This window comes from Sorex fumeus, unplaced genomic scaffold, assembly GCF_029834395.1.
Source record: "Sorex fumeus unplaced genomic scaffold, SorFum_2.1 ptg000020l, whole genome shotgun sequence".
Lineage (NCBI taxonomy): Eukaryota > Metazoa > Chordata > Mammalia > Eulipotyphla > Soricidae > Sorex > Sorex fumeus.
The window spans coordinates 12,799,973-12,925,277 of NW_026606077.1; the positions used below are offsets into that span (position 1 = coordinate 12,799,973).

The window sequence follows — 125,305 nt, forward strand, 5'->3', positions numbered from 1 at the left end:
ATGGGCAGCCTCTCCTTCCTGTGCCAAACTGCTTTGCTCAGCTGCAAAGCCTGGGCTCAGCCGAGTGAGAACAGCCCGGCTTCTGCCGGGGACCCTTGGGTTTCTGCTCCTGCACATTCAGTGCCGGGGTCTCTTCTATCCTCATCAAATTCCCATGGAGGCTCAGGCTCCTAGAGCTCGGGGCCCGTCTGTGAGGCCAGGAGGGAAGAATCTCGTTTTCCCAGCAGCATCACAGAACCAGGGAGATGAGGCCATAGGAAGGGCGGGAGGAAACAGGCAAATCTGCACTCCCTGGGCTGGGCAAGGCTGAAGGGCAGAGCTGGAGGCCAAACCTGTCTGTCTCCCATGATCCTGCAGAAAGAGCCGCTCATCTGGCTACAGCAGCCTCCGCTGCAGCCCGGTTCGCCAGGACAATCCCCTCTCAGCTGCCCTGCCCTGCATCCAGATAATCGGTTTGTGATGTGGCTACAAAGTGAGGGAGCTCCTGGCTGGCCGAAGATGTCAGCTTTGAGTCCTCCCTTGAAGTCCCCCAACAAATTGTTTCAATCCAGAGAAAAGGAAGCTTGTGATCTTGGAGACAAAGATGTCCCTCCATTTAGCAAAGGCGGCATGGAAGTTTCCTTGGAATTATAAACGGAAAACGCAGTGTTCCTGCAGGAAATCTGGAAAAATCAGAAACTATATAAAGAAGGAAACAGAAGGACCCCTGATGCCACTCTCAGGCACGGCTAAGGGCCGACTGCAGAGCGAGCTCTTGCATAGAAGCCATCGGTGTCACACACAGCCACAGCCCCTGACCATGGAGAACATGCAGCCACGGTGCCCATCTGCTGTACAACACGCAACCACACGGCCCCCATCGCTGTGCAATGTGCAGCCACAGCCAACCGCTGTTGAACACGCAGCCACGGCCACCACCCGCTATGTCACGTGCATCCACGGCCCCTGTTCGCTGTATAATGCAGCCACAGCCCCACCTGCCAGGCAGCAGTCAGAGCCCGCTCTGAGGTCAGTGATGGGCCTGAGCAATGGAGGGAGGGGCACTGGGTGGGCCTCAGTTAGCTACACTGCGCCCCCCACCCCCACCCCTGTGAGGCTGTGAGCCCTGCTGCCACAGGAGAGGCTCGCTGTCCATCAGAAGGACATTAACATCCACCCTGGGGTGCCGGGCCACAGTCCCAGCAGGAGGCTTTTCCAGAAACTGGCCCTCCATCTACACCAGCTTCCCCTTCGGCCCATGGGGCAGAGGACGACGCTCTTTCCCAGGGTTCCCCCACTCCGCAGGCTATCCCCCACCATGCAGAGTGTGGGGTCACCAGCCCCCATGCAGACAGGCCTTCCGAGAACCAGGAGGGGCATGGGTGTGCCTCTGCTTTTCACTCACTGCCCAAACCTGCCGGCCTGAGACGTGAAGCCGAGGACAGGAAGAGGAGAAGCTCTCTGCCGGCCGTGCAGCCCCACTGCCACGGCTGGACAGGCAGCTGGGAGGGACAGAGGAGTCAGGGGAAGGGGCTCCTGGCACCACCTCAGCAGCCCCCTCCAGGAGGAAGGCAGCCTGAGATGCAGGACTAAGGAGAGTGAAGGCAGGGAGCCGGCCCAGGGAAGCCCAGGCATCTTGAGCACAGGTTATAGAAATTGACCTTTATTGTACTAAAGTCTGTTTAACGTCGGATACAAAGCGATGTTTTAGTACAGAGGCCCCCCAGTTGGTGGGAACAGTACCTGCACGCTGTCCCACCCTGCCCAGCTGTGTGTCCGGCTCAGACTGCCCTGGGGACTGCACACAGGAGCTCCAGCAGCCCCCGTGAGTGTCTGAGCTGGGGAACTGTGTACCTGTAAAACAAAGGGCTACACTGGGCCTGAACTGGCGCTCTCTTTTTGAACTGTGCAAGAAAATATATTCCTTAAAAAAAAAAAGTCAGTATGGCTAAACTACCCTCTAGTGTCTAGAATTATAAAGAATAAAATGAAATCAATGATTTCTCGCTAATAAAATGAAATGTTAGGAAGAGTATTAAAATTGAGGTCCTACCCCAGAGGTGCTCCCAGGGAGCCCGGTACAGTACCTGTTACTAACAGAACGCACAGTTTGAAGGCGACCACATCAAATCTTCAGCTGGACACAGCGAGCTGTCAGAAGTGCAAAAAAAAAAAAAAAAATCACCCCAGAAAGCTCTAACGCCAAAGGCCACAGCCAAGACCACGACAGCCTGATTCTTTAGCTCTTTCCAATGGCGTCAGCACTGAGCTCTGTAATTCCCCTAAGAGTATGAAAGGTGAATGCTTTCACATACTAAAAAACGTGGCTGTGCCCGCCCCACTCCAGGGAGCTTCAGAATTCATTACCCTGCAAAAATTGCACCAGTCAAGGTGGCCATAATGGCCAGAACCTCAAGAGGACCCAATGCATGCACCCCCACCCCCCACCGAGCTTAAGCCCTGCCCACACCTAGCTGTGTACTCGTCTGCCCAAGCTCTGATGGATCAGACAGAGGCTGACACCAAACATGGAGGAGAAAACAAGAGGACGCAGGGGAGGAGGAAGAGGAGAGGATGAAGGAACACACCGTTCGGGCTGGTCCAAGCCACCTGCGGTGGTGCAGGAGGGAAGAAGTAGCCGTGGTAGGCAGGGTCGACCCTCACCCCCAGCCCCAGGGGTGTTCCCACAGGACTGGAGCCATGGAGGAGCCAAACCCATCTTGGTCCCACCAACAAGAGCCTCCCACACACGGCAAAGCAGCCTCCCATGAGGTTCCAAGGTCGTTGCGCTGAAAACAGGAACAAAACCAACATAAAAGCAACACAGGGAGTGGACGGAGGAACGGGGCCGGGCACCGACAATATGGCGCCGTTCAAGTAAACATAAACCACCAAATACTTAGAAAAGGCTTGTAAACTTGTGATCTGAAAGGTTCTCTCTGCAGCATCTCCGGGGAGCTGGCGAGGGAAGGCTGGTGCCGCCGCCCTGTCAGAAGCCTTCTGTGTCTGTCTTGGCTGGGTTTTGTCTTAAAGCACACGTGTGAGAAGAGACATCTGATGGCGCCGGGCTGCTGGCATCTGTGTCTGTCCACACAGGCAGTGCCGCTGTAGTCTGTGCCACAGGGCTGTCCCCTGCATGTCCAGATGCCAACGCTGACACGGCTCCAGCCCCCACACACCCAGACGCTGGCGTGGAAGTGAGCTGCTAGCAGTGGACGGAGCTGCCTGGCTGCTCCCCGCGGGCTCCCTAGAGCGGGCAGGCAGGGATCCACAGGACTTTGTTTTGCTCTTGAGTGACCATTGCCAAGATCTGAGCGCACATGCTGGGCAGGGCACCTCCCTGGACGACCCCTGCAAAAGAGCAGCCCAACAAGCCACTGAGCGGGGCAAGTTTGGGTGCGAACAGCTTCACCAGCCCCCTCTCCTTAAATGCTCTGTGGCCCTCTGGCCCACTTTCATTAACAGGGATAGAGGGAAGAAAAAGGAAAGGGAAGCTTGTGGGACTAATCCTTCCAGTTCCTGATCTGTTCCTTTAAGTCAAAGGCCCAGCAGAAGCTAAACATAATGGGCTCCAAGGAAGGTTCTATCCAATTCTGTTGGGCTTCTCACCCCAGCCACTAGCAGCCACCCAAGTTTGACCACGCCAGCAGGGACCCCCGGGACGGGTAACCGGGTGGTCTCAATAAGTCACAAAGCAGTTTAGAGTTTGTTGTGATGGACTGATTGGCAGCAGGATTCTATAGGACACCAAGCAAGGTTCCACAGCACGGTCTGGCAGTCCCAACCCCAGGAGATAGACACAGGGTCCCACACTGGCCTGACCCAGCTCTGCGAGCACTTGGGAGATGAGCCAAACCTCACTGCCTGCCACAAAGTAAGGACATAAATGGACAGTGAGCAGAGGGTGCCGATTATAGACAGGGCTAGCCTGCAAGCTCTGGCTTGGTCTACTGCACTCTCTGGTCATTGTTCACATATTAAAATCTCTGCATGTGACAAACTAAAGATTTTCTCTCTATATAAAGATTCTCTCTCTCCTTCTCTCTCTCTCTCCCTCTCCCTCCCTCCCTCTCCCTTTCTCTCTCTCTCTCTCTCTCTCTCTCTCTCTCTCTCTCTCTCTCTCTCTCTCATCCTCTCTAGATCTCAAATGTCTCCCTGTCCCTAGATCTCAGTGGCCCCTTTGCTACTTCCCTGCAAGAGGTGGACCCCTGGGCCTGAGGGCTGCACTGTTTGCCTGAGGGGGGCCTGAGCGGGCACCCGCAAACAAGCATGTCTGCATGGCAGCAGCAGACAAGGCCTGACTGTGCAGGATTTACCTCCCACCCTGTCAAAGGGCTGCAGCACTGTGCCCAGCCCACGCCACGTACCTGTGAAATACCTGCTGTACTCCTGCTCAATCTTCTGAGCCGTCTCAAATTGCTCTTTGGAATGCCTCTGAGTTACCTTGTCCTTCAGGTAGACGGGGTCTCTCTGCTCCCTGTGGGGATGTTCGGGGAAGCAGGTGAGCATGCGTGCCTCCCTGGTGGCCCCACTTCCCACTGTCCAGAGTGTCAGGGCGCCATGGGGTGGGGCACGCAGGGCAGCAGACACGGGCACACAGGGAGGTAGAGGGAGAGGGGCGTAAGTACGCGGGACGCCCAACAGCACAGCCTTGGCTGCTCGTGGGCTCCCGGTGCCACGCCCTCCCATGACTGGACAAGACCTAACCTGGGTCACCAGCTGCTGAGTTGCCCTGAGCACCCAGTCGGGGAGAGGCAGGAAGAAGAAAGAACCAGCCTTGGAGCAGTGGGAACACCAGCCACTGGGGCAGAAAGGCTAGACGGAGGATGGACAGATGGACGAACAGACAGGCAGACAGAGGGGCCATGCCTGACACTCAGAGCTGCCTCCCTTGGGGCAAGGTGGGCCTGCTGTGAAAAGGCCGTTCCAATATATGCTGAATATTCCCAGGACAACTTGTTCTACCGCCAGCAAGGGCATGCACACAAACACACCAACTGTTCCTTACAGTTACACACACCCACACCCACACCCACACACACACACACACACACACACACACCGACTGTTCCTTATAGTCACACACCCCGACTGTTCCTTACAGTTACACACACACACACACACACACACACACTGACTGTTCCTCACAGTTATACACGTACATACCCCTGGCCTATTTCCTGACATGAACACACACCAAACACACAGACCCTGTCTGTCTGTCAAACACACACACCACCTGTCCGTCACACATGAACACGGCCACAGGCACAGACCCCCGCCCCCACCTACTTGATGTGCTTGGCGCTCCTGTAGTGGATGAAGATGACGATGGGGTAGATGTGCATGTGGTGCAGTCGCTCGATGGCGTGGGGGGCGATGTCCAGGAGGCAGTGCCGGTTCTGAGGGGGCAAGAAGGCAGGGGGCCCTGCAGCTGTCTCCTGCCACCACTGGGCTCCCACAGTGCCACAGCCAGGAAGGTCTGTCTCTGCCAGCTGCCGGCACTGATGGTGGCATCAGAGCCAGGCCCGTCCACGTGGGGACAGAGCAACTGCCCCTGCTGTGCCCACTCAGGAGCTCCCGTGAGCTTGCCCCTGCTCGGGACCCTGTTCTGCGCCAGGGCAGGTAAATGCAGGCTCCAACTCATGTGGAGCCAGGCAGGGGCCCGAGGCCACAGTGAGCTGGAGGGGCAGCCCTGGGCGCAATGTCTACAGCCGGCTGCACCCCAAGCACAGGGCACGGGGTGCTGACAGGTTCCAGCTTCCTGGGGCTCCTGACAGCAGCTTGCCCGAGCCCTGACTTCAGAAGAGGGAACCAAAGCCCAAGGGCACTGGCCAGTGGAAGGGCAGTGGCGAGGAAGGTGGCCCTGGCCTCTGCCTTCCTCTTCCCCCTGACCCGCACACACATCACTCACAAATTTCCCAAATTCTCCTCTCATGCCCCAGGCCCAGGGACACTGGTATGTTCCAAAGTTGACAGACGCAGCCACAGTTCTAGGGAAGACCCCAAAACACAGCACAGCTGCTTCTGCAAGTGCATCCTGGACCCCCATGAATGGCCTTTCCTGGGCCCTGTGGCTCCTGAGACCCCCTCAGGGGTGGGGTAGCGGGGCTGTGGACTAGCACCGAGCAGAGCTGCAGGCTGAATGCACTGATCCACACTAACAGCTAGGGTGAGATGTTCAGGACAGAGGGTGAAAGGCCAAAGATTTGGGCTAGGTCACCCGAAGGAACAGCTACCTTCTCTGTGACCTCCTTGATGGACGTCACTGTGGTCACGTCGAAGTGGCCGCTCCGCCGTTTGTAGTCAACAAAGAGACAGTCCCTGACGCCCCGCTCAATGGCCTGCTGGGAGGCCTTCATCACCTCTGCAAGCACAGACCCAGCATGTGGGGGGACCACGCCAAAAGCCAGGCGCCTCAGCCCCATGCCCCCCGCTGCCAGAAGGACCCACGGTCACCACCCAGATGAAAGCGGGGGCCAGCCCAAGAGGTACAGCATGCAGGCGCGACAGGAGATGACCCACGGGCCTGGAAAACCCTTACCAAGGGGGCATCTGCAGAACTTGCCAGGTGCCTCGTTCACCAGCATTTCCTTCACCACGTCCAGTAACGGTCCCAGGATGAGGACGGGTCTCAGGGAGGTGCAGTCCACCTTCTGGACGCGCTGGTAGGCCAGACTCACTGTATCTGGGGGCAGGAGGAGGGTCATAGTGGGAACTCTTCCCCCAGACAAGCTCACCCTATTTTACAGGGGCCCTGCCCAGTCTCAGCACTGAGTCCCCGCTGCTGAGCACCCCAGGGCCCGTCGTGCTGGGGCTTAGCCCAGCATTTTCCCCTGTGAGCATCCAGATCCTCCTCAAGGGTCACCTCCATGTCCCTAACCCCACTCTATCTGTCTCTCCCATATATATATATATACATATATATTTTATTTTTCGGCATTTGGGCCACACCGGAAGTGCTCAGGGCTTAATCCTGGTTCTGCACTCAGAGATGACTCCTGGAGGTACTCAAGGGACCAATAAGGGATGACGGGGATCAAACCCAGGATGGCCCTGTGCAAAGAAAATGTCCCATCACTCCGATCCCCTCCCTTTTTTAAAAAACTATGAAAGATTAATATATACTTGTTCACCAAAATATTGACAGTGAGAATAAAGAGTGTGTGTGCATACTCCAGGACCTATATCCCTATGAATAAGACAGTTACTAATGTAATTAAACCCCACCAGCTTTGTCATATCCTGCTGATTGCAAATAAGACACAGTTCTCTCCAACATTAAGGCCAGGAAGACAAAGGTGGGTGCAGACTGTTGGTGGTGGCTGGGTAAATTGGGGAGCAAAGGAAGGAGCCTCGAGAAAGCAGTGTGCCCCCCCTCCCTGCTGGGTGCACCTTGGCCACTGGGGAATGTCTGGAGTGGGTGAGGGCTGGGAAAGTCAGCTCCAAGCCTCCACATGACACAGATGCTCCTGGCCTGCCAGCCCCACGAGGCAGCCGTTGAGCTGTGTCTGAATCCCCCAGTTCTGCACAGTATAGCAATGGGTCCCACCCAGAGGTAGAGGGCACAGCCTGCCCTGCAAGAAACAGGGTCCCAAGATCAGCCTGCCCTGGGGGCTGGGCAGGGGCGAGATGAGAAAAAGCAGGTGGCTGGGGGAAGCCCAGCTCATGGGGCTTCGTGAGTGTCTCCCAGTCTGGGGGCCAGCCAGCTGTTGTCAATGCCTGGACACTTCAGAATACAGGCACTGAGGCAGCCCACGGCAATGGACTTCCTCGAAGGAGAGAGGAACAGGTCCCCTTACGTGACACCAGAGACAAGCCAACATCCTCAGTGCGGCTGTTATCCCAGTGTTTGAACTCCACTGGCTTCCCAGGAGACCATTAGGGGCTGACACAGATCCTCAAATCTTCCAGGCATGCTGGCTGCATGTGTTAATATTTATATGCTCATAAGGATGAGAGCACGCGTGTGTATGTGTGAGTGTGTGTGTGTGTGTGTGTGTGTGTGCGTGTGCGTGCGCGCGTGTGTGTGTGCGCGCATGCGTGCGCATCACAGAAATGGCGTGCTGGTGCTCAGCATCCTGCACTCGGTGTTGCTCTGGGCCACCCAGGCTCACCCATTCCGCTCTGCACTCCTCACGGGCTGAACCTATTCAGCCAGTTCACCATGGACCAACACAGACTCATTTTCCCTTCAATCATATTCTGGGGGGTAGAGAGATACAGCACCAAGTAAGGCACTTACCCTGCATGAAGCCCATCTGGATTTGACATCCAGCACCCACCCTGTATAGTCCCCTAGCCCTACCATGAGTGATCCCTAAGCACAGAGCCAGAGGTAACCCCTGAGCCTATTTTGGGGGGTGATAAAATATGCCCCCCCCCCCGAAGAATCATTTTCTGCTTAACAGTTATCAACATCTCAAACAAGGCAAGTCAAACCTCAAGCGGACAAATGCCGTATGCTTCCAGACATAGGAAGTGTGGAAAGTGTCCAAGATCACAGACACAAATTTTCAAAAAGGTGGTCTGTGAGGGTCAGGAGGACCTTTGGGGGTGAAGAAGGGGGAGAATATCAGTGGGCAGAGACCTTCATTTCTGCAAGACAGAAAGTTCTAGAGATCTGCTTGCAACAATGAAGACATTCTTGCCACTGAGGCCTGTATTAAAAAGGGCTACAGTGGTCAGGTTTTTTTTGTTTTATACCTCCCCCCCCCACACACACACACCTCCTCCAAGCCCCCACAGAATCAAATGGAGACTCTAGACCAAAACATTTTGCTTCTGAAAATGAGTATAAAGAACCCAAAAAGAGTGGAAAAAGGTCAGTTGGAAATATGCACACAAGCAGAACTGAGCTTACCGAGGGGCGAGGGGTGTTAGGAGGGTACGTGAGACAATGGTGGAGGGGCTGAGGGAGCGGGACACTGCATACAGGGTTCATGAAACCCTGTCAGCTGCACTGCAAATCACTAGGCTTCTTAAAATATATGTAGACCAGAGACTGCAGATGGCAGAGGTGTCCAGGTGCTGACCCAGCATGCAGCTGACCCTGTCTGATCCCTGAGAGCACACAGGGTCCCGTGAGCCCTGCCAGGAGTGCTCCCTGATCACAGAGCTGGGGGCCTCTGCTGGACCTCCACGCTGGGCGCCAAGTATGCCCCAACCCCCATGAGTATTATATAATAAATATATCAATATATTTATATACAAATTAATTTCTATTCATTCCTCTCTATATAAGTCAATTGTCATATGAAATATGTAGAAACAGGGAGGAAAACAGAAATAAATAGGAAGATATAAATAAGAAGGAAGATGTGTTAATACATTAGGAACCACCTTTTATTAAGAACTATGAAGCTGTGAAAACCCACACTATACTTTCCTGCTAATGTGCGTGTACCCTCTGGACACACATAACTGCCTGGTAAGATGAAAGAACGTCAATTCACCTTAAATAAAGTGAGTTAAAGACACTCATGTGCTGCTTGGAAGTCACTGAGATCTAAAGTTACACAGAAGTTTGAAAATGTAAAAACGATGAAGCAAGTCAACCAGCCCAGAAGGAAGCGGATGTGGAGAGAACTCTGCAGACCAGGCAAGGCCCATCCTGAGGAAGGACTACTACTAGAGGAATAGGACAGACAGAATGGCCAAAGGGCCAGTGACCCAGAACATGGAACGAGCGACTCCCCAGGCTCCAGGGTCTCCCCATCTTCCAAAGGAACCTGCTACTCTGGCGCACGGTGACTCGTTTCTCAGGGTTCCCAGAACCATGTGGCCATGTGGCCTCACACCTCACTCAGACCTCCCGCAGTGAGCCCCTTGGCCAGTTACTCCAGGCTGACACAGAAACTCATTCCTAGTCCTGTCCACCTACCCCACAGAAAAGCCCTTTGCCAGACTGTGGTGGAAGTTAAGGCATCATGGAACCTGAATTCTAGCCTGAACACAGGAAGTTAGCCAAGAATCCACACCCAAATGCAAAACAACAGACCAGAAACAGCAAAAACGGGACTGACGTGACAGAGCAGTAGGGAGGGCGCTTGCCTTACATATGGCCAACGGGGATTCAATCTCCACTATCCCATACATATGGTCCTTCAAGCCCCATCAGGAGTGATTCCTGAGTACAGAGCCAGGAATAACCCCTGAACATTACTGGGTGTGGCCCAGAACCAGAACAAGAAAAGAAAAAAACAGCAAAAGTTCCCTGGGGTGGGTGCCCCAACAAGGAAGAGAGTGACAGTCATTGGAATCTCTCAGCGAGCTCTCGCAAAGATGCACCAGTTCTGGAACGTCTGAGAGCAAGGGTGATAAAACTACAATCGGAAGCAGAGGGAGCTAGGGCCGGGGCGGCAATACAGCAGGGAGGGTGCTGGCCTTGCATACCAGCAACTCAGGTTCAGTCCCTGGCACCCCCTATGGCCCCTGAATCCTGGACACTGAGCTAGAAGTCCTAGAGCGCCACTGGGTGAGGTCCCCAAAATGAACAAAGCCAGGCGAGGCTCCATGCATTTGCCACGCCATAGGGAGGTAGGTTCTTTGGGCCAGAGCACATGGCGTCCTGAGTACCGCGTGGGGATGCGAGCGCCACCACTTGCCTTCAAAGAGTGGAATGGAGTCGCTGGAAAAGGTGTCCAGGGCCAGGAGGTCCTTCCCATCCTTGGACCCGCTGCGCTTGTGCTTGTGCTTCCGGCGGAAGAAGGACCTGCGGGCGGCCGCAGACAGTGTCTTCGCGGCATTGCTGTCGTCTCTGACCTCGGACATGCTGAGCCTCCTGGAGAATTCTTGGTCCATCCTGAGTCAGGGAACGACAGAGCTGGGAGCGCTGCGGGGACCCGCTCCTGCCTCTTCCTCACCTTGGTGTCCAAGGCTACGCCCCCAGCACTGAGGACCCTGGGACAACCCCTCACAGCATGCCGTGCTCCAGAGCGAGTTGAGTGATGGAAACAAGAGCTGAGGGGGCCTCCCCTTGGACTCAGGGCAGGCGGGAACCCTGGGGTGGGACAGGGAAGAAGACCCTGTGGAGATCCCCCCACAGTACTGAGGGGCCTGGAGGTCATCAACTAAGAAAAAGAAGCCAGTGAGGAAAAGTCACATCCAGCACAACCCCAAACACGTGCAAAGAGGGAAATCCGCAGATGCAGCGAGTAGGACTTCTGTGGCCTAGGACGGTGGGAAATAGATATGGGGGGCGAGCGGGCATGGCTAAAGGGCAGAGGTGCTCCTGATGGGCTGAACACCTCAAAAAAAAATGCTGGTGGCCAACACACCAGCCAATATACACGGACAACGACTCCGCACACTGGGCCCAACTGCCTGGGGGAGAGCTTGAGCCCAAGACATCCCCCCTGAGGTCTGCCCTCTGCATGGGGCACGCGTGTAGGAACAAGCTGGCTGAGACACGCTGGCAGAAATGAAGCAGAGCACCCCCTCGCAGCAAACCCCCCCTCCCCCCCACCCAGCAGGAGCACGTACACGTATTTGCTGGGGATCTGGCCACGCTGCATCTTCTGGGCGTTCTCATCCAGCTGCCAGGCCGTCCAGGAGCCGAAGGTACCCTGTGGCAGCGTGTCCTCCACGTACAGGATGTCATCCTTCTTGAAGCTCAGCTCGTGCTCCACGTCCGTCAGCCGGTCGTACAGGGCCCTGGGCCAGGGATGGGGCATGGGCCAGGTCGGGAGGCTGCCAGGGCCGCATCCCGCTCCATGCCAGGTAGTCTCAAAGGAGGGGCTTCCCAGACAAGGCCAGAGCCACCACCCTCCCTCCTCACACAGGGTGAAAGGCACAGCCCGGCCCTGGCCTCCCCCAACCCACACACACACACACACACACACACGTGAAAGGCCACAGCCCAACCCTGAGCCTCTTTGGCCTCCTTTTCTGAGCCAAGGCCAAGGGTACCTATGGACTGGAAATGCTGAGAGAAGGAGTACTCCCACCCAATAAGGAGGCTCCCTAGAGACCGGACCCCACGGTGTGCAGTTGATCAATGCCTTTATTTCCCTCTGGGGGCCTCGGATCTTAGGGGCTGTGGAGACAACTACACAGCCTTCCCACAAGTCCTTCCAAGGTCCTCCTGACCCCTGTTTCCAGCAAGGCCTGAAGGCACAAACTCGCTGCTAGGTCTGAGAACCTGGGGAGGTCGCAGGGGACCAGGACAGGGGCATGACCCAGAGACATGGGTTTTTGTCACCTTAAATGCTCAACTAAGGATGAATGGACCAAGTAGTTATGGTGTATGATGGAACACTGCTCAGCTATGAGAAAAGACAGAGTCAGACCAATCTGCTGCTATGTGGATGGACCGCAAGTCTTGGCTGAGTGAGGTGAAAGAGGTGGACACAGAATGAGCTCGCGTGTGGGGTCAGGGAGTGACAAACACCCCACGCAATGGAGACTGAGAGCTGGCCTCCAGCAGGGAGCTTGCCACAGTGGGACAGTGCTGAAGGGGAGTGGACACTGGGAGACGGGGAATATTTCATGCACAAACCCAACCATTAGTATTGTAAACCACAGTGAGCAAGAAGTCTATCTACCCATGGGCTCCCGTGGGCTGCAGGAAAGGACTGAGGCCTGAGCTCTGCCGTGACGTGGGGGGGATTGGAGGGCACGGGCGGAATGAAGCCACAGAATGGTCTCCTTTCCACGGGCCAAGACACAGTTACAGGAGGAGCTCAGGACACAGAAACAGAACTAGAGAGCTGGTCCCCAGAATTCTGGGGGACGAGGGGGACGGAGGGGGACAGAGTGGGTCTCTGGGACCTGATGAAGAGAAGGGGCTCCTCTGAAGGTGGGAGGGCACCGGGGTGACATGCAGGAAACCAACATTAGCACCACCGTAGACCACAGCATGCCATAAATCAAAAGCACATAAACCTAAAAATGTTACAGGGCTACAGACGAATCCCCTCCTGGGGCCCCAATCCCAATGAGGAAGCATGACTGCCCGCAGGCCCTCGGGGTTTCTCTACATCACGAGCCTGCAGTTTGGGGGTGCAGGATGGTGCCCCACTCCCACTGCACAGGCAGGCAGGATGTGCAGGAGGGGCAGCTCCCACGATACCTGACGTAGAAGCCGTCTCCAGGCAGCCCCTTGGCCTTGGCGAAGTCCTCGGGCCGATGCTGCACCTTCAGGCGCACCCCGTCCCTGGGCTTCAGCATCTCCACATAGACGTCCTCCACCGTCTTTCTGCGCACGTCCAGGCCTCCGTACTGTCCGGGGGCAGGGGGTAGGGTCTGAAGGGCGGGAGCTGGGGGCACTTGGGCAGCCAGAGGGATGGCGGGGGAGGGGTGTGGTCCTCAGCCCCTTAAGGAGAGGCTCCTGCAGCCCGGGAAAGACCACCTGGGGCCCACAGGCTCTCTTCCCTTTCCTCTCCTCTCCTCTCCTCTCTTCTTCCTCCCCCCCATCCCCCGTCTCTCTCTTTCTCTCTCTCTCTCTCTCTCTCTCTCTCTCTCTCTCTCTCTCTCTCTCTCTCTCATTCCCATCACCAGACACCTGCCCTCCAGCCAACCAGGGCTTAGCCGCTTCCTCTTGGCAGCATCCAGACCCAGCAGGCCAGAGGGGCGGTGCCCAGCTCACCTCCAGAATGAGGTCCCCCGGTATGAGGCCATCGGGGCCACTAGCAGGGCTGTCATCCTCCACGTCGGCCACAAACACGCCACTCAGGTTGCCCCCGCACAGACGCACACCGAGCTCCTGCTGTGCCTTCTTGATGAACACGACCCGGGGCTCGGCAGGCTTCTTGGTGGCATCTCCCAGCGTCCTTTCAGGAGGAAAGAAAGGCCTTGAGTGAGCAGTGGGAGATGAGCAAGAAAACAAGAGGACGGTGGTGGAGGCCACTGCAGCCCACTAGCTGCCCGGGCCAACATGAAGTCGGTGCCCAGAGAGCCCAGGGGAGGCCCCAGATCTGGTCCTGTGAACCCAGCACACAAAGGATGCTGCCAGGCTGGCCCACCCAGGCCCACGAGAGGGCAAAACCAGTACCACTGGCCAGCCAACGTCCACCGAGCAGCTCTAAATCCCAGGGGGCACTAGACACTGACGAGGGGCCCCTCCAGCTCACTCAGCCGTGGAGCCCCATCAGAGCTGGGGGAGCAGGGCAAAGCCAAGGTGCAGGCTGGGGGTGCCTGTTGCTCAAATTGGGGTGACCATGTAGGGGAGGGGAGGCCAGCATGGCCTGGGCCGTCCCCTGCAGTGCTCGGGGCACTGCCGCTCGCTCCTAACAGTGGCCCCCACTGGCAGGCCCCCACTGGCCCCCACTGAGCCAGCACAGCTGGGAAGCAGCACTCAGGAATGGCATCTCGCTGGCTATGTCTGCCCTGTGCTGTCCTCCACGCCGCTCCACCCCCTCCGAAGCCCAGGCTGCTTATCTGAGGCTGCTTGGTTGTGGGTTTGTGCGGGGAAGGGGGGTGAAGGGGAGGGGGGCTGGTAATTCCTGGATGGGAGCTGGGGGTACTCTCCATGGTGCTGAGCAGACTGTGCAGTGCTGAGGGTCAGGCCGGGGGCCCCCTGTGCAGCCTATGCTTGGTGCTGGCCTCCATTCCCAGGAGCTGGCAGTGCCCGTAGCCGGCCCCAGGCCCCACACCCATCTCGTGGGTGACATCCACTGCCCAGCAGGGCAGATGAAGCACGAGCCAACGAGAGAGAGAGAGAGAGAGAGAGAGAGAGAGAGAGAGAGAGAGAGAGAGAGAGAGAAGTGGGGAGGGGAAAGACAAGGGGCTATGTCCAGATCCCCAGAGCAACCCCATCCAGGCAGAAGGACACAGAGCTCTCTCTCGGCCAGCCTAAACATGCACTGACCTGGCGCTGGGTGTGCTCTGCTTGGCTGGGGGGGTGCCCGGGCCCTCATCTTGCTCCATCAGGGGGTCGATGAGGGACGGATGGTCTGGGATGGTGGCACCGCTGCCCTGGAGACTGGTGTGGGTGCCAGCAGGGTCCAGGTGGGAGCTGAGGACAGACAGACACAGCCTCAGCCCTCCAGCATCACCCCAGCCTGGGCTGGGCAAAGGGACCCGGGCTCAAAGTTCCGCCCCGGGCAGGACCAGGGGGGGTGGGTGCCGTCTAGCCTGCAAGATGATCCCCAGGGTGGGAAGGACACCACATGATCCCCTGTCCCTTCCTGCCTGCCCCCCTCCCTCCCATGCCATCCCCATGGCCAAGCACAGCTCACCCCGCCCCAACCAGTGGCCACAGACTGGCCTTCCCGGCGGGAGCTGGACAGTGGCATGGAGCCGGTTGGTGCATGTCACTGAGGATGAACAGGGACGCAGTCATCCAGCCACCCCCCTCATCAGGAGGAGACCCCTGCCCTTCCCCCCACCCTGGGCTTGTCCAGCAGGCACCTGGAGCGGGAGTGGCCGGCGCCGCCCAGCTGGTGCATGTGCGGGTTGTACTGGGCCAGGATGGTGACGGTGTCACACTGCTGCCCGATGATGAGCCGTGCCTGCTGCTCCGTGGCACTCCGCAAGTTGATGCCATTGAACTGGGGGCACACGCAGCCAGGATTCAGGGATCCTGCAGGCGCCAGGCTTTGTGGGGGCGGGGGGGGGGCGGCGCTGGGTCATGGGGGACGGGGAGGCAAGTTCTGGGCTGTTGGGGGCACTGGGGCATGGAGGGCACTGGCAGGGAAGCCAAGTCACAGCAGGTTCCGGGCCACAGGGGGATGCTGTGGGGAGGGAGGCAATGGGGCGCTTGGGAGGCCAGGCGTGGGGGCTCGCGCACAGGCTGGGAAGGGGCACTGGAGGAGAACGGAGGAGCCGGGGGAGGGGCGCCCCCTTACCTCCAGCAGTTGGTCCCCGTACTCCAGGCCGGCCTGGTGGGCGATGCTGCCCCCTGTCACTTTGGACACATAGACGCCACCCTTCTCCCCACTCACGATGGAGATACCCAGAGGCTCTGCGCCCTTCTGCAGCTTGACGTGGCGAGGCTCCTCCATGTAGGGCCTGGAAAGGAAGTTCGAGGTTGAGGGTCCCACAAAGGCCACGGGCAATGCCTCGGACCCAACACGTCACCAGCCAAACAGGGGTGGAGAGGGTATCAACCCTGTCACTCCTCACACACCCTGTCCTCTACACACACACACACACACACACACACACACACACACACACACACACTCTCCTCACTCCTCACGCACACCGTCCTGCACCTCACATGTTAGACATTAACCCCAAGTGTTTTAGGCTACATCAGTGAATTGCCCTTTTCCTCCTCCCAAAGAAACTTACAATGCTCTTGTGAGCATCCCTAATCTCCTGAGTTTATCTTGAACCTTTCCTTTATGTTTTATACCTCATTGTCACAGTTACCCAAGTCAACCTTGGTTACTTATAAGCCAAAACATTTTGGTAATTCAGGATTTTATATTTGTAGTGAATATGAATTACTTGCTTTCTATTTCCCCAAAGGCCTTTTCATATTTTACTATAGAGCAATGTGTTCATTGTTTAAATACAGAAAGACAGTTAAGGCTGTGCTCCGAATATGTGGGAGTTGATTTACTCTGAAATATATCTACTTCTGAGAATCAATCATAATTACTTGACTCAGGCTTCAGTTGCTGTAGTTCCTAACACCCAAAAAGGGAGGTCCCACCATGGGACTGGGATGGACCCAGGGCGAGTGGCAAAGCTACCCTGGCATCGAAATGGGATAGTCTAGAAAGCATAAATGCATGGTCTTGGTGTTAGCTGTTATGACTTAAGAGACAGGACCCCCATGGGGAAGTACAAGCTGAACTGGCCTGAGGACTTAGTCTGGGATTTATGGCAAACGCCTTACTTGCTCTTGGAGAACTAATAGCCCAGAGAACGAAGTTTGGGATCTCTACCTCTAACTGAGTTTATCCAAACAACTGCAAGTATTGGTAAGAAGTTGACTTAATTGTTTGACTGACTGTTTGACTAATTGTTCGACTTGTTATATACATATATATATGTATGTGTGTGTGTGTGTGTATATATATATATATATATACATATATATATATATGAAAGAAAGAAGCAGTATAGATGTCCCTGGGAGACAGAGCATCTCCTTGAGTTAATCTCCCCCAGAGAATTGCCTCTACCAGAATGTTTTCCCTCTGTAAATGATCAGTCACACGGATATGCAGTCCTATGCCTCTGACCCCCTCAGATATCCTATAAGTATGTTAGCAGTTCTGCATTAAATGGGTCATTTTCACCATCAGGTTATGGTCCCCGTCTCTGTCTCTCTGCTGGGAAGGGCAGAAGGTGGCTCTCGGCCACTGAACGTGTGCATCACACAACACCCACACACTTTGTCAACTCACACCCACACACCCTGTCCTCTCCCCTTATATACCGTTCTCACTCCTCACACACCCTGTCCTCGCTCCTCACACACAGCCTATCCTTCTCCTAGCCACACACCTGCCCTCCCTTCCATCTTCCAAATCTGCTCTTGCCAATCACAGAGCAGGGAACAGCAACTACAGCAGCCACTGGACGGACAGAGTAAAGCAACCAAGAATGGCACCATCAGGACACAGGCAGAGAGAGACACAGTAGGCCCTAAGGCTGCCAGGGGGCCACCCTCCCACTGCAGGGACTGTGATCCCTGCTGTGTGGCCCTCCTCTCCAGGGACCCCCAGATGCCACGTGCACCTGTGCCCAACAAGTCTCTACAAGGTTGTTGCCAAAACATGGACCAGCAGTGCCCCAAGGACAGTGGATCTGAGATGATTCTGACATTTTTTTCTCTCAAATGATCTTATCTTTCAATGATATGCACAAATACTTTCTCGGTGCAATATGGTTGCTTTGTAAAAAGTGCTTAAAGTACACTTCACACTAACAGAAACAGAAGAATGCCGGGAAAGCACTGTGTCTATTGAAATCTAGGCATTGGGCTGGAGAGATGTTTGTCTTGCAGGCCACCGGCATCGCACAAGGTCCCCTGACCCTTGCCAGGAATGATCCCTGAGCACAGAGCCAGGAGTTTAATCCTAAACACTGCCGATGTGAAACATTCAGATTCTGATGGGATTCTCCTGAGTACAGCCTCCCCATAGGGGCCTTCCCGGCTGGAGGCTACCATGGTGCTCTGCGTTCACTCAGTGGATAGCAATAGGTGAGCTGCTTACAAACAAACAAAACACTGTCCTCCGGTTGTTCTTAGATTTGCTTGAGCGGGCTCAGTAACGTCTCCATTTTGAGATTTGTCTCCACTTTGAGACTTGTTGCTACTGTGTTTGGCATATTGAATATACTCTCGGTAGCTTGCTGGGCTCTCCGAAAGGGATGGAGGAATCGAACCCAGCTCGGCCGGGGTTGGCTGCACACAAGGCAAATGCCCTATCACTGTGCTATCGCTCCAGCCCTTACAAGTGCTTACAAGTGCCACAAAGAAAGGCAAGAAGGAGCGAGAGGGACAGCAGGGAGAAGAAGTGGGTGGTCGGTAGAGGACATGGCACAGAGTATGTAGGTGTGAAACCCGATCATGAACAGAATTATAAATCATGGCACCTGAAATGACACGCTATGCAGAGACAAGGTCAAGTCTTAATTCAGTCTCCCGCAGAGCTCTGAGCTGGAAGTCTGATCTAGACCCTTGGAAGAGCAAAGGGTGCAGATGAGGTGAGCACAGAGCAGGTGGTGGGGACCCCCTTTGGCCTGAAAACCCAAAACGTCCCCAGAGACAGGTCACATGGAGCGGGCGTGCAGGAAAGCCACAGAGCCACAGCTTGTCTATGTACACTTCCTTTCACGAGAAAACATCACCCAGGGAGCGGACAGGACAGGGCAAGGGCTGGAGAGACAACAGTGGGGTTAGGGTGCTGCTGTGCACGCGGCTGACCAAGTTTGATCCCCAACACCCCGTAGGGTTCCCAGGGCCCCTTCAGGAATGATCCCTGAGCGCAGAGCAAGGAGTCAGCCCTGAGCACCGCTGGGCAACTCAGGGCTGAAAGCGAAGGTAAGAGTCTAACTGTGGGGGTGAGTCACTGGACACATGACCACAGCTCCAACTCTGGCCTCACTCATGCACCTGTACAAAGAAGACAACAGTGTCCCTGCAGGAGCTCCTGGTCCCCACCATGGCCATGCTTTGTGGAGACCTGGAAGCAGCACCGGGGCCCCTCCATCCCCCTAGGGCACTGCTGTCCCCTGACGGGCCCACCTACCTCCCACTTTGCCATTTAAGCACCACGTGCCCACAGGAGCCTCGAGTGGTTGTGTGGGGTGGGGATGCAGGGGGACACTGGCCAGTACTCGGTGACCCCATGAGAGCCTCCTGGGACGACCCTCAACAGCTCTGGCCGCCACCACCATGCTCACCTGTCCTTCCTCCGATCCCCAAGGTTGACAGCGACCCTGGGCATTGTGGAGGCTGACGGCTGGGCGCAGGAGGACAAGGTGTCCACGCTCATGGGTGACTGCGGCGGGGTGCTGCACTCGGAGTGTGACAGGGAGCCTGTGGGAGAGGCAGGATGACAGGCCCGGCCCCCACATCAGCAGGCCCGCCATGGCACCTGGGACAGGGGGCGAGTCACAGCCACCCAAGGGAGGAGGCAGCAGAAGTGCCTAACCTCGGTCAGAGCCCACAACAGAGCGTGGATACCGGGGCGTGGATGGGATCTTGATGCGCTCCGTCTTGAACTGCAGGTTGCAGGAAGACCCTGTAGTGCCCAAAGGGACAAGCTGAGGCCGCAGCACACCCCTCAGCCCTCCGCCCAACCCATCCACCACTGCCTCAGAGCCGTGATGAAACAAAACAGGGACCCGCCACTTCTCCCGGAGCCTCAGCAAGAGAAGCAGCCCCAGTCTCCTGGCACTCAGACGCGGGACATGGGCCAGGGCAGGGGGCACGGCTCCCCTACATCCCCAGAAATGCCCCCCACCCCATCCCCAGTAAATCAGAGCAGCACAAACCCTGAGATGAGCAACCAGCTCAGGGACCGGAAGCCCCCAGGGAACACTGAGAGGAGACGGCCACAGAAGCCAAAGGCACGACTGACAGCACAGGAAGGCTGGGAGGCCCATGGCGGGGTGCGGGGAGCAGAGGGAAAGCTGAGGGGTCAGGCCGCGTTACCCAGGCGGGCGCTGGAGGGCAGCGAGTTGGACCCATGGGAGGTTCTCATCTCTGAGCAGTCGCCACAGGCTCTGCGGCTCAAGTCCAGGCTCAGCCGTCCCTGGTGCTGGACACTGCAAGGAGCAGAGCGGAGTGAGCTAGGGGCTGTCCAGGGCAGGAGGTAGGCGGCCTTGACTGCAGGCATCACTGACCAGGGCAGGGACACTCACAGTTGGCCAAGGACAGTGGACAGTCCACGGCACAGAGATGGCGTCCACTGAGTTGCATGCCCAGGGAAGGACTGAGCAACTGCCCCACCCCTACCTGGCTCAATGAGAGGAAGGACACATCACAGGGAGGAGGGGAGGACTCTCACTGGGAGGACTCTGCAGGAAGGAGGGGGAGATGCTCACCAGGAGGGGGAGAACTATCACCAGGAGAACTCTGCAGGGAGGAGGGGAGGACTCTCACTGGGAGGGGGAGGACTCTCACCAGAGAACTCTGCAGGGAGGAGGAGGAGGGGAGACTCTCACCGGGACGGGGAGGACTATCGCCAGGAGGAGAGGAATCACAGGGAGGGGGGCACTCACAGGGAGGAGCAGACTCCTCCAACACCTCAGCAGCCCCAGGGCGAGCCCTCGCCCACTCCCATGGCAAGAAGAGGCTGGGGCAGCCTGAGGAGCCTGGGTGGGACATTTCCTCCCGGGGCAGCAGACCAAGATCCCCAAGGCAGGCCAGCCACTGGCCCAGACATGACCTCTGCAGTGGGGGAATGAGACCAAGTTTCTCCCTCTCACACAGGCTGAGTCCCCTGGCCTGCGCCCCTCTGTCGCACCGAGCCCTGCCCAGCTGACCCTCTATCCCTGGGGCCAGTGCACTGTGTCCAGATGCCACAGCACCGTCCACTTGCCCTCCGGAGGCCGTGCCCAGGACTGGCAGCTAGCTTGGTTTCAGCTTCTGTCCCCCCGCCCCCATCGCAGCTTGTCTGCTGCCCTGTGCCACAGTCCTTGACTGTGTCCCTTCATGCCCCAGAGGCAAGGGTGGGCCTCACACATACCTGGACTGCAAACCTGGGGGCCCAACCTCCCTGGGCACGGGCGGAGAACTGCAGGGGCCTGCCCGGTGGCTGCGTGCAGTGGAGATGGGGTTCCTCAGGATGGAGCTCATGGTGGCACTGGGGGCCAGACTCCGAGGGATGGTGCCTGGAAACAGGCAAGGTGAAGACCGTCCCCCAGACACCCCTGGACCTGGGCCAGCCCCTCCCGCAGGCATCAATCGGAGGGGTGACGCCAGGGATGGTACCCACGGACCCCAGCCTGGAAGAACATGCTGGGTCAGTGGGTTCTATCCCTGGCCTGCTCTGGAAGGTCCAGGAGAGTGCAGGCAGGGCCGCGGCGGCACCTGGGGGCCTCTGGGCCCACAACAGGCGGCTGCTCCCTGGACTCATCCTCCCGCCCTCCCAGTCCCGCACACTCACCCATGGACGGCCTGTGCGGGTAGAGGGGTGTGTTGCCGTGGCGCCCGGAGTGTCCGGGTGAGTAGGGCGGCCAGTCCTGGGGTTCTGGGGAGCACTCCCCACAGGCAGGGCTGTGCTTCTGCTCCTGTACGACCGAAGCAAGAGGCAGGGGCTGCAAATGGGGACCCACGGCCCTTGCCCTCCAGGGCCCCTGGGGCAGGTCTGCTCACGCACAGCCGTCCCGCACGGCTAGGGAAGTCCCAAGGCCTTATAGACGAGTTTGGAGGAAACCACAGAGCCAAAACAGACTCAAGCTCTCTGAGATGCTGAGCACCTGGCCCTGACGGGCATCCTAAAAGCTGCCTCACTCTCTGGAAAGGACCAACGAGCCCCTGGTCATGCCCTCCCCAGAGCCACATGTGCTCCCCCACCTTCCCTGCCACCTCAGGGGGCTCTGCAGACGCTGGGGTCTGCCGTGCAAAGCCTTCCCTACAAGAAGCACAGCAAGGGACCAGAGAGACAGAAGAGCAGGGCAGACCTTTGTCTAGCACGAAGCCGACCCGGATTTGATCCCCAGCATCCACATAAGGTCCCCCCTGCCCTGCCAGTAGTGATCCCTGAGCACAGAGCCAGGAATAAGCTCTGAGCACTGTCAGTCTGCTAAAAGGTGCTGGAGAGACAGCACAGCGGGTAGATGCTTTGCATGTGATCGACCCAGGTTCAATCCCCAGTATCCCATTTGGCCCACTGAGCCCTGAGCACAGAGCACAGAGCACAGAGCCAGGAGTGAGCCCTGAGTACCTCTAGGTGTGGCCCCAAATAAAGAAAGAACAGCAGGTGGGCATCCCTTGGAACCCACACGCCCCACTATGCTCCTCCCTCCTCAGTAGGGGCTATTCTGCCTGCAGTTAGTGGCCGAGTGCAAAGGTAAGACAGGAGGCAGTCAGCGTGGGGCCACCTGCAGGTACATGGCCCCAGCCGGACCCTACCTCCAGGAACTGGGCAGGGATCACCACCGGCGCCAGCTTGGGCCGGAAACTGGGCGCAGACTTTGGGCGGCGGCGCTTCTGGCCCAGCTCGTCCCCCTTCTGGGAGGTGAGGTCCTCGTCGCATGACTTCTTGGCCGGCAGGTAGGCGGCATCACCGTCGCCCTCTGGGTAGTAGCTGGAGGCAATGTGGACCCTGGCCTTGCGATGGGGGGAGGCGTGCATGGGCTCTCCAGGGTCTGTGTCAGGGGGCAGTGCGCCGGGCGGGCTGGTGGACGGAGAGCTGCCCACCAGCGTGGCCTCCGACTCCGAGCTGGTCTCCAGTCGCTGCTGGAACTTCATGGAGTCGCTCCTCCGGGGGGGCTTGGGGGGCGTCGGGGGCCCCGACCTCCGTGTGGGCTGGGGGGAACGGGCAGGTCCGGGTGCGGGGAGCAGGTACTCAATCCGGGATGGGGTCTGGGGACGCTGGAAAGTGTTGGGGTCGAAGATGGACTTCCTCTGCTTTGGCTTCTTGTATACAGACAGTTTCTCGGGCCGCGCCGCTGAGCTGAGCACGGCCTTGGGCCAGGTCCCGCCTGTGCTGGCGCTCTCGGGCTCTATCTTGTCCAGGGGGGCCTCTGCTGCCCCGTCTGCCTCGAAGGGCAGCAGTGGTCGGCGGCTCCGCGCATCCGCCAGCCCGTAGCCACGGTCCCCCGAGTTGTCAGAGGGGAAGGAGGTGAGGCTGTGCTCAGAGGCGCTGGGGCAGGCCTGTGGGGACACGGGGAAGGGCGCCCCGGGGAATGGGCTGTGCAGGAAGGCGCTGCCATCCGCTGGTGGCCCCAGCTCCTTTCTCTCCTCCAGCCTGTCCCCAGGGAAGAGCTCTGTCTGAGCGGGGCTGCCAGGTTGTAGCCCACCCCGTCTGGGCGGGCACTGTATGTCCGGCCCAGTCGCCCGGAAGCTCAGCATTTTCTCAGAGTCCTTGATAGTTTCCAGGATGTTCTGGCCACTCCACGAGGTGCTCTGCGGGAAGACCTGGGGCAGGGGGACACAGAGGCAAGAGCGGGCAGGTGAGAGGGCAGGGCCCGGGCTGCACAGCACCCTGGTTGGTCAGGGAGGTCAGCAGCGCCTCCACCCCAAGGACAGGCATACTCCCAGAAACACTCTAATTCTCCCAGAATCCACAGTGCCATGCAGGGCTCCTGCTCTCTGAGCATCTCTGTTACCACCCAACGCCCTGCATTCCTTAACTGATTAAACAGGAAAGATAGCACAGTAGGGAGGGCGCTGGCCTTGCGCTGTGCTGACCTGGGTTTGGTCCCCAGCATCCCAAATGGTCGCCCAAGCCGTACTAGGAGTGATTCTTGAGTGCAGAGCCAGGTGTAAGCCCTGAGCACTGCGCCAAGTGTGGCCCAAAGATTAAAAAAAAAAAATCCAAATAAGGAAGGTAGAGAGAATGCAGTGAGGCGGGCGCTTGCTCTAAACACAGCCAACCTGGGTTTGATCCCCAGCACCCTGTATGGTCTTTCAAGCATGGCCAGGAGTGATGCCCAAGCACAGAGCCAGGAACAACCCCTGAGTGCTGCTAGGTGTGGCCCAAACGCACCCTCCCCATCAAAAAAAAAAAAAAAAGAAAGAAAGAAAAAAAGAAAAAGTAATATACAAACAATTCATGTCACTTCTATACTTCTATCAACTTTAGCATGTGGTTCCACAAAACAGGCCTTCCTGAAATCCAAAATCCAGTCTCCTCTCTGAAATCCAAACACCCAAGAAAGTGGGTAATTCCCTAAGACCTATCCAGTCCATATTCAAATGACCCAACGGTCCCCTTCCCAGTTGCTTTTCTGATTGGTCTGGTCCATGCGTGCCTGGCCCTTGGTTCATCAGTACGCTCTCCCCAGAGATACCGAGGCGCAGGCTGGGTCACCGTGGGGGCAGGGACCGACCTTCAGGAGAGACAGCGTCAGGGAGTCCTGGCAGCTGCGCAGCAGAGATTCACACTCGCTCAGAGACTTGTTGTCCAGCGCGATGCCATTGATCTAGGGTCAGAGACAGCCCCCGCAGCCTGTGTCAGACTTGGGCCTGGTTTTCTGAGGGTCCAGCGCCCGCCACTGGTGAAGGAAATGAAGTTCCTCCCCAGTAAGGCCCAAAGACTGAAGTCAGGCAGCTCCTGAGGCAAGATGACACAGAACCCTAAATGACACATTCCCAGGTCTGGTGCCAGAACCCAAGTTTCTGGAGGAACATTCTGGCCTGGCTGCTTGCCAGTAAGTAATGCTGGGCCATGGCTTAAATGGGGAATAGGAAGACGGATGAAGAAAGAGAAAGGAGGGGGAGGAGAAAGAAGAGACAAGGATGAGAAGGAGAAGAAAGAAGGGGAAAAAAAGAGATGGACGAGGACCAGGAAGAGTAAGAATAAGAAGCAGTAGCTGCAGCCATAGCTAAAAGGGCTGGATCACTTGCTTTAGCACCATGAGGGTCCCCAAGCACTGCTGGGAATGGCCCCAAAATAAAAATAAAATATATTCCGTTTGTGGAATATGAAGAAACAAAGCAAGGGAACATATGGTGGTCAATGGAAACAAAGCCTGAGATATTGGTAACAGAACTTAGAACTGAAAGGGTACTAAGGGGTGAGGGGACCTTGAGACAGAGGAGCAGTAGTGTGTATATAAGGGTGGTGGATGGGCCACGAGACAGAGGTGCAGGGTATGTGTCACAGGCAGTTGTCCAGCGCGATGCCATTGATGGGGCTATGAGACAGGGGGAAGGGGATGCACATATGGGTGGTGAATGGGCCACGAGACAAGTGTAGGGGTGGGTAAGGAGGGTGTTAGATGGGCCATGAGACAGAATGCGGGGGTAAGCACATACAGGTGGTGGATAGGCCACGAGACAGAGACCCTGAGCCCCATCTAAACATCAAACCAAACCAACAGGCTGACACCAACAGGAAAAAGAATGGCTGTAGGTAAATACCTTAAAAGAGGGTCTAAGCTACAACACATTGGGTAGGGCACTCGCCTTCCATGAGGCCAACCTGGATTTGACCCCGGCACCCCCAGTGGCCCCCAAGCTGTGTAAAAAGTGATCCCCGAGAGCAGAGCCAGGAGGAAGCCCTGAGCATCAACAGATGTGGCAAAAAAAAAAAAATGCCAAAAAACAAAAAGTCAAGGAGCTTGTCCAGCAGGTACAGCGTTTTTGTGCAACCGACCCACGTTCAATCCTTGGCACCATATAGGGTTCCCAGAACCCCTTCACGAGTGACCCCTGAATACAGTTAGGGGTGGGCCCGAAGCCAAAAATATAAAAACTAAAGTGTCTCCATAGATGATTTTTTCTTTCCTACCTCAACCGGTTTCCTCATTTTCTAGCCAACAGAACACCGCAGGGAAGTGCAGAAATAAAAGTATGCCTGGGCGCTGACCAGCACTGTCCAGACCAGGCCACATGCAGCCACCACGCACGGCTTCCGGGGGACACTCCCAGCAGCCGGATGCTGGCGAACACTCACCGCCACAATCCTGTCCCCCACAGCAAGGGAGCCCTCCTTGGCAGCCGGACTTCCGGGCACCACGGCCGCTGCGTACACTCCATTCTCCAGGCTGATGCCACTGTCTGTGAACCAAGAGCAAGCGTGCGGCTGTGACCCTGGGCACCGGATCCCCGGGATCCCACCTGAACTTCACGAGCTGAGCTTGGTGAAAAGAAAACACTAGCAGATGGCACCGGCACGCCCGTGTCACCCTGCCCGGGCACCTGCCCCACCTGCCGAGTCAGACCCCTCCACAGCCCCATGAAACTCAGTTCCTGTGGCCCCCCCATGCTCGCACCTTTCTGTCCCCCCAGGCTGATGTGCAGCGGTGTGACCGCCTTCCCGCCCAGGGACTTGCGTCTCCGCACCACCATGTTGATGGCGCCCCCGCTGTGCAGCAGGGCCCGGAGAGCCTGCTTCCTGTCCTTGTTCACGAGGTCCACGTCATTGATCCTCAGCAGCCAGTCGTTCACCCTGCAGAGAGGCACGTGACCCCACAGGTCTGGGTGCAAGATTATTCCACCCGGCCCCCATCTGGTTCCAGTCCTAGCCAGCCAGCACTGGGAGCTGCTCTGGGGCCTCCCGTGTCCTCTGCATGGCAGGGACAGTGACCTCAGGTCTGCGGGTGAGCGGATCAGTCACCACTGGTGCAGGTGAGCACAGTGCGGGAGCCCGGCAGACACCGCGGGCATACCTCAGCACAGCATCAAGCCCGTCCCGGTTTCCCCCATGGTCCAGCCATATCCTCCCCCACATGGAGAAGCAAAGGCAGTGCCTGGGGACGAGCGAAGACAAGCCACAGGTCGGTGTAACCACACCTGGAGCCCCACACACAAGGGCTCTGCCCAGTGAAGCTCTCAGCGTCTACAGCACACTCACCGTAAGCGACCATCGGCAATGCTGCCTTTGTCCACCTTGGTGACAAATATCCCACAGTCCCCTGGCAGACACGGCTCATTCACGCCTTCAGCCATATCAAACCCCAGGGTCTCTGGGTCCACGTCCTCCTGTCAGGGGACAGAGAGAAGCGCACACTTCAGCAGGCAGTGAGAGGCATCGGACTCCCTGTGTGCAAGAGCTGGTCACCCCAACGTGGGAGTCACCCCTCTGCCATGTCACAGGAGCACAGAGCCCTGGGCAGCCGCAAGGTGCCGCTGGACACGTGCCTGCCAGCACCCGTCCCCACTGTTCTGCTCATTCTTCACCTTTCCCGTCAGCCCCGGCACAGGGAAGGGCTGGCGTGGGGGAAAGGGCCACAGGAGAGTGAACCCGTCATCGGCAGCCCAGGAGGAGGGCAGGGGCAGGGCAGAGTCACAGCGAGCTCACCGTGTCCCGCTCAAGCTCCACCACCTCCGTCTCCCACTCCATGGAGTCGGTGTCGATGGCCGAGTCGTGGGAGCTGTGGGCCAGCAGCTGCCGGAAGCGTGCCTCCTTCTCCAGCTGGGACTCCATCTGCTCCCTGCGGACAGGCCCGTGTCTGAGGCTCGGGAGCGGCCCTAGCAGGAGTCTCCCCCTGCTACTCACAGGTGCCTCCCGGGTCTGGCCAGGCTGAGCAGAGACGCTGCCCCCCGCGGGGCCTGGCTTCCCCTGTGTCCACCCTCAGTTAACAGCTCTCAGTGCCACACACTCGAAGCTGTCCCATGAGTCCACGGGATCCACAGACAGAACCCCACCTCCTGATGAGCCCGGAGGGTCTGGGTGGCCCCTTCATTCGACTCCACCCTCAGGAGACTCGCCAAGGTGGGTCCCGGCGGCCTGTGTCTGACCCAATACCCCGGGGTTCCAGGAACTTACTGAACAGCTGAAAATGTCTGGGGAGGGCTGATGGGGGCCAGTGGAAGGAGAGGATGGGGACCCACACACAGTCTCAGTCACCCTCATACTCAGTCCCACTCACAACCACTTAGTCACACACATGCACATTCAGTCACACACACACTCAGTCACACAGTCACTCACACACACACACATTCAGTCACCCTCACAGTCACTCACACTCACCCTCATGCTCACACTCACACACCGTCACCCTCACACTCACACATCCTTAGTCACCCTCATGTTCACAGTCACACTCAGCCTCACAGTCAGTCACACTCACTCTCGATCACCCTCCCACTCATACAGTTACTCACTGTCACCCGCACGCTCACACACACTCAGCCACATATTCACACACTCTCAGTCACGCTCACTGTCATACTCACTCTCAGTCACACTCAGTCACACACTCTCAGTCAGTCACTCAGTGACACGCACACACTTATTCTCAGCCACAGTCACACATTTAGTCACAGGGTCGCTCACACAGTCACATGCTCGCACTCACACTCATATATTCCATCATACTATCATACACACTCCCTCAGCTACACACACTGTCACACTCTCACACTCATACAGTCACAGTCACACACTCGCACACTCAGTAACACTCACTCTCTCACACTCCCTCACAGGCACCAGCCTCTCTGGAGAGCAAAGGACAGTGCTGCCAACGTCTCTTTGTTTTAGCTCTTGATTCTCCCCTCGCTGAGCTACGGAGCTAAGAGCCAGCCTACCTCACGGGTCAGTGATTAGGACCCTGGTGACAGGGTCCCCTCGAGCACAGGCCACATTAGTGGCGCCACGCCCCGCCCCACCCCGCCTGGCCCTAGCCCCGCCCCTGGCCCCACCCACCCCGCCCACCTCTGGCCCCGCCCCTGGGAGCTGGCCCCGCCCCTGAGTCATGACCCTGCCCCGCCCCTGGCCCCACCCCGCCCCGCCGGCCCCTGGCCCCTCCCCACCACCTCTGGCCCCACCCCTGGGCCCTGGCCCCGCCCCTGAGCCCTGGCCCCGCCCCCGAGCCCTGGCCCCGCCCCACCCCGCCCCTGGGCCCCGCCCACGTACTTGAGCTCCTTGAGCTCGCGGCTCACGTCGTTCTTCTGCTTGCGCGTGTCGTCCAGGCTGCGCAGCGCCTCGGCCAGCTCGCTGACCGCGCGGTCCCGCTCCCGCCGCAGGTTGTCACAGAGGTTCCTGGGGCGGGCACGGGGGTCAGGGGCCCGGCACGGAGGGTCCTGGTCCCGCACCGGCAGCAGACACGGGTCCCACGCCCTCCCGGCTCCCAGACCCTCCTGCAGGCTTCCCAGGTGGACTGCACCGCGGTGGGGCGGGGGAGGCAGGCACCAGCCCGCCCGGAGGGGCACCCCACAGGGCCGCTGGGGACGCACCGGATGCTGTCCCGCTCGGCCACGATCTTGTCCCGCTCCTGGAAGGCCCAGTCGCGCCGGCACTTGGCCACGTCGGCCTCCTGCAGGGCCTCCTTCAGCTCCTGGCACAGGGCCCGGCACTGCTTCCGGAGGGTCTCCGCCTCCTTGGTGGCCCTCCCAGCGTCCATGGTCACCGTATCCTTGATCTGGATGGAGGGCAGACACGGGGTGGGTGGTCACGGGGTCTCAAGACCAGGACAGAGGAGGGAGTCCAGCCGCCTGCGCACCAGCCTCCCAGCCCCAGCCCAGCCTCCAGTGCTGGGGGTCAGGGTGGATTCAGATCCCCGAGCCCCACAGAGCAGCCGGGACGGTGCCCCCAGCGCTGGTCCTGCTCTCGCCCATCTCAGTCTCTCCCACCACAAGTGGACTGGGGCCACTGGCCAGCTCAAGCCACAGGACTCGGTGCTGAGGCCCCAGCACGGGGCTCCCTGCTCCACACAGACCCGTCTTGCTGGTGACATCCTGAGTGCCTCAAAAGCAGGAACTAAACATCTGTACCCCAACTCAGCCCAAGCACTCTGGGCGCCGTGCAGACCCCCAGAGTCCCAGAGGCAGTCAGCAGAAAGTCCTGGGCCAGGAACAGCCCCCTGGCCTGGCCTGTGCCCACTGGGTTCCATCTCCAGCACCCCCTAGGGTGCCCCAAGTCCTGGCAGGAGTAACGCTTGAGTGCAGAGCCAGGAGGAAGCCCTGAGCACTGCTGAGTATGGCCCCCTGGGCAGGGTCCTTTGTGGCCGGCACCCTGCTAAGCTGTGGGGAAGGACTTCTACCCTCGCTGGATGGAGCCTGGTGAGTGCCCCCAAAGCACTCCCACCCCACCCAGCCTGCGGCAGGCAGCCAGCTGGCAGCTCTCAGACACATCAGAGGTGAGAAGGGAGAGGACTGTGCCCCACACATTCAGAGGAGGCTGAGCCCAACCTCCCCCCCCACCACCACCACCAGCCCTGCTGCTCTGCCATGGGCAATCTGGGGGCAGGGCGGCGACAAGCAGAGGGAGGTGGCAGGAAGGGGAGAGGCCAGGGAGGCTGGGAGCCTGGACCAGAAGGGCAGAGCAGACAGGCTGGGGTCCCCAGGGCCCCAGTCAGAGGCCACTGCTGTGTCCAGGACTCTCGCCAGACCCAGCTCAGGGTCTGGAAATGCGGGGTGGCCGGGGCACTTCTCTGCCCTGCAGCTGCCCACCCAGTGCCCCTGCTGTGCCCCCGATGCAGTTGCAGGAGTCACCATGTGGCACATGGCTGTGTGCTGGGCTCAGCCCCCGCTGCTGCCTCCCACGGGCTATGATGCCCGGTGCTCCCACACAGCATGCCCTGAAGGGCTGCACCGGGGGCTCCTGGGACTGCAAACACCCGCCCTGAGGGTCTGGCTCGTACCCAGCCCTCTTCTCTTCCCAAGCTGGTTGGTGTTGGTCCTTAGCCCAAGAGCCAACATCGCAGCACAGGGGAGAACAAGGTGTGGCCTTTCCTCGGACCGTCACCGTCAGTGGCCCCAGAATATTCCGAGAGGGCCACCAGGGTGTGTTTGGGGGACCAGGGCCTGAGGCGAGGAGGCCCACTAGGAGAACAGGGGTGGGGGGGTGGGCACGAAGAAGGAGCACTGCTGAAGAGGCCACGGTGGAAGAGGGGTGGGAATCCCGGCCCTCCATCTCACTCTCGGCCAGTCCTACACCAAGTCTCACAGACATCTGCTTTCACCAATCAGGGATTCCCTTCCCAGCCTGCCTCTGTGGCCGCCTCCTGACCCCTCTGCAGGAAACGGCCGCTATTTAGCGCTCTTTTTCCTTACAAAAGCAGTTTCACAGGGTCTTCTGGACCCTGACAGAAGACAGACTCCAGTGGACATAGTGGACACTGGGACTGGTCACAGGGGGGCTCAGGGTAAAGCCTCAGGTTCTCTCAAACCCAGCGGGATGGGAACTCCCTCCCACCTGGCCCCAGAAGGAGGCAGAGGCACACTCGGTGGGGGGTGGTCAGTGCAATCCCACTGGCCCAGCCCCAGGCCTGCCTCCGGGCTTCTGGGCTTCCTGAGTCCATGGAGACACAGGCCTCAGCTGCCCCAGGCTCGGCCTGGGGGGCTCCCATGCACCCCCCCCCCCCCAACCTGCTGAACCTCCTCTAAGTCTCAGGGCCCATCCCCAGGACCTGCTTTCCCAGCACAGCTCAAGGGCTCAAGGGAGCAGTGGGGGACAGCCAGGCCTGATGCCCAGCAGGTGGGGGGGGGTGGTCTCTCAGCAGAGGGAGCTCCCAGGCTTCCCAGGACTCACAGGGTACACTCTGGGGTGTGGCGGTGAACTTGGAGCCCGGGAGACCCTCAGGCGGACTCCGGAACTCCCATGCAGTGCTGGCTCATCCATAACAGCTCTGGACGGCCTCTGCACGACCTACAGTGTCAGCTGTCCAGATCAGCCTGTGAGCAGCCTGGGGACAGCCCCTGGGGATGTGCTCCACCCTGCAAAAAGCAGCCCTGGGCTATCTCCCCACTGGCTCCAAGCGAGACTGAGAGAGGCTTGGCCCTGGCCACGCGCCCCACCTCCCCAACCTGCACTCCCAGTTCCGAGCACCAGCAGCACAGCTGCCCTGCAGGACTGGCCCTGGCCAGCAGGGGGTGGGGCACACCTGCCGCAGGGCCTCCATCTCCTCACTGGCCGCCTTCTTCTCCGACGTGCTGTTCTTCAGCTTGGACTCGGCCAGCTCCACCTCGGTCTGCAGCTTGTCCAGCTCTGAGATGACTTGGTCCCGCTCGCTCATGATAAGCTTGTACTCGCTGTACACGGCGTCGCGCTCCTCCTTGTACTTCTCCGACTCCTTGGCCGTCCTCACCTGGGTGCTCCTGAGCTCGGAGAGCTCCGACTGTAGCAGCTCCATCTCCCACTGCATGTCCTTGTTCTGGGCCGTGGCCTTGCTGAGCTCGTGGTGCACGGCCTCGAACCTGGGGCAGGGACACAGGAGGCTGGGCATTGGGCCGGCCCGCTCGCGTGCCAAGACACTGGGGCGTTCTCACTGCACCCAGCCCACCCCCAGCAGAGAGAAACATCGAATCCTCCGCCTTCTACAAGCGCCAGCGGCCAGCAGTTGAACGGCGAGGACATCGTGCCCTCCGCTCGCTAGATAACGAAGGGTTTCTGCCACCGCCAAGTGACACCACGAAGAATCATACAAAGGCCAAACCGAGAACCTGAGAATCTCAGCACAAGAGTTAAATGGACTCCTCAGAGGCAAGGCCATGTGTGGGTAAAGATGTAGATACCAACGGCACGGGCGGCCAGAAGATCAGAGGGAGAGTGCAGCTGGGCTGCACTTGAGTCCCTGCCTCGACGCTCAGGGTCACTCCCAGGCGCTGCTAAGGGGCCACAGTGCCAGGACGGAACCCAGCCCTCCTGGATGCCGAGCGCGTGCCTGGAGCTCCCTCAGGCCCTGCAGTCCAGCCCAGCACTTCTCCGAGGGCCTGGGGGAGCACAGCGGCATGCTGTGAGGGGCCTCAGGCCTTACACTGGCACGTGCGGCCCCAAGCCTGCCCCTGTGTCGGCTCATGCCAGGCACAATTTGGGAGCACCAGTGCCACAAGCCAGTCAGGTACTTGTGAGCACCGGAAAAAGGGGTGCAACCCAGTGAGCACCACGAAAAAAGGTGTGTTGGCACCAAAGCCAGGAAGCACGAAGCCCAGGAACCTTACGGGTGTGAGCATCCCAGCAATCCCCAATGTGCACTCCAACCATCATGTGCGCCAGAGCCACAGCGCCCCCAGTGGGCACAGCCAGGACGTGGGCCAGTGACACAGCACCCCCAGTGGGCACAGCCAGGACGTGCGCCAGAGCCACAGCACCCCACAGTGGGCACAGCCAGGACGTGGGCAGTGACACAGCGCCCCCAGTGGGCACAGCCAGGACGTGCGCCAGAGCCACAGCACCCCACAGTGGGCACAGCCAGGACTTGGGCCAGTGACACAGCACTCCCAGTGGGCACAGCCAGGACGTGCGCCAGAGTCACAGCGCCCCCAGTGGGCACAGTCAGGATGTGCGCCAGTGTCACAGCGCCCCCCAGTGGGCACAGACAAGCTGTGCGTCGGTGCCACGGCGCCCCCAGTGGGCACAACCAGGATCATGTGCGTACCACAGTTCCCCTTCGTGGGCATAACCAGGATCCTGTGAGCACCACAACATCTTCCAGTAGGCACAATCAGGGTATGTGTCAGAGCACCACAGGCCCCCTCCGGCCCCAGTGGGCACAACCAGGATGTGCATAGGAGAACCGCAGCGCCCCCTAGTGGGCCCAATCAGGATTGTGTCAGAGCATTACAGAGCATTACAGCAGCCCCTAGTGGACACAACCAGAAAGAGTGTGCGTGCAACAGTGCTCCCCATGGGGACAACCAAGATGAGCATCAGCTCCAGGATTATGTCAGCTCCTTAGAGCCCCCCAGAGGATACAACCAGAGCACCCGGAATGTGCGTGAGCCCAGCCAAGGCCAAGTGTGAAACCTCCGTGAATACTACCACCAAGGGTGGCAGTGCACATTCATGCACATGCAGCCCCTGACACTGGAACCAGCAACAGCGACAACGAAGACAACAGGCAGGGCAGGGGAATGACGCGAGCTACTGGATGAATAAAATCCTGTGGCTGGGCATGGGCTGTGGGGGCAGGGGGTGGGACCCCGCCGACCTGCGCAGGGAGAGGGCGCACTGGTGCTGCAGCTGGATGGCCGTGTCCCGCTGCTGTGCCAGCATCTCCGTCTGCTTCACCAGCCTCTGGTTCTCCTCCTCCAGTTGCTCCAGCCGGCTCAGGTCGGAGTTGTGGGCAGCCACCTTTTCGCTATAGCGCTTTCGCAGGGCCTCGTAGTCTTTCTTCAGCACCTCCAACTTGTCCATGGCCGTGTCGTACAGCTTGTTGAGAATCTCCGATGACCCGTTGTGCTTTAGCACCTGCAGGGAGAGAAGTGGTGTCCAGAGGGGCCCACGGGCAGGGCACACACCCACCCCGTCCTGGAGCAAGGAAGGCAGGGTCTGGGGTGACTTTCTGCCCGCAGAGAGGATCTCTGCAGTGGGGTGAGCAGTGCACAGAAGCCCGGGGCAACTCTTAAGGGTCTTAAGGGACCATCTGGGGTGCCCGGGCTGGAGTGATAGCACAGGGGGTAGGGCGTTTGCCTTGCATATAGCCAACACAGCCAACCCGAGTTCGATTCCTCCACTCCTCTCGGAGAGCCCGGCAAGCTACTGAGAGTATCTCGCCCACACGGCAAAGCCTGGCAAGCTCCCCGTGACATATTCCAAATGCCAAACACAGTAACAACAAAGCATCACAATGGAGACGTTACTGGGCCCGCTAGAGAAAATCGATGAACAACGGGAGGGTAGTGACAGTGACAGTGATGGGGTGCCCAGGACAGCCACGTGCAAGGCAAATGCCTTCCCAGCTGTACTCCGCCCCCTGCCCCTTCTTAGAAGGGCCTGTGTGCAAGCTGAGCCCTGACTGGTGATTGGGCAGGTAAATGGTAAATAAATAAGCGGGGACAAAATGATGATCCCGTAAAAGCCCCCCTAGACCACCCTGCCAGCGATACGCTGGTTTCCTCACCCCCAAGCAGACAATGGATTGAGGCTGAATAGCTGCTTGCACAAGGACTCAGGATTTCAGCAGCCACCCCGCCCCTGCACGCAGAGTCTGAGAGGCACTGCTGGGGCCGTGAGGGAGCCCCGCGGGACCCGACGGTGGACATCCGGCACTGGGGTTCCATGCGGTCATGGTGCCTGTGGACCCGGCCTCCAGCCTCGCTCGCTCAGTCACAAGCTTGGCCTTGAGTCAGAACACAGGGACGTCTCGGGACTCCTCGGAGCAGGTGCCCCAGCTGGAGGTGGAGCTGAGGGCCACAGCACAAGTCCCTCAAAGGCACGAGTCCCGTGAAGAATACAGCGGGAGCTGGAGCGATAGCACAGCGGGTAGGGCGTTTGCCTTGCACGCGGCCGACTCGGGTTCGATTCCCAGCATCCCGTATGGTCCCCCGAGCACCGCCAGGGGTAACCGCTGTGCATCTCCGGGTGAGACCCCCCCCCCCCAAAAAAAAGGAATACAGCAGCAAAGACAAACGGAAAGACAGGCCTGTGGGCCCTGGAGCCTGACGGTGGCTTAGACACAGGGATGGGCAGAGCCAGGCAGGACATGAGGAAGATCCGAGCTCTCGGGCTGGCCAGAAGATGAGGAAGGGGCTGGGGAGAGGACTGAGGCCGTCAGAGGCTGGCGTGAGAGGGCCACGACCTGGGGAGAGGGTTGGCATGCAAGGGCACGAGGCGGGGAGACCCTGAGCAAAGGCCTGGAGGCAGACCCCACATGCTCCGGGCACAGAAGGGCAGAGCAGCAGGAGCCGAGCAAACTGGAGGCTGGGGAAAGGGGCTCCGGTATGAAGGCCAGAGCAAAGGGGGACCCCAAGTGAGAAGGAATCAGAGTGTTCTCAGAGAGCGTGAGTGGGTATCCGGATCACACGTGGGGGGCTGAGCCCAGGGGGAAATGCAAGATGAGTGAAGCGGCCGGCGGCCTGCTAACCTCCGTAATGCACCTTTGGAGACCCCTGTCTTGCAAGGGCTCAGTTGGGATTCACGTGCCTTCTCGGCCACTCCAGCCCCAACAAGTCCAGAAATCACCTTCTACACAAGGAGGCCTGGAGCAGCCCAGAGAGTAGAACCTTAACCCAACACCCACCCACCCCCGCCCCCAGTTACGAGCCGAGCAGGGCGCATGGTGTGGTTCCATGCTGGAATCCAGGCCTTGCGCCCCACTGCCCTGCCCTGCCCAGCCCAATGGCATCCACAACAATGAAGAGAAAGAACCCAATAACGTGAAGTAAAAACCAGAATCATTGCCCTAAGGAAGGAGAGCTCATTCCTCCAAGACCATTCGCTCTGGGCAGCCATCCCGTAGACAGAGAGCCAGCTCGCCGGTGCCAGGGTCTCAGGAGGCTTCCGCTCTTCGCTCCGCTTCTCCTTCTCTTCTGTTCAGTCTAAGTCCTTCCTTTAAAGGCAATCTCAGGTGAAGACCAAAACACAAAAGTGCATTCAGAAAGCACCACAGCAGCTGACATCCATACTGCTCTGTGAAACACTTCACTGCTGGGGCCAGAGCGAGAGGACAGTGGGGAGGGCGCTGGCCTTGCACGTGACCAACCTGGGTTCAATTCCCCAGCATCCCAAAGGGTCCAACGAGCACTGCCAGGAGTGATTCCTGAGTGCAGAACCAAAAGTAACCCCTGAGAATCACTGGGTGTGGTCCTAAAACCAAAACGCACACACATACACACACACACACACACACACACACACACATTCGCTGCTGGTCAGGATTACCACCAAGACAAGGCAGTAGGTCACAGGCTGAGTCTGCTCTCACGCCATGGCATATTTCATTTTATTAATTGATTTTGGTTTGGGAACCACAGCCAGCCTTCCTCGGGGCTAACTCCTGGCTCTGCGGTCAGGGATCACTCCTGGTGGGGCTGGGGGACCCTATGGGATGCCAGGGATCGGACCCGGGACAGCCACGTGCAAGGCAAATGCCCTCCCCACTGTGCTATCACTCCAGCACCATCCATGGCATTTTTAAAAGAGGAACAAAGATGGTCAAGAGATAACACAGCAGGGAGGGCACTTGATTTATACAAGACTGACCCAAGTTCAATCCGTGGCACCACAGATGGACCCCGAGCCCATCAGGACTGAGCCCTGAGTGCAAAGGCAGGAGTGAGCCCTGAGCACTACAGGGTATGACCAATAAGTAAATAAGTAACGAAGAATCTTACACACACACACACACACACACACACACACACACACACACACACACACGATGTATCATTAACAAAACCCTCAGTAACCAGCTTTGAGCTCTAATCTTAGCATCTTATCACAGCTCAAGAAATAAAGCACTGAGAGATAGACTGGGGGTTAAGGTGCTTGCCGGGCACATGGCCTACCAGGGTTTGACCAGAGCCAGGAGTGAGCCTGAGCACAGAGCCGGGAGTGAGCCCCGAGCACAGAGCTGGGAGTGAACCCCGAGCACAGAGCCGGGAATAAGCCCCGAGCACAGAGCCAGGAGTGAGTCCTGAGCACAGAGTTGGGAGTGAACCCTGAGCACTGCTGGGTGTGCCCCAAAACCCAAATAAATCATAATCAGATCTCTACTGTTCACCTTAGGCCCTTCAAACACAGGATATATTTTGTGTATGGTTGGTCTGATACGGGATTCTTTTCTATAAATTCCTCGGCAAATGAGAACTGGGCCTGAGCTGGGCCACACCAGGACAGTGGGCCCAGGCAGTGACCACACAGCCCATGAGCAGGAAGGGGGCCCAGCGCCCCAGCACCCTGTGGAGGTAAAGCCCTGGAGGTCACAAGGGGCCCCCAGCCCCACTGAAATCATACTGAAAGCCAGCTGCTATTCCTCAGTCTCCCACTAGGTGGCAGTCCTGGGCAGAACGACAGTCCTGCAGGTAGGCACTGCAGACCTGGGTTCAATCCCGGGTATCCCACTGGGTCCCTGAGCCCCTCCAGGAGTGATCCCTAAGAGCAGAACCAGGAGTAAGCCCTGAGTACCGCCGGGCATGGCCCCAAAACAAAACAAACATAAAAAGAATCAAACTGGGGCTAGAGCAATAGCACAGCAGGTAGGGCATTTGCCTCGCACGCGGCCGACCTGGGTTCGATTCCCAGCATCGCATATGGTCCCCTGAGCACCGCCAGGGGTAATTCCTGAGTTCAGAGCCAGGAGTAACCCCTGTGCATTGCCAGGTGCGACCCAAAAAGAAAAAAAAAGAAAAGAATCAAACTGATCTTGGGTCCCAAGGTGGCTTAAGTGGCCAGAGCACACGCTCAGCGCGCAGAGGGCGCCTGCAAACCAGACAAGACGCTGCTCTTACAGGCAGCCTTGCGCCAGCAGCAGACCTCACTCTGGGCCGGGCCAGGTGGCCCCGGGCTCTGCAGAACGTGGTGGCGGGTGAGACAGCCTCAGCGTTCCAGAGTGGGGGGTCTGGCCATCAAGGTGCCAGGGAGGGGGGTCGGCCAGGGGAAAGCCCAGGGTGGGCAGAGAGGCCCTTTCTGGTGCTCAGTCGAGCTCTGGGGGCGTGAGGGGTGGGGAGGTGGCTCATAGCAAGGTCCTCCTTTGCCCCTCACACCCCTCCCGCTCATGGCCTGGGGCTGGCGGTCTGGGCCCTTCCTGATACCACCGTCAACCCCAGACAGACCCCAGCGCCGAGGATCGCAGCAGGCTCTCGCCGTGCCACTGAAGAGAAGACACCTGTGAGATGAGGAAGATACTTGTAAAGAACTCTGGGAGGACCCTGCCCTATTCTGGCGCCAACTATCCCAGCCCAGCTGAGCGCTCGTCCCTCTGAGCCCGGCGGAGTCAGGCGTGTCTGTCCCCGGGAGGGACTTAACACCTTAACTTGGTCCAGAATTCGGAAGTGAGAAAAGATGTCCACTTCCCTTCCTGAGGTGGGACCCACACTGGGCAGCGGTACCCAGGTCAGGCCAGCACAGGCACGTGCAGGGCTAGTGCCCTAACCCTGGTACTGTCTTCTGGCCCCTCATCAAAGCAGACTTAAGCAGCAGAGACAGGGAAGGAAGAAGAGCAAAAAGTCTCTTATGGCCATAGAAATATCCCAGGCAAATTTGCAAGACCTAGCTAGAAAGAAAAGCGTTGTTTTGTGCCCAGCAATCTGCCTCTAAGAGCCAAACTTCAGAGAAGAGTCGCTCACCAGGAGTGAGTGCTGACAATCACTTGCTGAGGACAGAGAGAAGACAACCAAAATCCTCCGCCAAATCCTGGTGGCTGGGCTACACGCGTGTTTCCAGCCAGGGGGACGGAGCACGAGGCCTGTGTCCACTCTGCACAGGGGACCAGATGTGACCCCTGGCATCACGAACCCCCAAGAATGGCTGGGAGTGACCCCTAAACACAGAACCAGGAGCAGTCCCAGAGCACTGCAGATGTGACCCCCAAAGGTAACTGCAAGGAGACGCCCCAAGTGTGTGGCTGAGCAAGGCCGGGCACCTGAGTCTGAGCCAAGGGATAAAGGGGAGCGACATCCCTGATGTCCTGCCGTCAGCCAAGGGCGGCTGTCTCTGCGCGGGTCTCTGAGGCATCGGCAGGGTGGCAAAGGTGGTGTTCGGGCTGCACTCACGCTGCAGCGCTCAGGGACCCTCTGTGCAAACCACGGTGCGGATACACCCACAGCACCAGCCTTCTGGGACCATCTGGTCTCTAGAGCCTGGGTGCTGCAGTGCAAGAGAACCCAGAGGTAGGTTCTGACTGGGCTACAGGGAGACAGACAGGAAGTCTATGCCCCACTGTGTGCAGACACACACCGCACACCGTGCACAGCACCGACCCGTCACTCACCACACACCACGAATCCAGCACCCTCTCAGGCACTTCACACCATGCCCCCGTGCACCTTATACTGCACACACATTTCACATCACACACCCCACACCACGCACCCTAGTAGGCCACACACCCATCACCTTCTCTCACACACACAACACACCCGCCACCCCACCGGCGCAGACCTTACACAGCTCACACCGCATGCGCTGATCTCCCCTGTGAAGGGGCGGAGACCTGGGCCCAGCCCCTCCCTCCAGGCAGGCCATCGCCTTACTTCCGGGGAGAGAGTCCTGTATGGGCTGAGGAGTCCCACAGATCCTCAGCGCAAACAAGTGAGTCAAACAGGACCATTCACCCCACAAGGACCTCCTCAAGAGAACAAGGCGTGGGAGGAAGCAGGTGACAAGACCGGCCTTGTCCAGCTCAGCCAACCTTTGCCCTGGGGCCAGCAAGGATGAAACCGGTGGCCACTCCCGCGGCCTCGCTCCCTTGATTATGACTGCCCCATCCCCGTGGAGTGTGCGCACCCCTGCCCCACCCGGACCTGGGGCGGCGGGGCGGAGACCAACTCAGCCCCCCACCTCCAGCCCCGTCATGGACTCAGAATGGGGGTGCTGGCTAAGGAAGAGGGGTCCGGTGCGCAGGACGGGACACCTGGGGACTCACCCAGCCCCGTCACTGCAGATGGGCCCAGAGGAGAAGCAAGAGGAGGGAGGAGGGGGGCAGAGGGGAGAGCTGGGAGGAGGCGAGTCTTCTCGGGCATCTGTGCGGGGATCAGGAGCCGGGTGGGGGAGACTGTCTGCCGCAAGGGGTCACACAAGTTCAGTGAGGCCGACAGACGCAGGAACAGACAATGAAACCTTGTGAGAAAGGCCTGTGAAGAGGGAGAATCTGCACGTGGTGTGACTCCCACAGCGCACAGAGACAGACAGAAAAAGACAGAGACGTGGACACGGACACAGACGCACACAGACCAACAGAGAGACAGACACAGAGAGACAAACACAGAGACAGAGAGACAGACAAGACACAGAGAAGAGACAGAGACACAGAATCACAGAGACAAAGATAGACAGAGACAGAGAGACAGGCGGCGTTTCCACCCAGCCTTGTCCTTCCGTGTCCCCCCTTCCATCTCTCCAGCACCGCGGGTCAGGCCCCTCCGTGTGGCACGCTCCTCTGGGACCTGCAGGGGCCTCGGCCCTCGGGGCCTTTGTGCAAGAGATGAGCGGGTACTGGGTTCCACACACGCCACAGTCTCCTCCTGCGGGAGACCTGGGGTCTCACCATGCTCATGTGACTCTGCAGGGGACAGTGACCCCGTGACCCATGTCTGGGGCCTCCCTCTCAGACAGTGATGAGTGGGGCCACCACAGCCCCTGCGTGTGCTTGGGAGGGGTAAGTTTTCCACAGACCTCGAGTCAACTTTCTGGGCGTCGGGCAGTTGTGCTTAGCTGAGGAGGGCCAGCCTCTCTGCCAGTGCGGCCCCACACCTGCCTGGAGCATGCGCTCTCCAGTTTAGCCGGACACAGCACAGGGAACCTGTCCCTGCACGAGCCCCACAGACACAGGCTGCTCCTGAGGGCACAGCACAGCTGCACACCCACCTCACACACGTGCAGCCCAGGGTCTCATCACAAGCACGCCCAATCACAGCCACTGCACTCACACACATGCACACACATACACACACACATGCATGCACACACGCGCACACATATGTACGTGTACACACACATGCACACACGCACACACACGCAAACACATGTACGTGTACTCACACACATGCACACACGCACACACGTGCATGCACACACACGCACCCACCACACACACACTCAATCACAGGCACACACACATACATAGTTTTTCTCTGAACAACTGAGGCCTGGCAGCTTGCTGGGGGAAAGTCGCCCCGTGGCCTACAGCACCTGGTGAGTGTCCTCCCCAGAATGCTGGAACCACTGGACGGAGGGAGGCTCGGGGGTCACTCAGCTGTGACCTCCCCAGTAGTGGCCCCATGATTCCTCCAGTGATACCCCAGGATTCCCTCCCATGCCACGCCCCTTACAGCCACAGTCTCTTGCCAAGGGCCCAGCAGACACCAGGCATCTCACATGTGGCCACCAAGGGCCCGGGCCTGAGGTGGTACCATGTGGGCACATGAGACCCCTCAAATGGTGCATGGACAGAAGCTGATTTCTCAGTGGACAGTGGAATCACTATCCTCAAGGGCCCAGGGACTAGTGGGTCACGAGACAGCACACGGCAGTCCTGGACGAGGACACAGAGCAGCTCGACACAGAGACACTTTCAGGAGCACAAGAAAGGGATGATTTCACTTGTCCCCCTTTTGTGAGATCAACCGTGAAAAGAAAGGCCCTACATGACAAAAACTTCTGAGCTGAACTGCTTCCTGTGGTAGTTGTTTCTGTGGAGAACCCTATGGGAAGAATTCTATGTGGAACTATGTAAAAGTCTACAATGGGGAGTTAGTTGACGATGTTACAAAGCGTCCCTGCTCAGGGCTCACTCCTGGCTCTGCACGCAGTGATCACTCTGGCAGGCTCAGGGACCATAGGAGGTGCTGGGGTCTGGGCCCAGAAGGGCTGAATTGCAAGGCAGCTGCCTTACCCATTGTACTATCTGACTCGCCCACAAAACAGCACCGAAGCACTGTCCTCCCATTGTTCACTGATTTGCTCTAGCTGGCGCCAGTAACATCTCCATTGTGAGACTTGTGACTGTGTTTGGCATATCAGATACGCCACAGAGAGCTTGCCAGGCTCTGCCATGCGGGCAGGATACCATCGGTAGCTTGCTGGGTTCTCTAAGAGGGACAGAGAAATCGAACCTGGGTCAGCTGCCCTACCCGCTGTGCTATCGCTCAGAAATACTTAAATGATTTTGCCGTTAAAAAAATAATAGTAAAAGAGGGCTGGACAGAGAGAAAAGCAGGTAGGGCTTTTTCCTTGCACACAGCTAACCCTGATACCCTATATGTTCCCCAAGCACCACCAGGAGTGACCCCTAAATACAGAGGCAGGAGTAAGCCCTGAGCATCACCAGGTATGAGGAGGAGGAGGTGGAGGAAGAAGAGGAAGAGGAATAGGAGGATGAGGAGGAGGAGGAGGAAGAAGAGGAAGAGGAATAGGAAGAGGAGGAGGAGGAAGAAGGAGGAGGAGGAGGAGGAGGAGGAGGAGGAGGAGGAGATGGAGGAGGAGATGGAGAAGGAGAAGGAGAAGGAGAAGGAGAAGAAGGAGAAGAAGGAGAAGAAGGAGGAGGAGGAAGAGGAAGGGGGGAGGAAGAGGAGGAGAAGGAGGAGGAGAAGAAGGAAGAAAGAAGAAGGAAGAAGGAAGCAGCAGCAGCAGAGAAGGTGACCACAGAGAGATGGGGAGAGAGTGACTAGGAAAGGCACCGAATAAAGAATTGAGGAGTGAGTGACAAAACCAGGAAACAGGGGTCTCACTGCTATAAATCAGAGTCACAGAAATGAAAATGGGGAAAACGAGCTGGACCCCCATGGTGCTGGGCTGGAGCGACACGATTAGGGTGGACCTGTGTCTCTGAAATGTGTCTTTGTGTGACATACTGAATATGCAAGGGGCAGCCCTGCATACCTGAGCATACAAACAGGCCTAAGGGAAGAGACACAGAACATGAGAAGCCTGTGTGTCCACGCATGTGCCCGGCTGTCCCTACAGTCCACAGGGAGGGCCCCAGAGCAAACCTGCTAGCGGGAGCCACATGCAATTTTTCAGACTGTTCTTCAAAATATCATTTTCCAATAAAAGAAGAACCAGGAGTACTTGAAGACTGAAAGGAATGTAAAAATGACAGCAACGAGTGCACAGCTCCCACTGGCCACGGGATGACAGCCCACTAATACAACAGGACCCACGAGCACACAGAGATGAACAGAGAGAAAAACGCGGCCGTGGCCAACCACTTTCCAATCAACTGACATCACGAGAGGTGGCCACACTTCTGAACTGTCCCGCTGAAGACAAGAAATAGTCAAGCGCGAGCACCGGACAGACCCAGGCTGAGAGCCAACCTACGGCCTGTCTGGGCACCTTCCAAACAGAAGGTCCTTCTGCAAGGGCCCTCTCCTGCCACACACCGGCAAGGCTTAATGAGTGCACGAGGCCCAGCCAGGTCATATCCTGAGCCCACCAGGGCACCCGAGTGCAGAGCCAGGGGGGAGCCCTCAGCACCGCCAGGTGCGGGCTAAAAACAGAAACAGGGCCAGAGCCACAGGACAGTGGGCAGGCGCTTGCCTTGCTGCAGTCGACCCAGGTTCGATCCCCGGCATCCCAGAGGATCCCCCAAGAACCGCCAGGAGTAATTCCTGAGTGCAGAGCCAGGAGTAACCCCTGAGCATTGCCGGGTGTGATACCCTTCCCCACGACCCCTTGGATGGGGGCGTGCCCAGGTGGTCTAACTCTTTCTCCCGAGCTGCAGACGGGGACTCTGGCCTGTGGGCATTTGAGGGTATGCGACCTCGGGTCGAACTCACATCAAATGATTCAGGGAACCATCACGTTGCACTTAAAATGTGCTCTGAGTCTGTCACGTGTCACAATTAAGCATTTTTTCACTTGTAAGTGGAAAGAAAGCAAAGAAGATGATATCATGTTAAACCATCAGCTGAGTTCAGAGGGGCCAAGCCACCCTGGTCGCAAGCAAATCCTGACACCCAGCTAGAACTCAGAGGACCACACACTCAGTCCTGCGCCCCAGCACTCGAGGACACTGCAACCCCCAACATGTAGCCATCTACCCCAATCCCGCCAAGCCCCTGGGCAGGCTCAGACCCAACACAGCGAAAGAACCAGAACTAACAGTCCATACTGGATGGGTTTGCTCTGCACGACTCTATGGCATGGAAGCAGGAGCAAACGGCCTCACCCACACTCAGAAATAACCCTGCCTTCCATCCTGGGCCCCCCACGCCCGGGTATGTGGGACCAGTGACCGAGAACACCAGGCCTTAGGGGTCAGGACTGGGCTGCTCCTTCCCATCACCCCACCCCTCCCGGGCCCTGGCTGTCACGCCCACAAACTGCCTCAGGTTCCACTAAAGCACTTTCATGGCCTTGATCCAGAGACTCACAAATGAATCTCAGAACGAAGCAGCTCGCTGCAGGAATGGCTCTGGGAACTAAATTAAGTTTTAGAAATCCACTAGCGTGGGGCTGGAGTGATAGCACAGCGGGTAGGGTGTTTGCCTTGCATGCGGCCAACCTGGGTTCGAATCCCAACATCCCATATGATCCCTGAGCACTGCCAGGAATAATTCCTGAGTGCAGAGCCAGGAGTAACCCCTGAGCATAACGAGGTGTGACCCAAAAAGAAAAAAAAAAAGAAATATACAAGCACGCAGCTGCTTTCACTGCTGTGCAATTCTTTTTTTTTTTTTTCCTTTTTTTTGCTTTTTGTTGAATCACTGTGAGATAGACCCTTACAAACATCTTATACTATTCATAACAAAAGCAACACAAAATAAATTATCTTGCATCTGCCTTTGGGGCAGGCTTGATTGGTGGTGGGACACACAGAAATAATGATGGTGGGACGGTACAATAGTGGTGGGATTGGCGTTGAAGTATTGAATGCAATCAATTATTGTGAACAACTTTATGAAAATAAAATTTGAGGAAAATGAAAAAGCAAGCAAGAACCGTGCCTCGTCTGCTTGTTTCTGCACAGACCTTTAACACCGCCAGGCTTGGGGCTGGAGCGATGCAGTGGGAAGGCCGCCTGCGCTGCACACAGCCAGCAGACCTGGGTTCGATCCCCAGCACCCCATGTCGTCCCCGGAGCACCCCCAGGAGTGATCCTGAGAAAGCCCTGAGCACTGCCAGGTGTGGCCCAAGAAATATCTGTACAGTCAAGCTCCTCCCCACCTGTCACCTGCCACCCAAGGAAGGAGATGCAGGCCCAGCCTCCATCTCAGGGAACGCCAACCGCACACCACCCCCAGGGAGCCCTGCAGGTGTGCGTGATGACACATGAATGACTGATGGTTTCCCTGACATCTGCCTGCTCCAGAGCAGGAACTGAGGAGCCACAGACATTCCAGCACCTCATGTGAGAGGGACTTCCAGATAGAAAAGACCACAGGGATGGTGGTGAACGGATGGGAGGAAGGATGGGAGGGGAGGGAGGGGGGAGAAGGGTGGGAGGGAGGGAGGGAGGGAGGGAGGGAGGGAGGGAGGGCCGTGGGAGGGTGGATGGATGAACAGGCAGACAGGATGACAGGTGGGTATGTGGGTGCCTGGATGGATGAGTGGATAAGAAGATACATGGGTGGGTAGATGGAAGGACAAATGGATGGATGGAAGGATGGACGGAAGAGGGTGGACGGACGGACGTGTGGACAGATGGATGGACGGACGCACAGGGAGATGCACACATGGAGGGATGATGATGATGATGATGATGATGATGATGGACGGACAGAGAGAGATGGACAGATGTGAGCACGCGAGGGATGGGGAGCCAGTTCCCCAGCCTACCTGCTGCTGCTGGGCACGGAGGTCCCCGATCTCCTTCTGGTCTTCCTCGTGGAGCCGCTTCATGTCCTCCCAGGACTGCTGCAGCAGGTTCCGCTCCCGCAGCAGCTGTCCGTTCTCCCGCCTCAGCATGTCCACGTCGTCCTTCAGCTGCGTCTGGTCACTCAGGAGCCGGCTGTGCAGGGTGCTGCAATCACATCCGCCCGGTGAGTGCTGCGAGCCCCCAACCCCAGCCCGAGACGCAGCCGCCGTCCAGGCCCCCACAGGCCGGAGGAGGACAGGTCAGCGTACCCTGAGGCGGTCAGTGTGCTTCTTAAAAGACCTGCCGCTGAAGGAGCACATGACGGGCACGAGAGGACGCGGGCCCCAGGCACGACGGACCTGGCCCCTCCGACCACAGGCAAAGTCAGCCGGCAGGCCAGGAAGCAGCCCCAGAGGGGCGCCAAGTGCAAAGCAGCGCCGCCTGTCGGTGCTCCGAGGCCAGACAGTTCGCCCAGAAGCCCGTGATCTACCTGCCTCAGCTCCTGCTCTGAGCCCTGTCCTGCTGCCTGGTCTGACAACGGCGGTGACGTGTGAGGGGGAGCGGCTGCACTGAGACCCGGGCACAGTGGCACGCGCTGCGTGGCAGCTCCACACTGCCGGGAGCCCCTCGGGCAGGCCCCACTCACTGGTAGAAGTCGGTCTCCTTGGCCACCTCCTCACACCTCTTTAGGGCGTTGGTGTGCTGGTTCTGCAGGCTCTGCAGGTCCGACATGGCCCGCACACACTGGATCTTCAGCCTCTCGTAATCGGGATTCAGCCTGTGATAGGGCCTGGCCCAGACAGGAAAAGGTCCCGTGAACAGAGGCCCTGGGGTCACACTCTGAGGAACATCCGGCCCCCAGCGAGCCGCGTCCTGGGGCCTTTGGACTCGGCAGTTCCCACCCACTGCTCTGAGCATGGTGAAACCAGGCGCCTCGGCCCCCAGTGGACCACTGTGGACTGTGGACCACCAGGATCCACAGTCAGGACGCGGGCACCTGGGCCGCCCAGGCACCTGCTGCGGCCTGCAGAGCGGACGGGCGGCCACGTGCTTCCAGGCCTGAGCATCAGGGCTCTGGGCGGGACTCCTCCCTGGGCCTTGTGTGTGCAGGTAAAGACAGCGGGGTGGGAAGCAGAGGGGCCTGGGAACTGGCTAGAGCCTCCTGGAGGGAGAACTGGCAATGGGCAACCAATGCCCAGCCCCGCGGGAGCACCCCCAGCTGTGCTGCACACTCATCTGAGCAGCTCTGCGAGACCCTCGGGGACCCTCGGGCCCTGCCATCTCTGTACACGCCCACCCCGCGTGGGGCCGGAGTAGCCACGTACCACTGTGTTCCGCTCCAAGGGACACGTCCACATGGAGAGACTCGGGAGCACCAGGGAGCACCTGACTCAGGGCCAAGGCCCAGCACCACACACCCCCCAAACAGCAATCTCCATGACGAGGCAGGCCCTGCGCAGAGGGGCAAATCCCTGGCACTCCTAGAAGACTCCAGACCTACCCACCGGACCGCAGCAGCCTCAGCCAGAAGGAGCCTCTCTCCTCTATGAGGCCTTCCTGCATGGCGCAAGCCAGTGTAAACTGTCCTCGCCTGCCCTGGCCACGGGACCCCACCATCCACCACTAAAGGCCAGCAGAAGAAGCAGCGGGAGATTTCCCTCAGCACTCCAACACACGGCCAGAGAGACACAGTACAGGGAGTAAGGTGCTTGCCTGGCATGCAGTCAGCCCAGGTTTGAGCCCTGGCAAGGCACCGGGTCCCCTGAGCACTGTCAGGAGTGATCCCTGAGCACAGAGGCAAGAGTTAGTCCTGAGCACTGTTGGGCATGGCCCCCAAACGAAACAAAGGAAGTCTATAAAACAGCCGTGTGCAGCCGTGTGAGAGGGTGTGAGCCACTCGCCTGCTGGGTGCTGAGGCGAGTGGGTCACGGGAGGGCGGACGGCTGCGTGCATATGTGGCCATCAAGGGCTTATCAGTGGGGGCACCACCTCCCGGGGATGCGCACTATCTGGGGGCTGGAAGGCAGAGGCCACACAACCAACCAGGCCAGAGGCACCAGAGCAGAAGCCTGAGGCGGCTGAACCAGCTGGCCACCTGCAAGGAGGGTGGGCGGCAGAGGCCGGTCACACACACACGCACACACATGCATACACACACACGCACACACACATGCACATACATGCATACACACACATACACATGCACACACATGCATACACGCACATACACACACACACATGCACATACACACACGCACACACGAGGGGATACCCCCACACCTCCCAGTTCCCCAAAGCTGAACATCAGTCCGCAACTGACCTGGTCCCTACACCACAGCCTCCCACCCTGGTCTGGCAGCCAGGGGCCGGACATCTCCCTCGGGCAGGGCGCGGGCACCCCCCTACCTCTTGTCGAAGGCCGTCCCGTGGCTGGCGAAGGCCAGGCGCTTGCGCAGCTCGTTCCTCTCCCGGGTCAGGAGGCGCAGCTGCACTGAGAGGTTCTCCACCTTGTCATCCACCTGCCGCTCAGACAGCAGAGGCGGCGGCGATGGCGCCTTCCCCGTGGTGCCTGGCAGGACAGAGGGACACAGTGAGATGGAGGCCAACACTGTCCGTGTGGGCCCACGTTACTGACTCAGTGACATGCCCAGAGGACCCGTCCATGATGACGGCGCCCGGGAAACGAGGAGGAGGAGAGCTAAGCTCTGCACCGAGACCCAGAGCAGCCGCTGCCGCTCACGCCCCCACCCTGAGCACCCCACTTGCTGCCCACACCCTGGAGAGGACTTCTACCTTACACATGGCCGACCCAGGCTCAATACCCTGCACCATCCAGGATCCCCCAGGCCCTGCAAGGAGGGAGCCCTGAGCACAGAGCCAGGAGTAAGCCCTGAGCACTGCCAGGGGTGGTCCCAAAACAAGCCATAATGAGAGGCCAGAGCAACAGCACAGCGGGGAAGGCCTTTGCCTTACATGCGGACAACCCCATTTGAGCCCCACATGATCCCCGGAGTACCACCAGGAGTGATTCCTGCGTGCAGAGCCAGGAGTAAGCCCTGAGCGTTGCTGGGTGTGACCACCCCCCCAAAAAATCAATATTTTTAGAATGCAATGCACTGTAGCACTGTCCTCCCTTTGTTCATCGATTTGCTTGAGCGCGCCCAGTAAAGTCTCCATTGTGAGACTTGTTGTTACTTGTTGTTACTGTGTTTGGCATATTGAATACGTCAAGGGGAGCTTGCCAGGCTCTGCTGTGCAGGCGAGATACTCTCGGTAGCTTGCCGGGCTCTGCGAGAGGGGCGGAGGAATCGAACCCGGGTCAGCCAGGCCAGCCGCGTGCAAGACAAACGCCCTACTGCTGTGCTATGGCTCCAGCCCACTTTTCTAGAAAACGAAAATACATATGTGCACATGTATCTGTAAGCATTCAGTCATACATATTTTGTTTACTTTCCATATATTACACAATTTAAAAAAACGTGGGCCAGAGTGTTAGCACAGCGGGTAGGGCGCTTGCCTTGCGTGCAGCTGACCAGGGATCAATCCCCGGCGTCCCATAGAGTTCCCTGTGCCTCGCCAGAAGTAATTCCTGAGCACAGAGCCCAGAGTAGTACCTAAGCATTGCCAGGTATGACCAAAAAAGCCAAAAACAAATAAAATTTGAAAAGAATAAACAAGAGGCCAATAAATTACCAATCATGGTTCACCTACAAAGACAGATAATATCCATTTTGTCTGAAGTTACAGAGAACTAGATAATTTCATATGCTAATAGGTAAGAGAACAAATTCGCAAAGCCTTACTGAAGAACAGTGGCTAGCTATATATATATATATATATATATATATATATATATATATATATTCCATGTGATCATTCAAATACTAAATATCCACCTAGTTAAATACTACTACATGCTCTCAAATGCGCTGGAGCAATAGCACAGCGGGTAAGCCGTTTGCCTTGCATGCGGCCGACCCGGGTTCAATTCCTTCGCCCCTCTCAGACTCTCAGAGAGGAGCCTGGCAAGCTACCAAGAGTATCTTGCCTGCACGGCAAAGCCCGGCAAGCTCCCTGTCACATATTCGATATGCTAAAAACAGTAACAACAAGTCTCACAATTTGTTGTGAGATGTTACTGGTGCCCGCTCAAGCAAATCGATGAACAACGGGAGGACAGTGCTACAGTGCTACGTGCTCTCAAATATGTATGAAATCTTTCCCATTCACTCTGCCATTATTTATAATTGTGAAGCCAACCAGGAAGGACCCATGGAGAGTACCAGAATCCTTACAGTGCGTGTTATGCAGTTGCTAACAAGATCTTTATGTTGGAGCTGTCATGAAATGTTCTCAGTCATGGTAACTGAACCAAAAAATAACTCACAGAACATAGACATAGCATAACCCTATTTTTTCAGCTATAAACATGTACATAAACTTAGGGATATATGAAAAACAGATCACAGATGCACACTCTAGAGAATAAATTTCCTTTGACCCTGATGCTCCCATGGGTCTCCTGAGGCCCTGCTGAGACCTGGCTAAGGAGGTTCTCAGGGCGGTGAGCAGGTGACCCACAGGTCCTGAGGGCCGAGGAGCTGTGTGGCGCCGAGAGCCAGGTCAGACCCTATGGGCACATGCCCACCCCTCCCCCCCCCCCGGCCAGAAGCCACCCAAGCAGCCCTGGGAGCCAGCATGGAGGAAGTGTCGAGCAGAGCTGCCCATGAGGCAGCGAGTGTCTTCTGCCCAGGCACCGTGGCCAACTGCAGGCCTGAATCACCTGCTTGGGGGAGCCACGTGGCCACCACGGCACAGTCAGACCCAGACTAGGGCTCCGTCCTCCATGTCCAGAAGAAGAGACCATTGGAGCTTCTGTGTGAGACGCGTGTCCACCGCTCCCCTCCAACCCCGCATGACCATGGCCGCCCTCCAGACACGCTCTGCTGCCATCCCCACCCGCACCCTGGAACAGGTTGCAACCTGGAGCAGGTCGCACATGGGCTCCACCGACTGGGCCTGCCCGCTGCTGGCACCAGTCAGGTGCTCCCCAGAGAAGGGGACACCGGGGCTGGCCCGGGCCTCCCACACTGCCGGGCCCCAGTTGGCTGGCCGGCTGATGGTGCAGCTTCAAGCTGTCCCAGGCCGGGGCTCCACACACTGAACCCAACGGCCCCCAAGATGCACCTGACTCTGAAAACCACCCATAGCAAGCAGGACATCCCAGCTCCGGCCCACACTTCCAGGTGAGAAATGTCTCTCAGGGGCATCCTGGAGGCCCACTCCTGAGACTAGCCCTACACAATAGGCTCCACTCCCTGGATCCTCACCACGCTCCTTGAGCCCCCCCCCCCCCCCCCACACACACACACACCTCCCCATCCCACCCGAGGGCCAGCGCCACTGTGGTCTCCACTGCAGACCCGGGAACCTTCTCCAGGTCAAACCACTTCCGGGTCACAGGCAGTGCTGCCCCAGAGCTGCCCCAGAAGGCCAGTGTCCCGTCATCTCAGGGACACCCCATTCCCCACGCTCCTGAGAATAAATGAGGAGGGAAGAGAGTTTGAGAGAAAAAGGTGCGAGGCCCCGAGAGACGGAGATAGGACAACCAAGACAGCGCTTCCTCGCACGAAGCAGACCCTGACTCACAGGTTCCCGAGTCTGCAGGGGTGATCCCTGAACACAGCGCTAGTCTGATCCCACAGCACCACCGGGTGTGATCCAGAAACACACAAGAAAGAGCAGAAGCCCCTTTGGTGGGCTGGCCTGGCCCACAGGTCACTGCTGACCCTGACCTTGGGTTCCCCAAGAGACTGGCCGTGCTCAGGGACTCCCTCCTCTGTGCTCCTCAGCATCACCTCCGCTCTTGGGATCACCTGGCTGGGAGGAGGGATGCACTTACGTGGAGGGAGGTGGCAAAGGAGTCACCTGGGCTTCCTGGGGACAAGAGTCTCATGCCCGAGCTCACTCGAGGGCTGGCGCCGCCATGAGCCAGAGGCAGAGGAGCGGGGCCCGGAGTCGTTGTGCCTGTCCTTCCAACAACACGAGGACACGGGAGGGCAACGCAAACGCAGGGTACCTGGGGTTGGCAGACCCAGGGGCCCCGTGGAAGGTGAAGGGGGGGACACCTGAGACACCTGAGGGTTCACTGGACAGAACCCCTGAGGATGCGTGGGTGGGTGGGGGTCTGTGACATCTGACCCCAGTGGGCCAAACTACCCCGGCAGCCCTGCCGGGTTCTGCAGGTGAATGAGACCGAGTGGCCCCCAGGTGGGTATGCCAGGTCAGAGTCACGTGGGGCTTGGGCGTTGCTTTTCATCTGGGGGACCATGCCGGGAGATGCTCGGGAATTACTCCTGACGCTGCTCGGGGGCTTCGTGGGATGCCAGGAACTGAGCCAGCTGAGGCGCACACAAGGCAAACACCTCCCCACTGTCCTATCGCTGAGGTCCCAACACGTGATGCGGGGGACAGGCTGCCTGAAGCCCACCTGGAAGTGCCTTCTCCTTGTTTGGGTTTTGTTCTAGAGCAATGTCCGGCAGGGTGCCTGGAGGTCACCCCCATTGGTACGTGGGGGTCCACACAATGCTGAGGTTGAACTGTCCTTCGGGAACGCAAGGAATGTGCTCAGCCCGCTGACCGTCTCCCTGGCCCCACGGACGTGGGGAGGATGGGGCAGGGATCTCAAGAAGAAGTCAAGACGGACAGACCAACGCAGGAGGGACCAAAGTAACAGCGCGTGTCTCCAGGAACCCTTTCCGGCCCAGCCAACTGCGGACAGCGGGCCTCTGTCTTCTTGAGCCTCAGGCCAGGGGCCAGCCTGGCAGTACCTGGCATTACTCCCAGCATGACGCACCTGGAGGTGCTCAGGGGACCATGCGGTGCTGGGTTCCTAGCTGAGACTCCCACACGCAAAGCACAAACTCCAGCATGTGGGGCCATCCCCTGTCCCTTTGAGACATCCCAAAGGTGATGCAGTGGCTGAGCGGTGAGAAGGACTCAGTCACAGTGAGAGGGCTCCGGCTCCCGGCCACCTGCTCCCGGTCTCTGTCACCCCTCCCCCAAACCAACACCAGATCCACCATGAAGGGCCGACAAGGACAAATGTGACTTCTCTTCCACACCTGCAAATACCTGGAGACAGCCACCAAGTTCCTCATCATAAAGCAGGGCCAGGTTGGCAGTACAGCGGGTAAGGCACTTGCTTTGCATGTGACCGATCCAGATTTGATGGCGGCCTCTCACACGGTCCCGGCACCAGCAGACGGGGTCCATGAGTGCAGAGTAGGGAGTCACCCCTGAGAGCTGCCGGTGTGGCCCGAAAACAAAGGCAAGAGCAAACCCTGTCAGGCTCAGGAACCCAAACTCACTGGGTGGGACGGAACGAAGCAAAGGGGGGGCAGCTCCGCAGACGGTCAGACTCCACTCTGCATCCTGCCTAGCAAATCCCTCTCTCCTGTGCTTACACACGAGAAATTAAATTTTGGATTCTAAGTTCACCAAAAGAAACAGCACACAACCATTTTGTTGTTGTTGTTGCTGTTGTTGTCGTTGTTTTTGGTTTTGTTTTGGGGACTATTCCAGCCATGTTCAGGGCTTCCTCCTGACTCTGCACTCAGGAATCACTCCTGGCGGTGCCCGGGGAACCATGTGTGATGCCGGGGATCAAACCCAGCTCAGGTGCAAGCAAGGCAAACCCCCTCCCTGCTGCACTACCGCTTCTGCCCCTGCAACGATAATAGGTAAAAGGTAAAGGTAAAGGCCCTCCCGTTGATCGTCGATTTGCTCGAGCGGGCCCAGTAACGTCTCCATTGGAGACTTTGTTGTTACTGTGTCTGGCATATCGAATACTCTCGGTAGCTTGCCGGGCTCTCCGAGAGGGGCGGAGGAATCGAACTCGGGTCGGCCATGTTGGCCGCTTGTAAGGCGAACGCCCTACCCGCTGTGCTATGAATTCGTCTACATGGCAACCTTTGATCTGGATCTGCATGATGACTTTGCAGTGCCTATGGTGCAAACCATAATGCGAGAGAGAGAGAGAGAGAGAGAGAGAGAGAGAGAGAGAGAAAGTATCTGCCATAGAGGTAGGCTGTGGGGGGTGGGGGTGGGGGTGGGATGGGAGGGAAATCTGGGGACACTGGTGGTGGAAAATGGACACTGGTGAAGCAACGGGTGTTGGGACGTTGTATGACTGAAACCCAATCATGAACAACTTTGTAACTGTGTATCTCATGGTGATTTAATAAAAATTAAAAGTTAAAAAATTTAAAAAAAAAACTGGCGAATGAGTCCATGGCTCTGTCCACTGTGTTCCAAAGAACTATTCACAAGTAAAAGGCAGGAGTGACCGAAGGAAAGTCTCGGGTCCACGGGACCAGCAGTGTGAGAGGGGGCAGTGGCCACTCCAAGGAGACACACAGTGACTTCATTTCTCTGACCTGGGAAAGAGGCAAATGCCGGGCCCAAAAATGAGGTCAGGGGCCAAGGGACAGCAGAGGGGAGGGCACTCATCCACCCTCCTCACGGCTGGCCCAGGTGTGATCCCTGAGCCCTGCCAGTGACCCCTCAGCACAGAGCCAGGAGCAAGCCCTGAGCACTACCCGGTGTGGCCCAAAATCTCAAAGGGAAAAGAACTAAATAAAAAGACGAGAGGTGAGTGGTCGGCAGTGGGTGGCCGAGGGATGCAGAGCCGCCTGCACAGTGCAGGGGAGTTTCCGAGGGTGACGGGCTGTTCTCAGGCTTAACGGAGCTGGTGGCTCAAGGCCACACTTGGCAAAATTCCTTGAAGTACATAAAAAAGGATAGATTGGAACGGATGTAAATTACTCCCCAAGGATCATAACTTACACATTATCACTGTCACTGTCACTGTCCTCCCATTGCTCATCGATTTGCTCAAGCGGGCACCAGTAATGTCTCCATTGTGAGACTTGTTACTGTTTTTGGCATATCGAATACGTCACAGGGAGCTTGCCAGATTTCGCCGTGCAGGCGAGATACTCTTGGTAGCTTGCCAGGCTTTCCGAGAGGGCGGAGGAACTTACACATTATACAATATTAAATGTCAACCTAGCTTCCACTTTTCAAAAGAAAATTAATTCAGGTTATAAAAAAAAAAACACGATGCCATAAACAGAAGCCACAGTACCACGAGTGGTGAGAATCCACAAGACACGCCCCATCAGCACCAGGTACCGCGACCACTTTCCACTCACAGCCAGGGAACACCAGACTCACAGCGAGGGAACACCAGACTTGGCCTGATCACCACAGCACCTGCGTTCCCCACCCCCACCCTGCTCGGCTGCTTGGAGATTCAAGTGAAAACGATCCACTCTGAGCCCCGCCCCCCACTTTCACTCTTCCTCTGGCCAAGTGTGAACTGCCCCTCAGGGGCGGGTGTGTTCCCCCCCCACCCAGACAGCACTAGGGGAGGCCAGGTCAGGTCGGGGAGGCCGGCGCAGGGTTTGGGGGAGTTCTCCTCCCTCTGGGCCTCAGTACAAGACGAAGCCGCTGAAAAGAGGGAGTGAGTCCCCGGTACCCCACACAAAAGGGGCTCAGGAGCTGCCTGGCACTGGGTGACATGACTATACACCCTTTCCTTTGTAGAACACTCGCCTGTGGGCTGTGGGCTGCAGAGAGAAGCCGGTCTGCAGAGGCTTTCTTATTTGAGTCCCCGGTCCCCTCGGAGCAAGGCTGAGTGACCTGATGGAGTCTGTTTCCTTCACCTGGACCTTTCAGGGCTAGGAGTGCGCCTTCCGGGAGCACTGACCTTGGATCCCAGAGGGAAGGAGGGTTACGGAGCCACCCGGGGCTGTCCGGGTGCCAGCGGCAGAAGCGGGACAGGCACTCCACGGCCCACGGCTGGGCCACAGCCCCTTCTGGCCCCAGCAGGAGGCTGGGGGTGGGGAAGGCCTGACCCCGCTGCTGGTGCCTGGGCAGGTGAGGTCACCACAGGGCCGGCCAATGCAGGCTTCGCCGGGGGTGCCCAGAGAGTCAGCCACGCGAGCAGGAGGGCAGAAAGATGGCAGCGCCCGCCTGTCACCCGCAGCCCTGCACGGGAGACGTGCTGCCCAAGCCTGGCCTGGGGCTCCTGCCTCACAGACCCTTACATAGATGGGCCCAGCCTGAGCAGGCGGAATGGCCAGCTCCAGCCACACGGCCCACGGGAGCACCAGGCCGCCGCAGCCAGGTCCCAGGCTCACCCAAGCAGTCCCAGCTTTGGGAAGGAAGGCGTGCCCACTGTTTCTGTCTCCTCAGCACAGCCTAGGGCTGGAAGGGCACAGTGGGTGGGCACCTGCCCTGCACATGGGTGACCCCCGGCTCCATCCCCGGTACCCCACCCGGGCCCTTCCAGGAGGGATTCCTGAGCACAGAGCCAGCAATCAGTCCTGCGCACCATCAAGGATGGCCCCAAAACACACAATCAGAAAGACAGTCAGAACTTTCTGGAGCACAAACTCCAGCAGGAGAGAGGACTGAGCCCCAGGGATCGAGTGCCATTGGCCGTGCTGCTCAGACCCTCCCAGGGAAGTCACCCCCACCCCCACCCCCAGCTCAGCAGTCCTGGGATGCAAGGAGGGACAGGGAAGCATCCGCTGCTGAATGAAGGAAACGTGTTCCGGGGCTGTGGGCCCCCGGGGCCATGATGTCACAGGGGAACCATCAGGGGAAGAGCCGAAAGAACCTCTCCAGGCCATTCCTTATTTTATCTTTGGCTTTGGGACCACACCTGGTGGCGCTTGGAGCTTCCTCCTGACTCGGTGCTCAGGGATCACTCCTGGCAGGGCTCAGGACCAGATGGGGGTCAGGGGATCTAAGCCAGGTGGGTCGCGTGCAAGGCAAGTGTCAGCTCAGCACCGAACCCAGGACTGCAATCTGGGCCACTGTCACTGCAGCTCTGGCACCCGGACAGCCCCGGGTGGCTCAACAACGCTCCTTCCCTCTGGAACCCAAGGTCAGTGCTCCCGGGAGGCGCACTCCCAGCCCTGAAAGGTCCAGGTGAAGGAAACAGACACCATCAGGTCACTTGGCCTTGCTCCGAGAGGACCAGGGGACCCAAATAAGAAAGCCTGAGAGAAGCAGGAGAAGGCGAAGCCCAGGGCTCGCCAAGGACACCTCACAGGGCTCCGATGATCCCCACCCATGGTAACCACCCCACCCGCTGACCCCTACCCATGCTAACTGCCCTACCCGCTGACCTTACCCATGCTAACCGCTCCACCCGCTGACCCTACCCATGCTAACCACCCCACTCCCCTGCCCATGCTAAGCCCCACCCAGCGAGCATCCTGAAAAGCCATCCGCGATGAGAACCCAAGCCCAGGCATGGTTCCGCTTAGCCAGCGCCACAGCTCCGGCAGGGCCCTGAAGTGCTCTGACCCCGACGCCCAGTGCGGGCACCTAAGAGGGGCTGGACTATGTGTCCCCAGAAGGCACTTTGGCCTCTGTGCCCAGCCCGTGTGAAAGTCCCACCGGGAAAGACCTTCTAGACGTGCTCCAGGTGACTCTCAGCCCACCTGGCCGGTGGCTCAATGCAAAGACCCCAAGATTCGGGGCTCCGGGGCCCACAGCACTGCTCTGAGCCTGGGGCAGCACCCAGCAGTGCTGGCAGGGGAGAGGCGGGGGGGCAGGAACCAACCCAGGACTCTGGCCGCTGCACTAGCCCAGGAGGCCTCTGGGGGCAGCTGGGTTCAGAGATGGCCACATGTCCTTGTGAAGACCTGGAGGAGGCCGGGAAGCTGATCTGCAGCCCAGCCCAGCAGCAGAGGGAAGTGAGGGGCCGCGGGAAGCACCTGGCCCAGAACCACAGGGACGGAGGGGGCGTCTGCTGTGCAGGGCACCCATGACAGCAGCCGCAGGAAATGGGCCCCCACTGGGCCCTGGTGCTGGCACTCCGACCCATTAGTCCAATCACTAATGTCCCGGCTCCCCCAGGCCCAAAGTCAGCAGGCTCAGGGGTCCAGCACACCCGTGGTCCCGGCCCTGAATGCCCCTGGGGGGTGCTCAGGACCTCAGCTCAAGCGCTCTCTTCTCTAGGGCGGGAGGGAGCTGAGCTGTGGGGGCTCTCTGGCAGAGCTGGGAAGGCTGCAGGTGGTGAGAGACGCTGGGGACAGGGGCCACTGTCATGACCAAGTGACAGCCACCTCAGGAACCCCTCCCGGAGAGAACTTAGCCTTCAAAGTGGACTGGACTGTATGAGCCGGCGGTGACGGGACAACTGCAGTCTCATGGGAAGGGGGGCGGTACCGGCTCATCCTTCACGCCCTACCGAAGTCACGAGTTGCCCCCCCCGCCCCCCCAGTGGCTCTCCGGCACAGCCATAACACCAGACGCACAGAAACCAATCTTGTTATTATCTGGATCTTTGCAGATATCCAAAATCGCATGGCCATGTGACATTATATGATTCTCATAACCAGCTATAGAAAATAAAGTATTTCACAATGCCTTTTCAGCAATTCTGATTGTTGGGGGGGGGGGAATTCTAAACAATAATGGTGTATCTTTTGTCAAAATGATGAATGTAATCAATGTAGAGAAGTAGAAATCATCTGCCTCAAAGGCATTGGGTGGGGTGGGAGGGGGGTTCTTGGTGGTGAAATGTGAGTACTGGTGAAGGGAAAGATGTTCGATCATTGTACGACTGAGACTTAAACCTGAAAGCTTAGTAACTTTTCCCACAGTGATTCAATAAATAAATATAAGAAAAAAATAAATAAACAGAATTATGGGGAAAAAAAAAAAGTAAGGTGGAGTTCATGCCCAATTCAATCAGCTAATCAGTGGCTGAATAAATAGCAGTACTCCTACATAAAAAAAAAAAAAAAAGACACTGGGACGGATCCCAGCCGGTCCCTGAGGCCACAGCAATCTGGGGCCAGGCTGCTGGCTGAGCGGGCACAGTGGACAGGCCATCCGGGCAGCCCTGCACCGAGCAAAGGCGATGTGTATGCCTGCCAGGCCCACCTCCCACCTTGGCCCAGCCCTGTGAGAACCCCCGGGCCCATCTCCTGCCTGGTCCCAGCCCCCATGAGAGCCCCCGGACCCAGCTCCCACCCATCCTGGCCCTGTGAGAACCGCCCCCACCCCCCTCCCCGGCCCACCTCCCGCCTGGTCCTGGCCACGTGAGAGCAGCGTGCCGGCGAGCCACGTGGACGAAGCCCGGCCCACAGGAGGGCACTCACCCGCACTGCTGAGGGAGCTGCTGCTCTCGGAGTCTGACGGCATGATGGAGAGGACACTGTAGGTGGAGCCTGTGGACAGAGGAGACAAGCACGTGACTGCCCAGTCTTGGTCCGACCCGAGCCACCACCACCCTGACCACGCTCAGCCCCGGGGTGAGGCTTCGGGACCAGCCTGGCCATCCCGCTAGAGGCCTGCAGCAGCCAGCACCAGGTGGCGAGGACTGGGAGGCGCTGTGTCCCCCTACTGGGCTGGGGGCCCCGCAGAGCTGCCCCAGGGCCCCGGTGCTATGTGCGGAGCTGGCCTGAGTCTCATCGGACCAGCCGGTGGTCCCTGGGTCTCAGGATGTTCCAGCTCAGCCCCTCGTCGCTGAATCCTTGCCCCCTCCTTATTAATGGAACTCGCAGAGTCACCCACCATTACGGAGTCACCCGGTCCAAGACAAGCACAAGACCGTTCTCGAGAGTGCTAACGCCCAGCCGCGGGCTCGGTGGCAGCGGTCAGGGCTTCACTGGCCGATATCTGAGCTGGGCTGGGAAAGTCAGCATCTAAACCCAAGCACGGAGGAAGCTCCCTCAGCTCTGTGGCCCAGTGCTGGTCCGTGGCGGGACAGGGCCGCTCCCTGGTGGGCCTTTCCCTCGTCCAGCACAAACACACCCCAAGCGAAGGCAAAGCAGCTCTGAGACGAACCCAGGGATGGGCGGGAAGAAGCAAGAGCCCGAGAGGGAGCACAGCTCTCTCTGAAGAAGGATGAGCCGAGGGGTGGGAGCACGTGCCCAGTGCCCAGAGTTGCTGACCCCGAGGATGCTACTGCTCCAGGCAGACAGCGGGGTCACACTGTCTGGACACCACACACCTCCGGAGGGAAGGGAAGGTGGGGCGGGGGTGGAGGAGGGGAAGACCACTGGGAGGCCCCAGAGTAGGGGAACACCTGGGAGAGGAGGTGGTGGCACATGCAGGGATGACAGTGACGGGAAGAACCGGGGCGTGGCACAGGCCATCACAGTATCGGCAGAGTAGATCTGGCCTTCGGGAGACTCGGTAAACAGAATGCGAAGGAGGCAGCCCCCAGCACCGGGCCTTCCCCGGAGCAGGACACAGCTCAGGTCAGCTCTGTACAGCTGCAGAGGGACAGAGCCCGAGGCCCAGCACCCCGGAAGTCCGTGCCGGGAAATGCCTCCCAATCCGCCCATCTCGCTGCCCAATCAGCATCTCTGAGTTGTTGCTTTCCTTTGACTTGTTTATGGGTCACCCCCAGCAGTGCTCAGGGCTTACTCTGCGCTCAGGGATCATTCCTGGCAGAAGTGGGGGGGACCATATGGGGTGCTGGGGATCAATCCCGGGTTAGCTGCATGCAAGGCAGCACCCTCCCCGCCGTTCTATCACTCCAGCCCCAACATCTCTGAATTCTGTCGCCACCAAACATCACAAGTCTCTCCTCCTCCCAGAACACAAACATTAAGTGTGACTTAAACATCTGTGGGAGGGGCTGGAGAGATGGTGAGCAGGCAGGACATGTGCCTCGTTCGATTCCCGGCACCACACGGGGCCATGCCAGCAGCAATCCCTGAGCGCAGAGCCAGGTGTAAGCCCTGAGCACTCTTGGCAGGCTGAAACCCGGGGGTGGGGAAAGAAAAAGATGTGTGAAATGAAGTCAGAGGCAGTCTAGGTGACCTGGTGACAGCTTCAAAGGGGCAGGAAGGAAGCAGAGGGCAGAGGGCGGGCGACCCCTCACACAGCCCCAGGCAGCACCGCAAGCCCGGCACCAACCCAGCCCTGGGAGCTGCAGAAGCACCACAAAACGTCCGCTTTCTAGACCACAGACATTCTCTCCATTTTTTTTTTCTTTACGGGGCTGGAGCGATAGCACAGTGGGTAGGGCGTTTGCCTTGCACGCGGCTGACCAGGATTCGATTCCTCCGTCCCTCTCAGAGAGCCCAGCAAGCTACCAAGAGTAATCCTGCCCGCACGACAGAGCCTGGCAAGCTTCCCGTGGCAGATTCGATATGCCAAAAACAGTAACAACAAGTCTCACAGTGGAGACGTTACTGGTGCCGGCTCGAGCAAATCGAAGAACAACTGCAGGACAGTGCTACGGGGACCAGGAAGAGAGTCCACTGGTGGGCCAACAGGCTGTTTCAGAATGCGCCTACTGGGAGGAGCGGGCTCCGATAAACTCCCACTCCTGACAGCTCTGGGCTTGGCCCCATCCTGCCTCCACAGCCTAGCCGCTCACGCCCGCCTCTCTCTGCGTCTCCCAGGAAAACACGCACCCCTGCGGCCAATTTCCATCTCCACGGGCTTGGCAGGGGCCGCGCCCTCTCCCCAGCTCCTCCCAGACCAGAGCCCAGCGGCCAAACAAAACACGCTGCGCCCTGGGTCCTTCCCGAGTCCCATCCGGAGTCTCAGTCCCCGTGTCTCCGTCCCCGGGTCCTTGACCCTACGTCTCCATCCCTGTCCCTGCATCTCTGTCCCCGCGTCCTGAGCGGGGCCCTGAGGGGTGACTTGGGGTTCTGTGCCACATCCCCACTGCACCCCTACACTCAGGCATAGGGACCAGAAAGATTTCCTGAAGCGAGGAAAGTGAACCATCATTGGGGCTGGGGCAGGGAGTGACCCAAAGAGGACAGGCAGGTCTGGGGGGTGGGGGTGGGGGCACACGCGAGCCCCGACAGAGGGAGCTGGGACAGGTGTGGGCTGCAGAAGGTAGTAGGAGGGGTCATGGGGCAGGAGGGGGCATGTGGGGGTCACAGGGCAGGGGCAGGTGGGGTTGCAGGGCAGGGGGCACATGGGGTCGCAGGGCAGGGGGCACGTGGGGTCACGGGGTGGGGGGCAGGCAGGGGCACACCGCGTTCCCACACCCTGGAAAGGTGAGGAAGGGCCACTGGTGGGACAGGCACTCTGGAAGCAGGGGCGGAGGCGCCTGGGGGCTGCAGGGGCCAGTGGGTAACTCCAGCCCCTGCCCCTGTCACCTCTGAGGAGCCACAGCTCAGCCAGATGCCCCGGGTGTGTCCCTCCCCGCCCCCATGTGTCCCTGCGGGCGCCTCGGCCTCCCTGTCCACTTCGCATCCCTACTGGATGGACTGGAACCAGCTGGCAGGGCCGCGCAGGGTCTGGTGGGGGCGGCCGGGGGCCGCGCTCACCCACCTCCAGAACCCCTGGACGGTGCTCAGGGACCCAGTCAAGGGGGGGTCTTGCCACACTCACCCAACAGCACTAGGTGGCCCGGCACCAGGGAGCCACGACGCACCGCTGGTGTCCGGCGGCCGGGGCGCTCCTGGCCCACAGCGGGCGGGAACAACTCCGTGCTGGCTTGGCCACCGAGAGGACATGGCCAGGGGCCAGGCAGCCGGGCGGTGAGTCACACGGCTCCTGAGCACTGCCAGGTGTGGCTCCTGAGCACCGACGAGTGTGAGCCCAAAAGAAGGATAGGACAGCTGCACCCCGGGTCACTGCGCAGGGCAGCGGCCCAACTGTGTGGGGGGGCAGCCAGACAGGAAAGGACCGGCTGGCCCTGCCAGACAGCAGCCGCCAACAGCACCCAGAAGCCGGATCAACCTCAAGGAACACGGGCAGAGCCGGGCCCTCCCCCAGGCCCTCACACCTGGCCCCTCCCCCAGACACAGGGCCAAGACAGGGTGGGGGCCCCATTGGAGAGGGCAGGCCCGGAGGCTGCAGAAAGGAAGGAGGTGGACGCCACTCAAGGGCTTCCCCTCCAATGAAGGCGCGAGGCTGTGCTTGCTGAGGGCAAAGTCGGGGCTGCCAAGGCCCCACATTCCCAGGCGGGGAGGGGTGCGCCAGGCCCCTGGAGCAGGAGGAGGAGCGCATAGGCCAGCAAGTCCTGCTTCAGCCCCTACACACCCGCCTGAGGGGCTGAGCACACAGGGACAAAGGGTGGATGGAGGAAGCACCCACAGACTCTATCTGCCCCCCAAACTCTCCACTTTGTAAGGTAAGCTTATCTCCCAGGCTGCAGTAACAATACCGTGCTCCCCACAATTTACTGTTTGTTTGGCTTGGGGGCCACACCTGACAGTACTTGGGGCCCCGCGCCTCCCACCACACACACACACACACACACACACACACACACACACACACGCACGCACGCATACGCACACATACTCACACAGTGTGTCTGGCTTGGAGAGAAAGCTCATGCCGTGCATGCACATGGCCTGGGTTCGGGCTTGCACACATGCGTGTCCACACACATCCACAATCACTCTTTCCTCAAAAGCAGAAAAGAGGTCCCCAGCCCCGGGAAAGCCGGCCACACTGTGCCTTCCAGCCTCCCGCGGGCACCCCAGGAAACGGGGAAGGGGCTTGGGAGGCACTTCAAATGCCAAGGGGAAACGGGTTACCTCACACTCACAGGGAACCCTCAGGGAGAAAGATGATCTGGAATAACAAGAGGAACAGTTCGCTGATCTGTACTGTAGCACTGTCCTCCAGTTGTTCAATTTGCTCGATCAGGCACCAGTAACGTCTCACAACTAATTGTGAGACTTTGTTGTTACTGTTTTTTGGCCTATCAAATATATCACGGGTAGCTTGCCAGGCTTTGCCGTGCGGGCGAGATATTCTCGATAGCTTGCCGGGCTCTCCAAGAGGGGCAGAGGAATCGAACCCGGCCTGGCCACGTAAGCCGTGTGCAAGGCAAACGCCTTACCCGCTGTGCTATCGCTCCAGCCCCGCTGATCTGTACAAAGAGGAAAATATAAGTCCAGGTCCAGAACCACAGGAAGGAAACCAGAGCGCTTCGTCCTCACGCCAGCCAAGCCCCATCTGCTCCCAGGCCAGGTCCGCAGGCCAGCTATGGGGAATCCCCGCAGGCCCACACTGGTCACTAGCACGGCGGCTAGAAATGTGTGTGGACCCAGTCAGGGCTGGTGAATCCCTGCCGCAGGGTGGGGCAGTGTGGAAGGGAACGAAAGAGAAGGTAATGACGTGGCTAAGAGTTTACGGGGTCTGTGGTGGGGAGGACGCACGGGGGAAGGGGCTTGCTTTCACACAGCTGAAGCCCAGGCTCAATCACACATGGCCCCTGAGCCCCCAGGAGTGACCCCTGAGCCCACAGCCAGGAGTAAGCCCTTAACACCTCCAGGTGCGGCCCCCCCAAAACTCAAAACAAGCCCAACTGAAATATAACCCATATCTTATCTCAGCTTAAAACCCTCAACCGGGGACCAGAGAGACAGTAAGTGGACAGGGCATTCACCTCGCATACAGCAGCCCCAGATTCAATGTCCAGCATCACTGGGAGTGATCCCTAAATGCTGCTCCAGGTGTGGCCCAAAAGCAAAGAAATAAAAACAGAAATCCACAGCTGCAGTTAAATTCAAACTCCACAAGATCCAAAGGTCTGTCCTGGGCCAGAGATAGCACAGTAGAAAGGCCACTTGCCTTGCACGTGGCATACCCAGACTCAATCCCTGGCTCCATATATATACGTTCCCCTGAACATCACCGGAAGTGACCCCTCCATCTGGTTAGGTGTGGCCCCAAAGCAAAAAAAAAAAACCCATTCTACAGAATCTCAGCCTTTGCACAAATTAATAAACGATCTGAAGGAACATTTTAGAAATGCTCTAAAGAGGAACAGAGCACACGGCCTTCAGTATATCTCATGAGCTGCGCTTAGGGGCCCCGAGCCCCAGCCAGCCCCTCTCCAGAGATTCATCCCTGGAAGCACGCTGTTTGCGGCGCCTCAGAAAACAGCTGTGATATGGGCCACAAGCTGGGAGCACGCAGAGTCCAGAGCACTGGGGGCTAGCCAGGGCCTGTGAACTGAAGGGTTCGGACCCCTGGGAAGCCCAGCCAAGCACCCATTCTCCCGTTCCGAGGGCTGCTGGCCTCCTGCTGAAACCAACCACAGGGCAGGACTGCATGCAGACGGCCCTGCTCCCGGGGGCAGACATTCTGAGCCCACAGCTTGTTCTCTCCTGCTCTGAGCACTCTGCCCATCCCAACATCAAAGATGAGGGCAGTGGGTGGAAAGGGCTGAGGGGGCACGGGGGAAACAGACAGCCTCAAAGTGCAGGGAGGCGAGTCCCTAAGGGCAGGGACACCCACAAACCCACCTGCTCACCCACTCTGCTGACAAGGATGGAACCTCGCGGCACAGGAAAATGTAGCCGCAGGTCTCTGCAGCAGCTCCCAAGAAGGGAAACTACTGAGGCCGGAGAGAGAGCATGGCGGACAGGGACACCCGCCTCGCACGCGCCAACCCCGGTTCAATCCCCGGCACCCCATACGGTACCCCGAGCCCCGCCAGGAGAGATCTCTGAGCGCAGAGCCAGGAGTAAGCCCTGAGAAATGCTGGGTGTGACCCCAAAACAAAACAAGACAAAAACCAGTGAAATTATATTTTTTAAAATATATGCAAAAGGGGGGGTCTGTAGGAAACGAGAGAAGAAAGCAGAATTCCTATATGAACAGGATTAGCTAAGGAAGGGATTAAGAGAACTGCCAACGTTCAGAGGGCAGGACACTGTGTTAGCTGGTTCTCTGGAACCATTTTAAAGGGCCAGCCCCCTTTTTTTGTTTTTTAATTCTAAAAATATTTCCTGAAGTCTCTTAAAACAGCCTCAACAGGCAGAGAGGCGTGTGTGTCCAAACCCACCTTTACAGCACTGGCCCCTTTAAAATGGTTATTGTGCACAGGACATGGAAATAGAATTGTACACAGGACAGACAGTGGGGTGGGAACCTGCCCCCCTCCCAGCCCCCTACCATCTAGGCCTTCCTCTCGCACCTCCTGACTCGAACCCAACTGAGCCAAGTCGCCCAATGGTGCCCACGCTCAGGAGAGAAAGAGAGAGAGAGAGAGAGAGAGAGAGAGAGAGAGAGAGAGAGAGTGTGTGTATGTGTGTATGGGTTTGTGTGTCCATGCCCTCAGGGGTGTGGAATGTGTATGTGTGTGTGTGAGTGTGTGCATGTGTGTGTGTCTGGTTTATGTGCCCATGCTCTCAGGTGTATGGGGTGTGTGTGTGTGTGTGCATGTGTGTGTCTGGTTTGTGTGCTCATGCTCTCAGGAGTGTGTGTGTGTGTGTGTGTGTGTGTGTGGTGTGTGTGTGCGCACGCATGCATGCGCATGTATGTGTCTGGGTTTGTGCGCCCACGCTCTCAGGAGTGTGGTCTGTGTGGAGGGGGGATGTGTCTGGGTTTGTGTTGGAGGGAGTGACAGACACCAAGGAACGAAAATACATTTGAGTTTGGTCTCGCCGTACAGAAGCAGTTTGGTCGCAAGGCCACAGCCCCAGATCCCCACAAAGTACTGTCTTCAGAGACGCAGCAAACAGAGACAAATCTGTGCCCCATCTCTGGGCCCTCCCCTTGCCAAGAAAACTGGGGCCTGGAGTGAGCCCCTCCGATCCCAGCTAGCTGCCCTGGGCTCATGCGTGGGGCCCCTCACCCGTGCTGACGGCCACGGTGCCCACGGGCTCCCCACAAAGGCCACTTGTTTCCCATGAGTGCCCGCAACAGTGGCTCAACCAGTCTGCCCAGTTGGGGACTGTGGTCTTGGTGGAGGGGAGGTGACAAGGGCTTACTCTGACCTCAGCAGACAATGACAAGGCCGGCTTGAGTTACTGGCCGGCCCGGGAGAAGCAGGATTCCGCGTCCAGACCTGGTCTGAGCAGGCCGCGCCGGCTGGGGGCTGTTTCAGCTCTGTCCCTCTCTCGGTGCCAAGGCCCGTCCCTGGGGCTCGGGAGAGCGGGGGCCAGGAGCAGTGGGGAGGCACATGGCTGTCCCCACACCCCCTGCCACTGCTGGGCTCCAGGGGAGAGAGTCAGGGTTCCAGCTTCCAGTACTCACTCTCAGAGCCGAACCCCAAACTCAGCACAAAGCCACAGCAAATGTGGGCACCAGGAAGGAACCGAGGGCGCAGAGGGAAGGGGACTGGTCCGGGGGAACAGTCTTTTTGACTGGGGGCCAGGGCTGGGGGTGCTTAGGGGTCACTCCTGGTGTGGCTCAGGGATGGTGCAAGGCCAGCGGCACCTCCCTGCTTTCTCTCGCAGAACCCAGGTTATGGGCTTCATGTGCCAGAAGGAAGCGGACGGAAGAGACAAGTCCTGAGACTGGGCCCAGCGAGGCAGGGCAGGGGTCACCGTCAAAGCAATGGCCACCTCACACCCGGGCCCAGCAGGACCATCAGGCCCACCACCATATGGTTTTGCGGCTTTTTTGGGTTTTCGTTTGGGACCACACCCGGCGATGCCTGGGGTACTCCTGGCTCTGCTCTCAGGAATTTCTCCTGGTGGTGCTCGGGGGACCAATACAGAGCTGGGGATTGGTGGGCCACTGCAAGGCCAGCGCCCTCCCTGCTGTCCTGTCGCCCCTGCCCCACAGGTCTTGAGTGGGCAGGACTTGCCTCAAAACCACCCAGCTGCCCATGTCCACCACCCGAACCCCAGGACCCCTCACACATGTCACTTCCCCTCTCAGGCCCTCCTGACAAGGCCACTCACAGCTCCTCGGCATCCCCACCTCCCACTGCTCCTTTGGTCTCAGAGGCCCAGCTTGGCCCTTGCTGACACCAGAGACACGGGGGGCTGACGACTGTGAGGTGTGTCCATGGCAGTCAGTTGTTCAGCCAGAGTCTCCGCCGCTGGGCCTCACCGAGGGTCCGGCGACAGGACACAGTGTGCTGGCCAGAGGCCGGCAGCCACGCCCACCCAACGCAGACCTCCTAGCCCACCCTTGCCACCGCTCGAGCCCCATAACTCAGCTGCTGATGTCCTGAGCGTTTGAAGGTTTTGTCATTATACTTCGGGCCATGTGGTATCGACATACAACGCCCCGCCCCACCCCCGCCCCACCCCAGTGCCTACCACCCTCCACCGCTGCCTCTGTGTCACCTCCGGTCCCCATCACCTAGAGGCGTGATGCTTCGTAATCCAACGTGTGTCCTTGTTTGGTCTCTTTCTGCCCCACAGATGAGAGAGACCGTCCAAAGCATGTGTCCTCCTCCCTCTGACTTACTGGAACCTGCAAGGTTCATGAGCAAAAAGGCCCCATGACCCCTTGGTGCTGGCCACCGATCAGGCGTCCCTCCTGCTGAGGGCTCAGGGCACAGCTTCATTCACCCCTGCGCCCCGCTAACAGTGCCAACTCAGGTCAGAATCCAGGTGGCGCCATCCTATAGGAACAGGTAATGAACATCCCGACAACCTTGGGCAACGCCTGCCTTCCCTGCATTCCCGGGAAGCACACAGCCCGCTCCCTCCAACACGGGGAGGGAGAAGAGGGAAGGGGACAGAAAAGACAGGGAGGGAAGGTGGAGAGGAAAATCAGAAAAGGAGGAGGGGAGTGGAAGAAAGGAGTGGGAGGATAGAGGGAGGAGGAGAGGGGGGAGAGGGAAGGGGGGGCGGCAGGAGGGAGGGAGGGAGGGAGGGAGCGGAAAGGCCAAGAGCTCAGCTCTCCCCAGTACCTACAGCATTCCATCAGGCACCAAGGGAAAGGTCCTCAGGCCCGGCAGAAGCCTCTCGAAGCTTTCCAGAAACACAGGCTCCCGGAGACAGTCTCTGCACGAGTCATCCAAGTGTGCTCTGCCGGGCTAGCATGTTGAGCTAGGCTCCCCAGAAGGAGGCCCAGAAAGGGGGTTTCAGCCTCTCCCAGACACACACACACACACACACACACACACACACACACACACTCCCGAGGGCTCACAAACCACAAGGCTGGCCCTGGATCTGTCCCTTCAGGTCGGGGCTTGCCTGGTGCCTCGACAGGCCAGCGCAAGCCAGGGAAGCAGGACGAGGTGGAGGCCGTGCCTTGCGGGGGGCTCGGGCGAGGACAGCTCCAGCCGGGTCCCCTACAGGCCGCCAGGTGAGTCCTACAGAGCAGCCTGGGCTGACCAGAGCATGGTCCCGCCCCTCGCAGAGCGGGGCAGTCAGGGTCCACGCACAGAGAGCCACACCCCCACCCACCCTCCTGCCCCGAGCTCATGTCTGCCAAGGCGGGGACCGCAGCCTGGGGACGGGCTGGGACAGGCACAGCCTGCACCCGGCTCTTAGCGGGGCTGCACAGTTCTCTCCCTGCACGCCCCTGGGCTCTGCTGCAGGGACCAGATGCCGAGAACCATCTCAAATGCTCTGAGGTGGCTCAGGTCAAATCCCAACTCCCCAGACTCAGCCAGTGACCTGCCCTCCCTCTACCCCTGGCCCCGGAAACTGGGCGAGTAAGAGCCCTTGGTACTCGGGTGCTGCCCAGGGACGCCCACAGAAGCGGCCGGCACATGTTCACCCCCACTGGGGCTCAGCCAGGCCCGGCCCATCCCACTGTCTCAACCCCAGGCTGCGCCCAGCCAGTGTGGACACTCACAGCCTCGCCTCCCCGCACTCGGCCAGGCCTCCCAGCTGCCCTGGAGTGGGTGAGGGAGAAGCCAGAGGAGCACGATGGGAAGAGTCTGCTCCTCCCTCTGCCTTGGTCAAGTCTCAGGCTCATCACCCCAAAATCGTCTTCTTCCAGAACCCCCAAAATTGTATTAAGAACACAGAAAGGGGCCGGAGAGAGAATACAGCAGGGAGGGTGTGGCCGTGTACACAGCCAACCCAGGCTCAATCCTCCAGCAGCCCATGTGGTCCCCAAGCCCATCAGGAGTGACTCCTGAGTGCAGAGCCAGGTGTCACCCCTGAGCATCACCGGGTATGGCCCAGAAAGGAAAGAAAAAACACAGGAACAGAGGTCGGGCAGCCACCCCCGGTTTGAGCCCTGAAACTACAGAACATCCCAGAGCTGACCAGGAGTGATCCCTGAGGCCAGAACCAAGAGGAAGCCCTGAACCCAGGGTGTGAGCAAATCCCGCCCCCAGACACACACACACACACACACACACACACACACACACACACACACACACACACACGGATGATGCGATCCTGTCAATCCAGGCCCCACACCTTTCAGGGGCGGCATCTGCCCCAGAGGACCAAATCCACAAGCCTCAAGGACAGAAATAACAAACATGGGCCAGCGCCCCCGGCATGCCAAGGCCTTGGCCAGCTTGCAGCCTGCTGGTCTGGACCACCGCATCCCGCCCAGAGCCCAAAGCACCTCTCCCAAGCTGCGGCTCAGGAGCCTGGCCTGGCCGCTGCCCCTCCTCCCGCCCCTCTCCCCTCACCTCTCGCGCAGGCCAGGCCACCAGCCAGCCACCAAGATGCCCAGGGCCACCCAACATGCCTGGCTCCTCTCTGCCAAGCCTCAGCTCCCCGCGAGCTTGCCCCAGCTCTGCCCCTGCGCGCCACCACTCCACGCTCGCGTGTGGCATCCTCAACCCTCCCTGTCCCCTGCCCCTTCCTAGAGCAGCCTCAGAGCACAACTCAGCATCCCCAGAGCCTTGGGAACGACCTCCCTCCCTCTCAGAGCCCAGACCAGGGCCGTGGGAGGAGGACCTGACCTTTGCCGGGGCAACTGATCAGCCACAGCCCAGCAGCACAGCTTCCTGGAGGCTGTGCTGCAAACAGAACCGTCCTCGGCGGGCACTCCGGGGAGACCCCAAGTGGGGGTGAAGACACCAGAGTCAGCAAGTGGCCATCTGCAGGGGTCAGTGGCACCAGTAGGTCCCTGAGCCGAGGCCCTGGGGTGGGACCCTGCGTCTTTCCTGTGCCTCTCTGCACTTCACACTGGCCCTCACTCACAGTCCGAAGCATCCAGGAGAGAAGCTGCTCTGTGCTGACCTGGACAGCAGGACACCAGGGCCCATCAAGCCTGCTCAACAGCTGACCAGAACCCGCTCCCCTGGGAACAGCAGAAAGATGAGCTCTGCACCCTGACCTACATCTCCCAAGGTTCCCTTCCGATGGGGCTGGCCTGGGGAGCTCCCTTCAGCGAGCTTCAGGCCAGGGGAGAAAGGTCAGCCCAGCTTTGCTGGGGGAGTTCGTTGTGTCTGGCACGTGTGGGGCGCCCAGGTCCTGCCTCCTGCCCTCCCCACCGCCCCCTCCAACCCCCCGAAGGAGAAGCAACCACCTGAGTCTCCGTGTGCAGGTGAGAGGTGCAGACGCCGGGGCAGGCGGCCCACCCAGGGCTCTTTCCAGGAGCAGGGTGGGGGGGCAGGAACGTTCCAGGTGATTCTTGGGAAGCCGAAACTGGCCCCTGGAGCCACATCTCATGCATGACTCAGAGCCCGGCACCAGCAGCCTGGCAATTTGTACCAACTGCCTTCAAAAGGCCCACACCCTTTGACTTCCTAGAGGCAGGAATGTGTCCTGGGGGGGCGGGGGGCGGAAGTGCTCCAAGGGCCCTGAAAAACAGGGTCCCGATCTCCCACCTCCCAGAGCGAGCCTGCACCCCTTTAAGCGTGATCATGTTTCCACATTCTACAGTTCCATGTGGGTCACATCCAACCCTGGGAGGAGCCAGGGGTCAGGCTGGAGGTGTTGGGGGCAGGGGGCCACACCCGGAGGTGGCCTGGAGAGAGCCGAGGGCCGCTCACCCACCCCCTGGCTTTCTTTGTTATTTTCATTTATGGGGGCTCTGGGCCCTGGACCAGCCCTGGTGACACTCAGCTGGAGCAGATGGCTTACCAGGCAGGCCCGGGGGTGCTGCTGACTGCTGGGCCTCCAGGATTCCTGGGGCTGGGGGAAGGGGGACTGCAGTCCCAGGCCCAGCCCTGTCCGGCCACCACGCTCTCACCCCTGGTCCGCAGAGCTCAGCTCCAGCCCGTGGGCTTCCCTTCAGGCCTGTTTCCACTTTTCTGGAGCTCAGGACAGGAGGTCACACTTAGTGGGGCTTGGAAGTCACTGCTCCCGGGGTGCTTGGGGTCCCTTATGGTGCCTGGACCACTCTGGGACCTCAGCCGCCTGGCTCGGCCCACTGTACTCCCTGTCTCCCTAGTCACTTTGTTTTCCCATGGGGGGTCTCCCAGGCAGTGCCCAGGAGGCCAGGGCCCACCCTGTGACTCTCAGCTCCATCAGGTCAGTCGGCAGTGCCAGAGCAGGGCCCAGGCACCGGGAACAATGGGGACAGCTGTCAACACAGCCAGCACCTTCATCCTGGTACAATCTCTGGCCTGTGCTCCCACTTTCTTTGGAGAAGGGCTTGGAAGGGGAGGGGCACCCCAGTGGCACCTGGGGCAACAGCTGGAGGTGGCTGAGGAACCATATGTAACACCGGGGATTCGAGCGAGATTCACAGAGGCAGCCACGATCACGGCGCCACGCCCTGACCATAGCTCTCGGCCATTTCACTTTCTTTACTGAGCACTGAGGCCAGGGAAGCCGTGCGCAGTGCTGAAGCCCGTGCTCTGCAGTCTGACCCACCTCAGCATCACCCAAGCACCCCGGTGTGCTCCCCAAACAGAACCAAGGGAATAGAAACTGACCGTTTACTAAATAGCAAGACAGACGCTGGTGAGCAAAGCTCCCCATCAAAGCACAATCAGAAATAGGAGCTTTTGCCCTGCACGCAGCCGACCCGAGTTCGATCCCTGACAACCCGTATGGTCTCCCAAGCACCGCCAGGAGTGATCCCAGAGTGCAGAGCCAGGAGTAACCCTGAGCATCACTGGGTAGGGCCCACAAACAAACAACAACAACAACAACAACAACCACAAAAGTATAACCAGAAAATCAATTCCACATCACAGAAAAGGCCTTACGGGCGTGAGATGGCGTCTTTGCCAGAGAGGCCGCCACCCATTCCGCTGTCTGAGGGTATGAGACCACAGCCTGGAACAGAGCCAGAGGCCCCCACCCGTCGTGGGCAGTTCCACCCACACAAGATGCACAGACCAGCACAGACCTGGCCACGCAGGCCGAGACTGTAGAACGCTTACGGGCCCTGCCCATCAGAGGGACCTTGGCAATCTGAGCTCTCGGACAAACACAGGAGCCCTGGAGTGTAAAGCCAGAAGCGGCTGGACCCGTCCCCCACCCCAGGTCGTCTTGGCCGGGCCGGGAGGCAGGGACTCTGGAGGGCAGCGGGCAGCTGGGAGCAGGGTTCTCCCACCCGGACACCCAGACAGCTGCACTCCGCCCTCTCCCGCGATTCCCCTCTGAGACCCAACACTACCTGCAGGAAAGCCAAAGACGCTAACCCGGGGCAGAGGCAGGAAGTGTCGGCAGAGAGGACTGCAGAGATAGTGCAGGGTAAGGAATACGCCACGTACTTGGCTGACTCCAGTTTGATTCCCCAGTCCCCCAGCACCGGAAGGAAGGAAGGAAGGAGGGGAAGGGGGAAGGGAAAGAAGGAAAGAGCCCCGAGCTCTGCAAGTGTGGCCCCAACACCCCCCAGAAATAAAAATTCTGCAGGCACCTTCTGTGCAGTAAGAACGGGATTCCTCCTCGGGCAGACCAACAGTACAGTGGGTGAGCACAGCAATGGAGTCAACCCTTGCCAGTACCACCTGTGGTCCCCTGAGCACCTCCCGGAGGGATTTCTGGGCACAGAGCCAGGAGCAAGGCCTGAGCGCTGCTGGTGTGGCCCCCCAGGCCAAAAGCAAACCAGAAGTTTCCAGGGGTCAAACTAAAGCCACAGAGGTGGAGCAGAGCTGGAACACTAGAGAAGCATCACGGCAGGACCCAACAACGCAGAGAAACGGCAATGATGGTAGCAAGTCCAAGATGGCAAAAACAGAACTCCAGAAACACGAGGATCTTCTCACCAGAGAGATGGAAGGTCTTCCGTTAACTCCAGGGGACGGCGTGAGGCCTCGAGCCCAATCCCCCCGCACATGTCCCCTGAGGCCACGACAGGGAAGCCAGGAGTGTGCACTCCTCGAGAGAGGAGTCCCAAGGGCAAGCTTTAGGACATGGTCCCTGAGCACTGCCGGGAGCGACCTCCAGGGCAGTGTTGGGGTAGCCGCTGAGCAATGCTGGGCGTGACCCAGGAACGGGAGGGCGGAGCCCAGAGATGGCGGCTCTGAAAGTACACTGAATGCAACTCAATCTACCGTGGAAAGCACAAGCACACGCAATCTCCGAGGAAAGAACATCAGAAATTCAAGATAAAAATCACAGCAATGACTCAAATGGAAGAGGGACAGGAAGCATGACTTAGGACGAAAACAAAGTCAGTGGGAAAATATCAGATCCCACTAGCAGGATAAATACCAGAGGCAGGGGAGTGCCAGACGGAGAGAGAGGAGACTTAGACATCATCGCGGAGAAATTCCCCAGCCAGAGAAGTCGGGCAACTGCGAGAACACCGGAGGTTTGGAATGCAAAGAGGCTGGCAGCAAGACACAGCCCTGCAAACTTACCAGAAGCCAGTGATGAAATTTATCATTTGGGGAAATCTGCTTGGAAAAAGAAAAGCGAGGCATGGGGGCAGGGATGGGCCCAAATGACAAGGCCCTGGCCTCGCACGGTGAAGCCCTGGCACCCGGCTGCACTCCCACCCGTCCCAGCACCACCCGGGGGGGGGTGCAGGGGGCTTCCACAGCAACAGCTTTTAAAAGGGAGCATGCAAAGGCACATCTACCAGGCTTGCAGACTCCTCACGACTGAAGGGCAAAAACTGCAGGATGAGAATATATTCCCCTGGGACTGGGAAACAGTTTAGCAGGCAGGACGCTTGCTTGGCATGTGACCGACACTTGGGTTTGATCACTGGCAGCCCACGTGGTCCCTGAGCACCACCAGGAGTAATTCCTGAGCACAGAGTCAGAAGTAAATCTCGGTATCACCAGGTATGGCCCAAAAGGGAAAAGGCGGGTAAAAAGAATATATTACACTGCAAAATTATCATTGGATGGGGCTGGAGCGATAGCACAGCGGGTAGGGCCTTGCACGCAGCCAACCTGGGTTCGATTCCCAGCATCCCATTTGGTCCCCTGAGCATTGCCAGGAGTAATTCCTGAGTGCAGAGCCAGGAGTAACCCCTGAGCATTGCTGGATGTGACCCCCCCCCAAAAAATTATCATTGAAATATGATGAAGTGGACCACATACACAGCTCAGTGGAAGAATATTTATCCTGCAGAGTGGGAGGGGGAAAGAGACGGAGAAATAAAGGCTTCTTCGGGCAAACAAAAGCTAATAGTTTACCACCACCAGACCCGCTCTATCAGGAATGTAGAAAAAAGGTCTACATGGGAAAACACACACACACACACACACACACACACACACACACACATACACACACACACACTCTTAAGCAAGGAATAGTGACATAGTAACAAAAACAAGCAACAACTGTGATCTGAGACGACCAAAAGATAAAAGAGGAGAAATGAAGGGAAAGATCAGTACAGACACGTGATGACGAGCCAATACCAGCACAGAAGACTTGCGATACAGAAAATGAGATAGAATCCCCATGGTAACCACAAAACAAAAGTCTGTTGCTGAGACATTTAGAAGGGGGTAAATGAAGAAGCGGAGAAAATCGTGAGGGTAAATAATCATGAAAAGGCAGAAGGAACAACTGGAGCGACAAAAAAAGACACCAGAAAACCAAAGCTAGAAAGGCAGCAAGCCCCAGATAGCAATTATCCCCAAATATGAGTGACCTGAACTCAGCCATCAAGGCACAAAGTGGAGAACCTGAAAGCAAGCACAGCGGGAGGGCACTGGCCTCATACCAGCCAACCTGGGTTCGATCCCTGGTATCCCATACGGTCCCTGAGCACTGCCAGGAGTGATCCCTGAGTGCAGAGCCAGGAGTAGCCCTGAGCACTGCTGGTGTGCTCCTCTCCCCAAAAAAAAGGCATGAAGTGGGCAAAGGAATTAAACCAAAAATCATTGCAGAAAGAATAAAACACTTCTGATACCTAATAAAACACTTTTGACCAAGAAAGGCAGTAAGAGATGAAACTGAGACTATATATATTGACCAAGAGGTCAATCCACCAAGATGTAACAGTCACATATTGTCACATATTGCCTGCATGTCTTTGTATCTACACAGATAGAGACACATACACAACATTCCAAATACAGAAAATCATTATTAACAGCCCACAAGCTTAACAGCAACAAAATAACCTGCAAGCCTGCGAGAGATCTCAGCCCCCCACTCAGAGCAAAAGACAGACCATCCAGGCTGTTGGTAGAAAGACCAGCAGGCAGGAGCTCAGGCTGAGCTTGCAAGCCTAAAGTTTTAATTCCACATACATACCCCAGCCCTGGAGCCCTGAGCACCTCCAGGTGGGGGCCCGAGTAGCATGAGAGGGGCAGGCATCGGCAGAGGGCCATTCAGCCCCATTTGCTTCATACTGCTGGGAGTGGCCCATAGTCCTCCCCCCAGTCACTGTATCACTGTCAACCCTTTGTTCATTGACTTACTCAATCGGGCACCAGTAACGTCTCCATTCATCCCAGCCCTGAGATTTTAGCAGCCTCTCCTTACTCGTCTTTCCCAACGCTGCCATATTGGAGGCTCTTTCAGGGTCAGGGGAAGGAGACCCGTTATTGTTACTGTTTTTGGCATATGGAATACGCCACGGGTAGCTTGCCAGGCTCTGCTCCCCTCACCCAATAAATAATAAAATTAAATACATGAAGGGGCTGAAGGGATAGTACCGAGACTGAGGCACTTGCCTTGCATGTGGCTGCAGCCAAGACAATGACCAAATCCAGGCACCACGTACAGTCCCCCAGGTATGGCCCCAAAACTAAAAATACACGAAGACTAAAACCATGCTCAAGCATCTCTTCTGATCACTGCAGCATCAAACCAGAAGTCAACAACCAAAAGAAAACAGGATGGGAAAAAAAAAAAATAACCCTTGGGCCTATGGAAACTAAATGAACTGCTCCCGAATAACCCTTGGATCAACAAGGAAATGATGGGAGAAATGATCAAAGCACCTCAAGAACATCAGAAGCAAAAATCAGAGTTACCAGAGCCAGGGGCGCTGCAGGAGCCATTCAGAGGTGAAGCGTCTATGGTCGGCGCACAGGACAGTCTCCACGGCTGAACCTCACACCCGAGTAAACCAAAGAGACAAGCAACAACCATGTGCGTCCTCTCAAGCGTGTAGCTCTCTTGCTCCTCATATTTCTCAAAATAAAGCCATATTTATCTAGACACACACACACACACACACACACACACACACACACACATCCCAAAAGTAAGCAGAAGGAAAGAAAAACTAGAGCAAAACTAAGTGAAACAAAAACAAACAAAAACACAAACATAAGTACAAACGATCAATGAAACTAAGAGCTGATTCTTCAAGAGGATCAATAAGGGGCCAGAGAAACAGTACAGTGGGAAGGGCACTGCCTTGCACATAGCCCACCCAGCTCAATCCCTGAGCACAGGGATTCCTGAGAGCAGAGCCAGGAGTAACCCTTGAGATTTGCCGGGTACGGCTTCGAAACAAATTTTTTAAAAACAAGAAGATCAATAAAACTGATCAGGGGGCAAAGTGATAATACAGCAGGAAGGGCACTTGCCTTGCATGCAGCCAGCCTGGGTTCGATCCCCAGCCTCCCTTACAGTCCCCTGAGCACTGCCAGGAGTGAGTCCTGAATACCGCTAGGTGTGGCCCAAAAGCCAAGAAAAATTACACAAAATTGATCAAGCCCTGGGAGGCTCCCCACGGAGGAGAGAAAACCCTGAACCAAGGCGCAGGTAACGCTGCCCCGCGGGGTCAGTTAGGGCGCAGAGCAGGCATCCACGGCCGGCCGGCCGGAGGAGCACCAGCACTGCCCAGGCCCTGCGCCCACCTGCTCCCCAGGCTCCTCCCACAGACAGCAGGCGGGCAGAGCCACCACCCACAGCTCAGCCCCACGTGACTGCCTGGGAGGCTCACCTGCTCAGAGTCCTGACAAGGTCACGCTGGCCTGAAGGCGGGGGACCAGGCGGGGGACCAGGGGCAGCAGAGCAGGGCAACGCTCTGAGTGGAGGGTACCCACAAACCCACCTTAAACGGCCACGGGACCAGCCTGGGGAACACAGGACACAGGATGGCACGCTGATGGGAAGCCGGCCGACTGACATGACAGACAGAGGCTCCCGCAGCGCTCAGACAGGCCGGCCACCCGCCTCACTGACTGCCGGGGCAACTGCCGGGGCAAGTGCCTCAGTCAGGGTCAAGGAGGCGAGGCTTGGGATTCAAACGCAGAGATTCGGGTCAGACACGGGAGTCTTCGAGGGGGCGGAGGCTGGGGCCACACCGAGCGGCACTCACTCCTGGCTCTGTGCTCAGGGGCGGCAGCTGGGCGCAGGGGATCATATGGGGTACCGGGGGTCAAACCCCAGCGAGCTGCGAGCAAGGCAAACGCCTCAGATCTCTGCTGCTCCCCAAGCCTCCGACGACGCATGCTTCCACCTCTCTGCTGACGGGTCTCCCCAAAGCCCTCTCCATCCCCACCCTCAGGTCACTCTGCCTGAACTGACAAAGCAACAGGAAGCAGGGGAGCAGAAACCTGACCCCGCACCTCCCCACACTGCCACTCGGCCTTGGGGGCCCAGGACACAGCCCTGACACATCCCACTCCTCCCCAAGGCCAGCCCACGGGAACTGCCCCCAAACCCCCACCCACCCAACAGCCCGCAGAAAGCCCAGCCCCTCTCCTGCTCAGATGGACTGCTCGCTCTCTCCCTCTCTTACCCCATCTCTCCCCCACCTCTCTCCCTCCCTCTCCCTCTCTGTCTCTTCCTCTGTCTCTCTCTCTCCCTCTCTCTCTCTCTCCCTCTTTCTCTCTCTGTCTGTCTCTCTGTCTCTCTGTCTCTCTGTCTCTCTCTCTCTCTCTCTCTCTCTCTCCCTCGCGCGCTTCCAACAGCCTCAAAAAAAATAATAATAATAATAAAATCGCAGGAAGGCCGACCGGAAGCCGCAGCCAGACTGCCCGGTGCCGCCCGCTGGTCTGGCCTGCTTCTCCGTGAGCTGGGCACGCACCCACCCCCCACCCCCATCGAGCCCAGGAGTTCCTACCACGACCCACCAGCCAGGTGGCCTTGGACTTCCCCTCAGTGCTGAGAAGCAATCTTCCGGGCCACCCTTCCGAGAACCTTCCAGAGTCCTGCCATGAAAGGCCTCTTGCTCTAAACAATAAGGGGCTGGCGTGACCACACAGCAGGGAGGGCGCCTGCCTTTGCATGAGGCCCACCTGGATTCAATCCCCAGCACCCCACAGGGTCCCCTGATCCCCACCAGGAGTGATCTCGGAGTTCAGAGCCAGCAGTCAGCCCTGAGCACCGCTGAGTGTGACCCCCAAACAAACAAACAAACAAACAAACAGAAAAGCCGGAAGGGGTGGGAGGGAACCACAGCAGGGCTGGGCCGTGAGACATATTCAAGCTCCAGAGACAGTGGTGGGTGGGAAAGGCAGGGTCCTGCGGCCACCCAGCCGGGTGAGGAGCCATCCTGAGGGCAGCTGGGCAGAGGGCGAGCGCAGAGGGGCCACGTGTGGCCCTCCCAGGGCTCAGACAACAGGGCAGGAAGAAGAGGCGGTCAGCCACCCTCAGAGAATCAGAACCCAGCCATCTGCTTTCCTTTTTCCTTCTTTTTTTTTAATTGAATCAGTGAATTACAAAGTTACAAAGTTACTCATTTTGTTTTTTTCCCTCTTGCTTTCTCCCTGATCCAGTGCCCACACTTGTATCCCCAGGGGCATCGACCCTTCTTATCATTTTTTGTTTCTTTCTGGGTTTTGGGTCACAGCTGGTGGTACTCAGAAATTACTCCTGGCTCTGTGCTCAGGGGCTCTCGGGGGTTGCCGGGGGTTGGAGCTGGGTCAGTCACATGCAAGACAAGCGCCCTCCCCCCTACTATCGCTCAGCCCGGTCACTCTGATCTTTCTTAAAGGAGAATCCTATGGGGCTAAAATTTTCCATTTCCTGCTTGAACTCTGCCCCATGACTAAGCCGTAGTCGCTTCTGCTGAGTCACCGGAGGGGGGGAGGGGGCAGGTACCACTGGCCCCTGGCCGCCCCATTCTCTCCCAAGGCACCCAATTTCAGGTGTCCCATCCCACATCTGTCTCCAAACGGTCCCTGCTATGGCCAGGTGCTCCGAGCCCATGTGCAGAATGAGCGGGTGCGGGGCGAAGACAAGGGACGCGGGACCCCGAGCTCAGCAGCCGGAGCTCCTCGGACGGAGCGGGAGTTTGTGACAACGAGCACTGCTCTGCAGCTGCCTGGGCATTCAGCAGCGGGAGCCCCATCCCCTGCCCAGCTGGCTGGTAAAGACTTTCCTCCCAAGGGTTGGGAACCAAACAGGGATGAGTGCACTGGGTTCTGCAGCCTCACTGGGAAGGCTGGAGGCCATAAAGCCGACCTAGGTCCTACCCTCAGCACCTCCACGTGTGCCCTCCCTGCACCCTACCCCCGTGCTGCATAAGGAACTGTTAGTTGGGCTGCAAAAAATGATCTCCTGCCAGGGGGACGTGCAGGTGGGTCCCTGGCGCTGTATTCACCAGCAGGGATGGATGTGGGAGCCAGGCTGTGTGTCTTCTGCCCTTGGTCTGTTTGGGGCACAGCGTGTCTTTCTTGGTCTCCCTACGTGGGCTCCCGCCGACTGGACTGCAGGTGCCTGTCGGGACTGCTCACGGCAGCCACAAAGAGAGTGTAGGGTCTTGGCACTGCATTTTGAATCCACATTCTCTTTTGGTTTGGGGGTTTTGGTGCCACACCAAGGGTGCTCAAGGAGTATGCCTGGCTCTGCACTCAGGCATCACTCCTGGATGTGCTCAAGGGACCAAATGCAGCGCCGGGGATTGAGCTGGGGTCAGCAGCACACAAGGCAAATGCCCTACCCGCTGTCCTCTCTCTTCGGCCCAGTAAGAGTTGTTTAAAAGGCCCCCAGTCTGGGACTGGAGCAAGAGGATGGTGGGTAGGGCACTGGCAGTGGATGCAGCCGACCAGGGTTCCCTGAGCCCCTCCAGGAGTAACTGCTGGTGTGACCCAAAACCAAAAAAGGAATGAAAAGAAAACCTACAAAGGGAAATAGAGGAGACAGGTGAGGATAAGAGTATCTCCAGGGGGGGAAAGGGTGTTGCCCCATTCGCCCTCTCCTCTCTGGAAAGAAAGATGGCGGCCACATGGGAGCCTTGTGGACAGCAGGTATGAGCCGGGAGTGTGGGGGCGACTAAAACCTCATGGGAAGGGGGGCGTTTCGCTCCGCCCTTCACGCCCTACCGAGGCCACCAGTTGCCCCCCACGAGCGGCTCTCCAGCACGGCCACGACTCCAGAACACAGAAACCAATTTCTTAACTATCTGACTTTCAGTAGAAATACTTCCAGGGTCAATAGGTAAAATAGCAGAAATCCAAAACCAACATTTAATTCTTGAACCCAGCTGTAGAAAGCAAATCACTTCACAATGCTTTTTCAGCATGTCTGATTTGGGGGGGGGGGGGGGGGGGTAAACTCTAAATAATAGTGGTGAATCTTTTATTGAAACAATCTAATCAAAGCGGATAGAGTGTTAACTAGAATTCATCTGCCTCACAGGGACGGGGAGGGGTGGGGGGTGGGGTTTTATTGGGGTTCTTCATGGGAAAAAATAAGTATTGGTAAAGGGAAATGTGTTTGATATTTGCATGACTGAGACATAAACCTGAAAGCTTTGTAACCTTTCCCACAGTGATTCAATAAATAAAAAAAAAAAAAAAAAAAGAGTATCTCCAAGGAACAGAGGCCAGCAACAGCCCCTGGCTCTGGCCTAGCTGGATCAGACATAATGAGGCAGAGGCTTCACCACTGAGGTGCCTCTCACTGGGAGCATCTTTAAAAAAAAAAAAAAAAAGTGGGGGGCGCAGGGTGATAGTACAGCAGGTAGGGCGTTTGCCTTGCACATGACTGACCAGGTCCAGTCCCCAGCATCCCATATGGTAACCCCTGAGCATCACCGGGTGCAAGCAAGGGCAGGTACATGGTTTGGTGATGAAGCACATACCTTCCAAACAGGAGGCCTGGGTTCAACCTCTCAGGAACGAAGCAAAAGAAACAACATCCACAGCGGCAGTTTGCAAACTGTGTTCTGGGAGGCCTAGAGGTGCCTCCGGAAGCTCACGAGGAAAAGGCGTTTGTTCCAGCCTCTTCCTCCCTCACCACTGTGCTTCCCTGCCTCCTGCACACATCTGAATGTTCATTAAAAGGACCCTGGGGGCCAGAAACATAGTATGGGTGGGGGAGGGAGGGAACGGGCGGAGATTCCCTGCTGGAGAGACTATAAAGAGCATTTACACGGCACCTACATTCACTGCATCTACGTGTAACAACCCAGTAAGAAAAGTGAGATGGAAGACGAGTCCACTCAGTGGCCACCCTGTGCTCATCCAGTGTCTACCTGGAGACCCCAGAAAAGGTTTCCTCCCGGAAGAGTCCCCTTCCTTGTGGATGGCACAGATAAGGACTCAGTTTACATTTTAAAAAAAAGCCTGGGGCAAGGGCGCAGCTAGGAATGATTAAAAAAAAAAAAGACTCAGACCCATGGTACCTAAATACAACTTGGGCAGCTCGTTAAAACCCTGATTTGAACAAGTCACTTATGAAGACACTTCTAAAACCCGGGACACAGTGCCAATTCAGGGAGGTGACATTAAGAAACTAATGGATGGTGACCAGCTCCCTCCAAACCTGCCTCTGGACCCCACGGGTCTTCAACTGCCCCAGCCTGGCCCCCAAGTGCTGCAAGAGGCAGCTTCCAGGTCTGGGTTTGCAGATGGGAGAAAAAGAGCAGCAAGAAGCAACGGAAAATACTGATGAATTCCACAATGAAACAGGGACTTAATAGACAAGCCAGTGGCGGGCACTTTGAAAAGCAGCACAGAAACATTTTTCAAAAGAAGTCAGAATTGATCATCAAAATACTTGAGGGTTCCCCCCACCACCACCACCCTCAAGCCCCACCAGGAGTAATTCTGGGTGCAGAGCCAGGAGTAAGCCCTGAGCACTGCCAAGTGTGGCAAAAATAAATAAATAAAAATCTGAACGGTAACAATACCTGTCAACCTACCACAAGCTCTGCACTGCTTAGAGAGGAGAAAGCAGCCCTACATTTTCAACAAGAACAGAAGTGACAGAATTTAAAGATATTCACTCGAGTTACAGAATTTTTTTTTTTTAATTTGGTTTCTGGGACATCCATACCTAGCAGTGCTCAGGGCTTCCGCTTGGTTCTTCTGCTCAGGGATCACTCCTGTCTTGGTGATGCGTGGGGATCCTGTGTGGTGCCAGGGATCAAACCTGGATTGGTTACACGCAAGGAAAGCGCCTCATCACTTACTATGCTATCACTCTCCAGTCCCTAGATTTTTATTCAAAACCCTTTCATGGGGCTGGAGCAACAGCACAGCGGGTAGGGTGTTTGCGGCCAACCCGGGTTCGATACACAGCATCCCCTATCGTACCCTGAGCACCGCCAGGGGTAACTCTTGAGTGTAGACCCAGGAGTAACCCCTGTGCATTGCCAGGTGTAACTCAAAAAGAAAAAAAAGAAAAAACCATTCAAAAATTGCCAGGTGTAACTCAAAAAGAAAAAAAAGAAAAAACATTCAAAAATAAAGTTCTCTCTAAAGAAATTCATCTTAATGAGTGGTGCCTTTTCCTGAAGGCCCGCTGGAGTCCCAGCCAAAGGCAGAGTGAAGCAGGGGGCGCAGGGCCCGTGCTGGTGCAAGGCAGGTAGCACAGGAGGGCGCCCCAAGGACTGTCTTTGTCAAAGCCACGACACGGACGGTAAACGACGAAGATGATAATGACAAAGAGGAAGGACTGAACGATATCGATGGAGACTGTGATGTAGACAAAAGTGAAGATGATGACGAGGAAGGCAAAGGGGAGAAGGAAGGGCTTTACTCCTGGCTCGGTGCTCAGGGGTCCCTCCTGACAGGGCTCAGGGGACCACATGGGGTGCTGGGCTAGACCTCAGCCATGTAAGGCAAATGCTCTACCTGGCATCCTATGGCTCCCCCCCACCCATGACTTTTTTTTTCCACTTTTTTGTTTTGGTGGGCAAGGGTGGGATTTGGGCCAACACCCAGCAGTGCTCAGGAGTTACTCCTGGCAGGGCTCGGGAGACCATATGGGATGCTGGGATGTTGAGGAAAGAATACGGGTCAGCCGCGTGCAAGGCACTCTCTACCCACTGTACTACTGCTCTGGCCCCACTAAGGTGACATTCTTAAAACAAAATTCTCTCCTTCTGGTGGCATGAGCCCTGCCCATCCACCAGACAATCAGCCAAACCTGTAGGATCTTGCCCATGTGAATCAGAATTCACGTGCTCTGTTGTCAATTTACTCCTGCTTATTTTAAAATCTTCTTTCTGTCACTGCAAAGGAAAGATGTTCAGCTTCAAAAGTTAAAAGTGCACAAGCTTCTTGGCTTCAATGAAGCTAAACGTATATGCATGCAGGAAGAAAATATGAATATTGCCGGTTATAAAAATCATCTTGGGGCTAGAGTGACAGGGTGCTTGCCTTACATGAGGCCAACCTGGGTTCAATCTCTGGCATACCCAAAGGTCCCCTAAGTCAGCCAGAAGTGACCCCTTGCACAGAGCCAGGAGTAATCCCTGAGTACCACCAGGTATGGCCCAAAACCATACGTGTGTATGTGTGTGTGTGTGTGTGTGTGTGTGTGTGAGAGAGAGAGAGAGAGAGAGAGAGAGAGAGCACAGTAGGTAGGGTGCTTGCCTTGCAAGCAGCAGACCTGAGTTCAATCCCCAATACCACACGCAGTCCCCCAAGCCTCTCCAGGAGTGACCCCTGAGCACTACTGGGGGTGTGACAAAAACAAAAAATTTCAGAGGTCTCATTCTACTTGAAAATGGGCCCAGCTGCTCTGTGCATCCAGGGAAGGAGAATGTGGCCATACTGACCCACAGGTCATGCTTCTGTCACAGTAAGCCCGTTGCCGTGCGGACGGTGGGATGAGGAACGTGCTTGCTCAGTGCTGCAGAAAGGGGGAAGGGGTGGAGGAAACCAGGAAAGGTTTTCAGATGCTGTACTGAGGGAGAGGGCAGACACCAAGCTCAACCTCACGCTCCAGTGACCCCTGGGAGTGCTTAAGAGAAAACAGTAATCAAAGCACCGCTTAAAAATATAATTAAAAGGAAATGGAGGGAGGATGGAGAGAGCAGGAGAGAGGAGAGTGGGCAGACTCGAGTCCACAGCCTTAAACACTCCACAGGTCAGGCCCCTCTCAGGCCTCTGGGGTCAGAGAACAGGTCCCACTAGTGGCCCAACACCAGCGCCCAAGACCCGCAAAATAAGCTCATCCCAATGTGCTTTTCAAGTTCAGAGTTTACTGGGCAGTACCCTCCTCAAAGGATGGTCAGGGGGGTGGGGAGGAGGAAGGCCAGTGACAGGACAGGGGATGGCAATTCACCCCCACTGCCGGGAGGCTCCTTCCCACAGACCTGGGTCTCTTGAACAGCAGCTCTGTAGACAGGTAGTCCCAAATGCATGCTGAGAACCTGATCCTGAGGACACAGAAAGCTGTGGTTTCAGGGGACAGAGCTCTGGGGTTCCATCTTGTGGGGGGGGGGGTAAGTTTGGATCACAGCTCAAGGACCATTCCTAGCGGGGCTCAGGAACCTATCCTGGCAGTGCTCAGGGATGATCTATCCTGGAGAGACGCAGGGATCTATCCTGATGGGACTCAGAGATCTATCCTGATGGGCCTCAGGGATTTATCCTGGCAAGACTCAGGGATCTATCCTGATAGGGCTCAGGGATCTGTCCTGATGGGACTCAGGAATCAATCCTGATGGTGTTCAGGGATCTACCCTGGCCGGGCTCAGGGATCTATCCTGGTGGGGCTCAGGGATCCATCCTGGAGGGGCTCAGGGATCTATCCTGATGGGGCTCAAGGATCTATCCTGGCAGGCTCAGGGATCTATCCTGGAGGGGCTCAGGGATCCATCCTGGCGGGGCTCAGGGATCTATCCTGATGGGGCTCGGGGATCTATGCTGGTGGAGCACGGTTCTTGGCACCCCGCTGGGAAGATCCCCTGCCAAATGTGGCTCAAAAACAAAACCAGAGATGAATGGGGTAAGACCCTTACATGGGGCTGGAGCAATAGTGCAGTGAGAAGGGCATGTGCCTTGCATGCGGCAGATCCGGGTTTGATCCCCAGCATCCCATCTGGTCCCCCAGCACTATCAGGAGTAATCCCTGAGTATAGAGCCAAGAATGAGCCCCTGGGCACTGACTTGGGGGGGGGGGGGTAAAACCAACCAAACAACCAAACAGACAAACAAAAAAATCACCCTCACATTTTACTCTGAGGAAAGAAAAACCCCTCTTGACCCAGAGATGCAGGAGTCACTGGCGTGTGTGAGATAGTGTCTGTCCCTATCCAGGTGGGGGCAGATGCCTCCATGGGACGTGGCCAATGTCACCACGCAGACACTCTGTGTCCATGTGCAGAAAGGGGGACTCCTGACACCACACCAGACAGGGAGTGAGCAGCCAGCCTGTCCCACTGGAGTCCTGAGAGGTGACCTTGGGAACTCCAGACACCAAGGTCACACCACCTGCTTGCAGCACAGTGTGGGCGGCGACATCTGTGTGCATCTGGGCACAGTCAAGTGTCCCACACTCCCACGACCTTCTGACACGATGCTGTCACCACTTAGGAATCTGCATGTGCTTCTGAGGTCTTCGGACTTACGCAGGGACACCCCACGCCTTCACACAGCGCTGGTCACCCACGCAGTGGGAATGCTTCCTGACACCTATCAGCAAACGTGGCTGTGTGGAAACATTCTGCTCACAGTGACCCACAGACACAGGATAACCCTCCCCCCTCCACACACACACACACACACACACACACACACACACACACACACACTGTTCCCCCAGTTTGCAAGCGCTCTTCCAGAACTGTCAGGAGTATGAGGAAAATCCCAGGCTTTTCAGGTGGGTTTCCCGATACGCTGCTCACAACAGTCTTTCTCAATCTTTTCCAACCTTGGGCCCCTTCAGATCTTGTTTTGACCCCCACTGTCCAACCACTCGGTTGGTTGGCCCCCAAGTCTCACACAGTGGCATATTCTGGGAGTCCACAGCAGGACAAACAGCCCCCAGTTGAGAAATACTGGCTCAGAATATCAACAAATGCTTCTCCTTTTATCTTACCACTGACTGCGAAATAGCAGAGGTAAGTAGTTACACTTTTCATCATTTCTGCATCTGGAGGAGATAAAACTCAGAAAAGTTAACTTACTGCCTGGGGCTACAGAGAGAGGACAGTGGGTAGGACGCTTGCTTGCACTGGGCCAACCCAGCTTCAATCCCGGACACCCCCTATAAGGTCACACAGCCCACCAGCAGTGCTCTCTGAGCAGAGAGCCAGAAGTAAGCCCTGAGCACCACTGGATGCAACCCCCAAACAAAACAAAAATGAAAAAGGAAGGTTAATTGCCATGCTCAAAGTTTTAAAGCAGGTGCTGGTGTGACAAGACCATGGCTAGGTGCTTGCCCTGCACACAGCCAACCGAGGTTTGATCCCCGGCATCCCATACGGTCCCCTAAGCACCGCCAGGAGTAATTCCTGAGTGCAGAGCCAGGAGTAAGCCCTGAGCAGAGCCAGGTGTGCCCACCACCCCCTTCAAAAAACTTAATGAAATAAAATAAAGACACCTGAACATGATATTCTTCTCTACCTCATGGTCACTTCTGTAAATATGGAAAGTTGAATTGTATCGAGTCATAGGTCTCGCTGCTTCACTTGCGTTGTTCAAAGCCCAGGGACTGGAGCCATAGCACAGTGAGGAGGGCACCTGCCTTGCACACGGCAGGCCCGGGTTCAATCCCAGACACCCTATGTAGTTCACCGAGCACCGAAGTGATTCCTGAGTACAGAGCCAGAGGTAAGTCTGCACTTAGGAATACGTGTAGCACAGAAACAAACAATACGGAAAAACAATACGGAAAAACAGCACTGCCAGCCCTTCACTCCAAGGAAGGGGTAAAAGGAGGTTGCTGAATCTTATTTCCATTTTCCAAATGTGGAAATTGAGATTTGGAAAAGTTAAAACCACCTCCCCAAAATTCCATGCTTCATGAAAAGCAGAATTGGAACTCCAGCCTGTCTGTGCCTTTTTGCCCCCCTCCAGGAAAACTGACACATTTAGTCCAACACAGTCCTTCAGACGAAACAAACACATAAAAGTCCAAGCAACAGTGGAAGGGACTTTGCAACTCAGCATTTCATATTAGAAAGTAGCCAAGGGAAGAATGACCCTTGATTATGAAATAAAATGTGTAAGTGATTGAACCATTATATTAAACCTGTCTTTACTCAACTACACACAATTAACATACAGACACGGTTGCAGATTAGGGAACTTCTAATTTCCCTCTCCTTCAAAATTAGTCAAGTAGCTCTCTAGAAACTCTTCAAATAAAGTACGTAGATGTACACATTTGTGCATGGGTGCACATAGTATATATACACGTGGATGTTAATTATTAGATAGTAGTAGTACTTTGGGCTGGAGTGATAGCACAGCGGTAGGGCGTTTGTCTTGTGAGCAGCCCGCCCGGCCAAGCCGGGTTCGATTCCTCCACCCCTCTCGAAGAGCCTGGCAAGCTACCAAGAGTAGTATTCAATATGTCAAACACAGTAACAAGAAGTCTCACAATGGAGACATTACTGGGCCACTGGAGCAAATCGATGAACAACAGGAGGACAGTAGTACTTTAGCTTTTGCATATAAATACACAAAGAATGAAGCAGGTGACCTTCATGTTTGTTTGTTTGTTTGTTTGTTTGTTTGTTTAAACTGCCATATTCAAAATCGATCATCCACCTCAATTCATTCCAAGAAGATCCAAACCAGTGAGGTTCTCTTTCCTGCCCTATTGCAAGGGGGAAGCTAAGTTTCCCCCTTGCAATACAAGATGCTGTGAACTAACACTTAAAGAAATCAAAGTCTGCCCTCAGGGCCAGAAAGTTGGCTCAAGTGGTGACAAGTGAGTTAGAGCCCTGTTAGCTGCCTTCCCCCAGCACCTGGGGGGGGGGGGGGGGGGCGCGGCACCACCCAGAGGGCTCCAGGCTCCCCAGATCCCATCTCCATCCCTGAATGTGGCTCCTGTAATAGAAGGGGGGCCAGGGGAGTAGTATCTCAGTGGGCTAGGGCACATGTTTTGCAAGCTGGAGGTGCAGGTCTAAGTCCCAGCACCACAAGGTCCTTTGAGTACCACCGGGTGAGCTCCCAAACCAAACCAGTCCGTCAATAATAATAATACAACCAAATCTGCTCAGCCACTCCTGCCATGTTCCTCTCCAGGGTCCTCACAAACGACACTCTAGAAAGACTACCCGCTTGCCTGGCACGCGGCCAACACTGGTTTAATTCCCAGCACTGCATGGTACTCTGAAGGCCAGGAGTAAACCCAGAGAAGAGTCCCGAGTAGCCCCCAGCACCCTTAAAGTATGGCCCAAAGACCATAAGGAAAAGGGAAAAGGAAAGACCCAAAGGAAGAACTGCAGTGGCGGGAGTTTTCCCTCTGTCCCGCCTGTCACTCAGACACACAGGGTTGACGGAGAAACATCTAACAACCAGCAGCCTGGGAAAGTCCAGCAGGGTTACTCCTAAATTTAAAATGGTTAAATGTAGGCCCAAGCAATAGGACAACAGGTAGGGTGCCTGAGCTGCATGCAGCCGACCTGGATTCAATCCCTGGCATCCACCAGGGGTGATCCCAGAGTGCAGGGCCAGGAGTAACCTCTGAGCACTACCTGGTGTGGCCCAAAAAGCAAAGACAAGGGCCAAAGCAATGATATTTTGCCTTTGCCTTGCACGCGGCTGACCACGGTTCAGTCCTCGGCATCCCATATGGTCTCCTGGGCACAGCCAGGGGTGATTCCTAAGTGCAATGCCAGGAGTGACCCCTGAGCATCGCCAGGTATGGCCAACTAGCGAAAAGATAAACAAAAAAATGGCCACCCATGGCACTCTTGTCTGGTTTAATCCCTACATTTCCAGCGTCACCCAAACTCCAAATCCCCAATGCGCCCTCATGCACCCAGAGGCCCTGCTAAGCCCCACTCTGCTCGGGCTGGTCTGTACCTCCACAGCCTCCGCCTCTGCCTGGAATGCCCACCTCCTCCAGGAAGCCTTCCTCAGCTTCTCAAACTAACACCACTGTCTTTTTCTTGGCCAGGGAAACTGAGTCAGCCAGATTGTTGGGAAACTCAGGGGATGGCATGGAGGGACTGGAAGAGATAGTACAGTGGGCAGGGCACTTGCCTGGCATATAGCTGGCCTGGGTTCAACCCCTGGCACTGCAATTGGTTCCGAGAACCCCACAAAGAAAGATCCCCAAACAAAGAGCCAGGAGCAAGTCCTGAGCAAATGTGGCCCCCCGCCAACAAAAACAAAACAACAAAAAATGAAAATAGAAAAAAGAGGGGTTGGGTTGGCCCAGAGGTAGAGCAATCTGCCTACACAGCCCCAGAGGCTGGGCACCGCAAGTGCCATGACCAACAACCAAGGGAACTTGGGATCAGAACAAACAGGAAGACAAAAATGCCCCAGTTGGATAACCAGCACTGCACGGTCTCTCCCAAGCACTGCCAGGTTAACCCCTGAGCACAGCCAGGAGCGGCCCCCATTTTTTAAAGTTAAATAAAAGGACCAGAGCAATAGTACAATGGGTAGGGCATTTGCCTTGCACACCATCGACCTGGGTTCAATAACCAGCATCTCATATAGTCCCCCAAGAGGGTGGAGAGATAGTACAGTGGGTAAGACACTTGCCTTGCATGCAACCAAAAAAAACAGCCAAATGGTCCCACTATCCCTGCCAGGAGTGCAGAGGTATCCCCTTAGTATTGCCAGGTGTTACCCAATCCCCCACCCCCACCCCTGTGCCAAAAAAAAAAAAGAAAAAGAAAAAAAGTTAAATAAAAAGAGAGAAGCCAGCTGGCATCTGTATCATTCGGCTGATCAGCTTCATAATGTCACTGTCCCAACCAGGTAGTGAACTGCAGGCTGAAATTACATCCCAGACGCCCTGTCTCTGCTGCCCTCCTGGGCCGAGCACAGAGCAGGTCCTCGGGGCCTCCCTCAATTGGATTCTGTGCTCCCGGGGCCAGAGGCACACGCAGAACCCCTGCAGCCCCATCTCACAGATGAAGACAATGAGGCACATAACCAAGAAGGGCCTTTACCCCAGGAACAGGCGGGCCAGTGGGGGGCATGAGAAAACCTCCCCTCAGCAAGGGCTGACTGCAAGCGAAAGGGAAGGCCGGCAAGGGTGTGAGTGAGCCACAAGAGAGCCCTGAGCTGGTCTGGGTACAGCTCCAGGGACTAGAGAGGACGGTCCTGCCCATCCACAGGATGGACCAAGAGGCCATCTCACAGCACCCAGGAGAGACAGGGCAGGGGAAGGTGCTGACTTTGCACCCCATAAGGTCCCCTGAGCCTCGCCAGCAATGATCCCTGAGCACAGAGTCAGGAGTAAGTCCTGAGCACTGCCGGGTGAGGCCAAACCCCAGAGAGAGGAGGAGAGGGGAGAAAGAGGGAGAGACAGAGACAGAGACAGAGACAGAGACAGAGAGAGAGAGGGAAAAAAAAAATCCAGGGAAGCAACAGAATTAGAGCCCCTGGGAGAGCAAGGCTGGCGGAAGCGGAGAAAGCCGCCTGTGACAGCACAGGGCCCAGGCTTCAGCCCCACAAGGCTGGGCCCGGGCTCTGACCGCACGAAGGGGGCAGGGATTCGGCTGAGTGAGAGCAGTGGGTGCCCACCAATCCTGCACGCCCTGCTGGGCCGCTGCAAAGCGAGCCTGGGAAGGACAAGGCACGCCCCCCACCCTCAGCCTGGGAACAGACGCCCCGATACACAGATGAATCCAGTGCTGTCGGCCTAAGGGTGAGCAGAACCCACAGGTCTGGGCTGCACGCCTGCCTGGCCCCTCGGAAGCCAGCGTCCTCTCCACAGCACAGCGGGCCGGGCCAGCCGGCAACAGGCATTTCACCTGGTTGGTTTGGGGCCTTGCTGGGGGCCACACCCAGCAGTGCTCAGGAATCACCCCTGGTGGAGGGTATGGGGTGCCAAACGCAGGGCCAGGGAGTGAACCAAGGTGTGAACGGCAAGTGCCCCCTTTTCTGCTTCATTTGCAGGGACGGTATGGTGGACAGGGATGCTCTGAATAGAGGGACACGCTGGGGTCCCCCTGACGCTCTGGTTCCCCCAGCATCATACACTAGTGCTCAGCCACAGGCAGACAGAGGCCTGGGTCTGCCCAGGATGGAAGCACAAGGCTGGAGGGGCAGGGCGGGGAGGCTGAGCACAGAGAGGGTGCCTTGACCACCCTCTGGGACCAGCCGCACTCTTCACCCAGAGAGCCACCAGCTCGGCTCTCTCTCTGGGCTCTCTGGCCAAGGGACAGGCACAGGCTGCGAGAGCCCTGTGGCTGCTGGTCCATGCGAACATCCCTTCCTCGGCAGCAGCGCTCACCCACAGGCTCCACTTACCACCAACACGCTCCTATTTTTTTTTTCTAAAAGAAAATAAACTTTGGGGCTGGAGCAATAGCACAGCGGGTAGGGCGCTTGCCTTGCACGCAGCCAACCCGGGTTCGATTCCCAGCATCCCATATGTCCCCCCGAGCGCCACCAGGAGTAATTCCTAAGTGCATGAGCCAGGAGTAACCCCTGAGCATCGCCGGGTGTGACCCAAAAAGTAAAAAAGAAAATGAACTTCCCTGTGCTGGCACAACAGTCCATCAGGTAAGGCGTGTGAGTGCCTGGCACCAGCTCACCCTGCTCCCATCCCGGCACCACAGAGAATCCCCTGAGCACTCCCAGGAGTGACTCCTGAGCACACAGCCAGGAGTAAGCCCTGAGCAATGCAGAGTGTAGCCCAAAAAGGAAAACACAAAATGAACTTCCCTTTGAAAATTATTTTCCTGAGGATTTCACAAGCCTCCACAAAGCTAAGTATTCCCCACTGTCATGAAATTAGGGAGTGAAATCACTGCTCTAGAGATAAAATGCAAACCCTATTCCATCTCTTTCTCCGAGCTCAGGACCAGCTCCTAGAACCTTGGCCAAAGGAGGCCCAACCTTCTCTAGCAGGGATGGAGTAGACGGGATAGGGGTCCCTAACTAATGGCGACAGATTCTTCTACTCTGGACATGAAACCTAGCACTGATTCAAACATGTCCAACCCCAGTGAGAACTGAATCTGCATTCTAACTTCTGAGTTTCCTTGACAAACTTCCTCCTTCAAAAATCAATCCATGAAAGCAATTAAAAAGAAAAAACGTCAGAGCTGGAAAGACACCGTACAGCAGCTAGCCTTGCCCGCGGGGACCCAGGTTCGACCCCAAGCTGAATGCAGAGCCAGGAATAAACCCAGAGCGCCCACTGCCAGGATGGCTCAGAAGCTGAAAAAGAAAAGAAAGATGTTGCCCCTGGGGGCTTCCCCTCTGTCCCTAACCTCACGGCATTTCGTGGCATCTTCCAAAACCTTCGCCCAGCAACTCAGACCACTACTGGGGGGCACAGAGGTTGGCTCTGGGGGTCCCGACAACATGGAGGAGGAAGCCCACAGGAGGGTGGCCACCAGTGGCACCACGTGTGTGGCCAGTAGTTTGGTCTGTCAGTTTCCGCCCTGTGAAAAGTGAGGTTGCAGTAGGACCAGCGACCATCAAGGCGGCTACGAGAAACCGCTGAAATAAAATCACGCCCTTAACAAGTGAGGCTTTTAACAGCCAAATAAACAGGTCTCATCAGCCGCCGAGGCCCACGAGAGTGGCCAGGGGCAGTTTCTCTGCCTGCAGGCAGTCCACCCGCAAAATGGAGCCTCGAAGTTGAGGAGAGGTGGCACCTGGTGCCGAGAGGTGCAGCCGAACAATAGGTCCCAATTGCAAACTCCCGGCGCGGGTGGGGGGTGGTGGGGGGCATGGTGGCCACTGCGGGCCCTGCGGGCCGGCGGCGAGGGGGCTGGCCCCGGGCAAGCGGGTGGGGGGGTGGTCCAGCTCACCGGCGGCCACAGTTGAGCAGGAAAGCAACAGCGCAGCCACAAAGGCAGGTGCCCGGACACTCCTCTCCCCCCCACCCCCGCAGCTCCCGCTGGCCCCGGCGCCCCCCGCCCGCCGGGATCTGCCCAGGCTGCCCGCGGGTCCCAGCCGTCCGTCCGTCCGCCCGTCCGTCCGTCCGTCCGCGCGTCCGCCCCGGCGCTCCGGGCCGCGGTGCCCGCGGGTGCCCCCGCCGCCCGGGCCCGGCCCCGCGGGCCCCCCGCCCGCACCCGCGTCCGGGCCCCACTCACCCGCGCCCGCGGGCGGCTCGGCCGCGCCGTGCAGGGGCAGCAGCGGCAGCAGGTGGGGCTGCGCCTGCTCCAGCGCCGCGCGCAGCTCGGGCAGCGGGTCGCGCTCCTTGGCCAGCAGCAGCTGCAGCAGCAGCTCCGCCTTGGCGCCGCCCGCCTCCGCGTCCAGCCGCCGCCGCTCGCCGGCGCTCAGCGCGCCCGCGGCCTCCAGCAGCCCCAGCACCGCGTCCACCTCCGTCATGGCCTGCGCCAGGCCGCGCTGACACTGCGCCAGCAGCGCGCGCCGCCGCGGCGGCGGCTCCATGGCCCGCCCGGCCCGGCCCGGCCCGGCGCGGCGCGGCGCGGCGCGGCCCGGCGCGGCCCGGCCCGGCCCGGTCAGCGCGGGGCCACGCGCGGGGCCTGGCGGCGCGGCCCGGGCTCAGCGGCCGCCCAGCGCAGCCATGTTGGCGGGAGGAGGAGGAGGAGGAGGAGGAGGAGGAGGAGGAGGAGGGAGGGGAGGAGGGAAGGGGGAGGAATGGGGAGGAGGAGGAGGAGGAGGAGGAGGGAAGGAGAGGAGGAGGAGGGGAAGGCGCGCCCCCACCCCACCCCACCCCACCCCGGGAAGGGTCCCCACACCCCCTCCCCGGTCTCGCAAGCTCAGCCCTCCTTGGAGTTGGGGACACCCCCCCCCACCGCCCCCCAGGGTAGCAGCCAGCATCGGGTTCCGGCACTGGGCACTCAGCCAGCCCCAAGCAATTGGAGACACCTCCCCGCCAAGAAAACCCTTCCCCGCCCCACCCGCCTCCTTCCGAGGCTCCTGATTATGAGAACTCCTTAAACAATGCCTGCAGAGGAAGCAGAGGAGGCCCCTCAGCGCGGACACCCCAAGACTGGGACGACCTTCGGAACTGGAGTTCAAGAGGCCCTGGCCCGGAGTTGTCCTCGAATGCCCCCCATGTCGTCTCCCTGCCCCAGCTTGGGTTAGTCCCTGAGCCTGGAGGGGGTTGACAGTTGGTGGGGGGCTCCTGGAGGAGGAAGAGAGCGCTGTCCCCTGCCACTCCCTGGGACCCCCGGGTCCGACCTAGCCTCCGACCTAGGATGTCCTCATGAAGGCCTCCTTTGAGCACTTTGGCCACTGCTAAAGCCCCGAGTGATCACAGCTCAGCCTGCTTGGATGAAGCCTACAGGAGTCCCAGGACTGAAGAGATGGCGCTGCGGCTCGGTGCTGACCTCGCATGCCACCAACCCCACATCAGTCCCCTGCACCCCACGTGGTCGCCTTAGCCTGTCAGAAGTGATCCTGAGCATCACTGAGTATGGCCAAGAAAAGGAGCAAGGAACCCCCTCCGCCGTGCAGGGGTGGGGGTGGGAGGGCATGTCACAGATGCCTGGCAAATATCGAACCTCATTTGTAAACTCTGGGGGACACCACACGCACCCAGAACTCTTTCACCCAGTAGACACCCGTGTCCTCTGCCCCTCCCGCCACCAAGAGAAAGTTTTCTTCAAGGTTCTGCTTCTTGAGCAGGGGAGTTGATTTTATTTGAGGGAAACAAACCCTGTAAATCTTGCTTGGAGCAAGAGTATCAACACCATCTGCACTTGGGATGTGATTTTTTCATTCCACTTTAAATAACTGCACAACTTGGGAGCCAATCAATTACCCTAGCTGACCTGGGCTTTCACGGGAACCTGGAGTGCAGACCCGATGACACCTCGGGGTTTATTAACCTTGGGTTTGGGGAAAAGCTCCCAGGTGGATGCCGGTGAATCCATCTGCACTCCCTTATGGGTGCGTGTATACTTCTCTGGGATGCAGGTTCAGCCTTTGATAAAACTCATGAAGGCCTCAGACCCAAAAGAGATCCTAACATGGAAAACAGGCATCTGTTAAGGAGTCTACACAGCTGGAGCTAGTGACAGCGGGTGGGACATCTGCCTGAGGAGCAGCCAACCCAGGTTCCATCCCTGGCACCACCATGTGGTCCTCCAAGAACCACCAGGAGTGATTCCTGAGCCCAGGATGAGCCCTGAGCAGTGCCACTCACACATAGGATGTGGCCTAACCCCCACCCCCACCCCGATGTCCCCAAAGTAAGTCTCTTCTCAGTTAGTCTGTGCTTCTGTGACTGAGCAGGACACCAGGGGCAAGAAGCATGAGTCCCACCATGCCAGGGTTCGAGACTGGCTCCTGCCTGATCAGCCTGATCATCACTTTCCAACAGCAACTTCTGAGCCTAAAACTGCAGTTCTCCCTTGGCTCGCCCAAACAGGACCTCGGTTGCCGCAGGAGTAACTGCAACTTTCGGGGATGCGAGGAGGAAGTGGAAGGCACTGCAGGCTGATGAGGCTTATGGTTTCATCCCCCTGTGAGCCCGAATTCAAGTGTGCCTGATACCAGAAGCAGGAGGGGCCTGTCTTTTGGTCACCCTCAGAGGACCCTGGGGAGCATGTTCGTCTTTGGCAAGCAGGCAGACTGTTCGTTCATGCGGGTGAAAATGCAGGGATGGGGACAGCTTTGGAAAATCTGGGGAGATAATCTATTTGATTGGTCTTTAAGATTCTTTTAGCCAGGGACCTTGGTCTGCCCTTGTGTTTGTTTGTTTTCTGGGCCACACACAGCAATGTCAGTGGTTTCTGCTGGCTCTGTCCTCAGGAATCACTCCTGACTGGGCTCGAGGGATCATCTAGGGTGCCAGGGATTGAACCCGGGTGAGCCACATGCAAGGCGAGGACCCTCCCTGCTGTGCTATGTATGGCTCCAGACCCTGCACTTGTATTTCTGCAGCATTTTAGAGAGCACCTCCTCCAGTCTCCTCTGTGCCCTATTCCGGGTTGAATTGTGCCCCCTGACTGCCCAACAAAATAATGTTCAAGTCCTAAATCCTGTACATGTGACCTCATTAGGAGATAGTCTTTGCAGATGTGATGAAGTTATGGGCCAGAGCAATAGTACAACAGGTAGGGCATTTGCCTAGTACAAGACAGATCTGTGTTCAATCCCTGGCATCCCATATAGTCCCCCCTAGCCCTGCCAGGATCCTGAGTTCAGAGTCCTGAGTGCAGAGCCAGGAGTAACTCCTGAGCATCACTGATTGTGACCCCAAAAAAGCCCCCCCAAAAAAAAGATGTGATCAAGTTCAAATGAGGTCATGCTGGATTAGGGTGGACCCTCATCCAATGAGTGGTGTTCTTAGACTAAAGGAAGTTTGGGCATGCATGTGCGTGCGCACACACACACACACAGATTCCCCTTGAGGACTGGGACTGATGCATCAAGTGTCAAGGCAAGGTCAAGGCCTGCCAGGGAAAGAGACGGGTGCAGATTCTGCCTCTGAACACCCGAAGGAACCATTCCTGCTTCAGATCTCAGGGGCAGGGCATGTTTACCCCCAGCATTGGGTGATGATTTCTTCTGGGGGCCCTTGAAACAAATACAGTCCCAACACAATAGGGGAGCACCACAGACCAAGGTCAGACCCCACTTTACAATCAGCCCATCCACCTTCCCTTTGTTCTTACACTCTTAGAAAAAGATGGACTAGGGCCAGAGTGACAGTACAGCGGGTAGGGCATTTGCCTTGCATGCAGCTGACCTGAATTTGATTCCCAGAACCCCATATGGTCCCCTGAGCACCACAAGGAGTACTTCCTGAGTGCAGAGCCAGGATCAACCTCTGAGCACTGCTGAGTTCACACACACACACACACACACACACACACACACACACACACGAGAAAAGGACTCTTTTTCAGGAGAACTGTCTCCCAGGCTCTAGACACACTCCAGATGCATAGACACAAGTGTACACACAAGCATGCATGCACAGATGTATATATGCACACATGCACACCAGTACACAATCACATGCATAGGTATACCCATACGTGCACACAGGCAGACATGCACACATGCATGCAGACACAAACAAATGCACACAGGCATGCATACCAACATACATGCAGGCAGGCATGCACACATGCACGCACACAGACACACGCATGCGCACATGCCTGCATACTCACAGTCTCCACCCCGGCCCTCGGGCCCCCCTCCCCTTTATCTCCTCTGTTCCCAGGAGCCCCACTTCCCTCTCAGGCCAGAAGTGTGGCTTCACTCAGGGCTGCTCACACAGGGTGCTCTGCAGTCCAGCTCCAGAGCGTATGCCCCACAGAAGCCTCTCTTCTCGTGATGCCACCCCGAAGCCAGTCTTTGGCACCTCTTCCAGTCTCCACTCCTTTCTGCTTACCCCACCTGAGACAGCCTCTTGCTCTCCCTCCCCTGCCTGCCCCCGCCACTAGTCCCCTAAGCCCTCATAGACTCATCATTCCTTTTTTCTCTCCCCGGAAGGAACATCTCTTTTGAGCCCAGGGCTCTGCACTCTCAGGGGTCCAGGTTGGCCCTCACTGGCTGGGTATCCATGGGTATGCGTGGACTTTCCTGGGGGCTGACAACACCCTCTGCTCGGGGGATTAGAAGAACTCTGTAATGGGGCTCAACCAAGCACCGGCACCGAGCCCAGTGCCTGGCAGACTCGGCAACGCCCCACACAGTGCTCAAGCAGGACCCTCGGTTGCCAGATGCCACGGCAGTGCTGGCCTAACCACTTCCGTCATAGGAACCATCGCAGAGACCCCTCTGCACCCATTTCTCATCTGCACTGGCCGATGGCGGTAATGATCTCACACAGGGTGACATTGTCTCCTCCTAGACTCACTGCAGGCCCAAACAGGCTGCGGGCAGGTGTGTCCAGGTTCCTGAGTGAAAGCTGGGGGCCTCGGCTACAGGACCTGCATATCACAAAAATGCAAAGACCGAGAGCAGGGCGTTGGCCTGGGCAAGCCATGGACAGGAGAGTGAGCTAAAGAACTGAGCTCTGGAGCGACTATTTTGTTGTTGTTGTATTGGGGGTGGGATGGGCCCACAGCCAGAACGCTCATGGCTTACTCTCAGCTCAGTGCTCAGGGATCACTCCAGACAGGATTCCGGGGCCCTAAGTGGAGCTGAGATCAGGACTGATCTAAGTTGGTACATGCAAGGCAAATACCTTCCCCACTGTGCACCTCCTGGGCCCAAGGCCTCTTTTTAAAATTAATACTTGACAAAAAAACAAAGAGGAAAGATGGGTAAGGAACAGACCTGAAGCAGAAGCAGCCTCAGAGGCCAAGTGAGAAGAGAGGTTCACATGCCCCTTTCAGATGCCCCACAATGGGGGGCGGGAGCTCGGGACTGGACACCCACCCTGCCTCAGAGCACCACTCCAGTGGTCTCACTACTAGGACCCCGCCCTCTCCTGCCCTGCCCTGCTGAGGACTGAGCCAGGTGGGCTGGAGAGATAATACAGTGAACAGAGCTCTTGCCTTGCCCATGGGTTTGATCCCCAGAACCCCAAGGAGTTTCCCAAACCCTTCCAATAGTGATCTCTGAGCACAGAGCCGGGAGTCAGTCCTGAGCACAACCAGGAGAAGTTCCCTAACCAAAAACCAGCAAGCTAAAGCTCCCTCAGGTGAATGCAGACCGAGGGCCTGGCTGCAGGCCCCCTCAGGCTCTTTGCAAGCACAGGCCTGACCTGGGGCCCACCTTCATGTGTCAGCTTGAACGGGGCCACACAGGGGCCTGGGGGAACGGTGCCAGAGACAGGGGCACAGGCTTCGCCTGCATCTAACCCCAGCTCAGTCCCGGTTCCACGTGCTCCTGGGGCCAGAATCTCTATCCAACCCTGAAGAACCTCTCACGCCACTGGGTGAGGTCTTGGTGGCTCTGTGGTCCCAGGTCACATAGCCCCGAGCCAGCTGACCCTGCTGGCCTGGCGGGTCAATTGCTGGAGGCCCTCCTGTCCCCAAAGAAGCCAAACCTGTCTTACTGAGGAAGGATAGACAGCACACCGGGAGGGCGCTTGCCCTGCACCTTGTCCACTCAGCTCTGACCCTCCGCATCCCAGAGGCTCCCCCAAGCACCATGGGAGGGGTCCCTGAGTGCAGAGCCAGGAGTAAGCCCTGAGAACCACCAGTTGTGCCCCAAACCAAAATAAAAACAAGACCAAAAGACTGGTCTTACCGTCCCGAGGGCCCTAGGGCAACTCTCAGAAGGGCTACTGCTTCTGTTCCTTGGTCTCATAGGAAGTTCCTCCTTTACCAACTACTGATCTACGGGCCAGAGAGCAAGTACAGCAGGTAAGGTGTTTGCACCTGGCCGGTCGGGGTACATCTTCGTCCCCTGAGCATTGCTAGGAATGATCCCTGAGCCCAACCCCCAAATGGCCCGAAAGACAAAATCAAAGGGCTAGAGAGTACAGGGTTGAAGGCCTTACTTTGAACACGGCCAACATCCACTCAGGCCTGAGCACTGCCAGGAGTGATCCCTGAGTGTCATCAGGAGAAAACCCTGAGCCCCACTAGTTGTGACCCAAAAACAAAGACACAAGAATTAGAAAATCTAGGTAAATCCCATGAACACTGGTCAGTTACAGTGGGTGAACTTCACCCAGATTCTGCTCCTGGGACAGGATGGTACCTGACACTGCTCTCAACGTGCAGGAGTCACGGCCAGAGGCCAGCGTGGCAGCCCTCTGTGCTCTGTCTCGGAGGAGGAATCTGAGATGGAAACTGCATGCTTTTGGGAGTCGAAGCGAAGTACAGTGTGTGTGGGGGGGGGGGGGGCGGGGGGAAGGGTTGCCTTGCATGCAACCAACCTGGGTTCAATCCCCCACATCCCATATGGTCCCTGAGTACCACCAGGAGTGATCCCTGAGTGCAGAACCAAGATTTAGCCCTGAATATTGTTGAATATTGAATGTGGCACAAAACTAAAGGAAACAAAAAAGCAAGCATTTGCTTGTCTGAGTTGGTTTGTTTTTGTTTATTAGGGGGTGTACATCCAATCTGTTACTCTTGTTCTTTGCATCTGTGCCCTCCTTCTGAGTTCCCCACTTCTCTGCTCCCCATGCAATTTATCTGCAGTAATCTGCCAGGCCCTGTCCAGCTCCTCGGCCTTCTCCTCCTTCCAGGGCAAACACTCCCCCGGGGCCTCTCCAGGGAGACCAGTCTGACATTCAGACAGGCCCCGAGCCTTGGGGAGAACCCCTTCGGGTTACCTGGTCCACACAGGCGCTACTTGACAACAGTGAAGTAACCTCAGGTCCAAGTGGACCCTAGTGGGGCTAGGGTGGTTCTGGATGGACCCAAGTGTCCAAGGCTGGCGTGCTCAGTGCTCCATCCCCGCTTCGTGCACTGCAGGATTTACCTCTTCAGAACCTCATGCTGCTTCCTTGAGTGGGGACTCGCTCCCCCTGGCTACTGGACCAGGAGCACCTCTGGGACTGGACGCTGAAGTCTGCTGTCTCCTGGCCTCAGCTCCTGTCCCCTCCCCTCCTGGGAGTCCAGCCTTCCTCTGAGCCCTCCTGGGCCTCCCCAGCCTCCAGGGGTGCTTAAGCCGTGACTCAGTGCTCCCCACGCATCCTCACCTGCTGGTGGGCAGAGCTCATGGGAATCAGGGGTTGGGCCTCCTCTTCTGGGTCTTCACTGAATTTCTTCTCCTGTGCCCGCTCAGGGTTCTTACGGCACAGACTGGTACTGATGCTTCCGAGATCCATGAGCGGCCAGAGAGCTGAACAGGCCGATGTGCACACAGGAGGTCAAGGGTCCATCCCTGCTCGGCATGGTCCTGGGCACAGAGCAGGGGAGTGGGCCCTGTGCTCTGCTGGCGTAGAACCCCCCAAAATACCTGAGAATGGAAAGAACTCGGGCCAGGGCTGTGGGGTGAGCAGTTCTAACACTTTCTCCACCTATTTCTTTCGGTCGTAGTGGTGTTGTCACTGCTCTAGTGACACCCAGCACTGCTCAGGGATCGGGCCCAAGTGGGTGGACGGTCAAACCCAGGGCCTCGCAGAGGCCAAGCACACATTACTCCCGTTGGGTGCTATCTCTGCCCCTCCACTTTCAGAACCCGCCTCAAGGTCACATCAGAATCAAGCGTTAGATGTCCCCAGGACGCCCTGAGCAGTGATTCTCCTTCCCGAGAGCGTCACCTTTGGCATAATTTGTAATATGATGCTGTTTAGCGCCTCCCTCCGTGGGCACTGAGCTCCAAGGAACAGCCATGTCTCTTGCACCTGGACTTGAGGTCCCCACACCCCCACACCTGTTCAGCCTACAGCTTCCTTTTCAAGAAAATTAATAAGTTATATATATGTGTGTACACACATATCCCTCACACACACACACACACACACACACACACACATCACGATCACGATCATCCTGTTGTTCGTCGATTGCCTCGAGCAGGCACCAGTAACGTCTCCTTCGTCCTAGCCCTGAGATTTTAAAAAGTGCCATATTCAAGGCTCTTTCAAGGTTAGGAGATGAGACCCATCATTGTTACTGGTATTTGTCGTACTGGGTACGCCACGGGGAGTTTGCCAGACTCTGCCGTGTGGGCAGGTTACATTCGGTAGCCTACCAGGTTGTCCAAAGTAAGAATGAGATAATAAGATGTCATGTGGCTGCGCGCTTCCGGGAGCATATATATATATATATATATATATATATATATATATATATATATTATAGCATATATATATCACAGGGCTGGAGCAATAGCACAGTGGGTAGGGCGTTTGCCTTGCACGCAGCCAACATGGCCGACCCGAGTTCGATTCCTCCGCCCCTCTCGGAGAGCCCGCACGGCAGAGCCTGGCAAGCTCCCCGTGACGTATCCGATATGCCAGACACAGTAACAACAAAGTCTCCAATGGAGACGTTACTGGGTCCACTCGAGCAAATCGATGATCAACGGGAGGGCCTTATATATATCACATATATAATATATAGGGCTGGAGCGATAGCACAGCGGTAGGGCATTTGCCTTGCACTCAGCCAACATGGCCGACCTGAGTTCGATTCCTCCACCCCTCTCAGAGAGCCCGGCAAGCTACTGAGAGTATCTCGCCCGCACGGCAGAGCCTGGCAAGCTCCCCGAGACGTATTCGATATGCCAAACATAGTAACAACAAAGTCTCCAATGGAGACGTTACTGGGCCCGCTCGAGCAAATCGATGATCAACAGGAGGGCCTTTACTTTACTTTACTTATATAATATATATATCACTCAGCCTCCACCCCCCTGAAATATTCCTGCTTTAAGTGAATGAATAGGAAGTGTCTCCCCTGGGGCGGAGTGAAGGTACTGTAGGCAGGGCACTCACCTAGCACGTGACTGACCCAGGTTCCATCCCCAGCATCCATAGGGTCCCCCAAGCCCCATCAGACATGATCCCTGAGCACAGAGCCAGGAGTAAGCCCTAAGCACTGCCAGGTGTGGTCCCAAAGCAAAAAACAATAAATCATTGATTTCATTTAATAATTTTTTTTTAAAAGAAAGTGGCTCCCAGGAACCCAAAAGAGAGAAGAGCAGGAAAGGTCTTGCATGTGGTCAAACTGGGTTTGATTCTAGCACCGCACAGGGTGTTCCCAAACTCCATGAGGAGAGGAGGGGAGGGCAGGGCAGGGCAGGGCAGGGCAGGAGGGCCCCCTTTTGCCCCTGGAGCCATTGCCACACCTGGACCTTCCAGCGCTCCGTAGCGCTTTGGGAAATAGACCCATGGAAGGAGGAAAAGAGACAAGGGGCTTCTCATGGGGCCTGATACCAAGCTCAGGGGTCCCCAGGGGATGACACTCCCACCACCATTACTGTCATACAGTCCAGAAATGGTTCTGAGAGCACCTCAGGGTTCCGGAGAGCCAAGACAGGCATCAGGACAGCCCCTGTCCTGCCAGCCCCCCACACTGAGTGCGTTCCCCTTGTGCGGTGCCCCTGACTCACCTGTCCCAGTCTGGGTCCACAGTCAGCTCATTTCACAGTTGTCAGTTCCCTGCCTACCAGGGTGGAGCGGGGGTCACCGGGCCAGGGCAGGGGGCAGGGAGGATGGAAGTTTCGGAGCAACTTGAAAAACTGCCTCCCTCCTCACCTCCTAGGTGGCTGATTGCTCTGTGACTCCATCTTCTGCCCTGGGGAATGGATGAGGGGGTCAGGAAGCTACTTTAGAGAGGCCCTGGGTTGGATCCCCAAGAATGCATGGCCTCTTGAGCACTGCGGGGAGGGCAACCCCCAGCCTCCAGAGCACTACCTGGGGGTCCCACCCACCAAGAGTGAAAGAGAAGGACCTTGGTCATTCTGACATTCACGGGGAGCCCAGCTGGGACTGCAGGGAACCTCCTCGGTGACAGAGACCACAGAGCAGTTCCCCCAGCCCTGGCTCATCCACAGACCACTGTCGTTGTCCTCACGGGAGGGGCCGGAAGCCCTGACAGGAAATGGCCTCCCTCTCCCAGTCCCCTCGGAAGGGCCTGAGGAAGCCCAGCAGCTGTGCCTACCCCGACAGCCCCCACCCACTGGCTTATACCCCAGTGATCCTAACGAGGCTCCAGGGTCACTAGGACCAGGAGGAGCCAATCACGCTGGGCCTCAGAGGGACCTTTCCTCCTGGGCCTCAGGGTGCCCCACCCTACCTCTCAGAGGCTCTGCAAGGGTGGGTGGTGTGGCCCCAAGCACCACTCCCTCCCGAGGTCAAGCTCCACCCAGGCTGGCCCCACCTCCCCACCGGAGGACAAAGGCAACGGGACAGTAATGAGTCTCCAGGCCCACACAGCGCCCTGGATTCTTCATTACTACTTGTGTGTGCCGTCAGGAATTGGGAATCGAACCCAAGGCCTCTACCTGCAAGAGCACATTCCTGGCACCTGGGATGATTTTTACAACTTTACTCTTGCTTGTTTTGGGCGCCATCGTGGCGGTGCTCAGGGGCTACTCCTGGCTCTGTGGTTGGGGCCACTCCTGATGGTGCTTCAGGGACAATGGGACAGTCCAGGCTTGAACCCGGGCCTCTAGCATCTATAGTATATTCTTGGCCCTCTTAGCTGGGCCTCCAGCCTCATAGCTTCCCAGCGGGCAACACTTCCACCCATCAGAACCCTCCTCTGAAAGTGTGTGTTGCTCTTAGCATGATCAGAAGTTGGGAAACTGAGGCTCAGGCACTCAGGGACATGCGCAAGGTCAGGCAGGCATCAGCAGAAACAGCTCTGCTACGTGGGTTGTGGGCCCACCTCACTGCCTGCCTCTGATGAACCAATGCATCATCATGAAAAGATCTTCGGGTGCTCCAAAGCCAGGCGTGAGGTTCCCTCCCACTCCAGTCATGAACCCTTTGGAGCGGCCATGTCCTGGAGCACCCCAAGTATGGTTCAGGAAGCAGCCACTCCATCTAGGGTTGCCTTGGAAACAGGGAGGCGCTCGCTCCCCTCATAGAGTGGGCACACAATGAAATGGAGCATGTCACCCCGGCGGGCAGTGGGACCCCTGATTCCTGGCCAGGGCCGTCGGCAGGGAATCTTTGTTGGAGTCTTGGGGAGAGTGAGGCTGGTTGCCACCTCCTTCAGGGCCTCAGGTCTGGAAGCTTCCGGCAGACCCCACCCTGGCCCCGCCCCCAGGCTTCCACTTGTCCTCTCCTGCCTGCCCCAGAGCTTCCATCTCTCAGAACCCAGCACTCCCCTCCCCGGGCCACCTGCTGGGCACTCTGCCATCTCCCCAGGAGCTGGGCGGGAGGCCTCCCCTCCCGGTGACACTTGGGGCCTGGCAGTCACTGTCAGCCAGTGAACACATTCATGGCAGAGGGAGCCAGGAGGAATTCAAGCAGAAAGGAGCCAGTGCTAAGCGGTGGTAGAATGAGTCATTACCGCTGACGGAATCAAGGGGAAGCACTCACCCTCTCCCCAGCACATCAAAACATTCCACACTCCTCTCCCTTCCCGCACACGGGGTTGCAGCACCTGCCCCTGCAGCATCGCAGGCCAAGGCCAGGGCTGGGCTGGAGACAGAACAGCGGGGAAGGACCAGCCAGGCGCGCGGCCCACCTGGACTCCATCCCTGGGGCTGCTCCTGGCGCCTCGCACTCCCCACCCAGCCCTGCCAAGGAGATCCTGAGAGCAGAGTTAGGAGTGAGCCTGAGCACCACCAGGTGTGGCCCCTAAGCCCAAGCCCCCCAAAAATAACAAATAGCACATATGCTGCCCGAGCCCATGTGCTGCTTGGGCCCACATAGCCAAGCACATGTGGCGCCCACACCTCCCTTCTTGAGATGAGGACTTTCATGCTTCCATAGCTAATGCGTTATAGGGGCTCTCTCTGCCCTCTGGGAAGCCCGGGTTCTCTCTTGAGTGTGTTTCTCTCCCCCCACACCCCGCCTCTTTCTCTCCCTGTCCCTCTATCTCTCTCTCCCTCTCTCTCTCTCTTTCTCTCTCTCTTCCTTTCTTTCTCTTTCTCTCTCCTTCTCTCTTTCTCCCTCTCTCTCTCCCTTTCTTTCTCTCTTTCTCTCTTCTTCTCTCTCTCCCTCTCTCTCTCCCTCCTTCCTCCCCTTCCAAAAAGCCTCCAAATAAAATATGTTTTACTTAAAAAAAACTAGCAAGCAAACAAAGAACATCACCAAAGCATGTACACACGCAGCAGACACCCCGCTTCCTTATCTTTTCTTGGGCTAAGAAATAGAATCTGTGGGACCTCCGAAGTGGCAGAGCTGGAGAGATAGTACAGCGGGCAAGGTATTCAGTCCCCAGCATCCCATATGGTCCCCCGAGAACCAGCAAGAGAGCTTCCTGAGTGCAGAGGCAGGAATAACCCCTGAGCATTGCCAGGTGCCACCCACGAAAGAAAGAAGGAAAGAAGGAAAGAAGTAAAGAAAGAAAGAAAGAAAGAAAGAAAGAAAGAAAGAAAGAAAGAAAGAAGGAAAGAAGGAAAGAAGGAAAGAAAGAAAGAAAGAAAGAAAGAAAGAAAGAAAGAAAGAAGGAAAGAAGGAAAGAAGGAAAGAAAGAAAGAAAGAAAGAAAGAAAGAAAGAAAGAAAGAAAGAGAGAGAAAGGAAGGGAAGGGAAGGGAAGAAAGAAGGAAGGAAGGAAAGAAGGAAGGAAGGAAGGAAGGGAAGAAGGAAGGAAGGAAGGAAAGAAGGAAGGAAAGAAAGAAAGAAAGAAAGAAAGAAAGAAAGAAAGAAAGAAAGGAAGGAAGGGAAGGGAAGGGAAGGGAAGGGAAGGGAAGGGAAGGGAAGGGAAGGGAAGGGAAGGGAAGGGAAGGGAAGAAAGGGAAGAAAGAAGGAAGGAAGGAAAGAAGGAAGGAAGGAAGGGAAGAAAGAAGGAAGGAAGGAAGGAAGGAAGGAAGGAAGGAAGGAAGGAAGGAAGGAAAGCAAGCATGCACCTGGTGCTCCCCCTGGCAGCAGCACCGCACCCCTTTAAGTCTCTGTTGTAGGTTTCCCCTTTTCATGGGGGTAGGTGGGTCTTGGGCTACACTCGGGATGCTCAGGGCTTCCTCCTGACTCTGCACTCAAGAATCACTCCTGGCAGGCTCAGGGGACCCTGTGACTGCCGGGATCTAACTCACCCCTTTGTTCTTGCCTCACCCCCTCTATGGCCTTGGCTGCATCTGACGTTTTCTTTCTAATTTTTTTCCAAAGCGATCCTCTCCCCCTCTGCCGTGGCTGTGGCCCAGGCATGACTCAGCCCCCACCCCCACCTCGATCTGCTCCCCCCTCAGAGGGCTCTGCTGGGCTCACCCTCTAGTGGCCGTGTGCCCGGGGTCACCTCCCTCTCGGTGGGGCTGGCAGTGGGTCACGGATCCCAGAGCTGCAGGCCCCAGCAGCTTACCCGCCCAGCCTGCTCAGGACACAGGACACAGGGCCGAGCTCCTTGGCTTCCTGCTGATTGTGTTTGGGTTTGAGATTGGAGGACACACCCAGTGATGCTCAGGGAGTGCAGAGGAATCCAACCCAGGTCTGCCGCATGCCAGGTAAATGCCTTGCCCCTGCATTATCCCTCTGGCCCCGTCTGATTGTTTTGAAGGGCGGGTTGTCTGGGAGGCCCCTTGAGGAAATGGTTCATAAGCACACACGGCACCCAGGGGCTGGAGCAACAGCACAGCAGGGAAGGCACTTGCCTTGCACCTGGCCGACCCGGGTTCGATCCCCGGCATCCCATATGGTCTCTGAGAACAGCCAGGAGTAATTCCTCAGCGCAGAGCTAGGAATCACTCCTGAGAGTCACTGGGTGTGTCCCCAAAACAAAAACAAATAAAGCACAGCACTGAAACCGTGATGGAATGTTCTCAAAACCTGCCCACATCCAGCCCAAGGAAATCAACATACACATTTGACCTGGGAGCAAATCCATCCCCAAGGGCCCAGGAATGTTCCTTCATTCCTTCTAGGACCCCAGACGGCAGGGAAGGGACCACCCTGCCCTGGCTGGGATGGACTCAGCAGCAGAACACTTGCCTTGCAGGTGTGAGGTCCTGGGGTTGATTCCAACAAGAGCAAGCTCTCTGCCCTGACCAATGTGAGGCCTTTCCCGCGCTTCCCTACAGATGACCCTTAGACTTTCTATCCGCAGCAAACACACCGCCTAGAGTTGCCTGGTCTTACAGTTTCCGTGACAAAACCCTTTCTTCCGTGGCTGCTTCAGTGCAACACGAGCCTTTCTAGAGCTTTCTAGAGCCTTTCTAGAGCCATGTTCCAAATCTCCATGTAAGCTGACCCGAAACTATGACTATTTTCCCACATGGAGCAAAATGGGAGAGTCACAGCAGTGATGACGGCATCGCTGCTGACAATGCTATTGTTCAGTCCGTGTTAGTCCCGTGTTTCATCACCGACATATACTCCACTTCATCCTCACCGTACCCTTCCCATGTTGGTATGTTGCCATCTTCCAGAGCTGGAAACTGAGGCTAAGAGAGAACTGGGAGTTTTTCCTAAGTCCTAAAGCCTGTGTCATACCCAGAAATCTCTTGACCAGTGAAACTCTCCTGACCTTCAAGGCCGCAGCTCAAATGTCTTTTCTTTATAGAAACTCACCCCCAGCTCTCAGCTTCCGGTGATAGTCCCTGTGCTGTATTCATTCTTGCTTCTAGGACTTTCCAGCAACTGTTCAACAAATTGTCACTGGACATTGATTATGTGCCAGGCATTAAATGATGTAGTTGTATTCCTAGTTCTCTGCACGCCTCAATTTAGGTGTGTGGATGGAGGAGATTATGTCCTGGGGTCCAGGAACAGTGGGGAGGGAGCTTGACTTACATGCTGCAGTCCTGGATTTGATCTTGGGCACCGTGGTCCCCCAAACCTGCCAGGAGTTATCCCAAATTGCAGAGCCAAAAGTAAGCCCTGAGCACAGCCAAGCATGCCCCACCCCCCACCCCTGAACACACACACACGCGCGCGCGCACACACACACACACACACACACACACATACACATTAATAAGAAATGATGTCTTGTCTCTTTTAAAAATAAAATAAAAGTTTGGTTCTGGTAGACAGTACAGCAGGGAAGGCACTTGCCTTGAACGCAGCCAACCCCGGGTTTGATTTCTGGCATCATGTGGGTTCCCTAAGCACCCCCAGTTATTAATGTTTGGTTTTGGTTTTTGGGTCATACCCGGTGATGCTCTGGGGTTACTCTACGCAGTATTCGGGGGGACCATGTGGGATGCTGGGGGTTGAACCTGGGTCCGCCGCATGCAAGGCAGCTTCCTACCCCCTGTACTATCGCTCTAGCCCCTTATTGGTTTTTTGTAACAAAATATTCAGAACATAAAATGTATTTTGTTGTTTTGGGCTCGGGGGTCACACCTGATGGTGCTCAGGGCTTACTCCTGGCTCTTGACTCAGGGATCACTCCTGGCAGTGCTCAGGGGACGGAAGCCCTGGCTGTGTGCAAGGCAAGTGCCCTACCAGCTGGGCCATTAAATGCATTTTCTTAATCACTTACATAGTGCTGAGCATATGCACACTGTTGCAAACAAACATTGAGCTGCGCTGCCCTTGGTCAGCTGACCCGCTGCAGGACCGCTCCTCGTCCTAGCCACTGGCAACACCTGCTGCGTCTGGTCTGGCTGTGGCCACTCAGGGCATCACACCGTGGCATCAGGCAGTATTTGTGCTTTTGCGATTGGACTTAGCATCATGTTCCCAAGGTTATTCCCTTGCAACATGTGTCACAACTTTCTCCCTTTTCCAGGCTGATAATTTTTCAGAGCATGTATATGGCATATTCTGTTTATATATCCATCTGTTGATTGACATGTGTTGTTTTCATTTGGGGGCTGTTGTGAGTAACGTGACTTTGAACGTGTGTGTGTACAAATCCAAAGCCTTTGAGGAGCCAGAGAGAGCACAGAGGAAGGCACTTGGCTTGCACACGGCTGACCCAGGTACCTTGCACCCTGTATGGTCTCAGAGCTCAGAGTCAAGAGCAAGTGAGCATTCCTGGGTGTGGCAAAAACAAAAAACAAAAAACAAAAACCAGAGAGATGGAGACACAGAGAGAGAGACACAGAGAACCTGAATCTGAAATACGCTCCGTGCCTGCACCCTCTCTCCAGAGCACTGGCTTTTCTCTGGACCCCTCGGCAGCTCTCGAGGGTGGGGGTCGGGTCACCCCCTCCTGACAGCTGCTTCTCCATCTGGCTCATCCTGTGTCAGATAAGCAAACCCAGGAGCAAGAACCCCTCAACACGCCCGATGCAGGGGACTCTCCGCGGCCAGACCAGGACCGCCCCTAGCACGGAGGCTGTGATTTTCGTTCAGGCAATGGGGTGGGCAGCAGGCGGCCTCAGGCTCCCGCCGGCTGATTCATTTCCTCACCTTAATTCTCCCCTAATACCTTTCCCTTTCTCTGCAGCTTCGCTGCAGCCCCGATCTGCGCCTGGAATGTCTGGTGAGGCTGCCAGGTGGGTCGGCTGAGCTGTCTGCCCGTATCACACAGAGGGCCACGCTGGGCCAAGGTGGGGAGGGCGGCAGCCTGGGTAGCAGGTTTGCCTGCAGGTTCTGACGCTAAGCCAATCCCTGGCCTGAGCCAAGTTCAGTGGCAGCGTGGTGGGGGCTGGGGCGGGGTGGGTGGGTGAGGGGGCCCAGGAGAGGGTGGGGAGCTGCTTGGCATTCCTGGGGCTACTTCCACCTGGAGCAGGTTCCCTGGCTCCTGCTGCTGGGGAGGGCTGTCCCCTGGAGAGTGACGGGCTCTCACTAGGAGCTGGACACTCGCTCGTATCTTACTCTCACCCAGACCCTCTTGCCTTCCCTGACTCTGACGAAACCTTCAGGGCCAGAGTAAATTCGCGGGGAGGGAGTTTACCCTGCACACAGCTGGCCTGGGTGCCCTCATTGGCATCCCATATGGTCCCTGAGCCCTGGCCCTGATCACCACCAGGTGTGACCCACAAACACACTTACAAGGAGTTTTGCCTTTATGACCCGGATTCTCCACCTCCATTGCCCTAGCTCTGTGCCCCGAATCTTCTGCCATGGAGAAGCACATAGCTGGCAGGGCGGCACACAGGCTAACATATGGGAGGCCCGAGCACACTGGACAGGCTCTTGTGACCCCGTGCAGTCTCCGGGCTCGTCACTGCATCTCTGGAACTTCAGGCCCAGCAGCATTGTAAATGACCCCTCTTTTGCAGGGGTTCCTGGGGATTCTTGGCCGACCAGGCGGTTGGTTCAATGCTAGGGCCCCACTCAGCTTGTGGAAGTGTTGGGCCCTCTGGCACTGGGGACCCCTCCAGAGCCACACCTGGTGATTCTGGGGGCCCATGTGGTGTTGGGGATCAAACCTGGGTTGGCTGCCCTTCCTGCTGTGCTCTTTCTTCATCTCCAGCAAAGCTGATTCTTAGGAGTTACGTGTCTGCATAGTTCAGCGCCAGAGAGGGCTGGGAGGCCGTGCGGAGGCTGAGTGTGCTTTGGCTGCAGCAGCGTCCATCCAGCGCCACTGGTGCTGCCCAAAAACTTCTATAAGATTTTTTTCAGAGGCTGGAGCGATAGCACAGCGGGTAGGGCGTTTACCTTACACGCAGCTGACCCGGGTTCGATTCCCAGCATCCCATATGGTCCTCTGAGCACCACCAGGAGTAACTCCTGAATGCATGAGCCAGGAGTAACCCCTGAACATTGCCAGGTGTGACCCAAAAGCAAAAAAAAAAAAAAGGTTTTGGGTCACACCTGGCAGAGCTTCATGGCTTATTCCCAGCTCAGTGCTCTGGGCTAACTCCTAACTCTGCGCTCATGGATCACGCCTAGCAGCCTTGGGGCGCCATCTGGGGTGTTGGGATCGAATCTGGGGTTGGCTACAAGGCGAGAACGTTTCCTCTCCTCAGAGCTACCCCCCCTTTTTTAAAAAAATTTTTATTAGTGAAACACCATGAGGTACAGTTGTAGACTTATAAATTTTTGTGCTTGGGTTTCAGTTATACAATGATCGAATACCCATCCCTCCACCAGTGCCCATTTTCCACCACCACGGGTCCCAGTATCCCTCCCACCCCCATCTCCCCCATCCTACCCTGCCTCTGTGGCACGGCATTCCCTTTGATTCTCTCTCTCTCACTCTCTCTCTCTCTCTCTCTCTCTCTCTCTCTCTCTCTCTCTCTCTCTCCTTTTGGGTGTTGTGGTTTGCAAAAGAGGCACTGAGTGGCAATCATGTTCGGTCTATAGTCTACTTTCAGCATGCATCTCCCATCCTTGGAGGATCCTCCCAAGACCCTTTACTTGGTGCTCCCTTCTCTGTCTGAGCTGCCTTTTCCCCTAGCATGTGCTGCTGGCCTCGAAGCCATGGAGTAAACCTCCTGGTACTTATCTCGGAGCTACCCCCTTTCAATTGTTACTGTTCATTCCTTTGCCATTTATTAAATTTGTCTAAGTTATGTTGATTAATTACCACATCCTGATATTTCTGAGTCAGGTCCCATTAATCCTCTTCCCTCTTCAAGAACTTACCTTCCAGTCCTTATGCTCCTGATACAGCCAAACAGGTATTTACTAAAGTAGCCCAGAGCCAGAGAGTGTGTAGGGGTGAAAGTGCTTCCTTCATCACGACAGATCCCTGGGTGACATATGATCCCCCAAGCTCCGTCAGGAGCGGTCTCTGAGCAGAGAGGCACGGTGAGCCCTGAGCATTGCCAGGTGTGGTGCCCATACAAAACAAAACAGAATTAGGTGGAGAAAGGCAGGTTTATTCAAGCACCAGCAGCCTGAGAGGACAGTGGATTTGTCCCCACAAACCATCCTTCTGCCCTGGTTTTAACAAGCTGGTTGGGAAAGCAAGTTGAAATAGAAAAGACAGGCCAGAAAGATGAGCAGCCAGTAGGGTGCAAGGCAAATGCTCTCCCACGAGGCCACAGTCCATATCAATTTTCAAAACCTCTTTTTAAATACACACACATTTCTTTCTTTCCTCTTTTTTTTTTTGTCTTTTTTTTGGGGCCACACTAGGAGGTGCTCAGGACTCTGTGCTCAGGGATCACCCCTGCCACTTCTTGGGGGACCATATGTGGTGCCAAAGCTTTAATCAGCATTGGTGGACTTCAGGCCAAGTGCTGCAAGTCTCTGTGATCTCTCCCCACCTTTTTTTTTTTTTTTGCACCACATTATTCAGGCACTATGTACTATCTAATTCTTACTCTTGGAGAACCCGGCAGCCTACCGAGAGTATCCTGCCCTCACAGCAGAATCTGGCAAACTCCCTGTGGCATATTTGATATGCCAAAACCCAGGAACAACGATGGGTCTCACTTCCCTGACCCTGAAGGAGCCTCGAATGTGGCACTTTCTAAAATCTCAGGGCTAGGACAAAGGACTGGAGCGATAGCACAGCGGTAGGGCATTTGCCCTGCACGCAGCCAACATGTCCGACCCGAGTTCGATTCCTCCGCCCCTCTCGGAGAGCCCGGCAAGCAACCGAGAGTATCTCGCCCGCACGGCAGAGCCTGGCAAGCTCCCCGTGACGTATTCGATATGCCAGACACAGTAACAACAAAGTCTCCAATGGAGACGTTACTGGGCCCGCTCGAGCAAATCGATGATCAACGGGAGGGCCTTTACTTTACTTTACTTTAGGACAAAGGAGACGTTACTGGTGCCTGCTCGAGGCAATCGATGAATAACAGGATGACAGTGATACAGTGATACTCATGCACACAGAAATTACTCCTAGCAGTGCTTAGGGAACCGGGAGATGCCGGGGATGGAACCTGGGTTAGCCACATGCAAAGCAAGCCCTCCCCGCTGTACTATTGCTCTGACTCCCTGTGTGCACTTCTTTACATGCTGACTGAAGCAGGAAAGGTGCAGAAAGCCCCTCCCCCCTCCTCCTTACGATAGTCAGGCGAGGCCCTGTGTTGGAGGTGCTCTGGGCTCGAACAAGCCTCCTACGGCTGTCATCTTGCATCTGGTGCTGCCGTTACTCCGAATGCACCTTGGCCGGCTGGTGGCTCCAGCCCTGCACGTGCACAGCTCATCTTTATAGGGGTGGATTTACAGCTGGGTTTTATTGCTGGGGTGTGGTCAAGGGGAAGAGACTTGCACTCTTGATACTTTTTCCATTATCTTTTTTTTTTTTATGAAGGGCCACACCCAGTGATGCTCACAGCTACTTCCTGGCTCTGCACTCAGGGTTTACTCCTGGAGTCGCTTGGAGGACCATAACGGGATGCCGGGGACCAAACCCAGGTTGGCCGGTGTGAGGCGAGTGCCCTATCCTCTGTACTGTTGCTCTGGCCTCAGGAAAAGGAGCTTCATACAGACCTGGGAGGACCCTGGAGGAGGAGAGGACTGGAGAGGAAGCAAGATGCAGACAGACGCTGGGGAGGAGCGTCTGCGGCCACACGGGAGGTGGGGAAAGTGGGGAGCAAGAGGACAAGAGCCTTCTGTGGGTGCCCACGGGAGGGACCGGGAGGCAGGGTGATGGGGTTTCGGAGTGTGGCTTTGATTTAGCGACAGGCTGGGTAGGCACCCTGCCCTGTGGCCCCGGAGACGGCTCAAGTGAGAACGTGGCTGACTCTCCCGGGCTCAAGGCCCAGGTTAAACCCTGGGGTTGTGACTGTTTCTCAACACTGTGGGGTGCAGATGGCGGGCTCTCTCCTTGGTAAACAGAGCGGCGGCGGGACAGCCACAGGTTTTGTACGCGGGAGGCTGAGGCTCATCCCAGCACTTGGTCCCTCCACAACAGTTGGGAGTGATTCTTAATCATGGACCTGGGAGTAGCCGTGAGCACTGAGTGATCCCCAAACTTAATGAGTGTATTAATGAACCAGGTGCTGGCTCGGGACGCTAGTTTGGTGCCCGGTGCTGCTGCACACGCCGAGTAGTACTCTGACCTCTCTGCCATCTGTGACCCTCAGCTTACAAGTTCCTGGGGCCGCCCCACAGCCGGGTGTGAGACCCTGGTGAGAGTGGTGGCTGAGGACAGGATTGAAGGCAGCAGAAGGCTCTGTCCTCGCGTGTGTGAGCCCTGAGTTCCATGGGCGATGCCTGGCCTGGCTTAAACGAGGCCCCCAAACTCTGTTCTGACCCTCAAGGCAATGGGGAGGGGTGAGGGTGCCCGCACTGCAGTCCCCACTCTCAGAAAGTGGCCACGGAGGCTGATGGTGGACACTCTTGCCCCTCAGAAGTGGTGAGCTAGGGGAGGCGGGCTCAGAGGACCCCAGACGGGAGCCTCAGCGCATGTTCCCTTTCGGGGGGCCACATCTGGCTATGCTTCTTGGGGATACTCCTACACTCAGGAATTATTCCTGGTGGTGCTCAGGAGACCATGTGGGATGTTGGGGATTGAACCCAGGTCGGCCACGTGCAAGGCAAACACCCTCCCTGCTGTGGTATTGCTCCAGCCCCAGAGCATGTCTCCTTGATTTTCCTTTTCTTCTTGTTCTCTTTTGGAGAGATTTTTTTGTGGGGAGGCTGTTTGGGTCACACTCAGAGGTGCTCAGGGGTTATTCGTGGCTCTGTGCTCAGGAAAGAACCCAGGCAATGCTTCGGGAACCAGCTGTGGTGCTTGAGATTTGAGCCAGCATCCTGGCTATCACAGCTCCACACCAGGCACCACTGCCCTCCTGTGCTTTCTCTCTCTCTCTCTCTCTCTCTCTCTCTCTCTCTCTCTCTCTCTCTCTCTCTCTCTCTCTCTCTCCCCCAAAGCACTGTTATTGAGGTAGTATTCACACAGCACACACTTGACCCATTTGTAGAACACAGATGAGTGTCTTCAGAATATTCATACATGTACCGACCATCACAAGTTTGAGACATGTTTGTCTTCTCAAAATGCTACCTGAAGGGGGGCTGGAGTGATAGCACAGAGGGTAGGGCGTTTGCCTTACACGCGGCCGACCCGGGTTTGATTCCCAGCATCCCATATGGTCCCCCAAGCACCGCCAGGAGTAGTTCCTGAGTGCACGAGCCAGGAGTGACCCCTGAACATCGCTGGGTGTGACCCAAAAGGCAACAACAAAAAAGCTACCCGAGGGGCCAGTGATAGGACAGCGGGGAGGGCACTTGCCTTATATGTGGCTGGTGCAGGTTTGATCCCTGGCATCCCACATGGTCCGTTGAGCCTGCCAAGAGTGATCATGGAGCCAGCCGTAAGCCCTGAGCACTGCCGGTGTGGCCACCCTCAAAAAAAAATACCCCAAAACAACAGCAAAAGAGCAATATAAGAGCCAGAGAGATAGTACATTGAGTAGCACACTTGTCTCGCCTGCCAGTGACCTTGGCCCCATCCCCACACCATACATAGACCCCTGAGCCCCACCAGCAGGGATCCCTGAGCACAGAGTCAGGAGTAAAGCCTAAGCATTTACTGGATGTGGCCCCCAAAGCCAAAATAAAAGTAAAAAGTTATACAAAGCAGCCTGACAGCCATCCGCAGTCACTGCCCCATGCCCATCCCCACGACCACCTCTCTGTCTTTAGAGTCACTTTCGTGTGTGTGTGTCACACATGCTGGTCACACCCAGCATGCTCAGGGCTTACTTCTGACTCTGCACTCAGGAATCTCTCCTGTCGGCACCCCAGGGACCTTATGGGGTGCTGAGGATGGCCACGTGCAAGGCAAATGCCCTCCCACTGTCCCCTCCGGCTCTTGAAGACCCTTTCACTTGGTGACATGTCTGAGAGATGAACCAAATTACAGTATGTGTCAACACCTCATTTCTTTTGTCAGGTTTTGTTTTGGGGGTGGGGTCACACCCGGGGGAGTGCTCAGGGGATCACGTGGGCAGGGATTGACCCGGGTCTCACATGAGCAACGCATACGCCCCCCTCCCCCCTCCAGCCCACACTGCTCTTGGTTGCTTTCCTACGGCTGGTTTCACTCAACGCACACAGCACATTTGGCCTTTTCATTCATCCGCAGACAGACATTTGGGCTGTTTCCACTATTTGGTATTCTGGCGTCCTGTTTTTAACATTGAGGTACAATGTTTGTGTTAACAGATGTTTTTAATCCTCACAAGGGCTGTGTCTGGGCACTGAAGTGCTGGGAGATGTAGTAAAACCTAAGCCTGACCTTTTGGGTGTGTTTTTCAAAGAAGTTTTTTTTTTTTTTAATGGGGGCCACACCCGGTGGTGCTCAGGGGTTACTCCTGGCTCTGTACTCAGGAATTACTTCTGGTGGTTCTTGGGGGGGGGGGGGGAAAGGGGCATATAGGATGTCAGGGATTTAACTCGGGTCACTGTGAGTGAGGCGAGTAGTGCTCTACCCACTTACCCGCTGTTCTATCTTCTCTGTCCCCTCAAAGAAGTTTTAATTTTTTTTGTTTCTTTTTTTTGTTTTTTTTGGGGTTTTTTTTTTTTTTTTTTTGCTTTTTGGGTCACACCCAGTGACGCGCAGGGGTTACTCCTGGGTCTGCACTCAGGAATTACTCCTGGCAGTGCTCAGGGGACCATATGGGATGCTGGGAATCGAACCCGGGTCGGCCATGTGCAAGGCAAACGCCCTACCCCTATAGTGCTGTGCTATCACTCCAGCCCCAGAAGTTTTAATTAAAAAAAAAATTGTTTCATATCCTGAGCAGTAGCTAGACTGTTTGCAGGGCCACTTTGTTTTTGGTTTTTGGGCCATCCCTGGCAGTGCTCAGGGTTTACTCCGGGCTCTGTGCTCAGGGATCATTCCTGGTGGTGCTTGGGGGCCCCTGTGTGGTGCTGAGGATAGGATAGGCCAGATGAAAGCTCTTGCACTGTCTCTACAGCCCCTAGTATGTTTTGATTTTGGGGGGAAATGGGTAGGAACTGGGCCACACTGACCATGTTCAGGGGTCCCTCAGGTGTCCAGGGGACCGATTGTGGTGCTGGGATCGTACTAGGGTCAGCCACATGAAGGCAAGCACCTTGCCTCCTGTCCTAACTCTGGCCGGAAACCTACTTCTTGAATAGAGGAAACAGAAAGTGCTCTTTGGGCCAGAGAGGGGTCAGCGGGGGCAGAGCAGGGGAAGGATTCCAGGGTCTCCTCTCCTCGCCAGGACCAGCTCTAAGACAGCGCATTCCCCCAGAGCCAGGAGCGACCCCGGGGCCTGCTCGGTGTGCCCCAAAACAAAAACGAACGAGAAAAACCAAAGTGTGCCCGGATCTGAAGCTATCAGCACCCTTGCATACTCCCAGCACCCCTTAAGGTGGGATCGTGCACCCAGGAGGTCGCTGCTGAAAGCTCCCAGATCCAGCGGGATGGGGAGAGGAAGAGGTGGGCCTATCAGGACCCAGGAGCGAGGGAGAGCCAGGTCGGCTCCACTCGGGGGATGGGAGCCCCTCGGGTACCCCGCCGCCCCATTTCCGGTCTGGGCTGCTGACTGCGCCGCTTTCCCTGCCGCGCGGAGACTATCCTGCAAGCGGCAGCGCACAGGCAGTGGACAAAGCAGCCCGGGAACGCGCCAGGCTCTGTGCATGTGCTGCGGCTGCTGCTCGCGGGCCTCCGGGGGGGGGGGGGGGCAGGGGGGGCTGGAGGACCCCCGTGCCTCTTTCCCACCCAGCCCGCTCACCCCGAACCCTCGGGCGCCTGTGTTTGTCCAGCTCCCCCTTCCCGGCCCGTCCACCTGGTAATGATTTCCTAGAGTCCTGCACGTCTCCACGGGACGGCTCCTGCTTCTGTCTCCATGGCAACACTTTCTGTTGCTATGGTGACACTTAAGCGATTACTTGGAGACCCTTAAATAAATCACCCTGGGTGGTTTATGGTGAAGCTTAAGGCTCCAGCTCTTGTGATGGGGGCGGGGCGGGTACCCCCAAGGCCCTGGCTTCCCGGAGTCCCCCAGCCCAGCGACACCACTGTGGGCCAGGCAGCTGCAGGGATGGAGAGCCACAAGTTGACTCGAACCCAGACTTGCACTTCCTGGAGTGAATGTTTTTTACTACTTTTTGTTTGGTATTTGGATCACACCCAGCTGTGCTCAGGGCTTCCTCCTTCCTGGTTCTGTGCTCAGGGTTCACTCCTGGCAGTGCTTGGGTGACCCTCAGGGGTGGTGGGGATAGAGGATGGGGTGCCCTCGGGAAAGCTCCTTGCCTGCTGGACCATCTCCGCAGCTCTTACTTGGGGGCCACACGGTGGTGCTTGGGTGCCGAGCAGGAACCTGGGCTCTCACGTGGAGCGAGTGTGCTCCAGCACGGCGTGCCCCACCCACACGCTGAGCACTGGGGCTGGAGCACACAGGAACACCATCACCGTGGCACTCACAGGGCAGCAGTGCGGGGAGGGATGCAAGTACATGCCTCCCCTGCCCACTGACCAGTGGGTACGGCCAAGTCTGGGCTCTGACTTCTGCCCCGTCTACTGAGCAATGGGAAATGGCCTAGTCTACTCCCTCGCACCTTCCCATCCCGTCAGAGGATGCAAAGGAGGTCCTCACTGTCCACTCGTGGCCTCTCAGCTGTCCAGGGAGACCTGGTTTCTTCTGTTTGCTCTTGGACCACACGGGCACTGCGGTCCTCTGGGCTAGCTCTGGGCTCTGCGGTCAGAGATCACCCTGGTGGGCTTCCAGGACCAGTGGGGTTGACTGGCCCCTGCCCGTGGTGCTGTGGCTCTGCCTGTCATTGGGTCCTGATGGAGCGGTCTCGGGGGATGGTGCAGCTCTCTGCCCAGGGGTCAGACAGGTGGCAGGAGCACTGCTCCGGCCCAGACTCCCAGAAACAAGTCTTCCTCTTGCAAGGGAGACACTGGGAAGCCCCGCCAAGGCCCTCGGTGTGCAGTGTGGACTCCATGACAGCAAAGCTCCCTGAAGGGAGTGGACGGCACAGCGAGGGCACTTACCTTGCAGCTGGCCCCAGGCTTGATTCCCAGCACCCCACCCCATGAGCCCCCCAAGAATGATCCCTGAGCCAGGAGTAAGGCCTGAACACTGCCCGATGTGGCCCCAATACTAAACAAACGGCCTTCCTGCGGGGCAATGGAACCCACCCCCTCACCCTCCCTCAGCTGTCTGCCCGCTCTCAGTGTGGATTTCTTACTTTCAAGTGGGCCCCGGGAATGGGGCCAGATTCAGGTCCAAATGGTCCCTGGCCAGTTTCCCCAATATATTGAAGGAATATTGTGATCGACATTCAGTCTCGAGTACGAGCTCAAGGGAGAACCAGCAGCACATGGCCGTGCCAAGTCCTGCAAGGTGTCCATTGGACAGCCCCTGGGGAGCAGGTGGGCACCTTTGGCACTGGGGAGGGACAGACGGCAAGGGCTCAGCTAACTGGCTGAACATTCCTGGAGGGATCCCGGAATGCCCCTGATGCTCCTCTGCCCTTTTGTTTTGTCAGCTTTGATCTGTCTGCTCAGGCATCAGCCCCAGAGAGTTCTCAGAGTTCAAAGCTGTTGTCCCCACTTGCCACCACTCTGCCCTGTTCTGCAGCAGGCTGGCCACATTTCCTGCGTCATCCCAGGTGGTGCTTTCCAGGCTGAGCATTAAGTGATGAGCCACCCGGGGCTCTTGCACTTGAAAAGTATGGCGAAGGGCTGGAGAGATGGAGCATAGCAGGGACGGCTCTTGCCTTGCAGGCGGCTGACTGACTCAGGTTCCATCCCTGACCCCCACCAGAATTCCTGACTGCAAAGCCAGGAATAAAAGCCCGAGCACTGTTGGGTGTGGCCCAAAAACCAAAAGAAAAAAAAAACCAGCTAAGTGAAAAGTATACACTGGATTTTGAGTAGTACTGAAAAAGCAGGTCTCATTTTTATATGGAGCACACACTGAAATGTTTCCTACATGGAGAGTTCAGTATGTGGTTAAAATTAAATCCGCCCTTTCTTTCCCATGCTGATATCAGGAAATTTAAGATGACGTGTGACACATCACATGTTTCTGTGCATCGATTCCTGCATAAGGTTAGTGGACTTTGTGCTCACCACTCAGCACCCAGTGTCTGGGGAGGGGCCCAGGATGAAGTAGGTGAACAATAAAATGACTTTCGCCCAAAGTTTGAGCTTATATTTTCAACAGCCCAGGGACATTCTGAAAGCCGTGTGACTAATTTTAGTTTGGGCCACACCTGGCGGTGCTCTTATTCCTGGCTGTGCTTAGAGATTTACTCCTGGTAGTGACTGGGGTGCAGTGCCAGGGATCAAATTCACTTTGGCTTATATCCTGTACGCTTTCTGGCCCGAATGAATTCTGTCACAACCCAGGGGCCAGAACAATAGAGTGGATAGGGTGCTTGCCTTGCATGTAGCTGACCTGCGTTGGACTCTGGCATCCCATATGGTACTCCAGGCCCCTCTAGGAGTGATCCCTGAGCACTGCCTGATGTGGCCTCCAAACAAAAAACATTTTTTCTTAAGCTTGTCCTGACTGGTGACAATATCCCCAATCCCCTGATTACCCAGGGGCTCTCCCATCTTTATTTCTAGGACTGGAAAGGCCCAGTCCCTTCAGATCACTCACAGTACAGCCTTTTTCAAAAATAGCTTTTGGTCCACACTGAGTGGTGCTCAGGGCTGACTGAGTCAGGACCCTGCACTCAGGGATCACTCCTGGCGGGGCTCGGGGACTCACATGGGGTGCTGGGAATCGAACCTAGTTTTCTGCATGCAAGACAAGCTCCCTACTATCTCTCTAGCTCCACTTTATTTTCTTTAAAGAGAGGCAGTGGGTGGGGGTGATGTGGTGTAGCAGGCACATTATTGTGTGCAGTGCTGCCTGACAGACACACCAGTTTGATCCCCGGCACCTCAGATGGCCCTGAGCACCACGGGGTGACTCCTGAACACAGCCAGGAGGAAGCCCCGAACACTACCAGGTGTGACCCTAAACCAAAATTTGTTTTTTTAAAGACAAGAAAGATTGGTCAATGATTGGAAATGACAAGGGCGTGGGGGGTGGAGGAGGGCCCCTTATGACATTAGTTGGAAATGACCACTCTGGACAAGCACTAAGTGTTGAAAGTAGGTAAGGGATATACCTACTTTCAGCATCTGTATGGCAAACCATAATGCCCAACATGAGAAAGAGAAACAGAAGAGAGCAGCCTGCCATAGGGGCGGGCTGAGGAGGGTGGTGCTCTGGGGGTGAGAAACTGGGGACACTGGTGCTGGGAAATTACACTGGTGGAGGGAGGGTGTTAGAACACAATGACTGAAACCCAATCACGAACAGCTTTGTAATGCTGTCTCATGGCGAGTTAATAAAAAATGTTTTTTTTAAAAGGTTCAACAATAAAAAATGTAAAAAGACAAAAAAGTGAAGAGTCAGGAGATGGCTCAAAGGGCTGACGTGTGGGTGGCAGGTGTGGAGCCCCGGGATCGGCCCCACAATGCATGGTCCTGGCACTGCCAGGACGCAGCTCATAATCAGGCCTGCTGGGACTGGCAGAAGTTAAGTCTGTGGCCCGAGCAATAGTACAAGGGGGAGGCATTTGCCGTGCACGCAGCAGACCCAGGTTGGCTCCCTGAGCACTGCTGGTGTGGCTGAAACCGACAACCAACCGGAAATGCTCAGAGTCTGTGGCCTCTCAGTGATGCAGGATCACTCACTTTCAAGACTCAGCTTCAGGGAAGGCTCATCAGGGAGAAAGGTCCAGACAGGGGACTGTTGGCTAGAGGGGAAGCCTGCCCTCCTGTGTCAGGCCTCAGGGTTGTCCCGTGTCGCTTAAGGTGAGGGTTAAGCACCTTAACCCTCAGACTGTCTCCCCAGCCCCAGTGAGACCTGATGTGTATCAGTGCCCAGAGCCAGGCACCTCTGACCCTGGACAGTACTGGACGCTTACTTGTGCCAAGTTTGATCAAGACCCTTTCTGCTCCGCCTAGCCCGAGCCCCTGTACCATCTCCAGCTGCTCCGTGGCGTGTTTTTAAACGGACCAGCACAGATGTGGCTGTCCATGATGGTTGAGAGCCCTGGCGGTGCCCGGCACAGCCCTTCCTTGTTGAACGGATAAAAACAAGTAAGCTGGGACCTGATCTGGCCAGGCAGGATGGAGTGGGGACTGGCAGGGCTTTAGTAGTGCCCACACGTGGCCTCTTTACCACGCACAGTCTGCAGGAACGAAGTGCCACAGTTTCATGCAGAGGAAGTTTTCCCCCTTTACGAGCTGTGGTGGGAAAAGAACGAGGCAATGAAAATTCGTGAGAAACAGACCAAGAGCAACGAGTCAGCACAGCGCTGGACTGGAAGCAGGGGGCTCAGACATCAAGTCACTGGCACCGGAGCTTCCAGAACTTTCTCCCTCTCCCATAGCCCTGAACAGACACCTTTACAGGGTTGTGAAGGCGCCAGCTGTCATTCTAACCACCTTCGTATGAAAGCTGGTGGAGGGCGGAAGCCGAGAGCCTGTGGTCGGAAACGCTATCGGTTAAAAGATGAGGCAGAACTTTCAAGTTTTATTTCTTCCCCACAGGCAAGAGCAACCTTCCGTCCCTCCTGGGAAACTCTGGGCTGGCCCACGGGTCTGGTGTCCGATGCATTGGCTGCATAGGGGGTGAACACTGGCCATGGAATGCACTGGGCAGCCCTGCCGGGCACAGTTCCAAGGTCACTGTGGTGCTGCCCAGTGGCAACGCCACTGATGGATGTCACCAGACCCCAGCCTGTCCCCAACCAGGCCCAGCGGTGCAAGGATGAAGGTGGCAGGCTGAGCGTGGAGCAGTGGCTTCTTGTCACGGCACGGTGTCCCCAAGAAGGCTGTGCGCCAACGTGGCTGCAAGGAGGCCACATGACCAGATGACAATCTCGTTTTCAGGTCACCTTGGTGGAACCAGGTGGTGACAGGGACTTAACATGGGTTGGTCCTACTCCAGGCAAGGGTCTCACCCCTGTACAACCTCTTTGGCTGCCACGGGTAAACTGAAGTCGTTCTTGACCCGAGCACTGGCCCAGTGGCCAGGCAAGCAGAGTGCTGACTCAGGGTCCCACCGGTATGGGGAAGCAGCTCGGGGCTCGCAGAGATGCAGGGACCAGCTGCCTGGGGACACGGTTGCCCGAGAATACAACCCCCCGCCCTCCCCCCACCCGAGAACAAACAGCTACACTGAGCACCTTAGCAGCATGAACTCAGAACCGGGACATGGCAAGGGAAGTTCAAAGAATGTCAGTGTAACTTGAGAGATGGCCAGAATTCGCTGTCTCCCAACTCAAAACAAAACTAAAAACCCAATGAAACTGGGGCTGGCGCACGCCTGTCTTGCATGTGGCCCACTGAGGTTCAGTACCTGGCACCACAGCCTGAGCGCGGGGCCAGAGCCAGGGTCCCTCCCCACCTCCCCCGGCATTTTTCTTATTCACCTAAACCACCGCTGGGGAGTGGCTCAAAGGGCTGTGACTGCCCTGACGCAGTGCCCGCTACCGGTGCCATCACTCGGGACTTGGCCGCTCGCAGGGACTCCCCTTCCCTGTGCCCACCTCTGCCACGCTCCAGGCCCTGGTTAGTCTGGAGACGCTGGCACAGCCACAGCCGGCCTGGGGGTGAGTGTGTGTGGAGGTGCCCGTCGGTGCCCGCAGGAAGGTCCCCATCGGAGGCGGCTGTGAGGAGGCGATGGGGTGGCGGGCTTCCGCAGGCGACACTCAGCCAGCCACATCGCGCGGGTTCTCACAGCTAAACCCAGACCACTCTAAA

General features: G+C 57.0%; 1 protein-coding gene across 1 annotated transcript; it reads right to left on the minus strand.

The window, feature by feature from the left end:
* Positions 1-3,106: 3,106 nt before the first annotated feature.
* Positions 3,107-94,753, minus strand: DLG5 (discs large MAGUK scaffold protein 5). Its single transcript, XM_056113447.1, has 32 exons — positions 94,453-94,753; positions 59,316-59,384; positions 48,535-48,697; positions 46,775-46,918; positions 46,110-46,293; positions 33,880-34,139; positions 31,834-32,146; positions 29,186-29,370; positions 28,866-28,991; positions 27,303-27,435; positions 26,856-26,983; positions 26,275-26,450; positions 25,956-26,059; positions 24,388-24,480; positions 22,466-23,473; positions 21,498-21,621; positions 21,078-21,222; positions 20,042-20,154; positions 19,539-19,628; positions 19,288-19,423; positions 15,768-15,930; positions 15,331-15,470; positions 14,789-14,935; positions 13,568-13,751; positions 13,052-13,200; positions 11,464-11,634; positions 10,587-10,783; positions 6,524-6,667; positions 6,219-6,346; positions 5,272-5,381; positions 4,347-4,456; positions 3,107-3,330 (listed from the first exon to the last, which is right to left on the minus strand). Exons 1-32 carry the CDS (start codon positions 94,751-94,753, stop codon positions 3,227-3,229), a joined length of 5,742 nt encoding a protein of 1,913 aa, XP_055969422.1. The 3' UTR covers positions 3,107-3,226.
* Between the last annotated feature and the right edge of the window lie 30,552 nt (positions 94,754-125,305).

What these genes read in the sequence shown, in the direction of transcription:
- DLG5 (XM_056113447.1), bottom strand. Translation starts at nt 94,753, where the DNA reads ATGGAGCCGCCGCCGCGGCGGCGCGCGCTGCTGGCGCAGTGTCAGCGC. An exon ending in ACGGGGACCAACTGCTGGAG is followed by an intron (nt 15,471 to 15,767) that starts GTAAGGGGGCGC and finishes GTGTGCCCCCAG; the next exon opens with TTCAATGGCATCAACTTGCG. An exon ending in GTTCTGCAGATGCCCCCTTG is followed by an intron (nt 6,347 to 6,523) that starts GTAAGGGTTTTC and finishes CTGTGCTTGCAG; the next exon opens with AGGTGATGAAGGCCTCCCAG.